A 144,179-nucleotide genomic window follows, 5' to 3' on the forward strand; every position below is an offset into this window, starting at 1 on the left:
GCACAGACGTCAGAATATTGTTTTTGTGTAGGTAAGCTAGTATCTGTCTTTGAACAACTCGTTCGAGAATTTTTGAAACACATGACAATATTGAAATAGGTCGATAATTTGAGGGATAATCTTTATGCCCGTTTTTATGAATTGGAATGATTTTTGCCCTTTTCCATGGCTTGGGAAACTTTCCACTTAACAGAGACAGATTAATCAAATCAGCAATGCTATGTGATATATCAAAAGCGCATAATTTCAGCATATAAACAGATATCTTATCAAAACCAATGGATTTAACCTCTTTCAAATTACGAATGATTTTACAAACTTCACTTTCCGTCACCAAAGTAAATTCAAATATATCATTAACAGAGTTAGCTTTACTGTGAATAAAAGGTGCATCAGGAATTTGCTCTGCTAAAGTACTTCCCACTGTGGCGAAAAATTCATTTCATTTCAATAAAATTATCAGAATTCACATGGACTGAGCTATCACATTTCTTATTTGGTATGATAGATTTCAACAAACTCCAAGTAGATCTGGAATTTTTACTATTTTGGGAGAATTTATCAACATAATATTTTTTCTTTACTTTCCGAACTTCCGCTGTAACTTTATTTCGTAACTTTCGATACTCATTCATCATATTTTCATCTTTACATTTATATGCTTTCTTTTTAGCTTTATCTCGTTTCTTCATAAGTCTATAGATATCAGAAGTCATCCAAGGTGAAAAATTATCTTTTACTCTTTTACACCGTTCAGGCATATGTTTTTCAATAACATTTAGAAACAAATTCTGCCATAATTCAACAGCTTCGTCGATAGACTCAGATTCTCTAATCTTTTCCCACGGTTGATTGTGAATATCAATTCTGAAGTCATCAATATTTAAATTTTTCCGACTTCTGAAATTTATAATTCTTGAAGAAAATGAAATATCAGACTTCCAAGTCATAACACTAATCGAATGATCACTCATTCCATTGTGAATTACATCAAAACTCTTCACTTTAAAGGGATTGTTAGTTACAATGTGATCAACCAAAGTAGCAGAAAGATTAGTTATCCGGGTCGGTTCAGTGCAATTTATCTGTGTCAACGCGTACGTAGTATTAAGATCAATATACCTTTTGGTGACACCAGATAAAGGCTGGGACAGTAAATCACAGTTTATATCTCCTACCAGGACTATATCACAACCTAAACTGTCTACATAACTAAGGAAATTTTCATATAAATCAAAGACACCGATATTACAAGAGGGGGGTCGGCAGTCTTTATGTGTTCCTTGAAGGTTTGTAAGGCCAGTCTTAGTAGGATTATACCGCAAAAGCAACATCATAATTATGCTATATAATTTACTACAAAGAATTTCAGTTCCCAAATGCAAATTTTATGAAATGAATATTTCTTTCTGTATTTTAATCATTAGGCTTTGATACTATTCAAACTAAAAAAAAAATACACAGAACCCGTTGAGGACAGATTGATTTTGCTACAACACGCATTTCCCGTAGACACCTGCCCAAGTATGCTCGGGACTCATCCTCAACGGATTAAGGCTATTATTAGATTAAAGTCCTATTGCCTTTTATGCTGAAATGTTATGAAACCAGTGCTCGATTGAATTTTAAGAGTTTTATTGCAAAATGAGTAAAGCGCGTTTTTAAAATATTTTAAAGTAGGTCCATCATCAGATAGAGCAAAATGAAACCTTTCCAATAATACCTCACTTGTGAATTAACAAGGAATATTCTAGAAGTTATGATTAAAAATATCCTGTATTTTCTTATTATTTTCTTTGTTTTTTAGCAGCTCTAATCACAAATATCTCAACTTAACAAGAATGGAGTTAGCTTGTTTTGCTATAAAACTCTCCATTTGTTGCTGGATATATGATGGAATTGTATGTACTCTAGTACTTAGTGCATTTAAAACATCAATTAAGTTTTGAATTGTATCTTAGATGTGATGTCATAATCATGCTTAGTTTTGTTGCCATGGTGATTTTATCTGCAGAGACCTCGAAGGCCAATGGCTGGTAAAAAGACAGAGGTTGACCCTCAGGAGCCCACAGAGCAGAGTTCTCACAGGGAACCAAAGCAGAAAAAGTTAGTAGAAGAGGAAGTGATGGAAAGCTTTGTCCTTTTTTCTTTAATATCAGTCAAACCTAAGTGTAGTGGCCACAAAAGGGAGACATGGAAGGTAGTCAGACAAAGCATTGCCATGGTAACTACAATTTGAGCAAAACAATGTGAATGATATTACTTCCACAGCATTCATGCAATTAAGGTCAACTTTAGTGTGCATGATCTATAGGCCTATGTGTAGATATGCAAGACAGCAAAGGAGTCTGAGCTGCTTGATCAGCAGGGGTAATAATCACCTTCAGTGATAGTTCTAGTTCAAACTGAATTGCTGGTACAATGTAGTTGTCAAAAGTTACTCTCACTGCAGAAACAGGACTAGCAGGACATTCTAAAATTTTCATTCATTCGCATCAATGAGTTGTATTGGGCTTAGTTTAACACTGCATGATCACTGAAAGCTTATGAATGACTGGAATGTTTGATTGATTTCTGCTTCTAAAATTGGATTAGCTAAGGCAAGTACCAAGTTTGCATCAAGCTTTAAACTCAGTTGCTGTAGAAGTTAGAAGGTAGCTTTTCATATACTTCTGTTTGATCAATGCACAGTTAAAAATTGCTGTAATATGGACACACAGTTTGCTGTATCGAGAAAGGTGGTATTGGAGAACTTGGTGTAATTGATTGCAGGGGCGGATCCAGGAATTCTGTAAAGGGGGGGGGGGGGGGGTGACTAAGATTTCTGGTGCCACTTCCGGGTTTCATTTCATTTTTTTTCTTTTTGTTTTCTTTGTTTTTAACGAAAATTAAAGGGGGGGCGTGCGCCGGTTGCACCCCCCTCTTGATCCGCCACTGGATTGTAGGTAGCTCTTCCTCCCTCACTCATCAGTCACTGTTCATCTTTCTTGTCGTTGTCATTTAACCCATAGAGTTAAACACCCTTCAATCTTTCTTGTCATTGTCATTTATCCCACAGAGTTAAACAGCCTAGACTGCCTGCCTATGACCCCTTCAAGCTGGTGCCATGCTCCCAATTTTCTACAGATCTGCCAGTAAGCGTTCACATATATTCTTATGTACCATGATATTTTCTGATCCTGAAAACTGTCAGATTCTCAAAGTTCCATGGAAATGGAGTACCTAAAAATGTCATGAAATTCACAAGCATGAGTTGTACAAGCCTGAAAAAGTCATAGAAAGTGACTTACTGACATCTTGCCCATCTGTGATTGCTAAGACTTAAAGAAAAAAAAATAATAAAATGTTGTGTTTTGCATCTTGAGAAAGTTTGTTTTTGATACTCTGTGTGCCTGTAGTAAACCATTTTATTCTACTTGTCTTTTCCCAACAATGTCCATTTGTTCATTGTGGCTAAACCAACAACTAGTGAACCTTTGCCACAATATCAGTGATGCATGTCTCCATGTACAGGTCAAATGTCATTAGAACTAAGACAGAAAGAGAAAGGAAAAGACAACAACAACAACAAAGCAGACCTGTTATGTCAAGCCAGGATAGTATACCTACATGTATGAAATAGATATCCCTTTCTGTATAGTTATTAGTAGCAGCTCCATGTAATCATCTCACTGAGCTTGCCACAAAATATCTCCAACCAGAGATGAGATTCTCTTCCAGTATGTATGACTTACTAGCTGATCACAAAAAACCAATCAGTGCCCTGATATTCTTTGTGTCTGGTCTTTCCTCCAGGCTCCATTTAGTGTGAAGATCAGTGGTGATGTCATGGTCACCGTGGATCTTGTGAGTTAAGAGTCAAAGACATGATTTCTTCTCAGCTCTCCTGATGCTCATTGTCCATTTTCCCTTTGTTCTGTTTTGTGTTTGTTTTATTATGGTTATGATTATTTTTGTTTTTTGCAAAATACCTTTCATATATTACTATCTCCACATCAATTGTGTCCATTGCGTTCAGTTTTTACCTTTCTCTCAAGATGTATAGTTTATCTAGAAATAAGTTTGTGTGATATCTCAAAATGTCAAAATTTAAGTTGAATGAAGTTACACCTCAAAAAAAAGAAAAGAAAAGGAAGATGATGTCATCAGACAAATTACGTGAATATGATATGAAGGGGAATACTGTAAGTGAATTTTTGACTGAATCTGTTTAAGGTCAGCAAGTGGCTGAAGTCTCAAATGAATATTCACTGTTTACATGTTAATCTAAGAAGTGTATGATAATGTAACACTGTATCAACTACTTTTATAAAGGGGGAGGAAAAGGCAATGTTCAGATTAGATATAAGAAGCAAATTTGGAGGATTAAAGATCAAGCTTCATTTGTACTTTACATAATTCACACAATCTGAAAGAGGTATAGCCTTTTCAAATATGATGTGACAAATTATCAACACAATGCTAGGGTGGTTGCTAGTAAGTGAGCTCCGAATTGACATGTCTGACTTGGATCACCCTGTATTAAATGTCTATATCTGTGTCTTCGTGGCAGCATTCCCACCTGTCTACAACTGAAGTGATTGGTTTGCTGGGTGGTCAGTTTGATGCTACGACCTGTGAGCTTGACATGAGGATGGCCAAACCCTGTAAGAGTCTCAGTACTGGGATGCAGTGTGAGATGGACCCTGGTGAGTGAAAGAATACTCTCATAGACCCTCCACTCTCTTTCTAAACATGGTAGGAAACAGAATCCTAAAGAAACAATGATGGGGTGAGAAGGGGTTCCATTTTACCTTATGACATTAATTCATAATCATGTCAATTTCACCTCAAAAGTGATACTCATTTTCATCTCTGGAAGTATTTGAGTATGAATGTAGCATTCCAAGAATATATTCCTTTGAACTATTGTTCACTTTGAAGACAATTGTGCAAGACAAATTTGATGCATACTATTCAAGCCATCAAACAGCAGTGAAAATAGTGTTTGGCTGACCAGAGAGGTAACTAGCTATAATTTTATGTTATATTTCAGTAAAATCTCACTCACAAAAGACTTCTGTCAACAGTGAAGCGTTTTAGAAATATGTCATTCTATTGCCTGCCTGTTCTTGAAAGGCTTGATTGAGTGGATTATTAAAGGAAAAGGTCACCCATGAAGCCAAGCGAACAAACAGGCTTGAGCAAAGATTGCCTTTAGTTTTTAGTTCAAATGAAGAAATTATCATCATGTTATAAATCAAAAGCTTTGATTCACCAAACAGATGTGTGCGTATGACTATAACCAGAATTTTTCTTAATGCTGAGAGCTTATGCTGATGCCAGGAGAAGACATGAGCTTTTCTGATTCATGCCAGTTTTGACTGGAAATGGAGTGAATATGTTTCATAATCACAGACTGAACAGTTATTCCGAGTCAACAGGTGGATTTCTCCTTGGAATTCTGCTTTTGATTGTGAATAGATATCCATTCTGCTATTTAGGGTTCTTTGTGTTCTGGTCTGAAGCCTGATGAAGATGTGGGTTCTATATAGGACAACTATCCCCAGGAAAACTAGCCCAGACCCTTCCCCTGACACTAACCCCAATCCTCATCCTGAACCTAATCCTAACCCTAACCCCAATTCTGACCCTAAATCTAACCCTAATCTGTACTCTAACCCTATCATTAAACGTTGGGGGGGGGGGGGGGGGGGGGTAATTGACTTGATACGGAAGATATGAACAGGTCTAGATAGAGGGTGGGATGTGGGAGGTTAGTTTTTGTTTTTTCTTCTTTCTTTCTTTTTTACTGTTTGGCTCTGTGTAGCTGAACAATCTATTATCTATGATGTATAACATGTCATTATTATGTACCACTCGATATATAGATTTGTCCCTTCCAATTTTAATACTATCCAATGATTAGTCTGTAATTTCAGGTTGTTCTAGGTATTAAATCAATGTTTGTTCCACTCCATCTGTTACTCTCTCAGTATCCCAGACCGAGGCTTGTCAATCCATCCAGGAATCAGGCTGCTCTGTGATTGGCTGGTACCACAGTCATCCGACCTTTGCCCCTAACCCATCCATCAGGGACATCGAGACTCAGACTGACTTCCAGGTGGGTGGTCCTAATCTTTGATTCCATGGTGACTGTGGTAGCATGGCATGTTGATTTATAAAATATTGTGATGTAAATTCTTATGAGAATCAGTTCAAGTAAAGTGCCATTCCACGTTGACTTTCAATCATAAATTAGACTCGGACAGAATGGTTGATGATATCTCTCATAAAAATCTTTTATGAAATAAGAAGGTACTGATATTTAAAGATTCATAAATATGTCTTACAAAGCAGTTAAATGTCTGTCCCAAAAACGTGCCAATCAGATAAGATGATGATGTCATTTCCTGATAATATCTCACTGATTTGTTAAAAAAAAAAGGAAAAATAGATAACAGCAAATGAAGAAGAAAACTGACTGTGATAGCAATAATATCTTCAGTCAACAATTTGTTTACTACATATTGTCCTAATGGTCCCCTCCAAAATCACCATTTCTAAATTTTACAACTCAACAAAAAAACACAAATCTTAATGTTTGATTCATTTCTAAATAGAACATTTAGCCTGTTTGTGATTTTGACTTATATCACTATTACATGAAAACAGGTGAGACCTACACATGCTTTATTGAAATTCCCCCATTCTATGTCTAATTCAGTAGTGACAATCCTACCACCATGAAATGAGCATTGGTCCAAATCATATGAGAGTTACTAGGGAATATTAAGTTACCATTTACCAGAACATTTTCATATGAAGATATTTTATCTGCCGTCTTTCTGTATTGTATCATTGACCATACAGGAGTGGTTTAGTCAGGATGGCGAAAGACCTTTCATCGGTGTGATTGTCAGTCCATATCACAGCAGACAGCATGTCCACTCCAAGGTCAACTGTATCACTGTTAGCAGACAGTGGTCATCTAACGGTCACACCTGTGAGTAGTGCAAAATTTTGCCATTCTTTTTTTTCAATGATTCTCAATGTTGAGGGTATTTTTCATCTTGATAGTATCATGTCATCCACACAAACAGTTTATGCCAAGCCTCGTGGAATTTATGCTTGATTTTCATGTCAATAGCATAAGTTGGTTGTGGCTAGGTCAGGCAAGACTTTAAGTTGATATACTTGACTTTTAAACTGTGCTTGAAGTCTCAGGGTGTGTTGACATTGACGAGACATGGAAGCTGATGTATCTAAAGGCAGTCAGTAGATGTTTGACACTTTGTAGAGTGTTTATATAATACAAAATAGATAGATCAATTATAGAATATTGTTGGTAGATGGATGGATTGATGTATAGATGTATAGATAGATAGATAGATAGATAGATAGATAGATAGATAGATGGATGGATTGATGTATAGATAGATAGATAGATAGATAGATAGATAGATAGATAGGGAGATAGATAGATGAATGAATGGATAGATGACCAGAAGGATGTACAGATGGATGGGATGACAGACAGATAGACTGTGACTTCTTGACATTACAATTGTATATTCTGTATAATAAACTTTTTCAACACTAAACCAGTATTTGATGTATTTGCATCATGCAAAAATTACATTCTTATGTGATTTTGAAAGTCAGGTTTGTGAATATGAAAAGCACTTTGTTCTGTCTTATTCTTTGTGTGGCAGGGAAGCCATACAAGTTTGACTTCTCCATCTACCAGAGTGACCAAGTTGAAGAGTCTCATCAGAAGCTTGTCTCACTGGCCTCTTCCCTCATTGATGAGTTTGCTGAGTACAAATAGTGAGTTTTGCCTAGTCCCACAGGATGTCTTTTGTGTCAGCTCAATATTGCCTGTTTATGCCATCACAATGCACTTGGAAACATAACTACACGTAGCTCCCACCTGTATTTACAGTAGACTTCTACTCTATCATCAGAACACAAGATTCTTTGGCACTTCACAGAATCTCATCAGATTTTCAAGATATGTCAGATATGCTGTCACTCATGTTATTACCTTTCCGTCTTGGGGCACCATCCCTGCTAGGAGGACCCTGGTTGCTGGCTGTTTTCAAGATGCCTACAATCAACAAAAATGAAAAAGTCCAGTTTACCTCCTTTCAAAGGGTAATCTCAATGAATACATGAAATACATACATAATTGATTGTTACTGGAATAACTTTGTGTAGCTGGCAGATTTTGTAAGAAGCTTCTCTAAAATAGCATGGCTACAACATTTTGTATTTTTATTCTTTTGCAGCCGAGTTGAAATGCTGTGGATGTGCCCTGGACAGAGTGACATGACGTACTTAGAAAAGGTATGGAAGACAGTTAAACTGGAAATTAATGTTTGTTTGTTTTTTTAATCATAATGAGAGTGCTGCTTCTAGTGACTTGTTCTAATCTCAACATACATCTAAAGATTCCAAGTATAAGAGAATCTATTTCATGCCTGCAAGGTGTCATAAAACTTACAATGTTCTCGGTTGATGTACTGGTACCAGGGATAAGGATAATGCGACAGTTAGTGCATTGCATTCAAATGAGGTACAGTACTATATTATTGTATGTACAATGGATAAATGCAGGTTATTGATCCTATGGTAGTGTTTTACCAAAGTTGACCTATCTATAAGTGGTTAGAAATTTTGTTTCATGTTAGTGTTTCCATCCAGCACAGCCTCATAATTAAAAAAGTGTGGAGATTTACTTTGATACCAGAAAAAACAGAGAGTGTTTCTTGACATCCATCAGCCAAACTCTCCTAAAGTTTGACCAATCTTTGTTTGACCAGATGCTGCGGTCCTTGGAGGCCAACCTGTGTGGAGATGAGGAGACTAAGAAAAAGACAGTTGGCAAGCTGAGACAATTGGTCCTTCAACGTTTCGAATCCAAGTGCTCCACCCACATCACAGATGCAGCAACCCACATTACGCATATCCCCGCCCACATCACAGAAATCCCCGCCCACATCACAGACACGCCCACCCATTTCACAGACACAACCATGGATTGATCACTGCCTTATGAATCTCAATTTAACATTGCATCCTATTCCGTTTCCTATGCGTCTCTTCTGCACATTGTCCTCTGTTTGGATTTTGTTTACCATGTAATATGCAATGAACAATTACATTTCTATGTGACACTCATTTCTGGAGCTTTACAGAGGACAATAAATGAAGATCTTTGTATAGTGGGTGATGTCTATTGCCGTACTGGTAGGCCTATGCAGTATGCAGTGGACTGTGGTAATGATGAAACAGTGAAAATACTTTGTTACATCAAAATCCAGTTGTAACAGGGGTTTTAAAAACAGTTGAAGATTAGGAAACTTTTAAATTCAAGGCAAGAATAAGTATAGCACTTAGAACAAGCCTTAACAAAGGTGATAATAGTTCTCCTCACTAATCACTCACCGCACACTATGCAAAGAATCACACAATAATGCCTTAAGAGACAGGTATTCTCCATTTTCTTTTTATGCTGCCTGAGCCTATTGATCAAATGCATGTTCTTTCAAAGAAGTGGCTGTGTGATTATATACAAGTTCTATATATCTGGAAAGTGAACAGGATAGTACCGCTGAATATTCCTCCTGCAATGTGAAATACGGGGTACACTATTGAGGTGAGATTGATTACAGATCAGTCTTGAGTAGGCCTATACCATGATATTTCCTGAGTATGTTTTGTGAATTTGGAATTGTAACACAATATTGTAAGTAGTTTAATCTGTTGAGGATGAGTCCCGAATATACTCGGGCAGGTGTCTATGGGAAATGCGTGTTGTAGCAAAATCAGTTCGTCCTTAACGGGTTAATTCACAATCAAGAATCACATTGAAGACAATGCAAATAGTATACAAATAGTGAATGGTCACGAGTGCAATGGTACGAGATTTCGCACGAGGTGAAAGATAGAGGCGCTCTATTCAACAAGGCGAAGCCAAGTTGAATAGTGCGCCTCATCTTTCACCGAGTGCGAAATCTCGTTCCATTGCACGAGTAAAGACCATACGCTATTTGATTTATACAACGTCCAAGTAGATCTTTTTGGTCTAAGTAGGCCTAGAAGTCTATATATGTATGAAAAATATAGCCATACTTACATGTGGATCCACTGCGATTCTCTTTCTGGCTTGTGCAATCACTGTCACAGCTATACTAGCGCTCATCATACACGTACACTAGCACTACGTAGGCCTACGTACTCGCATGCATGTACCGCACACGTATGTACACTGCGCTAGCTGCATGCGATCCTCAATATGCAACACACAGTACACACAGTACCGTACAATTTCTCGAACCGTGGAATAGAACGAAAAAATCAAACCAAGTTGCACGCAAAAATAGAACCAAAATTGCACGTCGCGTTGAATGGAGTACTTATTGAATATCACGTCACCAACAATCCTCCAATCAAATTACAAGGATCTACTTTGACGTTGTATAATTATTAACCCCACCTTGGAGTTAAGATACAGGGCCTTTATGTTATGGAGGCAATGTTTTTGTGTGTTGTTAATTTCACAAGTAACAGTGAACTTGCAGAATTTGCTCAATATAGGGCCCTACTGTGTGTTTCATCTGTCTTTTTGTGTGTGCACACAGCGAAATGTAAACATCTACATTTATCGGTATCATATCTTTATATGCGTACTTGTACAAACAAAATAGTGTAAATTATCTTGTGGCAATAAAGAAAACAATTTTATATAACTACCAGGTTTGAAATGTTGCTAGTTCAGTTTCTTTGTGAGATTTGATAATTAGTTGCAAGATAAAATGCTCATCAAAATGATGGAAAGATACCTCCAGTGTAGGAAAGTTAAATCAGGTGCTAGAATACAGCTTAACAGCCTTCTATGTTTCATATTTTTTTCTTTCATTTTTGGTCTTGATTGAAATTAAAGCTTGTGATGGTAATAATGAGAGGATGATGATAATGATGGTGATGATGATAATGATGGTGATGATAATGATGATGATGGTGATGATGATGATGATGGTGATGATGATGATGATGGTGATGATGATGATAATGAAAAACACATCAGATGGTGATGATGATGATTATAATGATAATGAAATAGATGATGATATGGATAATGATGATGAAATAGATGAAGAAGAAGAAGATACAAAGACGAGAAATAGGATATTAACATTTTTAAGAATAATTGAATGTACTTTCTAAGGTTAGGCCTATCTATTTGCCATAAACCATCACTTTTGCTGCAATACAATGATTGTACACAGAGAGGAATTGAAAGTATGTGTACAAGAAAGACTAACAGATATTTTGTGTTTTAGATTTTCGACACATTTTTGATTTCAGGTTGACAAGCACCACTTTTCTCAGTAATGCAGAAAGTTCTCCAGATTTGCGGGAATATTTTGCAAGATTCTTCTGAAGTAACCTCAAAGAAATCACGCATGAAAATCTGTTTTTCTTCACGCGATCGTAGCGGAGGTACTGAATAATCGGTGATTATCAAACCGATTTTTTTTTTTTTCGAAAAGAATTGAGTTCACGGACAGCGGGTAACATCTGTCGAGCGCCGTCTGTTGACGTCAGATCAACATTTTGCCCCATCCCCTAGACGCTTTACAACGGAGCCGCCCCATTCAGCCACCTGCTAATTACATACACACATACACACAATGCACTCACACGCACACGCACACACACATACCCACCTACACACAGACAGACTGAGAATCCCATTTTAAAAAGAGAAAGAAGAAAAAGAGGCGCTTGAGGTCCTCATTTCTATTTTCACCATAAAAACGAGGCGAACGGACGGTTATCCGTTTTGACGTCACAACTGCTGACGTCATTAAAACGATGCTGTGCGACCGCATTCGCTTGGCTGTGTACCACGTTCAATGACTGCGGCCGGAAAATGTGTAGGAAGAGTGCTTTCATCAAACAACGGGCTTACGTTATGCCTCGCACTTTTTAATGAACGCTTGGTAATGGATTTTCTTGCATCATCGCCAGAGGTTCGTGTCATTTTTATGACGCGGAAGATTAAACAAGCGTTTTCCGTTGGAGTTTCCTATGTTATAAATAGGCACATGTCCTTTCCGTCCTTACCGACTAAGCATATATTATGATGATTTTGCATTCTGAGCTATTTTGCCTTATGACAATTTCATTCCATGACGTTGTATACCACCAGTGAAATCATCATACAATGCTCAAATACAATCAAATTTTCGCATTGAAGCAAATCGAATGGGATTTTCTGTAAGATGTAGGCAATGAGTTATAGTTTCATACCCTGAAATTGTATTTGGATTGATACATCATCTTTAAAGTTATAATTGCGGAGGGTCCCGTTGTAACTTTTTTTTTTTTTGGGGGGGGGGGGGGCATACGGTATAAGTTGTTTCACATCGCTTTACATCGCATTATCATAGCTGCTGTAGACTAACATTTTACTCTCTGCTTCATTTGTCTTTAAATTGTATTTAGGCCTACCGGAATCAATTTTGAAACTAAAACCCAGAACATCTTTTCAAAATTGCTGCACCATAAACACACGTGGACTGTACCAAAGAGACAAAGGAAACCAGCACCCAGAAAGCAGAGAGCAAGTTTTGAAAAAAAAAAAAATTAAGAGAATGGAGCGACTGGCAGTCGATGTTTCATAGATCCCCTTCAGAGATGTCTGTGATGTCGGTTTGTATCAATGTTTGTTTGTTTGTTTGTTTGTTTGTTTGTTTGTTTGTTTGTTTGTGTGTATGTGTGTATGTGTGTGTGTGCGTGCATGTGTATGTGTATGTCTCAGTCTAATCTCAAATATACTTTCGACAATTGCCACTTGATCACTAAGAAGTGTTGCGAAACGCAAATTTAATTGCGTCGGTCAATGTGCTGTCCAGTGCAGCTATTACCTCCGACGATACCGACACATGAAACACCGTTTCACTACGTGCACTTTTTTTTTTTGCCATTGAAAAATAATCATTGTAAAAACAAATAAAAGCTGAAATGTACCACAGTAATCATCTGAACCATTTTAGTACTGATAACGTCAAACTCCAAAAGGAAATTAAACCTTTTCCAAGTACATGGGGCAGGAGTAAACAACATGTAGGTATCGCCTTGACGTCAGATGCGTTTCCTTACTGGGGGAACCAATACAGGAATGTGATCGAATTGAAAGGAGTCGCATCTAATTCGGAGAGCAGGAGCCAAAGTGAATACTATAGTATACGCCGCAAACTTCACAACGTATAATGCCGACCACAGTCGAACAAGTTTATGAGATGCGATGAGAAGTTGAGAACATAATATATTATAGAGAGAAACCAAATCGTAAGAAAGGTACATAGTTTGTATGACTATGAACCAAAATGATATTTACACAAGAAAGCAGTGACATTAATGACCCTTACAAAAGTGTTTGTTCAAAAACAAGTGATTATACATTAACATGCATGATTATTTGCTGTCGATACGCACACACAAAACAATCCACATGTATGTTTTATGTTGACATATTCAAACAAATAGGCACCCTACTTTGTTTAAACATACATATACACACATTTGGTGTATAGATAGATACATAGGGAGAGAGAGGGGGGAGAGGGAGGGAAAAGGGGGCCCATTGAGTGTAAATATCAACACGTAAGAGTGTAAGCTCGAGAAAGAGAGAAAAGAATGAGATTGGGAAGTATTAAAGTCTCGCTGAAACAGGTGAACAGGTGGATAAACCACATTGAGTGAATGAGCTTATAAAGCAGAGTGTATGACGTAGGAGCCACCTTCGCCTATACTATGTTTCTCTCGCTAAGTGGTTTTCGTTTCCAGACATTCAGGAGTTTAAGGTCATATGATAGTGCACAGGACAAAGCCGAATGGTATAAAGTTCCGCGGATTTGGCTGTGTGTGTGTCTGTCTGTATGAATGAATGTGTGTGGGAGCGGGGAGGGGGTGGGGGATTGGGAGGGGCTTACTGCGAATTTCGTTAACGTCTTTGTTTTCTTAGCTTTAACTCAAGTGAGAAAAGTGCGAATCTTCTCCTACGTTATCTTTAGATAATGATGTATGTCATACATGCTTCATTGGATTATTCACCCCACGATTCTTTTGTGACATTATTAGCTTTGCCGAGATAAAGTAAATGAAATTATAGTCCTGTATAAACACAAGAGACTTTATTTCATCTCACAAAGATAAGATACTTTTTTTGTGTGTGCGAGGGGAGTGGGTGGTTTAGTTTAGTTTTTGTTTTGTTTTGCGTTGAAAAGATACAGTCTTGTATCATTTGTTTCAATTATTACATTACACATGACATCACTTGTGTAAAAGTTTAGTGAAGATTCCTTCACCTCCATTTAAGTTTCTTGATGTCCGTAGTGCTTGGTAAGAGGGAAATACACGTTATTTCACATAGGCCCCATTCATCATTACTTGACACATCTTACACTAATATTTCACATCAAATGATTTACAGAAATATTGGTCGATGATTGGTCAAACCGCAATCACGTGCATAATAGAACGAGGATCGAAACCTATATTGCCTGCAGTGCCGCCACGTCGGGTAATATTCCTTACAGGGACTCGCTGCCTAGGGGACTATAATGATTATCATGTGTATTAGACCATGTAACACTGAGTAGTATCTTTGGATATATGATTTCCTCCTCGAGACAACATTTTTACCCTCAGTAATGTGCACTTCGGGGAAAATATAACTCCCGTGGGAATGTCAAGTGTTATATTACATTTATAGTCAAGCGGTATCTGTGTAATATCATGAACATAGTTTATATCTAGATAGATACAGAGTAATGAACAACGTGGGAGTGAGTATGGAGGCATGACTTCAATGTGAGGGCGCAAGTCAGTCTGTTCTGATGGGTCATCACCATTGCTCTTCACGTACACACATCACTCAATACACACACACATACGCACACACAATCGTATGTACACATACGATACGCAGCCACACATACATCTAAATAGAACCTACAATGTACACACAAGACAGTCCTCGATTGGAAACTTCTTTTGAATATGAAAAGCGTGTCAAAGCTGTCTGTCGTTATTCGACTGACTTCCTAATCTATGCCTCTCTCTGATCTCCTCTTCCGCTCACTGTAATCTTCTTACACCATTACTCTGAACGAAAACAAGTTCTCTCCTATTCTACAAATGCATGACAGGAAGGGATGGTTGAGGAGGGGGCGATAGGGAAAATTATAAATAGCGAAAGGGGAGAAATGGTGTTTGGAAGATCATCCTTCAACTAACCAAAAAAATGGGCTAAATTATTTATGAGGAAACAGTGGATATACTGTGGAAGAAGTTCATATCTTAGGTAGATAGACTCAACGTACTCTCCCACGATGTCATGGCAGAGTGCAAAAGCCTCTATCCTTGTTTACCTCAGTCTTGGTGTTTGCCTGACAAATAAGGTCACTGTCCATTATCGTATCCTGACTCATTACTGCTAATCATGTCGGCCTGTATGACTTGATACTAAGAATTCTGCATGAGGCAGGCAAGATACAAGGCTCCAATCACGAAGTGAGATAGGCCTATGGCAATACATGACACCGTGGTGGGGGACAGTTGAAAACAATGTTTATCTGCATTCATACGTAATGTATCTACAACGGATATTTGGAAGGAATTTCTTGTTTTTCCCTTCTCCTCAAGAGCAATATCAGTGTTTGGTTGTTTGATGTTTGTTTACTTGGATGGTTGATTGTTATATGTTAATTGCTTGCTTCTTTGTTCGTTTGTTGTGTCTTTTTTTTTTGGGGGGGGGATATTTGTTTGATCTCACAAGCACATTCTTGAGATCATATGATAACTTCCGAGATCAGTTATTACACTCTGATATTCGACATTTTTTTAAATGCTATAACTTCCTAGTAGAGAATGCTTCGCTTCCGTAACAACTCTTGCGACACATTATTAGGTTCAGAGGTATTTTTTAGACTGGTAGGTTTTCAGACACGCCTTAGAATAGAGCATGTCTTCAAACTCCAAGAACATGCGATACAAAATACTATACGAAGATGCAATATCTATATTGTTATTTTGTAAAGTAAACCATTGTGTTACAGTTTACAGCTTTTCAAGTATGCTGTTTGACGACACTGAGACACTAAAATAGAGTTTATTGGCGGTGTGTCTGTATAATGACTAGCGATTAATAAACATAGAACCCGAGTAGAGCGCAAATTTCACGTTGTCCTGGGTGAAGCATCAAATAGATTTATGTTTTCTAAGAATGGTATGAATAAGAATGAGAGCGATTCCTGGAAGGAACAGGCGTTACATTGAACTCGGAGAAAAGATGATCAACATAAGAGTTCATATCCTTGATTCATGGAGGGCATGATATACATTAGCATTCGATCACGGTGATGAGTTGTTGGAGGATAATAGGGAACGGTGAAATAAGATTTATTTTAAAAACCATTATAAGAATGTAAAATTTGGAGTGAAGCGTAGGAGTATATCAGAGAGTGACAATGCATTGACAGGAACAGAGAGATTGATACGCAGTATCTAGGTCGTATACATAGCTCTATAAGAGGGAATATAAAAGTTTACCACCTACGATGATCCTTGTTATTATCCCGAAAACTTATAGAACTCGAAGTTGATAGGGACTAACGCTAATAATGGGTTCACAGATAAGATAAATAGATAGGTGGCTAGATTGAGAAAGAGAAAGAGAGAGCGAGAAAGAGAGCGCAATAACTGTGCTCAGAGGGGAAAACATCAGGCAACATGCGGAATTGATATGCGGCGTTCGTAAGTTGATGGATAGCCGATTACTGTAAGACAGGGACGTTGTATGGGAAGAGGATCTGCTCTAAATCTCACAGAGATCATTATATACGAAAAAACCAGATACAAAAATGACTTGTCTGTATGCAATGTCCTGGTAGCACTCTGGATGAGTGTATTAAAACCAGATAGTTGTCTTTGTGTTGTCCAAGACGATTTTGATTTCCATTCCCTTTTGATCGAAACGTAACACTACCCACCATAATATACTTCATCCTGATGATCATATTTGTCCTTCTCTGGCCCCTTGTCTACAAAGATACAATCTGATGATCAGCTGATTGAAAGTAAGACAACAATAGTCTCATAAAAATTATTGATAAGACTCACCCCCTCCGAAAACCCAGAAGTTGAAACATTGAAACCTGAGTTGGAGTAGTGATAGTGGTGTAGTTATTCAAAATTATGGTTAAAACAATGTTTTGCCGATTATTTCATGTAGCACAACACGTGCCTCTTTCCATACCGTAAGCACTATCACGTGACGTGCGTGAGTATTAACGACTAAATAAAATGTCATTTCATGACATTATTTCTCCGGAAGTGTACTTGCAATAAATGTTATTTTCATAAGTCTCTTGCAGTAGTATGAGATATCTCGAACATGTGACAGACATACTGAGCAAACAACACTGGATACATGTGAGCACATCACAGGTCTCCTAGAATTACCAACAATTTAAAAAATGCCGAGAATCGTCGTACTTCGATGAAGGTGACGAGATGAAGTGTAATGTGCTCAAGGTAAACCCAAGTATAATGCCGGTCAAAAGAGAGATGAACAGCCTTTCTTTTGCCCCTGATGAGGGCGATACGAATTCCTAACAAAGTATATTGACAAGAAGAACATGATCCCTTGTCAGGGATACAGAAAAAAAAAGGAGGAAGGAGAGGAAGAATAGATATCGGGGTGACGATTCTCCAGGGAAACAGTATGAATACGACGCGAAGAGAAACAGATATAAATGGTACAGAAATGGGCAGGCAGACAGACAGAAAGTCAAACAAACAGATATAATAGATAGATAGATAGATAGATAGATAGATAGATAGATAGATAGATAGGTAGATAGCTATGATAGATGAATAGATATGTGATAGATACATAGAAAGAAAGACACTCATAGAGTGAAGAGAAGAGCCAGTGAGATACATGTACTAAGCAAAATGCTAAGAGAAACACATTACCCAAAAGAAAGGCTTGGAGATACCCAGAGACGGGGGCAAATAGAGAAAGAATGACAGCATGAATATCACAGTATGCTTTATGTACAAAGTACTGATAGCGGTAATGCTTTTATCAAGGCTAAGAGTTTCTAAAATCTTTCTTCCCTTGATACTCTGTCACATTTTCGGCATCCATCAAACGGTCACTGATTATCCGTTGTCCTCGTTCTAGCGATGGAATACCCTCTTTAGAAGAGGCGAGCGTCATCTCAGACGATATCTTGGTTTGATGTTTGATTGATGAAGATGGGTCGAGGATCAAACTATGGTTCAAGTGCTTTGTCTTTATGGACAAGGATAAACCACATTCCGCGACACTCTTTCTAATCCCTTCTTATCTTAAAAATGGTACTTTATCAGTATCCCCAATTGGCTTCGTTTAAGCAATTTATTATCCCACTGAGACAGTGTGAAATCTCTACCGTTGGGGTCGAGAGTATTTGTTGTTTTTTTTTTGTTTCTCTCTCGCAGCATTCGTTGTTTTATTCGATATTATGATGATCATAATGATGACCATAATGGGTTGACATTATCCTCGCAATCGTTAGTATCCTTTGAGGATATTTTGTGTAGGACGAGCTGCTGATAACAAATGCGTAAGTTCGGAAAAATCCCTCACAGAGTTTTAGGGGGAAAGCATCACAGAAGTTATAACGACCAAAGCGTACCTTTATTTTATTTTTATATCATATTTTCAACTGTAGATGAAATAGGTAGATTTAATGAACACTGTTATCCTAAATTATAAAAACAGCAGCAACAACAACAACACACACACACGGACACACAAACACGCTGTATACTACTTTCACCAGAATTCGATGTAATTCGTTTATGAAGGAAAACATTTTTTTTCTTTCATTTCACTCCTTGTCATTGTCATTTATAAATATTCAAAGGTTCAGCATCGCTTAATTAAATTTTCTTTCTTTCGCCATGTCGTCAGTAGAGATTGAGTGTAAGCTTGTGTTTGCGTTGTTCATTTTTGCATGTGCTTATACCTGCATATTTGACATGTGTACATTTCACGTGCCAGAGCCATTTTCTTTCCAAGTTTACCTTCTAAGTTTCCGTTTTCTAGCCTGACGTCCTCGGAGATAATAACAATATCTCATCCCAGAGTTCAGATCGGTTATAACTCAATAAAAACACACCCACTTGTCTGACATTTTACAACGTTAGATAAAAATATAAAGAACAGCCTTTCTTTGAGCCCGCGGGGATGGGGATGAAAAGGTATGACCTGAACCCTCGTCTTACTTTAAACTAGATTATAAGAACTAGATTGTAGGTAAAGCTGAATAAGAGTTCGGCAAAAGGGGAAATAAGGTCCATCTCGGTGGTTCCATTTAGATCACAGGTGGTAGAAACTCTATCTCCCTGGCTAAAAATGTGGGGACCTACTTCTTTCGGTAAGTGCGTAATGGCATCGAATGCAATAAGTTTATTTTAGGTGGATGTGGGTAGGAAAAAGTTATGTTATACCCAGAGTACGGGTCGCACACCAGTCTCGAGGAAGATCAGTATATACATGTATGTCAAGAATTCACATTTCACCCGTTCTATTTAAAAAGAAAAAAAAAGAAATGCTAAAATAGTTATGCTGCAGAATGTAAAGAGATAAACTTACTAAAATGAACGCTGACGATGTGATCTGAAATTAATGTATGAGTACAATATATTACTGTATAGACCCACACTTAACGTCATATCATATTCATAATCCCTTTCTTACAATGATCATTCCTCTACTCCTCCTCATGATAACCACCACCACCACCACCACTACCACCACCACCACTACCACCACTACCACTACCACCACTACCACTACCACCACCACCACCACCACTACCACCACCACTACCACTACCAGCACCACCACTACCACTACCACTACCACCACCACCACCACCACTACCACCATCACTACCACTACCACCACCACCACCACTACCACCACCAGCACCACTACCACCACCACCACCACTACCACCACCACCACCACTACCACCACCAGCACCACCACTACCACCACTACCACTACCACCACTACCACCACCACGTCAATCACCGTCTGTGGTCATTATTAATTGTGTAATTAAGCAGTGTTAAGTATAGAAAACAGGAGGAAAACATCTGGTAATCCGTCTTAATGTCCATAGCGCTAAAATTAGATCGTGGCTATGCTGTAATAGGCCCCTGACACCTCAATGTTAACAAGCCCCCCCCCCCCCCCCCCTTCCATCTCCATCCTACTCGTCAGAATGACGTCATAGCTTGTGTCTAGTAAAACGCTGATTATGTGTTCTATCATGTCTGTTTGATCGCCTGCCAAGAGTCCCTCACCGCCATCAGGGACATTCTCACACCAAGGAAATCACCATACCTTCTCCTTACATGGGAAAAAAATAAACGTGATTTGAATCTTGCGTTGTGTCTCCCAGTGATATTACAGGGCCATTACAAACCACATACATGTTTTATAATTTTTTTTCTAATCATTACAAATCATTTGTAAATCATTTGATCATGTTTGTGATATGATTTAATAAAACATACACACACACAAAAAAAAAAAACTCCACATACAGTACATCAATGATTCGAGTGCCTGGTCTTCGACTGCGGAAGGCCCGTTTCCTACGGGAACCTGGTGACCTTTGTATTAAGTCTATGGGGATTTCAGAATTCAGTATCGAACGTGTTAAGGCATATAGATTTAAGATATGATTATACTTGAGTTAGGATCAGGCATTGATTGATAGTTGATTAAAGGAGATATTAAGAGAAACAGTAGAAGAGAGGAGGACGGAGACAACACACACAAGTAAGTAGCTTACATCCGTTCGAAAGCAGATATATCATAAGCAAGCATAAACTATGAAACTGATATAAGTACATACTGTATATACAGTCTCATAGACATACATACAAACATACATGCACACATACATACATACATACGCACATGCATATGATACATGCATACAAGGTACTTACAAGTACGATGGACACCTCACGATGGTGGATTGATGATTATGACAGGCTTAAGAGTGAAAAAAATTCATGCGACCCCCCCCCCCCCCCCCCCCGGAAAAAAAAACCAACAAAACAGTGGTCGATTAAATCATTATTGATCATGTTGACATTAGCTTTCTGCTGATACGGTCTGCAAGAGTACATTACTTTGCCTTCACTAAGCCCCCTTTTGACTGACATGGATTTATATCAGAATGAGAAGTGAAAGAAACTTGTAGAAACATAGAGACACATGAAGGGGGGGGGGGGGGGAGGGGGGGATAGAAAGAGAAAAAAGAGAGATAGATGAGAATGTATCGCTGTATTTTATGTAGCCAGATTATTGTATCACTACTGTGCTAATTCTGAGTGTTAATGACGTCACTACATCCTTTCATTTAATCACATTCTCTTTGTTTACTCAATGTTATTTAAGTAAGAATAATTCTGGAGCCTATCTTCAAGCACACTCTGGCCTGCTGCATGAAGTCTATAAGAAACCATGGTCGGGAATGGCGCCGTATATAGCCTAAATAGACGTAATTTGATTTCTGCGGCTTTGCGTCACGTGGTAACGAGTTTATCCAGATGTCAGTAGACACACAGTGAGTACCATCGGACGCCACTGACTAATAATGACTGTACGTACTGTATCATCGCATCGCACAGTGCAAGGCCATGATACGTGCATCCTGCCTTCATAAGCTACAATGTGAACGATATGATTCTATACAATAATAAACGTTTGATAATCAGTGAAATATGAGACGAAAGAACTAATCTTTGGCCATTTCAGTTGTGGTAATTGACGAAGTAATTAAGCCTTAATCAATCCCCAGCTTTCTTACACTTAGATATTTTTGTATCTTGATACCGAATAATTGACTTGTGATTGTGATATTTTGTTTTAGTTTCAGAAATGGGGAAAATAAGAAAATGGAAAAAGAAGTATGTCAAGAATTGCGATGTATGAGCCACAAAGTTGAGTCTCTGACGCAAAGCATCTCTTTCTCTCTCTAAAATTGTATTTATATACTGAGCCATTTCGTATCAGTTGCTGAAGGAAAAAAACACCACACATTGGGAAATAGAATCAAAATACTTTATTCTGGCGCGTTTCGGGAATAATGCCAAAACGTCGACATTTCCTCTGATACTATTTAAGTGTTTGCCTCGCGGCATGTGCAGAATTTACATGGATGTGGGAGAGGCGATCCTGTGCAGAGATCTCTCGAGTAATACAGCAGCTTTGAAGGTGTAGGTTGTTTCTTTTCTTACTTGGAATTTGACCGTAAATTTATCGACGGAAAATGATACTTCTTGAAAGCTTTTTATAGATTGTCTAAATATGTCTTTCTTTCACTCTTTATCATGTTTATGTAGGCGAAAAAAAAGGACATGAATTAAGCATGTCACAGACAATTCGTAGAATAAAAGGAGGGTATGGATGATACACGTGACAGACACACAGTAGACTCCTAAACCACTTCTTCCTTCTCCTTGCCATGTGACATGTTTCACGTTTGAAATCTTGTACGGAGTTTTTAGAGATGTCAACACGTGTTACTATCCCTTTAGTATTTAAGAAGGTTTGGTCAGTGCAAAAAGAACACGCTCCGTAACGCTTGTACCGGATTAAGATGCATATATCTATATATTATCTATATTATACATACATATATATATATATATATATATATATATATATATATATATATATATATATATATATATATTTGTGTGTGTATATATATGAGATATGAGAAAGGAAAGAGAAAACAGTGCGTGTATATCACATATATGTGTGTATGTACGTATGTATGTATATATATATATATATACATATATATATGATATACATATATATAAAACACATTGTAAAAATATAGAACAAAACATACTACTAGTACCCAAAACCCAAAACTCTCCAAGAAAAACTACTGTAAATCATGTTTTCGATTTTTTCCAATAACGGTTGCTTTTATTAAATATACCGATTTCTTTATAACTACTGATAATAATAACATATATAATGATAATGTAATTTCACTGTCACCACGATATACAAACGCCACGCATTCAGAATTTATAGACAACGATATGGAAATAGAATGGGAATATTTCTAGCACGGTTTATGAATACTTGGACTCGTATTCCGACTACAGTTAAAGCATAACACAACCTGTACTTCAGATAATTTGTTGTTGGTTTTTGCATGATTTTGCAAACGTATAGACGCCGCTTTTATCCAGATACTTAGTGCTTATACAAATCATCATTCTTTGTTGAACACTAAAATAAATAGCTTTCTTCTACACACATAATGTATACTCTGTTTAAAGAACACTAATTTAGAGAATAATCCTCCTTGTACCACTGCGTCTATGCGGGATATACACAAAGGAAATGGTTGGTTGGAATGGTGTACAAAAAAGAAATACGCAAATATACATTCTGATAATATTCACTACTATACGAACAAAGACACCGATTCCACCTGTATCAAATCTAATGCGCTGTAAGTTTCCCCAAAACAGAAAGATGATGATTAATTCTTAATGATATAGTCATAGGAAACGTCACAGTTATCTTCTTTTTAAAAGCTACATTGAAAAGAGATCAATGGTCATGCAATCGTACAGGAACTCTGCGGGGAGCACGTCGAATGCCAATAATGCTGCGTTGTTCGAACATCTTAGCCGAGGCAAGCATTGTGAGGGGCGCGTGGACGGGTATAGAAGAGGAGACATGGCTGTGATAACGTGTTTCTACTATAACATGACGAGCGGCGTTTAGAACTACGACAGCATAGATATGTCCAGATCCTCACAGTGTGTGTTGTACCTGACTCTTGTTCCCACCTTTTAAAGAGAGTTCAGGAAGTGAATAATTTATGTTTCTCTGACCTGTTCTATGCCACCTGGTATACTTGTTTTAACAATGTCTTCTTCTTTTGTTCGTCAACTGAACTGTCACTGTTTCGGGATTAAAGCGTCATGACATGAGTGGCATAGTAAATCTGGATACTGAACAACGAGAGAGAAGATGGAAGCTATTACAGTATTCATTTAAGGGAGGTTAAAGAATTCAACTCTCATAAAACCCATACACCCAAACATTTATGGCGTGCACATAGTTTCACGTCAGCAATTTTCACAAACGCTTTTTTTTAAGCGTCTGTTTGTTGTGCATCGCCTTTGGAGACGCCGTTCTGTATTAGGTAACAAACATAATCACCTTTATTACAGACTATTCGTAGCTCAACTCGCAATTTGATTGAACGAAGCTACAGAATACCATCAGTATACAGGAGTTACTAGTATACCAATTTTCAAATGACGTCGACGTTGTTTGCAGTATATGGGTGCTCCAAAACTGTGCGCGTCTGTATGTATGTACCAAACCAATCTATGCTTATTTTGAATCGCTTCGTGCACGGTGTCCGGCGCAATTGCGTTGCCCCTCGCCTCCTCTCATGTTCGAGGGAGGCGAGAGCTTGCGAGCTCGCGCCGGCGGCTTCGCGCTTTTCTTTCCTCGTGAGACAGGGTTGACGTCACTGCTGCTATGGCAACAGAGGATGATTTAATCATGCAAGCCAGAAGAGAGCTATTTTATGCAGCGGTGGTTTTACGTACGCTTCATCTTGCGCCGGCGCCACGAAAGGCTACTCGGTATCAGCGATATGCATTCAGCGATCAGAGCTAACTGAACCAACATGGCGGCGCCCTCAAAGCTGAAACGCACTAACAGAAATGTCTTAAAATCAGGAAAAGACATAAGAATCTATCAAAACGGCGCGCATCAGTGTTAAGAGAACGAACGATAAATACAAACAAAAATGTGTTACTTACTAGTTAGTTATATAGCAGCCTACATGAAAGAATGAATAAATGACCATTTGCACTAGTCTGATAAAGTCACTCTGACTACCCATGCAGAGACTAATGGACTAGCGATTTCCGTCTGTAACGTTGTGACACGAGTCTTTTCACCCTTGACGTGAAACACATGTACATATTGCACTTGAAAGAGTGGTGGTACCATTTTATAATATCTGACCATTGGATTGGGATCCCGTGCTGAACAACCGACAAGACAACGAGAAATAAATATGCTAAAAACTTGAAGTCTATGAATGAATGGATGAATACAGAAGCTTGTATCGTATTTTAAAAGGGCACGAGGAAAAAAAAGCACACAATTTACGCTACACAATAGTTGTGTTTGTAGCCTCACGCTATTTTCCAACACATGTCAGTAAAACAAAAGAGATGATAACTGTTATAGAAATAATCAAGCAGTTTAGGTAGTAAAAATATCAAGTAAAACTGCAAATAATACGTTAGATTTCTTGCAATCCACTTGATGGTGATTATAGTTGGCTTTGAAACATCATTCCTGGTGCAAATAATTTGTTCTAAAAAAAGGAAAAAAATAGGGAAGGAAGAATAAAATGTCAGGTCCCTCTTTATCAATGACAGCTCTATTATTTTTTTGGGGGTATGAAGGTGTTCTAAATGTTAGTAGTCATGTTGATAACTTTCACTGTATTTCAGTTGACACTGCATCATAGATCCACCTGTCTGCTTCTCTGGGTGGTTTTCTGGTAAGAAACGTGAGTGTTGACAAATAGCAATTTTATCACACCCCACTTTAACAAAGAACAAATATCCCTCTCATGAATGCAATTACTCTCCACAAATGAAGTGTGTGTGTGTGTTTGTGTATGTGAATCTGTACGTAAATGTCATTTTATCACATGGTTAGAGTGTAGAAGAAATGTGATTTGATTAGATACAAATGGAAAGGAGAGGACCAACCTTGACGGCTTGGATAAAGAGAATACATTGTACAAACAAAAAACTTGTGACTTATTCATAAAAGAGTTAGCATTTTTTGTTTTCAATATCAAACATATGTCTCTTTCTTGCTTTAGAGAGATATCAATTTCAATACTAACAGATAAAAGTCTTTAGTATTCATTCTTTGAGAAAAGACAAGTTTAGAGTATTGCTCTTCATTTAATTTTTTTTCATATAATGTGACAATGATAACTTATCTATATTCTAAATTCAAACATTGTGACATCACCACCATGTAAACTATGCTGATCTAATTTTCAGGAAAAAAAAAATCCCACATTGAATGACACTTTCCAAATAAAACCTCTGCTGGAATGCTTTACACTTTATATGATGGACCCTATGGCATTACTAGAAATGGCAAAGCAAAGCTGGCAAAGAAAAAGATACCTGTGAACATAGCATACATTTTACTGGCAAGCAAATATGCTTCACATTTTCACTTGGAGATTTCCATGCATATTGCCTTTTATTCAAAGTATACATCATCAATAAACCCATACATTCATCACAGTGGTTCTACCCTCATTGTTGTAAATATAAATAGTCGAGGATATAAATTCTTACCACACCTTGTAGTTTTACAACATGATAAACATGAACTATTGATTAACAGAAACCATATATGTTATCATTAGACCCAAACTCAAGTACTGGATAGAAAGTATTAAATAGCATTCAAGAGGTTTTTACAATGAGCAATTTTCTCAGCCTTGAGAAGCTACCAGGAATCTCCATGTCATGATAGATAAAAAGTGCCAATTTCTGAAATCATATCCTTGTCTAAGCAAGACAGAGATACCAGAAGCAGTGTCAGAGTTTTATCCAGACACCTGCCCCATGAAACATCTCACTAAACATGCTTCTTGGCACTTCATCCATTTAAGATAAGAAGCCCAAACCCGAGTTGTGTGAGATGTGCTTCCATTGTAGTCCTTCTTTTTAGGGTTGCCTTAAGCTGCATTTGTGCTCATGGCATATCATACACTATTCACCAAACAACATATCACGTTTGCTTTTGTGTATGTGTGTGTGAGTGTCTGTGAGAGGGCGGATTTTATGTGAGCAGACATGAGTGTGTATTCACACCAATGACCCATTCATCACATTTAGAATGATAGCAACATGGATGCCAGACAAGGGAGTAATCAGACAGATTCTACAACCACCCCATCCACACCCTGGAGGATCAGTTCTGCTCCTTGCAGTGCAGTTAAGCCAGCACACATGGCAAACGTGAATGTAATGCTCAAATATAGTAAAGACCTTGTGTATCATACCAAGACCCCTCCCAACCCACCCTTATTCCTTCCCAACACCATACCACTAATCACCTTCCATTTGAGCCACACATGACATCACAACCTTTTCTTTCAAACACACATAGAAACAAAACAGTCACAATCTTGTCCAACCATTCTTCATTTAGTCACATATGGCTCGAATGGTAAGAGGAGACACAAAGGAAGGTTGCCACTCCCAAACTCCAGTCTCTATCCCCATCTCACTTGTTCCCATGGTAACTTCCCCCAAACCCTACCACATCCCATCCCTCCATCTACCCCTCTCCTAGCATGAACACGATTGGTTAGCCTGCTGTTGGTCCGGGTTTGTTGGCGTGATTGTGGTGGAAGGTCGAAGGGTCTGGTCAGTGTCGATGGTCTCTGACATCTTGTCACAGATGATGTCCACTAGACGCTCAAAGGTCTGCTTCACATTGATATTCTCCTTTGCACTTGTCTCAAAGAACTCCAACCCTGCAGTGAAAAGAAAAAGAGAAAGAAGAATAGATGTAAACACCACATGTTATGCATCTGCTAAACATACTGTATGACCATTTGGTGCTAATATTCACCACAATCAGTCACAAATCACAGGAAGCACTGTCATGTCTTTCTCCTCTCTCTCTCTCTCTCTCTCTCTGAGACTCAAGTACAGTTGTGCGGGTCACACTGTCTACTGCTAGATCATACATGTCTGATGTTTTCAAGACAGGTTCCTAAATTGTCATGAGTTATTCCTGAATGTCAAGGCCTGATAAAGAGACAAGACATTTCTTTTCATTGCAAACACAGAAATATCACGATATCCCTGATATGAGCAGACCAACAAGAAGACAATTGTACGAATAAACCTGGAGAGCATCAGGATATCAAAACGGACTGCAGTAATGATTGGCCACAGAAACAGCAAGAAGTGTGGATTGAAATAATCCAATCCAATCACACACAATAGAACATCTAAGTGACACATGACATAAATGAAGTTCACACAACGCACAATAATTGTCCTTTGCAAGGAGTCACTAAATATGAACAGAAATATCATTAGTGACCCTTTTTTGAGCAAACTAAACAAACACTAACCATCGGTAACAGAATCACAGCCATGGTCTTAAATCTATCATTCTGACCACGTCAGTATGAATCATTTCATGATTATCATTGCAGCATACTTGTTACTGCTGACCTAGACCTCTGCCTGAGGTAGGGTTAGATGAAACCTGTTCTAACAAGCCCAATGGCGACATTGGTAATCTGAAAATAAGCTGCTACCAATGACACATGAGGAAGGCATAGCTTTTGGACTTGCTCAGCAGAGAAGCAAAATCCATGCAACCTTCAATTAATGCAGAGTCAAAAGCACACTCACTTACACACTTGGGTGTTGCTAGGCAACAAACAAACACAAACGAGATGGTGTTGGCAAATGAGACCTTTGCTTGACAAAAATTGGTCACATGATATACTCTTTGTGAAGTGGTCACATGATGTTCTGTTGGTTTGTCTTATAAAGAAATAACTATGGGCATTAAATTTGTGAGACTGAGAGTATTGCATACGACTACAAAATGCATCATCTGTAATTCAACATTATTTAGATATTATCAGAAATTATCATTATAGTGACTTAGATGAATATAATTAGCCATAATGGTTGGTCATAAGTACAAGGCAATTTTTAACAACAAACACTATCAACAAAACCACACAACATTAGGGCTAGACATTTTGGGGAGGCCAAAAGGCATGATAGGGTTACTAGGATTAAAAATGTATTGTTATTTTCCTTTCATTGTGGGCTACTACATTCCTTTTCTGGACCACCAAATTTTGAATCTTAAAATTTTATCACTAGAGAAAAAAGTTAGTGGGGAGCCCTAAACATGAATTCAGTTCAACTCTATCAAAAGTGCTTTCAAGGATACTGTTGTTTTTCACAGGATATCAGAAAATGGGTTGTTAACACCCATATCATGGATGCAAACACAAGGAATGTAAAAATTGAGTGCATCCAGAAGATAGAGATAGAAAAAGCTTGCCATTCTGTCAAACCACTACACTGGTTTTTAGGTCATTACTGAATTTTCTGTTACAAGTGGAAAACAAGCATTTGATACAAAAGTCATGTTTCTCCAAGGAAGTTTGAAGAACATATGTTAAGATAAAATATTTATAGAGTCTATTCTTTCCTATTTCTAGGCCTTATTAAGTACACAGAGGTTGTTTGTTGATATTTGTTCAAATAATTGAGATATACAAATACTGTTATGAAAACCAATTATGGAGTAATATATATTGTACAGCTGTACTTCCATCTGATTGAGAATGTTATTTTCAGTCAGTGAGTTTAATCAAGGTGTAAAAATAAAGGATTTTTTTTACATAGTATGTGTTTGAAATAACATCCTACTTCAGTAGGACAAATACATCAGAGGCATAAACTAGGTGATATACCAGATATAGATTAATGATGTAGACATTTTATCTAATGCTTATTTTCTTGGGTATGCACATATTCCAATGCAAGAAACTTATTTCAAACATCAAATCTGTGTACTTCTGTCAAGTTGAGAGTCTATTGAAGAGAGGGAGCAATACCATACACTCAAAAATACATTATTTTCTGAAATAAATATAGGAGGATGATTGTTGGTTAAGATACAATCTGTATTCTCTCAAAACAACTACATCTTCTCTTGAATAGCATGTTCATAGTACTATAATCAGAGAGCAATTTAACTTTTCCAGTATCGCTGAGAAGAAAATGGATTTTGTTTTGCATCGCTGAGAAACTCCTCCAAGTGAAGGGGAAGAAAGAAGCGGGGGCTGAAGACATTAATCAACCTGGTCACAATTATTAACTCTCAGCTGGCCTGACCTTTACAGACTTTCAAAGGGAAACATGGCAAAAGGCAGCAGGACAGGAAGGCAGACAAACCAGCAGAAATTAGACTCTGCTTCTGGAACTAAAAAGTGGGACATCTTGATCTGCGAATCTCTAGGCCATCGCCTCTTATCATTTATTCATGGTGGGGGAGGGGAGGATGGTTGAACAGGTGCGTGAACAATGTGCAGTACATTCATTTTAAAGGTGCTGAGACTTTTCAGAACGATGAAAAATCTACTGAAGGGATTGTAGAGATTTTAGAGTGATGCGGCCCTGAGCTTTGGTTTCCAATATCTCAAGTGAATGGAAATATACCTGTATGCCCAATGCCATGAATAGAACAGTAGAAACATCTCTGACTGATATGGACAGCTTGCATCTTTGAACAAAGCAGGCTCCTACATTTTCCAGAACTCTTACACAATTCAAATATTTCTCATTCATTCGCCTGAAAAAAGCACTTCTGTGAAGCTTAATGATAGCTTTAATATCTTAAATGAAATAGTGAATGGTTGATTCAAACCAATTTCAAGTTGTGCTATTCTTAAACTGTAGAAATGAAACAAATTTAGTAGAAAGAAAAATAACGCATTTTGCAAATGATAAAAATAACACACAGATTGGTTATGGGTACAAAGGACTAATTAGCTACCCACTGTGTCACCTTCTTGGTTTTCAAAGAAAGTTCAAGTCAGCCTGGGCTACTGTTAAGATACTGTCTTAACTTGGTGCTCTGTGCTTTATTCTGTTTCATACAAAAGCTCTACCCACATATGGGTTTACATTTTCCTTGACACTGTACTCAAACCAAACCAAAGGTTTGCTCTTGTTTCCTTTCTTCTGGCAATGTCCATGACTGCCTAATTGCAGTCATCCCAGATATCTAAACTGGCAACCATGGCCCCACAAAAAAAAAAGAGAAAACTTGAAAATCAGAAATGGCGATGTCAAGGTCAGAGAGAATTACAAGGAGGATAATACAAATTGGTATAAAAAAATTATTCTGGATTCTAAGGGTAAATTCCTAGTGTGTATAGAGACAGAGCGTATATACCAGCACTTCTATCTCAAAACTATTTGTCAACTTTAGTTTCAATCATAAATATCTGCATACAAGTGAATTATGACCCATATTCACTGTCTCTAGAGAACCATATTTATAGTAAGTACAAGATCACGTTACATTTTAGTAAGGGTTATAAAATACATGAGATACTTGAATATTTGCTCTTTTTGCAAGCCATACAAATTGTGTACAAAGTACCATCACATAATTTGAACAAAGGACAGTTTTGATCTTATTTCCGTCAATTGTGTTCCTCCTGCTATGCATGAAGCTGAGCATCAAACCTTTTTTCCTATGACATGATACCAACGGTTTATATGCAATGAAAAGACACAATCCAAATGCTGATATAACAAGTGAAAGATTCTACATGTATTGATATTATTTCTTCACAGTAACAAACTAGAAGAATTGATCTCATTGTTTGTTGTTGTTGTTGTTGTGTATGTCTTCATCCAGTTCCTGATAATTTTAGGGCATGGTGATTATATTCTGGGCAAAGTCTGTTACCTAAGTGCTATCCCAGTCATTTCAAAATAGCTCAGTAATGTTTCATGTTATGCCACTGAGGTTGAGGCACAAAACAATAACAATAAGTCATATAAATCTGAATAACAGTTTTCATTTTTCTCAAATGCAATCACCAGTAATTAAGTAGAGAATTGAATTGCATGTTCTAACTATGCTTTTTAGTGTACTTGAAATAAGATATATCTCAAAGGTACAGTAAAACCAGAAATGTTTGCATTCATTTTCATTTTGAAATTTTTGCAAGAACCAAGATTTGTGAAATTGGAATGCACATGAAAGTTCTTGTCATCACTATATGCGCTGAATGCCAATGGCAATTTGTGAAAATTTCATGCTGCGAACATTTCTTGCTTTACACTTAGGATATAAGCTCACAACATCATGTCCTATATAGCAATGTACACATTACAAGAATTAATTAGAATTTGTTGTGAGATTATAGGGCATTATCTTATCTCTTAGAAATGTGCTCAGTCAATCAACAAAACTCTCCAGGTGAAAGCTACACAACATTGCTCATTGGAAATAAATTTGTACCTTCAAGGAAGTTGCAACATGTAAAAGATCTTTGTATGTATCTTTATCTACATCTCTCTTTCTGTCCTTCTCTCTCTCCCTCTCTCTCTCTCTCTCTCTCTCTCTCTCTATACATATATATATATATATATATATATATATATATATATATATATATACATATACATATATGGTATATACAACATAGATAACATGAAACATTACATTTTAGAATAATTCATAATTTACTGAATGGGCATCCTATCCATTATTTTTGTCTAGTGCAGTCATGCATGCATTACAAAGAGTGACTAAATTTGCACTAATTTGATTAGTGATGCATGCAATATTCTGGAGATTCCTTGCAATCAAACACTCAATACTGAATGCTTACATACAAATCTGATATCACAATTGTGACTTTTGTCAAAATATGCCTTAAAAAGACAGTAAGAGACTGTTGAAAACAAAAACAGTAGTTTATATACACAAAATAACAGATAGCTTTGATTGAAAACTGGCTACAATTAAGCTTTTCTGTTGACCTCTACATGACCTAAATGCATCCCTGTTCAAGCTCTGATGGCAAGCCAATATAGCCCAGAGAAATTACCTCCGATCCTTTCCATACATTATGAGATTTCCTCCTGTAGCAGTGTGATATGACCCAATCACTTCCCATGGGTAATCATGAGTATTCAACCTACCACCACCTGCAAATGCATTCATGGACACACACACCATACACACACATCCACATGCACACACACACACATACTTACACACACAGACACACACTAATAAGAGTATAACCTCATCTGATTTGTGGATGAAGTGCTCACTAACCCTACTACCCAAAACTAGTCCCATGTGAGTCATGGAGTACACCAAGCTACACACCCATCCAGCACTGAATTCCTAACACACTGTAGATACCACTATGAAAGTTGTATATGCCTTTCCTGCTAGTATTAAGAGCTTTCATGGTTTTGAAGAGAAAAAAAAAATCTCCCATGGTTGAAAAGGTTTCTTTGTAATTGATCACTAGCAAAGAATGACAGGAAGTGAAATCACAGGATGGATTCTTAAAGAATCAGCTGAAATACTGTAAAATAATGAGATCTATTCTTTCTCTCTGGAACAGTTCCTCTGTGAAAGAATTTAGGACAGAATCAGTTGCTTCAGATATTTATATCACTAAAGGTAAAATCTACCAGTATATTGATCACTACAACAATATCATACGTAGAACTGACGTACATGGCGTGAAACTGTAGCTGGTGATTCAGCAAAATTATCCTATAAGATCACTTGTTACATACCTGTATAATATCCGGATGCAAAGCATCTGTCTTCCAGCCTAACTTATGTCCCACATATTAGTAGCATTTAATTCAGTGTTGAAAATCAGAAAAGACTTTTTACTATTTTTTCATACTAATTAGTACAACATAATTAGTTAAAATGAGAAATAATCTACTATATGAACAGTTTTTAACAGTATGACTGACTATATTCTATTTTTGTTTTTGTTTCTTGTCACTCATGAAAGTACTGGTAAGCATGCCAGCTGATGACAGTACAAAGGGTTTTGTGACATTTGCTCCTGTGACAACTGCTTCCATTAAATATCTACATGCTAAGCCAAACATACATTCTACCTACATAAACTATTTGAATTGACAAGGAACAGCTTGACCTTTTTAAATATGAGCAGACCCTGGTTCCTCATTCCTCACCAAACCACACCTTCTATGTCAAACTTGAAATATTCCAGAGTATGTTGCTGGTGTGGTAAAACAAGAGTAAAAGCCCCACTGGAGTGCTCAGTGTACTATATCAGTATACATACAAAGTGGGGCTATGCTATGTCAGTATAAAAAAAAAAAAGTGGCACTATGCTATGTTACACTGGGTCTGTGGCATTTTAGATTCATGACAATGCTATGATATGTCTTCAGTGGTGGATTGAATGTAAATCGTGACACTTTGTAGATGATATATACAGTTTACAAATTATATCTTTTGACATATATGTCAAAAGATATAGTATGCTCTATGCTTTTTATGGCATATGATCCCATGTTAAAGGGAATGGCTAGTAAATGATCAGTGGGAATCAGTGGGAATACTGGGGTATGATTGTTCCAATCCTTGTGGGATTCATTTAAGAGTACAATATATATCTATTGTTGTGTGAAAATTGTTTTTTTTTTTTTTCAGAATGGTCTCATATTCAAGTAAGGTGCAGTTTAATGTTTCCAGGCTAGCGTGCCTGGTCAGTGACGGGGCATTAATCTGCACATTACTTAAATATGAGACCATTCTGAAGCAGATAATTTTCACACAACAATATATATATAATGTACTCTTCAATGAATCCCACAAGAATTGGAACAATCATTCCCCAGCATTCCCACTGATTCCCACTGATCAGTTACTAGCCATCCCCTTTAAATGGTATGTAAATAATCTCACCACATTCTTGTGACAAAATATAATTCATTTTATGATCAACATGACATTTGCTTGGGGATTATGATGCCATGACATTTCCTCACACAATGCACATGTATTTCGCATTTCTTGATATGTAGCGAAGTATTATCTTATGGTGCATCAAGCTCTTTAACTGCACATTCAGGCATTCATGTGATTAAAGAAAAGGAAAGCTTTTATTGAATATAATATATCCACTTTAATACACAGTCAACAACAAAAGAGGGCAAGTTTACTGTATACATGATACACCTTCATTTGATTCCCATGGCATATAAACTAGCACACCTTTTCCAATCTGAAGCAGGCACTCTACCAGTGAGAAAATAAATAAAGCCCATCTCTCTTCACACTGCACCTTTTGCCAGCCGACAAGCAGAAACCGGAAATGCCAGGGGTCATAGGGAATTTACCATGGCAGGTTGCTCTTTGCCTACACACGCACATTCACAGTCAAGCAGGTCCACGTAGCACACCAATATATTATGCCTGTGGAAAAAAATATGCGTGAAATGACGTGCCCCCTATATCCCATTAACTCGAAATTTGGTTGTTGGGATGGAGCTATAACTCCAGTTCTTTATGTGTGTGTGTGTGTGTGTGTGTGTGTGTGTGTGTGTGTGTGTGTGTGTGTGTGGTGTTGGTTCAAGTACTACTTGGTTGAAGGGTATATTACCAGGCAGCCTGTAATAAGCTGCAGCAGCTACATGAATTGTAGTAAAGCACTGATGTTCTGTAGTCACATGAATAAAGATTACTTCAACATCTACCATAAGATGTAAATATTCTATGAGTCAAATCTCAGTGATAATGATTTCCTGGCAGTTTATATATTAGGCAGCCTTCAACAAAGTTGCATTGTTCATGAGATAGCAAAATTGAAGGCTAAACTGTGAAATTTGTGATAAACAAGGATAAACTTACATCTCAGGATATGGCTGAAGGGGATACAGTATTCATATCCAGGCATGTATCAGGTAAGTTTTCCATGCATAGCAGGTGGTTAATAACGTGACAAATAATCTCTCTATGATCAAGTAAACTGCATTTGCCACTTTTGTTTATCTTCCTTCCAGAGAAGTGAAATGATGAACATGTTGGATTTCTCTATCTCTTGTCTTGAACTGTGATAAACTACACTTTCCTTTCCTGTTTCTTCACTTATAAGAGAGCTAGGAGTAAGATCTAGGAGACTTGTCACATACATCATCCCCCCTTCATGGCCCCAATCTCATTTCTAACTCCAATCTGCTTTACAGACTCCGAGGAAGCTACACATATCTCTTTCCTCTCAGTATGTGTGGCTGTATTTAGTGCTTATCTTTTTTTCCTTGTAAGCATGCTATACTGGCACCAGAAGGCAAAAGACAAAAATTATAAAGATAAAGAAGAACATAGATAATACAATTAATCTTTGATGGAGAATATGTATACCCAAGGTTTGACATTAGTGGTAGCCTAGTGGTTTGGAGCCACCAGAAATAGATGTCAGGCCTTCTCATGAAAAGATGCTTTGGTGGCCTGATCCATACAGTTGTACTTCATTGTCAGGGTACCACAAGATAAAGTGTTGAACTCTGCCAAAAGATCTGTAAACTATTTTGGTCTACAAGGAATTTAGCTTTTAAGAAACCACTAAGAGTTACTTACTGTATTCTACCTGTGATTATTCAAATATTTTAGCACTCATCGTGGTCTGATGAAGAAGACATCATGAAGACTACAAAATAGATATGCTAGAATGATTTTGAATAAAGACTATACATCTCAAAGTTCCTTGTTACTCATGCTGAAATGGCAGTCAGTTGAGCAACATATAACTGTCAATATTGTGTTCTTGTTATTCAAATACAAAATAATGTAATACTAACTGATCTTGAATCATTTAAATGTAAACAAATCGTAAATTACCCAGACACATTATTCTTTGAAAAGCCCCCTCCAACTCCCCCACCCAAGGACAAAATACAAAAGATTTTTTTTTTTTCATTCTAATCCTTACAGCATGCAGTGGGTACTGTGTAATTATTCAAATTCAATCACCATATCATTCAACAAAATAATTATTTCGATGTAGGGGAATTTGTCAATCTGTTGCAATAAAAAAATCTTGATGGAAGAATCTAATGAATTTGAATAACTGTTATGTATTTTGTATTCATGTAAAATGATGTTTGTTATTACTGCAGGGCTCCTTCAGAAAGCAGTTTTAAAACAAGAACAGGCCAACCCTGCAGCATGAAATAAATAAAACAAAATGTAATGAGTGTACAGCTCTAGGAAGTCATATAAGATGATAGATCTCAACTTTCATATACTGTGTGATAGGATTCTGGGAGTGTAGTACAATCTGGGGTTCAGGGGTACTTATTTGATGCTCTGGTTTTCAGCTCATTGATGTTCAGTGCACCATGGAGGCTTCCTAATGGTACATCGTACAGCAACCAACATATGGGGTTCCACTTATGGACACTTATTGACCATGGCATTCATATACATGCCTTGCAATGAAGTTTGTTTCTGTTACTGGGTACTAGCATAAAAGTGCATCCAGTTTGTGATATTCATGCTTACTTTTCTTTGTTGATATACTAACATCAGTGCTTTATATTTGTACTAAAAGTCACAAGGAAAGGAACCCATTATACCTTTACAACTGTTTTTAGTCATGGCTTTGTATCAAAAGACTATTTAGACAGCAATACATGCTGTGTTTCAAATTACCATGGATGCATGAATGTATTAATCAGAGCTGAAAGAGGCAGAATAATCAAGATATAATGCATTTGGCAGTATCTGGTCTCAAATAACACAAGAAACTGTGGAGTGACATAACACACTTTGAAGATGTGATGTGGAGTAATCAAATTGTTAATACATTTTATTGAATTAAACCTTACACTAGGAGTTGATACTAACTTTTATTTCAGAATTGTTCTTCTTCTCTGCAGTCTCCTATGAGAAAGGTTTTGTTTCTCATTAGTATCTGGAAATCCATACATTTACAAAAGTGGTTTCTTGTTAAAATGGTTATTGACACTAAATTTAAAAGTTACATGGGTTTTTGTACATCTCAAAGCTTACTGCCATTAAAAAAAGCAGGACATTTTGAAAGGGAATTTGTAAACACTCACTAAATCAATATCTCTCATATCATCTCATGTCAATTAGGTGTGACCACTTCCTTTCTAAGCCGATCTCCTGTCAAACAGAGCCATGGGTGCGAGACCAAAGTTAGGCTCCAGATAATTGAATCGGAGAAAGACTTGGCCAATCAGGATTGATTGATGAGCTAGTGCTCAGCTTGATTATAAGAGTACACAGTGTGAGGCTCAGGCCTGATAGTGTAAGATGTGCCAAGATGGGCCCACATTAATCTTATCAGGATGTGTGCAAAGTTCATGGTTGCTGAGTGCCTACACTTCAGGATGAAGAAGAGGGAAAATTCAGCTTCTGCCAGTAAACATTTAGGTCTCTCTAGCTTTGAGACAGGGAGGAGAGAGGTTTGCAGGAAATTCATTTTTTTTTTTAAACCTGCTTGTGCAAACAGTAGACTACAGGATGCATGACGCTTTCCTCTTGAAAAAAAAAGGAGTGCATGATTCATACTCGGAGTGGAATTATGCTGAGAATTGTATTGCTATCAATTACCCCATATGCAGTTAGATTCAGCAGAAAATTCTTGTCTATCACAAGGCAGTAACCTAGTTAAATCTCAGAGTTGTACAGTTGCATCCCTCTATAAAACACAATAATTAGGTTGGGAACATCATAGACACATTCTCCATTTTCTCTCAACCCAAGAGTCCATCATTCTCTTTTATAAAGCTGCACTATTTCACTGTATTTTAGAAACCAGAAATACATGCACTGCATCTTTTTTTAAGGAAAACCTTGCATGAAATCTGATCATTAATTGACTGATAAAAACATTGAGACAAAGATAATGGCAGCATATTAAGATTGATGTCACAAGTGGAGATCTAAGCAAGCATCTACACCTCCCACTGCAAAGGACAAGTCATTGAAAGGCAATTTAGCCCCTTTATGATAAGATCAGCTCTGTAACCACCGCCTGGTTTGCAAGGTAACAGATTGACTGATGAATGCCTAGATAGGGAGGAACCCAAGGGGTACACATGGCCTGCTTTACACGTTATCATCATTGCAATGAAAGCACGGCTACTACTAAGGTTAACTTCTGGTCTCGCATCTAAACTAAAAACTTGTCTACATCAATATTGTGATTGAACTCTGATGGATGTGAAAAGAAAGTTTAATGAACTGAACTTTTGCAACAATAAGTCAAGTAACATTCCATGGAAATGACCTTGATTCCTTTCAATGCTGTAAACTGCACAAGCACCTCACAGATATCATCAACATTTTTGGTTGTTTATGAAAATAACATACATTCAAGAGGATTATCTTTTGACTGGTTGGTTATTTTTTAACTACCCCTATCCAGTAAGTCATTAATGGCTGTAATAAGAGACCCACATAAGTTTGGTTTAAAGGGTAATGCTCTACCATAGACATCACTCACAATGTAACTTTGCACTTACATCATGCAAAACTGATCAGGGTGATTTGACTTTGAGGGATATGACAGAACCTAAAGTATTCTAACCACATGCCAGAAATCAGCATCTCTTTTCTCTCATAAGACCAGATTACCCACTCAGTAAATCAGATGACAAATGCCATGAGAGCTTGCCTTCTCCTTAAAAAAACAAGGACATAAAAATGTGCGTACATCCAGTGTGAGTGTCACGGATATGGGTTGCTCTGCCAGTCCATGTACCAGCAACATTTAGAGGTTGCCTATACCAATAACTTTTCACAATTACAATGTGTAATAATAATAATAGCATGATATCCTATTCAAATAGCAAACCCATTCTATGTGATGCACACTGTTTCCACTCTCAACTAACCTGCACATACCATGAATTTTGGAAAGCAGGGAATGCAATCAAAAATTGGTCATACAATATATCATAATATGTGGTCAAGAAACAAAATGTTGAACAGTGGCCTTACCAGCTAGAGCTGGATGGTTCAAATCGGTTAGAGTCCTCCTGATTGACCTTGTGATTATTAACTTAAAAATAAGATTCAATTTTAATATAGATTGTGCACTGCACCTCGGGCTATGTGTCAAGTGAGCACTCTATCTGCTTTAGTGGGGTCATGATAAATTTGATTTCCCCCAAAATTATATCTTTGCCCACTGAAAAGGGGTAGGCTTGGCATTTACAAAAATATCCCATTGTATAGGATTCCTTGTCAAATGCTGCATTTTAAAACATGCCCTGTTCATCAATGGAAGTACTTTGAACATAAATCCCTAGCTCTCTGAATTAAGGCATTGATTCCTACCGATATTTATAATTAGTATTATTCATGTTTAAGTAAATCTTTTGCTGTGGCAACTTGAAAGTCTTTTGACATTTTGAAAGTAGAACATCATGATGTCTGGACAGTTTGCCCACAGATTTGAGCGACACACACATACACACACACACATTCTCACACACTCACACACACACACACACACACACACACACACACACACACACACACAAACACATAAATTAAAGAAATTATAAATCCTTTTCATCCTTTGGGTTTGCAACTTCTACTGACATCTGGAAACTAGAAACTCATTATACTCAGACAGTTTGCTCATAAGCAAGGCATCTAAAAAAGAGTAAGTCTCTTTCTCTTTAAATCCCAGATATATATATATATATATATATATATATATATATATATATATATATATATATATACCAATATGGAGATTTAATCAATACTTCTCTATCAACAGTAGACAGCAAACTGGAAATTCAATTTGTGTGCTGAACTACTTACATGAATTAAATACTGATATGATGGGGGGGGGGGGGTTGAATGAATGTGCAATGTAAATTCAACAATGCATTATTATGCTTTATCAGATCATACTAATCAAGGGAATGCATATTCAGTGAAATTAAACAAACAAAACTTATTGTTTCGTCTGCCAGCTTGTCAAATACCTCCCCTGATGATTACATGGTTACTAACAGAGAAGAAAGGATGACCTTCCTCACAGACAACTAAATATCAATAAGCCTTCATTCATACTAGGCTAGGCTGCTGCTTAATCACTATGCATGTTTGATTGTTCCTACTCTATACCACATCCACTAATGACTGTACCTTACAAGCTGAGAACATTGTCAGCGCCTAGAAAACATCTTCTTTACACAATTCAAAATGACGACTCACCTATGTATAACTGAATTAAATTATCATATTTGTGAGTCATTTATCCTTGAAATTATTTAGCATTGTTCTCTATTAGATTCTGTTTACTTTCTAACCTCATTACTGCTTTCATGTTTTTCCTTTTTTACATCTTTTGAGATTTTTGTCATGCTTTTCTTCTGATCAAAATGGGATGTAAGCTTAGCAGGCTGCCATCTTCTGAATCACTCTCCTAAAACATTGGCCTTTGAGCAATATTTCTGAAGAAAAGACCCATGATCTAATGTTCTCTACACAACAGTCTATCAATCTACACAACATGAGTCTCTTCCCACTGTCTGCTATAGACATGTCTTTATCTATTAATGTCATTCATATACTTCTTGTTAATGTCAGTCACCTTTCATGAAATGAATATTTAGGAATGAGGATATCAAAATAGGTGTCAGGTAACTCGTCCATGTCTTCGTAGGGGCGGGTCATGGATGAATGACAAGGTACTATTTTCTCTGTCATCCAATATTCAACTTCAGCTATACTATGCATAAAGTAGTCATGCATCATTATTTTTATTTGCACAGAATTCTGACATTGTTTTCCCTCTATGCCTCTCTGTCTGTCTGTCTGTTATTCTGTGTTTATGTGCATCTTTGAGTATCACTACCATGGCTTGGTATATGTTGTGATATACAATATTTTAGAAGTGCCCTCTACCTCCTAAAATGCCTCTCATTATTCTGCATGCATGCATCTCAGAGTGCTTTTCCTTCCTCTCTCTCATCCCATGTCTGTGTGTTTCCACCTGCTTGGCCCGAGGCCAGGATTGGTGCGGGCTCAGTTTGCACGCTAGCAATGGAGATGGATCCGTGGAAGGGAAGAAAACACAGCTAATGCCTTGTCAGACATGCCGTTCTTGAGCCATCCCACACACCCTAACAGCATTTACTCAGTTTTCTCACTCACTGTACAGCCAGTCTGAAGGGTACATGTACTGGCCAAAACAAAGTTGGCCTGTAGGCCACGACAACTAATTCCATTACCAAGAGTGAGCAGATGCATCAGGAATAAACATTAATCCTGTCTTAAATTACAAAGTATATGTTTATTTCTCTGATATGTATATACTTTAAGAAAAATTTATCAAATCATCACTATGTCATACTCTTGTGCAAGGACAGGAGTACTGTAAAAGTAGAAATGTTATAAGTTACAGGTTATTTTTTTCACTCGTTTGGGTGAGATGAATTTTGGGAATATGCTTTAATTTTCATGTTAGTTTCATGTCACATGAAATGTCTAAAATTAGTCACCTCTACAATGCTACATCAATACATATTTCTTTTCATACAAAATAATTTTTGTTTTGGAGAAAAGGGCTGAATGATATGGACTTCCTGAAAAAAGACCAAGTATGAAACCTATCATAGAACAGAGATTGAACAGTAATGAATCATTGCAGTGCATGGAGAAAAAAAAAATAATGGAAAGGTTTAGAAGCCTTATATTGGTGTGTACTGCTGCTCTGTTGTACAATCTCTCATCATTAAATGGGACTTATCACGCCCCCTTTCACGCCCCCTTTGAATGATCTTTCAGTTCATAAATGTCAGATTATAAGTCCTTCCTGTTTTTCAGTCTCTTTCTTTCCCTCACAAAATGGATACAAATCCAGAGAGTCTTCAGCAATAAAGCTTGCAGGATAATCAACTGCTGCACAGAAATTTTTGCAAAGGTCAAATTCCACTGATTCCATCCAAAATTACAAGAAAGCTCATTTATTCATATATGTATTGGTTCAAAAATTGGTATTTGAGTTTGAGGTAATCATCATAGAACATAATCTTACTGTCAGTTATTATTATTACTTGAATGTCATATTTCTCAAGCAATAGCAAATAAACTTCAAAATTATCATTCGCAGGTTATTGGTATGGCACAGTGTCCTCGGACTCAATATCGGCAGTGGATGGATTATTTTGCAATTTCATTTTGCATTCAAAGGAGGTCGTTGTCTATTGTTATTCTCCCATTCCAATCTTACTCCAGCTTTTTTTCTCTATCAGGCAAACAAGGAGAACTCAATATCCAGGTACCCCCATTCTCCTTGCATTCCTTGATGGATGCTGCATGACCAAATAAGAAAAAAAAATGCAGCAGCCTTCATCTTGGACTCAGCATACTGGTGCTAGCATCTATGATTGTAGGCATCTTCTTGCCATGTCAGTGAAAATACAATCACTCAAAAGTATTCCTCCCACAAGATGCAGCTTAATGTACTCTTTGGCACTAAAAGCTTCTCATACATGTGGGTAATTTGAATTGTGTGTAATCTATCGGTCTCAGAAACACTCTTTTATTTCATTTGATAGACTACACTTTGTCCTACCAGAAAAACAAGATTCTGTCCTGTGAGAAAATCAACATCATTTTCAAAAGCAAACAAGATGTCTATATAATCCTATATTCAAACAAAACAGAGCCTTACGCACAAATATTCTCTGAACCTGGTTTTACCAGATGAATCTGAACTTATTTTGAATACATCTGCTAAAGAGAAATGTAACTGAAGGCACTTACATGTATCAGACAGATTGTTTGTGTATACATACAAAGCTATTACACTGATTGACAAATTGCCCTTTGTTTTAGTGTCCAGATTAATGGCCATGATACAAATCATGGGCACACATACAATGTACAAATCCCCATGGCTATTACTTAAAACACTGAATATGCAGTGTTTATTTATGTTGATGAAAGACAATTTGTAAATTAGTTGCTATAAAACAATTTGATCAAGGATCATTAATTTGAAAAGAGTTATTGCCATGTGCTCATGAAAATGTTGATAGATATTATAGCCTATGCACCCTTAGACTCACAATAACCAACACACACACACAGACACACCCATTTAACAGAACACTATTTTGCACATCAAGACTATTCATGATGTGATGCACCTAGTAAAAATATCCACCCTTTGTCCACTTGGATTGCATGACACTATTATATCATATCAGTCTCTAAACACTTCAAGTCATCTTCTTATACTGTTTTTTTTTCTTTCCTTTTGTATTAAACAGGTAGTGAAGTATGTTGGTTAATACTTCCCATCCCCTCATCCCCCCCCCCCCCCCCCGAAAAAAAAAGAGAATGAGTTTGTCTGCAAAACCACAGCAGATGTACTCCATTAACCATCAATTCTATATCACACTATTGCACCAATGTGGCCCTGCTAGCAAAGTGACCAATCAATTACCAAGGTGTGACCACTGGCTGTCCCTAATGAGTTGACCAGTGCATAAACTCATGTGATCCCAAAGCCCAGACATGTGACTATGAACTCCTGTCATTCTAACAAAGCAAAATATCTTCACTGCTCCTTTTACATGCACAAACAACTGAAGGAAAAGCCAAAGCACAACAAAAAGAAACACACTACAGTACACTGTACAATAATCACACTATGCATAATCTCTTCTCTTCACTGTTTCTGCTTAAGGTCTTCACATTAAGTAAACAACCAATGACTTGTTTCTACTACATCACATATCAAATGAAGTTATGAGAACAAAATGCTGCTTTATACAAGATGAGAACTAAATAAGAAGTAATTAACATAACATTATCATGACGACCTGAACTGCTGCGACATGTTACAGACATCATGCTTATTTCAAATCTTAATCTATGCATTACATGCAAACACAGCCAAAACAAAGTACTGTCACCTTTTTGTTAGATGCTTTTTAATGAAACTGTAGAGAAACTGGGAATGCTGAAAACGGGACACTTTTTTCTTAACAAAATAAATTTCCTACCACACTGAAAGGATTTCTTGTCAAAACCTAATGGGCAATTACCTCATCTAATTTTTTCTTCCATATATCACAGAATATATTCATATCATTGCTAGATTTGATTTTCTTCATGGTGTCCCCCCCCCCCCCCTCACCAATGTTACAACCATAAGTTTACACATAAAAAGTCTAGAGAGAGGTATGAATGAAAGAGGCTAAATGGTGGTTATAAGATGAGGGAAAGTATCTTACCTAGCTGGTCTGCAAGTTGCTTTCCCTTTTCTGTAGAAATCACTCTCTCGTCTTCCATGTCACATTTGTTACCAACCAGGATCACCTGAGCATTGTCCCACGAGTACGTCTTGATTTGTGTGCACCTGGGTCAAACAGGGTTCAAAGGTGAAATCATGATGCTGTGTATCATAGTACTGTATGACACTTTGAACACTGCGTTCACTCTTAATGTGCAAGTAATGTAGTCTTTGCCTTCCATGGATGTAGCCATCAAGATCATATCAAATCAATGACAAGAATAAAGAGGTCAGTGGGGATGGAGAAATTCACAGATAGCGGAGACAAAGTAAGAGCTGTATCAGGTAGAATGATACCATGTTGAATGCCTTCTCACATTAGCCCGTTGAGGATGGACTGATTTTGCTACAACACACATTTCCAATAGACCCCTGCCAGAGTATATACTAGGGACTCGTCCTCAACGGGTCAATGGGGTACTAGCTGTACATTCATGCCACACTGTAGAATTTTTACATCAAAGGTAATTCTATTTATGGAAAATATTTTCAATGTCTATCTAGGCAGGAATGTCAGTCTTTGATTCTCTATATTGTTGATTGACCTTCTATACCATGACAATTCTCCTCTTTTTTTCCATTTTTGATGAGATTTCTTATAACTCTGACCTCCAAACATGAGAGAGTAGTCTCCCTCTGTGGAGAACAAAACATATCAGAACAGTTTTGATATCTTGAAATATGACAGAATCAATACCATAATGCTTGAAATTAGGAAGGGAAAAGGCACAGTCTGCTTGGGTTCTGTACGTGTAAGGCGTGTTTACACAGAAATCAGTGATAAAGCTACAATGTAATACATCTGAGCTGTGTAGGCCTTCACAATCCATGGTATCCCAGCCATGCTACTGGGTTCAGAGCTCAATGTACATGTGATATGACTAAGATTTACTGCAATGGCTAAAATACAACTTGCATTAAGAAGGAGACAAAAACTCACCAGTCTTGTACGCTGTTAAATGACTCTTCATTTGTAACGTCATACATCAGGATGAAGCCCATAGCGCCTCTGTAGTAGGCTGTGGTTATTGTACGGTATCTCTCCTGCCCAGCTGTGTCCTGCACATAGAGTATAGATAATGAAATACATGTATACATTCATGAACAAATTGCCAGTCATGTTACCATGCTATCCCTTTCAAAAAAGGGAGAACCTCCCGTCATACATGAATGTTGCGTGGGATACTCCATCATATTATATCAATACCAAGAAAATCATGCATTCATGCATTCAAGCTCGATTGGAATCTTTTTGGTTGCATCCAAAGTCACACTCATCTTGTTTGAGACCAGGCACAAAATCAAAGGCAACTACCAGTATTTTTTTTACCAAATAGTGTTTTAAGAATTTAATGTATCTTAAAACAACCATTCTGCACTAGCGGATATTTTTGCACAACTAATTTCTCACGCTTGGCCGGGTGAGAAGAGTTTTGGATGTTTTTAATTCTGCAGAATCAAGACATCAACTACTACAACAAAATTACGGCAAACAAAAATATTTGCTTGCTTTTATTTTCACGCTACTTTCTGGTTGGAAGAAATGTGCAAAAATTTCAACACTGCCAAAATTTCCACTTTTACAGTATTATCATTTCCTTTGAGCTTTATTCTCTAGAGCTGTAATACATAGATACAGACTTCAATATATTTTCAAACCTCAGTCCATTGTGGAGTAAGTAACACTGATCGAATAGCCATGTTTTATACAAACCTACAAAGATTCTTGCTATCCAATTGGTCAACTGCTAATCACATGACATTTGCTAGAATGTATCATTACACAAGGTCGCTGCTGAGCGTGCAATTTTTGTCAGGTCATTGTGGATATTGTAGTCTGCATGACACCACCATTTATACTCCCATTATAGGCTCTTTAATTAACTCATCACATTTCGACATCACAATTTATGCATTTTTTTTTTTTTTTTGTAGCGTGTACTTGACCAGTCAGAAGCGCATGCTCAATTACTTACTATTACTTACACTATACTGTCAAAAATTTCAACCAATGGCTTTCCTCATATGATGATATCATAAAACAACCATTAACCTTTCACAAAAATGGTGGTGATTTTAGTACCATATTCAGGAATTGGCATAAACTATATTTATTGATGTTCAAGATGTCATATTAAACAAATCTATTTTGGCCTTTGTTAGTTTAACTGACAACAACATGCAAAGCGATGTAGGTATCAATATGCATATTCATTACATGCATTTATGTACAGATTAAGACAGATGGAAGGAGTAGTTCATGAATGACAAAAGAATAAATAAGATGTATCCATGGACACTGAGTGACAGCAGCTTACATGACAGAATCTGAAAGTCCAGAGAAAGAGTGCTGTACAGGTCATAAATAGCCCACCCTGGAATGGAGCCCACCCTGGAATGGAGCCTATGCCATGAAAGGCATGACCAACCAAGCAGATTATCATCTTCGCATGATTACACAAGACATATAGTATCTCTCCATTCCGTACCTTGAATATTTATATCTAGGGTCTATTCTGTGTATGCAACTATATACCATCACATTTCAGCTAACCACACAAAATGGATGAATAAGAGTGTGCAATGTTTGTGCATTCATGTTTGTGTGTTATTGGGCATGCAAGCTTGCACTTTATAAACATGTACAGCCACTGTGACAGACATACAGTCAAAGGGCTTTGAGAGAGATGGGCATGGAACAATATATGAAGTTTCAACAACAGGGAGCTGTCCAAATAGGAATGGAGAATCTAGCTGCAAAAATCCATTACACTTGTAAACTGCACACCTTGCAACACACTACTTTTCAGTAATCTATTGGTAAATATCTGGAGCCAAAAGAGAGATGGGTATAGTTTAGAATATCACATTGAGCCTCTGACAGCTGTATGGCTATCACTAATCATCCATCACTGATATCAAAACATCCACTCAGAAAGTTGCAACTGATTTTTAACGCACATAATGTGTGCATCATGGTGCATTAGTTCCCTACAACACCCACACATCAAATCATACTCACTAAAAACACATAACACAGACATCCACAGATGGTATACAAACTTGTAGGGGATAGTCATGAAAGGTACATGTAGGTCCAAGATGGGGAAATAATTTTGAAAAGAGGAATGAAGACATTCTTATCTTCATATCAATCTTACTAACTCAAGTGAAAACTTACCTCCAGATACTTCTAACTTAATGGACATGTAATATCAAGCAATACCTGGTACACTTCATATTTACAACATCTGGGTAAAATATGTCTAGTCTCCAAAGTCTCACAGTACATCCATGTGAGCCCAGCAATTAAAAGAAAAAGGAAAACATATTTCTTTTGATGTTCAAACCTATACACATTCAAATGACATGAGTAATATCCACTGTCAACCCAAGATCTATTTCAAAATATGTTTCAACTAGCCATGGGGATGAGGATCTTTCAAATTTTCTTTAAAAAGCTCAAGATGGCTAATCAAAGAATACAGTACATCATACTGAGAATGTTTTCAAGTAATATGCAGTAACAGGTCAACACTGCATTAATTGTTGTCATGAACAGGTGGTATGTAACTTACTGATTGTAATACCGGTCACATCTTAATCTCTTTCACATGAAGCGGTTCTTCTTTTACAGGGCACACTACAAGGGTCAGCACTGATGGTCTTCATTTATCTACGTCATATCCCCTCCCCCACCATAGCATGGGATGAACTTACCATAAAAAGAAGTTGGATAACAAAAGTTAGAAGTGATGAACAAGAGCAATAAAAAAGACTGTACCAAGTATCAAGTTGCATGTATTAAAGTGTCACATGATTTCACCCACGCTAATATGGCAAACAAGGAGATTTAATGTTCCATAAAGGCAACTTTTTTTTTTAATGGCCGCACAATGTGACCCCATGCTTGTATTCTGATGATTTGTGTGTGCTGTGAGCTCGACCACTTTAATGATAGAGAGCATGAATAGCAGCATCTTGTCTTATGGGTAATGATGTTCTCATCTGCTGCATTCCTTTTTCTGTTCGCCCCACCCCCCAAAAAGAAATACAAACACAAAAACAAACACATACATACACAAAACATTTAGTAGTTGCGACATACAGTGTATGGCATTAAAGAAGTATGTGAAAAAATGTACTCCATAATTTGTAGAAAGAAACAATACCAATGTGTTTTTTCTGCATCTCAAGACACTCCATATGCTTCCCAATGAAATACCCGATTTAAGATTTGAGAATAATTTCATAACACCAAAATTTGTTACATTCACTATATAAGGTAGTTTAACGAAGAAACTTGTACGGTGAGACTATAATGTCATCCGTAATCTGGTGAATACATTCAGGCTTATTCTATTAATATTAAGCATTCAATGTACAGTGGACTCCTGTAAATAATAAAGTCCTTGGGACCAGCAGTTTTCTTTCATTATATCGAAATTTTGTTATAACTGAACAAATAAACAATAAAGAACAATGTCTGGATAATTTTGCAACCTGAATTTTTACTTCATTGTATCCTGAATTTTGTTATAACCGTGTTAGTTATAACGGGGGTGCACTGTAGTATTCCCGCATTCTCTTTCGTATCTAATTGAAGATATTTAAACACTTCTTTTTTCAAGCCTCTTTGTAAATTTGCAGAATAAAAAAGACCACTTTACAGATGAATGACAAAAGATAAAACATTGTTTGTGTGACTTTCTAATGGAGAGGATATGCTTTAATTGTGAATTGGTAAAGTTCTGTGAGAGGAAGACAAGAGATGATTTTCAAAGGATTCAGTCTAAAGATCTCTGTTATTCTGTGAATTTGAATCACAGAGCTTGATCTTGATCACACTACAATAAAAGTCTGACCAGCACATACATTGTAGCTCACTATCAAAAGCAAGTAATCAATCACAAAGTATGTACATAAAAGGCAAAAAGGACCAGAAGACTTCAAAGGCTTCCAAGTGAATCACTAAGAATGAGTAGTTTGATCATTGCTAAAGACCAGAGGTCATTACTGTCCACTTCTCCATTCCTCCCCCTCCTCGTATCCCATCATACACTCTGCCTTCCTCTATCAGGATAGTCAATGGAGCTAATTACCGCTCCCTTTTCAGTCCTACTTTAACATTCATTTCTCCATAATGGATAGTGTTTCTACACCATTACCTAAGTCTGACTCAGCAGAAAATGCAAATATAGCTTGTTTAATCACCCAATTACACACTGGCAGTGACCTTTGACGAATTGTTGCTGGTAGTGCATCCAATGCAAGCCTCAAGAGAACAGAGTCCATGAATGAGTTTTCTTCATCCTTCTTACGGAGCGACAACCTGCATAATTTATGCCTGCGTTGTGAGGGATGGAGGCATAATACATGTAGGGGAAAGCTTTCCAAAGGACACTGTACACCAGCTGCTGTGCAATGCAGTGTCTAATGCTGTTTTTCATTGCCTTGGACTAATAGTTTTCTGGAAATCTCATGTTGTAGGCCAAATCTTTTTTTCTCTCTCAAAGTTTCATAAGAGTACATTTTAAGTACATCCTACACACAAGTTGCCACCCACAAATAATATCTCACCTGATTTTACTAGCATTTTCTTTTTCAATCTCAACAAATTCACTGTGTAATTTTTTTTTATGAGACAAAGTAGAAAAATTGACGATGTGATTTCATCACAATATGTATGATATTTATGCACTCTGAGCCTAGAGGAAAAGGAGTGAAAAAAATAATTTAATGTGTATTATGTAATGTGTATACCTCATTTAGACACCCATAAATTCAATGCACCTTTGGGTAATTAGCACACAATCATTATGATGTACAATGTTTTTGGCTAATGTTTAATTTAGACTTTGTCTACTAATAGCATTCATTAAAGGGTGTGTACAGTTCTGGTCGAGGTGAAGATTTAGCTTTTAACGTTTTGTGAGATATTCAGAAACCACTCTATGAGATGTCAAGGAGCATGCAGTTCTAAGGGGTATCAAAAGTCTATTCGATGAAAATCGGTTTTGAAATGGCTGAGATATCCAAAAACAAGGTGAAACAAAGAGATTCTAGTAAAGTTGGGGCATGTCGCCTTTTATTATTAGCACTTTTTGGGATATCTAAGCCATTTGAAAACCAATTTTCATCAAATAAACGTTGAATCCTTCTTAGAATTACATGCTCTTTCATATTTCATAAGAGGCTTTTCATTATCTCACCTAGGAATGTTCAAAACTCGATTCCCCACCTCAACCAGTACTGTACAGTCCCTTTAAAATAATATATCAAAGCTATTGATAACTATTGCTATAACATTCCCTATATAAATATGTTAAACTGCCATTTATCAAGATTTACACAAAATGACACAAATATTGTTCTTATTTTCTTGATAAGGAGACGTGGGTTTGTTTTTCAAAGGGAAAGGCAAGTCAGAAAGAAGAATGATAAGATATCATGTCTACAGACAGAATCCCATAAGCACATATTGTTTTTCAAATGGCTATCCTAACTCAAAATAACAGGCATTATTGGCAAGCATTCGTTGCATGCCGAATCCTGCCCTGACAACAATATCTTGACTGTTTATTGCAGAAAACTTCCATTAAGAAGCAGCTATTTATGGGTGGGAGCCTCACTCTGAGGAGATTGTCTTACTCGTCAGGAAAGATCATTCAACCCAGAGTATGTCCCCAAAGCTCAAACCTCATCTTCACTGTGGAAGATGAATTAAATAATATGTGCATCCAAATATTTACATAGAGGCATCCCCAGGGCTCCTGCCTATTTGAATTGGTGAAGGCCCACGCACTCTCTGCAGCTTGCTCTGTGTTTAGCACCAAGATATAGTTACAATACCCTGGAAAACTAAGAGAGCTGCAAGCACAACAAAGTTCTGTGGTTTTCTGATAACCAACTTCCCACTCAGAATATGAGATCCATCTAAAAAGATTGCCTTCCAACAGCTGGCTTGGTATTTCATGCACACATCATCATCATCATTATCATCATAATACAATATTCATAGTGCTTACCACAGCTCTCCTCCGTGCATACCTCATTGCCTGGCTCCAACAGGAAAGATTAGCAGTGTTCATAAACGTTGCTTATAAATCTCTCTTTGATTTTTTTTTTTTTGATGTTCTGCTCTCTCCTGCATGAAATGTCATGTGAATTAGGATCCACAATAATATTTTCCCCTTGCACCTATTTCTGTAACAGTACTTGACTTTTTTTCTGTGGATATTTGTATTTATTTTCTGAAGTTAAATTGAATACTTTTGATGCTTCATGGTATCCCAGCTCTGCATCTCATTTATATACAAATTTTGTGTAATCCATAATGGATATAATGTGTAACAAATTATATCTTTATCCCTCTCTGATTTTTCTCTTTCTCTCTCATTTATATAACTATCTATTTATTTATCTATCTATCTATATATATATTCATCCTTCTATCTAAACATGTATCAATATGCATAAGCAATATATTTCTGAAATACTTCTTTCCTGTTTTATACAGTGTCAGGTACAAGACATATACAATTGTATTGTTGTTATAGTATGTATTGCGAGATGTAAATTATTCGAAAAAAAAAATATATTAGTATAGCATCCCATCAAGGTGCGCTCCAAGTACATGCACAAAATATCTCAAGAAAAAAAAGCAATCTCATCACTTGAAGTCATAACGCATCTATTCAAAAACGTTTGAAGCAAACTTCTGCTGAGCTTAATTTAATCTGTAGCAGTAAAAACATCCATCAATTAGTGTCATATAAAAGTACAGTACAATGTATTTTTATTGATTGGATTATCTACAGTGCAATGATACCATTCACTGGACAAGCCCTATGTAAAGAATCACTGGAATAACTTCAACTGTCTCTTGAAAATGTCAGTATGTTAAATCAAGTGGAATTGTGAAGAATTACATAAAATATTCTTTCCAACATATGCCTGTTTGGGACCCCATGAAGCAGCCTCAATAAAAATAAATGAACTGTAAACCTATGCACAGATGAAAACTCTCAGTAATGAGGTTATGGTATATTCACCATTAAAAGTTAAATTTTATCCCTGACATTGTCACAAATGTACACACTAGTAGTTATGTACAGTATGATGTACTGTATGCATGGCTGTTTTAATGTGTATGTACACAGGTTGACCAGATTAATGGAGAACATTCTATGTGGTATAGATATAGTACATACAGGCTGACTAGATCAGTGGAGAATTTTCTAGGTGGTATACAATGTAGCTATACAGTACATGCATGTAGCAGGAAATACATTATAGCTCACTCAATCTAGATTGATTTCACCCATTCCAGAATCTTCTGGGAAGTGCTAACATAACCTTGGCTGAGTGAGGCACTGTCCCTGTAGCCCAATGTGATTGGTAGTTATTCTTGGCAGTGATGTTTTGTACATAGTTAGGCAGTGAGTCATCCAGGTTTCCTGGAACTTAGACTGGCTAGTAGGTTGGAGAGAGTTATAGAATGTGCTAGAAGGGGTGAATAGATAGTATATAAGCTAGAGAAATTCTGCAGTAGGCAGAGTACCCAACACCTCTGCTCTGAGAGTTACGTCACTTCTGGCTCTGAAGCGACTTGTTATAGTCAGTCCTGTGTTACCTGCTGACCTGTTATGTTTGTGGAGATAAGGCCTGGGAGACATTTTGCCTGCAGATAATTAATTTGCCTTCATTGGGGATAGATACCATTTTTAATGTCAACGGACATTGCTACGGCAAAGCTGTGACGGGCTGGATTCCTAGCTGGACAATATAAAGTGAATCATCATTCAACGCATCAACTGGACGTGGTCGTCACAACATTTGGACTCTGCACGTTTCGCCGTGGACGTATATCGTGGATTTTACCCCGGATCTATACCGTGGACTATCGTAACCTGTACCTCTGGAGTTACGTCAGAGGAATCATTCATCGGTGCATCGCGGATCATTCGTTTGTGCATCAAGTATCGTATTTGGACATTTCCAGGGATATTGCGTGTAATGCGTACGTAAGTGATTCCATTACTGACTATATTTGTTTCTATTGATCATTATTGTACTGATGTGAAACCGATTACCAGTCTGTACCCACAATATCATTGTTAATAAACCGCCTGAACATCAGTTGATTGTTTCTTTTGTGCGATCATTCTCAGAGTGATTTTGGTCGTAACAAAATTGGGGGCTTGTCCGGGAAGTGAATTTAAGCCAAAACTTAGAATTTGGAACGTTCCGGAATCCAGAATATTGGTACAGACAAAATACCAGCTGAGTTGATTGTTCACCTGTATATTGTGTGTAATACATCGTGACAATGTCAATCAGTACAATGGATGTTCAGGCATTTGTTCAGAGGACAGATTTGTCCCTCAAAGATTTGCAAAGGTTACGCAAATGTGATTTGACTGCTATTGCACAGCATTTAAATGTTGATGTTCCACAAGGTGTAAGAAAAGCAGAAATTCTTGACTTAGTGGCTGATCACATGGAGCTCAAAGAAGAAATTGACACTCCAGATCGAGCTCAAATTTCAGATCAAACACGGCTTGAGCTTGCTAAATTGGAAATGAAGGAGAGAGAAAGGGCAAGGGAATTAGAACTGGAGAAAGAGAAGATGAGATTAGAAATGGAAAGGGAGAGGGATAGAGAACGAAGAGAAGTGGAGAAAGAAATTGAAATGAAGAAACTTGAAGTGGAGCAACAACTGAAATTGCGTGAGATGGAATTGACTCATGCACAGACTGTTGGAAATCATGAAAGGGCTCCCTCTGAATTTGATTTGGCCAAGAACATTCGATTGGTGCCAAAGTTTGAGGAAAACAGAGTTGATGCATACTTTGTGTCATTTGAGAAGGTGGCTAACAGTTTGAAATGGCCACAGGAATTTTGGCCCTTGCTCCTTCAAAGTGTGTTTGTCGGCAAAGCAGCTGATGTGTACTCATCTCTCTCTGAAGAGCAATCACGTGACTATGCTACAGTCAAGAAAGCAGTGTTGAATGCTTATGAGTTGGTGCCAGAGGCGTACAGACACAAGTTCAGAAATTCGTACCGAAAACCAGGCCAGACACATGTTGAGTTTGCTCGTGAAAAAGAAATGATGTTTGATAGGTGGTACAGATCCCTGAAAGTGGATCAGGACTTTGATAACCTACGTGAGGTTGTTCTCTTGGAAGAATTCAAAAAGAGTGTTGCTTTCAGTGTGAGGTCACATTTGGATGATCACAAAGTGACAAGTTTGCATAAAGCAGCCTTGATGGCTGATGAGTATGAGCTGACCCACAGAAATGACAACAGACCACCTTTCAGGAATTTCTCTGGAAATAAGAGAGACAAAAAGCAGTCGAGCAATCCAAAGAATGCTGGTTCTGAAAAAGGCACGAGTTCTGAAACTTCATTGGCACCAAAGCCTCAATCTGACAAAGGGTCCAGTACAAGTGCAAATGTCATCAAATGTTTTCACTGTAACAAGACAGGGCATGTAAAGTCACAGTGTTGGAAGTTGCAAAACAAAACAAAGAAGGACTTGGGATTTGTCATGTCAAAAAGTGTCCTACCCGAAAACAGTGTCCCGTTCAGTGAAACACAGGCCATTGAAAGTCAATCTCCCAAATTCAAAGATAGGATTAAGCAGGTGGATGAGAGCTATCGTAGCTTTTTGTTTGATGGTGAGGTGACCCCATGTACTTCTGGTGAGGCAGGTAAGCCAGTGGTCATCCTGCGGGATACGGGGGCCTCTCAGTCGTTGATGGTGGATGGTGGTATGACTTTTCCACCAGATAGTGCAGTAAATGCAAAAGTCTTGATTCAGACTGTTGATGGCAGTTATATGTCAGTGCCACTGTATAGAGTGGATTTGAAGTGTGACCTAGTTTCTGGTCCTGTTACTGTTGGAGTTGTTCCTGAGTTGCCCATGGCAGGCATTGACTTTTTGTTGGGGAATGACTTGGCTGGGGACAAGGTGGTTGCGTCTCCAGTTGTTTCGGAGAAACCAGTGGTGGTTGCTGAAACTGAGCAGTTGCAGGAGGAATTTCCTGGGATTTTCCCAGATTGTGTTGTGACTAGGTCTCAGGCTCGTAGAGCTGTTCAAGATGATGCGGATTCTGTTGATGTGGAGGAGAATTCCGGTGTTTGGTTGGCAGAAACCTTTTTCAAGGATTTGAATGATGGGGTTGCTGTATTAGGCTCCAAGGCTAACAGTGATGGGCTGTTTAGCAAGTCTTCCTTGGTTGAAGCACAGCAGGCAGACTCTGAGTTGAAAGGCTTGTCTCAGACGGCGTGTTCTGAGGCTGAGGCTGAAAAGGTCCCTGAGTGCTATTATGTCAAAGATGGCATTTTGATGAGGAAGTGGAGACCTCCCCATAGGCCAGCTGATGAGGATTGGACGGTGGTCCGTCAAGTTGTTGTCCCTCCTAGTTACCGCGGTGAGATCTTGAGGATTGCTCACGAGTTACCAGTTGGCGGCCATTTAGGCGTCAGAAAGACAAAGGATCGGATCATGAGGCATTTCTATTGGCCAGGGTTGAATGTGGATGTGGCTGAGTTTTGCAAGACTTGTCACACATGTCAGGTGGCTGGTAAACCACAGCATTCGGTGAAGCCGGCGCCATTGATTCCGATACCTGCGCTTGAAGAACCATTCAGTCGGGTTCTAGTTGACTGTGTTGGACCTTTGCCTAGGACTAGGTCAGGTCACAAGTACCTCTTGACAATCATGGATATGTCTACACGGTTTCCAGAGGCTATCCCATTGCGAAATATCACTGCTAAGACTGTGGTAGATGCTCTAGTGCAGTTTTTCACTAGGTATGGGTTGCCCAAGGAAGTGCAGTCTGACCAAGGGTCAAATTTCATGTCAGGCATATTTCAAGAGGTGATGTATCGTTTGGGTGTGAAGCAGCTGAAGTCGTCAGCTTATCATCCCCAATCCCAAGGTGCGTTGGAGCGCTACCACCAGACCCTAAAGACAATGATTAGAGCATTTTGTGAGGAGTATCCCGAGGATTGGGATAAGGGCATCCCTTTCCTGCTGTTCGCAACGAGGGACTCCCCAAATGAGTCAACGGGTTTCAGCCCATTTGAGTTGGTGTACGGTCATGAAGTTAGGGGCCCACTGAAGCTCATCAAAGAGAAATTCATGACTGAAGATGATGAGGTCCACCTACTTGACTATGTGTCAAAGTTTCGTGAAAGGCTTTCAAAGGCTTGTGAGGTAGCTAGGGAACACTTGAAAGTGTCACAAGACTCTATGAAGAGAAAGGCAGACAAAAATGCCAAAGCCCGAACTTTCAACCCAGGTGACAAAGTTCTTGTACTGCTGCCCATACAAGGTGAACCACTGAAAGCCAAGTTCAGTGGCCCGTACTATGTCAAAAAGAAACTCAATGATGTGAACTATGTGATCAGTACGCCAGACAGACGCAAAGATCAGAGGGTGTGTCATGTAAACATGCTGAAAGAGTACTATGAGAGAAAGGCTGGTCAGCCGGTAGGTGTAACTCAGGTGGTAGAAGAAGAAGTAGATGAAGAGGGAGAAGCTCAAGATGAGCATGGAAGTGAGCCCTCTAGTGCCAGGTTGTCTAACTCAGAGATGTTAGGGAAAGTAGATGAGGCACTGAACTACCTACCTGAAAATCAGAGGAAAGATGTGACTAGTCTGTTACATGAGTACAAAGAATTGTGTAAAGACAAACCAGGCTGCACCCCTCTGGCGGTACATGATGTTGATGTAGGAGATGCTGACCCTATCAAGCAAAACCCTTACAGGTTAAACCCGAGCAAACTGCAAAAAGTAAGGGAAGAGGTTCAATACATGCTAGACAATGACATAATAGAACCGAGTAAAAGCAGTTGGAGCTCCCCAATCGTCATGGTGCCCAAACCGGATGGGTCTCAAAGATTCTGTATAGATTACAGAAAGGTGAATGCCGTGACGAAAACAGACTCTTTCCCCATTCCCAGACTAGAAGACTGCATTGACAGGGTCGGAAATTCTGCATATGTCAGTAAAATAGACCTTCTAAAGGGATACTGGCAAGTGCCCTTGACCGACAAAGCCAGAGAGATTTCTGCCTTTGCTACACCAGATGGCTTGTTCCAATGCAAAGTAATGCCATTCGGCATGAAAAATGCTCCAGCCACCTTCCAACGGCTGACAAACCAAATCATTGCCGGACTTGACAATTGTGTAGTATACATTGATGATATCCTAGTGTACAGTGACACGTGGGAGGAGCACATTACACACTTGCGGCAACTTTTTGATCGACTCAAGGAGGCCGGATTGGTGATTAATCTGGCAAAGAGTGAATTTGCGAAGGCCAAAGTGGTGTATCTCGGGCATGTAGTCGGTCAGGGACAAGTATTGCCAAGAGAAGCCAAGGTAGAGGCTATACTAGGCTTTCCCATCCCCCAATCCAAGAAGGAGTTGCTCAGATTTCTGGGCATGGCTGGTTTCTACAGGAAATTTGTACCGAATTTCAGCACTGTAGTCACCCCCCTAACAAACCTGCTGAAGGGCAAGGCAAAGTACACCTGGACTGATGAGTGTCAAAGAGCCTTCGAGAAACTAAAGGCAGTCCTTGCTAATGAGCCTGTTTTGGCAGCTCCTGACTTCGCAAAGCCATTCAAGGTGGCAATAGATGCTAGCGATGTAGGAGTGGGAGCGGTTTTGCTCCAAGAAGATGAAGAAGGCACTGAACGACCAGTTAGCTACTTCTCCAAAAAATTGAACACATACCAGAAGAAGTACTCCACAATTGAGAAGGAGGCTTTCAGTCTCATCCTTGCCCTCCAGCAATACGAAGTGTACTTGACAAATAGCAAAGGGGAGATCACGGTCTATACTGACCACAACCCCTTGGTCTTTTTAGACCGGTTCAAAATGAAGAACAACAGGTTGTTCAGATGGAGCATGATGACGCAGCCATATGCACTCAAAATCAAACATGTGGCAGGCAAGAACAATGTAATTGCCGACGCTCTATCAAGAGTGTAACATGAAGAGAGTATCAAAGGTGAAAAGTTTTCACCGCATATCATTTCCAGTGTATGTGTTAAGCATATTCATTAATGTGTGCAAAACAGTTTGATATGATTGTATAAGCTCCGAGAATCCAAGCAATATCATTGTAAATAGTATCCATGAAAAGAGAACATGGAATTAATATAGCTATCCAACAGGCATGTGATAGTATGTGATTATTGTTGCTTGACTTGGACTTTACCTCACATTCGTTGTAAATAACAATGAGAAATTGTGAAGGTAAAAGAAACCCTTGCTACAGCAAGGCTTTCTTTTTCCCATGGGGGATGGTGTCACAAATGTACACACTAGTAGTTATGTACAGTATGATGTACTGTATGCATGGCTGTTTTAATGTGTATGTACACAGGTTGACCAGATTAATGGAGAACATTCTATGTGGTATAGATATAGTACATACAGGCTGACTAGATCAGTGGAGAATTTTCTAGGTGGTATACAATGTAGCTATACAGTACATGCATGTAGCAGGAAATACATTATAGCTCACTCAATCTAGATTGATTTCACCCATTCCAGAATCTTCTGGGAAGTGCTAACATAACCTTGGCTGAGTGAGGCACTGTCCCTGTAGCCCAATGTGATTGGTAGTTATTCTTGGCAGTGATGTTTTGTACATAGTTAGGCAGTGAGTCATCCAGGTTTCCTGGAACTTAGACTGGCTAGTAGGTTGGAGAGAGTTATAGAATGTGCTAGAAGGGGTGAATAGATAGTATATAAGCTAGAGAAATTCTGCAGTAGGCAGAGTACCCAACACCTCTGCTCTGAGAGTTACGTCACTTCTGGCTCTGAAGCGACTTGTTATAGTCAGTCCTGTGTTACCTGCTGACCTGTTATGTTTGTGGAGATAAGGCCTGGGAGACATTTTGCCTGCAGATAATTAATTTGCCTTCATTGGGGATAGATACCATTTTTAATGTCAACGGACATTGCTACGGCAAAGCTGTGACGGGCTGGATTCCTAGCTGGACAATATAAAGTGAATCATCATTCAACGCATCAACTGGACGTGGTCGTCACAACATTTGGACTCTGCACGTTTCGCCGTGGACGTATATCGTGGATTTTACCCCGGATCTATACCGTGGACTATCGTAACCTGTACCTCTGGAGTTACGTCAGAGGAATCATTCATCGGTGCATCGCGGATCATTCGTTTGTGCATCAAGTATCGTATTTGGACATTTCCAGGGATATTGCGTGTAATGCGTACGTAAGTGATTCCATTACTGACTATATTTGTTTCTATTGATCATTATTGTACTGATGTGAAACCGATTACCAGTCTGTACCCACAATATCATTGTTAATAAACCGCCTGAACATCAGTTGATTGTTTCTTTTGTGCGATCATTCTCAGAGTGATTTTGGTCGTAACAAAATTAAGTCTCTTTTGTCGGATGACCCCATTTGTTTCTCGCCCCCTACATACACTGATGCATTTACTCCAATCCTCATCCTCCTGCACACAGCTTGAGCTATAGGTGTAATCACTCATCCTCAAACACCATCCCTATTTATTATTGATTCAATCCATGAGGTCTGTAGGCAAGCATCACTTTATGTGATGAAAGTAAGTCATCTTTGTTACATGATACTGTGAGAGCTCAGCCCAGGTAATTTTAACTATGGGGCCTGTTTTTTTTTCAACAGAATTCACAGAAAAATAAGACAACTACTTAGAAATTATTGAATGAACAAGCTATATTACAATAAATAACATAATTTCTATTTCCTGAACTCTGTAATCTCATTGAGTACCTTGAATTAACCCAATGCAAAGAAAAACAAATGATCTTTCAAAATGTTTCTACCTTAGCATTATTAAAAATAAGGATGTTGTACAAATAAACACCTAAGAGCTGAATGTACATGAAATCATGTGTTCTACAAAATAAAGACAGAAAACATAGTAAGTGTTGCAAGGACTGACTCCAGAAGAGACAAGTTCAGACCTGCTAGATTTGGCAAAATTGTTAGAAACTATAATAAAAATGACTCGAGCCTTTGAAAATGACTCACTGGCTGAGATAAAAATTCCGTCTGCATAAAAGAGTCAGGAAAGAGGGGGAGAGTCAGTCTTGTTGAGCAATGGGGGAAGGGGGGGGGGGGGCAGGGGAGACTTAGCACACGAAAACTGGAATGAGATTAATAATGCAAGGTTTATCACCAGGCAGCACATTAGGCTGGGGATTTTAACCACTTCTCCTTATTACTACAGACACAGAAAGAGCTGGAGGCTGACAAAAAGAGACAGAGAAGAAAAAAAAAAAGAAAAAAGAAAAACTAGAAATGTCGCTACAGCGACTGATGCCTCCGCCATAATGCATGATTCTCCCAATAGGTGTATAGTTCAATGTCTTCACAATGTGTGATGACAGTTTCACATAACTGGCAAAATATCGAAATAACAGGTTTATCAGAAATATCTTGAATGTTCACTTTCCACAAACTGGGTTTGCTATAATTGTCTATTAAAGAGTGCAGGTACACATATTTGGGGAATTGGAAATTTTTACTTGACTTCTGACCGACCTTATTATAAGTTTATGCATTGAGTATAATTTTCAAAATATAAAGAAAGAGTGTAATTACCAGTACAAAATATATATATTTTTTTCATTTAAACCTAACCTTTGACCTTTGACCTTCTGGCTGGAAATTTCCAAGAGAATCTCCATTAAGTAATACATGTACATATATTAAATTTTAAAACTAATAATGCAATCATTGCATATACTAGTACAGGCGTATATGAGGGAAATAGTAACATTTTGAGAAGTTGACCTTGACCTTTGACCCCCTGACTATTGACCCATGACCCCTAAATTCCCTAGATAATCCCTGCCAGTCAGTACATGCATATGTACCAAGTTCAATGAAGATACATTGAACCATTTGTGAGAAAAGTGATATTGCAACATTTTCACCTAACCTATGACCTTTTGACCTTTGACCTTATGACATGAAACTCTCTCTGGACAATCTTTATGCAGTAGTACATGTCTACACTAAGTTTCAAGAAAATAACTGCAGGCAATGCATAGATATGGGGGAAATAGCAACATTTTTAGCATTTGACCTTGACCTTTTGACCTTTGACCTCTTGTCAATGTCACTAAAATCTACTCAACTAATTTTCCCATCATACATCATCCTTGGACCAAGTTTGGTGAAAGCTGCTTCATCCAGTTATGAGTTATCACGTAAACAGATAAATTTTAGGATTTGACCTTGATCTTTGACCTTTGACCTCTGTCCGATTTCACTGAAAAACTAATCAAGTAATTGTCCCATCATACATCATCCTCCAACAAAGTTTGGTGAAATTTGCTCCATACAGTCTTGAGTTATCGCGTAAACGGATAAATTTCATGATTTGACCTTGACCTTTGACCTTTGACCTTTAGCCGATTTCACCTAAAATCTAATCAAATCATTGCCCCATCATACTTCATACTTGGACCAAGTTTGGTGAAATTCCAGTGAATATTACTCAAGTTATCGCGTAAACGAAAGCGGACGGAAGTACGTACGGACGTACGTACGGACGTACGGACGTACGTACGGACGTATGGACGTACGGACGGACGGACGGACAACCCGAAAACATAATGCCTCCGGCACCACTACGTGGCGGAGGCATAAAAATAAAACATCACAGATGGATGGGAGGAAAATACTGGGAACACAAAGCTTTTTTTTTTTCTTTTCTTGCAATAAATATTTTGTGCTAGGCCGGGTAAGATGAATTCTTCATACTAATTCCATGGACATGTACATGCTTGTATGTTCATGACAATTGAGCAAGTGCTTCAAAAGCTCACCACTGCCATAGCAACTAAAGATTCTGGCGGTACGCAGTCTACTATGATAAAAGGTGACTGGTCGGCATTACGACAGCAAATTCACTTACACTACAGGCCTAGAAAGAGGATTACAAACAACATAACATATATGAAGACTACAAATGACATAGCAGTTATACCCCTGCCATATAACCACTTCAAAATCAAAGATATGAGATAATATTACACATGACATTTTGCACAAAGACATTTTAGCTTCTCAAAAAAGTCCATATCACTTGCACTGCCATTTTGTACAGCGCATTTTTCAGCTAGCGATGTTTACAATGATACTACTGATAGCATTAATGTGTACCAAACACATGTACCTTCTCATGCTTACTTCCCTCATCTCACAATCAAACACTCTTAATTCAAAGGCCCATTCAAAGCATAAGAAGCGACAAATTTGCTCAATTTTATTTTTCAGGCTGATTTCATGATGAGCCGATTGCATAAAAACTCCCCCTTTTAAAGTAATGTTGAGAGATATGATATACACAGTAAGAGTCTTGGAACGAGCTACAACTGTACAAGAGAATATCAAAGCAGAGAAAAGATTAACTAATTGAAGACAAGTCCCGAGAATACTTGGGCAGTTGTCTATGGGAAGCATATGTTGTAGCAAAATCAGCCCTTACTCAAAGGGTTTTAAGCAAAATGAAATTAAGAAATAAAAGGGGGGATTTCATTCCATTATGGAAAAAAAAATCAGCATTCATTTTCAACGCCTTTTTTCTTGTAGATTTCATTTCACAAATTGGAGAAACTAGAAGCATTGTGATCATGTAGCTGAGACGTCAAACTACAAGTTGTAGGAATATCATTAGATAGCAGCTTTGATTTAATAACAAGGAACATAAAATTACTAGTTTGATGAAGTAAGAAAGAAAATGCATTACTTGGCTTATCAATGCACACAATTATTATTATTATTATCATCAACACCAAAAGAAGGATTTCTAGTTGGTAACTCAATATATGCCATGACATAATTCTTCAGACATTACCTCTTTGATTGAAAAAAAAAGTAATTATCTTGGATTTCTGTTGTAACTTACAAGTAGGTTGTTACATTCATGGACCACTAGTAACATGAGCTCAAAGGGATATTTCAGAACTAGTGATGTCATGGTTTTTGAGTCACTTGCTTTTGACAAATTATACAGGAAAATGTTAGCATAATTCTTTTTTATATCTCTAAACATCTTACTTCATATCTACTTCAGATATCAAGATTTGGGTTCCAGCCATTCTACAAACCAAGTGACATTTGGGTTCCAATCTTTCTACAAACAAATCTGAAATTTGGGCTTCAAACATTCTAAAAATCAATTGACATTTTGGTTTCCACCATTTTACAGACCAATTTCATTTTTTTTTGTTTCTTTGTTTCTTGGTTTCTGCAAAGGCATGGATATTGAACATATAAGCAACAATTTCATGAAGGAGTAAATTGCTTTATAGTTCATGCAAATACTATCTTTTATTACTCTGGCATATAATAAAATGGGCAAATCTCTTGATTTTTTCTGGCCTAGACTTGGGTAAATCTCCTCCAAGCATCAATTTAAAGACTGCAATTTGTTCAAAGTGCACCTTTTATGTGTACATACTACACGACTGTACCAGTTAACACATGTAATTATGAACGTCTTCAGAAATCACCTCCTTCATAAATAAGACTGAATCTTATAAATCATGCTAATAAACATGACGTACACAAACCTGTTTTCAATACAGTGATTCAGATGGTGGACATTTTGTCATTGTTCATTTTCTCATCCTGGTAAAAAAGGGGGACAAAGGACCAAAGTACTGGTACTATTCCTTCCCCATTCCTATTAAGGACTCACTAAGGCAGAATGAGATTGGTAATCTAAAGTGGTCCCCTTTTTGAAGTCATTAGACATTTCAATTAGCAATGATGCCATCCCTCTGCATCACGTAATCACGCTTCAGCTGCTCTTTCTCCTTCGCAATGGGGCAGAGTAATTATATGCTTGACTGAGAAGGTATTGAGGCGGACTTTCCCATTTCACAAATGCCTCCTCTCCATTTGGTCAGGCGTTAGATTACATAACAAAGGCATGCCACTTACTTCTAGCCAGAAGTGATGTAGAGGCAAGATTGAAGAATAAACACTGTACATCAATGTACAAATGATGTCTGATTTGAAGCACTGTTCTAATTTTGCTGATTTCTAAGCAAATTATCACAAGTAGGCCTTGCTGTGAATGAGTGATATCAAGCAATAAACTTAGTGAGTTAAAGTGAAAGTGTATCACTTTCTCCTTGAGTTTTTTTCCTCTATCATGGTTTTTGTTATCCAAGTTTTCAAAACTGTGGCAACAGCCAAACATTACTGTTAAAGTAAAATGGCTAGATGTTATAACTAATTGTTTACTTCAGATATCTTGCATGACAAAATACATTATAAAAGGAAAATGAACATCAAGTGTTATTCCAATACTCTAAAAAATGCTACAATCATCCCCTGTTATTAGTCATCTGACTTATCACATTTCTAGAACATCACTTTAAGAAGAGCTGACAGCATCACCATTTTTTCATCATCACTTCCTGTTTATTATAGTCATTATAGTACATGATGGTACACACAAATTTTACAGGAGGCCTACATACAACTTTTTCACTGTCACCTACTCTTACTTCTAACACTGTCACCTACTGTTGCACAAGCATCCCAGTTTAGGCTCATGGACAAGCTGCTATCAGGATCATATCTTTAAAGGTTCAAGGTAGTATACTGCTTATATAAAAATATAATTTTTGAATATCAAATCTTATGGCTTTTCAGTTCATTTGACCCACTGAAAAATAATGCATATCAAATAATTATTTCTACTATATTATCAGCCAGAGATTAAATTGTTTAAAATAACAATTCCTTTAAGAAAATGAAATGATAAAAATGCTTGCTGTGTTTTTGTTACTGACATCAACAGAAATGACTTCATCTCTATGACAAGCTAGTGTTTAAAGGGACATTCCAGACGATTTTCATAATTTTACATCATGTAGTACATAAATCGACAACTCCATGTATAGATTTGTGGAATTTATTGTGGTTCTTGAGCAGAGAAACAATGCTTTGAAAAACCTTAAACAAATTACACTGAACAAGGATGATGACATAGGAGGTTCACATATTTCAGAAATGTAGCAGTGCAGTTCCATTACAATACCGCTTGCTCGCGCGTTCACCTGTGTATAAATCTATGCATGCCTTCTTCTTTTGTCCTGCTTCCTTGAGCCCCAACTCATGCATTTTCATGGTGACTCTGCCATGTCATCATCCTTGTTCATTGCAATTTGTTCTAAATTTTAGAAAATATTCTTATTCTTCATCCTAATTATCACAAATCCTGAAACTCTGTCCTCAGTATAACTAATTTATAGTTGTTCAAATGTAAAAATCTGAAAATCATCTGGAGGTCTCCTTTAATATAAGACAGTGGCTTAGATAAAAACCCTGCCTGTTTCATTAGCTGATGGTGATGATGATCATTAACTAATAAATGGGTTCACTGTGGGAAGATTTGGGCAGAACAGTGGTGTTACTCATTTCAATCAATCGCTCTTCTTGCACCAACCTACCAGAGGGAAATTACAGCTTATCAAAGGTTTACATCTAATGATACTTAGTAGGCATATCATAGTCTGCCTGTGGTTCAATAATTCTAATGAAAAATCAGAAATCACAATGGCAACCATTGGACATCACCAGCTGGCAGCAGATGGCTGCTTGGAGAAAAAAAAAGTATTTTCTCGTCAAAAGCACTGTTGTGTTAGTACTTTGCACACATAGTATATAGATAGATAGATACTTGTATTTCAAATTAGAAGCGTGTCTGGGCATTATGCAAATCACATGTGCAAAAAAGAAAAAAAAAACACCAAGTGGTCTTGAAGGCATACTAATGTGCAATGTACAAAGCAATCACCCAGGGGATATATCACGCACCATAAGGCATTAGCAAGAAGAATGAATTCTGTCCTTCTTTACAATCAATATCATCATGCCACATGATTCATTATTTCTTTTTTTTCTCCATGCCCCTGTCAACCCACTTGATCTGAGTCTGTCATTCAGTCTCCAAGTGTGATAATTTGTGTGTGTGTGTGTGTGTGTGTGTGTGTGTGTGTGTGTGTGTGTGTATGTGTGTGTGTGTCTTTCTGTCTGTTTCTGTGTGTATGCACATTTTTAAAGGAATGACAGTAAGGTTTGTGCCGAGTTGAAAGTCTGGAGACGAGACAACAGATGTGCACAAATGTCTTAAAAATGAGATCACTGGATCTCAGCCTTTACAACAAAAGCTGGGTTTTGGTTTTCTTTCTTCTATAGCCTTACTTGTACTTATAGTTTCACCCTCTTGTCTTGACTCACCCAAATTTGTAGTTTGATCCTCCTGTCTTGACTCACCAAAGGTAGTAGTTTGACCCTCTGGTCTTGACTTGCTCAAATTTGACATTTGATTCTTTTGTCTTAACTCATCCAAATTTGTAGTTCGACCCTGTTGTTTCAAAACTCATCCATATTTAATGTAGTTTGACCCTCTGGTCTTTACTCACTCAAATTTGCAGTATGAACCTCTGCCTTGACTATGAGTTCTCAAATTTACAGTTTGACCCTCTTGTCTGGACTCACCCAAATTTGTAGTTTGACCCTCTTGTCTTGACTCCCCTAAATTTGTAGTTTGACCCTCTGGTCTGGACTCACCCAAATTTGAAGTTTGACCCTCTTGTCTGGACTCCCCTAAATTTGTAGTTTGACCCTCTGGTCTTGACTCACCCAAATTTGTAGTTTGACCCTCTTGTCTTGCCTAAAGACTGTCTTGACTTTGAAGTCAATGCCAACTGTGCTGACAAATGCCGATGTGAAGGAGTCATCTGCGTAACGGAAGAGGAAGGAAGTCTTGCCCACACTGCTGTTGCCAATGATGAGGAGCTTGAACATGTAGTCAAAGTTCTGGTCGGCGGCATCCTTCTGCCATTTGTTGTCTACTGTTGCTGAAGCCATCTACATGGATTCATAAATGAGAGGAATTAATTTAACACACTGACTAATATGTCTTATGATTGTCGCATGCAATCTTCTTCAATTAAGAGTTATCTATTTCTCTTTCTTTCCATCTTTCGAACAAAACATTTTAAAAGGCTCAGTCCCTATACAATCACATGCAGAGTAACCCAACAAAGAATCTATTTTGAACAAACTTTGTAATCATGCCATAAGGTCTGAATAAATTTCTAAGTTAATTGATAAAATTCAGTGAAATCCTTGTACTGCTTTCACAAACTGGCAACAACACAGTACAAGGGATGGAGTTTTCAGACATAAGAGATATAATACCAAAATCAAGGAAATACATTTCTCCATGAAATTTAAATATATATATATGAATATATATACCGTATATATATACATATATATATATGTATATATATATTTGAAGCCTTTAATGGTAAATTAAGTGCATTTGGGCAGATAAACCTATATCCAAGAAAGGATTCATACACATCTGAAAATCTTTGATTGTAAGGGAAAGTAGTGGATCCATGACATCACTTATCAATTTATGAGGGAAGGAAGTGATTTTCTTCAAATTTCATGAAATTTCATAAACACACAGCAATCATCATGTATCTATAGTTTACCCAATCACATTCTGCATTTAACCCATTGAGGACAAGTCCCAAACATATTCGTGCAAGGGTCTATGGGAAATGCGTGTTGTAGCAAAATCAAACCATCCTCAACGGGTTAATGAAGTAACCTTATTTTGTTAGGGTACTGCCTTTCCAGAAAAAAAAATCTGGTCAAAGATTTACAATGAAAGCAATGAAGCGCATACCATCACCACCTTTCCATTTCACTAAATATTCCTCCTACTCCTTTTTTTTTTCTGCTCTGGATTGAATTGTGGTTGCAATAGGCAAAGAAATTATAATCCAGCCTCTAAATGTAACCAAGAATATGATCATTCATGCACAAATTTTATTCACGTGTCCAACTTTGGCTGTCGTCCCATCTGGGCGCAAATCATAGCACAATTCTAGCATCAATTCTTTTCATGTGAGGCAAGAAAAAGCAATACAGATGACCTTTTTTTCAGAATTTTTAACAATGGTTTCAATGCATCTTTCTTGCATAGAACAAGTTACTGGCCTGAAAAATGCCTTATGGAAAAAGTTTATAACCTTTGCCTCATGCAGTCTTTGGCCCACTCCTTGGCTGATTAGTAATACATACTTGAGTCAGCCAAATCCTGATTGGTCAGATGGCACATGTCTTCTTCTTTTTTTAATATCACTGCTGTTGCTTCAAACATCTTTTTTTAATGATAGTTACTCACTTTCACAATTGCTCTAAACAGGAATTTTTCCACACAATAAATGTTAGACAAGGGTAAATATAAAGTTCTGTGTGTAAATCAATTAAGTTGACTCACACAGTGCAGCTAGCATGAGAAGGTCTTCCTTAGAAATAATTGTGGTCCTACAGATTAAATTCAATCACTTTTAAAGTAACATTTATTTCCTTCTATACCAAATCATTACAATGAAAATTCATTTGTATAGAGAAACAATTCATGGCATCAAAAAGCACAGCTTGCATCAGGCATGCCTACAATTGTAACAATACAACAATATACAGATAAACAACAGATGATATCAGAAGTCTTGAACTAGCAAACTGATCCCACTTCATTAATCAAGCTGGATGTATTCCTGCAAGTGGTTTCGTTTACTAGAGAAATCAGCAAATGCTATTTCAGGTGCAATGTCACCTTTCATTTCTCTGTAGATATGCTTTACAACAATCATCATGATATTCAAAACCCCAAATTTCCGAACAGGAAGTGTATACTGTCTTGGTAGCCTACAGCATATCTCATTGTACAGAGTTTATAAATACATGTACCACACCCACACCACCCTCATAAAACTCTCTCTCTCTCCCTTCCAAAATCAAATTTGTTTCTCTGTTCTTTCCTCTTTCCTCAATTTGCCTCATAAAAGGTTTTCATAGTACTGTTTGGTTTCTATTGCACTTGATATTGGGATACAAGATAGATTTCTAGAATTCATGCTAGGTACAATTATTTGTGTTATTTGCATTAATGGTTGAATGATTATATGACCACAGATAATTTTTTGTATATTATTTGAATTCTCAGCATCTATCAAACATCCTGAATGGATATGGCTTACCGGTATTTAGACTAGGTGGCTTTGTTAGTACCTCACTGCATGTGGCATGCCAGAGTTCAAAATGTGTTTTTTCAAAATATATTTTATTATCTGCACACTCTACAAGGCTTGCACTGTGCATCCACGCAGTGCACTATTGACAGAACAAAATTTTCTGTGCTGTTCTACTCCCATACCAGCATTAAGCACTGAGGGTGTGCCAGCCTCATGGGGAGACACACTCCCCAATAATAAGATACTCAATAAATAATGGATTTTGACTCCAAATGTTCCAATTCAGTCTACACCCACACATCAAAGCCATTTTGTGGGATTTTACATGGCATGCCCCTAACAAAAATTTGCATTCATTCTGCATAGTAAGTAGAAGAATGACTGATACCTTTTATGACCCACTGCTGGAGTCACAGTGAAAACTGAGTTGTAGTTTGAGATAAAAGATATGGGATTAATATGTCCTGTATGGTTCTTGTTACACAAAGATCATGCTTGAAGTTCTTTAAATATTATATCAACTACATCATGAACTTTTGCTGTAAAGACATGAAAATATGGTTTGTCAGACCCATTTGTCATTGAGACAGTTAAACAAATATAATTTTTGAGCAGAAACTTGAAAAAATACTCTTTCCATAAATAACAACCTTTATGATTTATGCACACTTGTATATTATGTTCTTCAATACTTCATCAATGCACTGAATTCCAATTTTGTACAAAGGAAACATAGTCAAAATATAAGTAAATATAATCAAAGTGACCACAGTTAATAAATGCCACCAAACTTTAAATAGCCAAAGCCAAGCCATTTGATGCAGATCTTGATGGATTTATCCTCCTTTCTATTACAGATATCATACTCTATTGTAGCTCATCTGCCAAAAAAGACATCACAGTCATTGAAACATGTACTGAAAGTTTCTTTTGTTCATAAGCCCATTACAACCCTTTCAGTTTGCAATTCGTTTTTAAACCTCATTTGATTTTTATGGTCACTTGATATGTCATCAAAAGTTGGAGGCTCCCTAATTGTCTGTAAATACCCATAACGGTACTACATTTTATATGACACAATGGTTTCTGCTATGCAAGAATGAGCCATATTTGACAGTGTAGTACACTGTACGTGTAATCAAAGTTCTATTACAATCAACAGTCAAACTATGGTTGATAGCACATGCATTCTGTACATTGTGTGTGCATGTACGGGTGACAAACATAACATGTCCTTGAAAAACACGTAGACTTACAGTTCCTTCACAATGAAGTTTTCACATATTTCTCTCACATACATGAGGAATTTCTATTGTCAGAATGGTTACATTTCTACTACCATAATGCTGTATTCAGCACTTTTGGAGCTCCCTAGCAACACAAAAATTTTAATGCCCTTGAATCCAAAGATGTTTGATTTCAACGGTTCAGAATTTTACACATCATTTTTTGCACAGTCATATTGACTCAGGCAGAGACCTGGGGTAGGGAGCATTTTTGGGGTAGCAAAATGTGATATTGGTCTCCCATAAAAGAAATTTCTATTCTCACGTTCTTAATTCTCATCTTGCTGGGTGAGAATGATAAGGGCGTCAAGTTGCCTCAAACACTATGGCTTTTGTGGCAATTTAACGCCCTTATCAGTCTCATCTGATGATCTGCTCTCAACCAATTTATTATTTTATGAATTTTTCTTTCTCTTGGAACCATGGATTATATGACTTTTATATCTATTATTTATAAGAGCTAAACGCTTGTAGCCACTTGGAATTGTGTCATTGATCATTTCAGATACAGAATGAAATGAAGGAGCCATATGAACACTCATTTAACCCATTTAGGATGGGCTGATTTTGCTACAACATGCATTTCCCATAGACACTTGCCCTAGTATACTCGGGACTCGTCCTCGATGGGTTAAGTTTCTCACATGTGAATTAATGGGTATTATAATGATGTTTTTTCTCTTTGGTTACACAAGACTATGTTTTATTAACCATCGCAGCGGATAGATTTGCATCATAAGTTACAATGACATGAAACATTCCAAGAGGTAGCATATCGTCGCTGGGGTGATAAGACCTTGTATCTGCAATTTTGGTGAAAATGACTTTTTTGGATTATTGGTCAAATAATGGGTTAAGTGATGTACTGTCCAAATCCCAACTGTCTTACTCCAAAAATGAAGCCACCACGGCATGCCAAAGGAAAGGCTATCCCATTCGCCACAGTGCTTTGGCCGCCATGTTTTTGGCTCTCCTGAACATTAGACATTTTGTAGATACGAGGTCTTATCGCCCCAGCGACAATACATAATAATTACTGCTTTCAATCAGATCAACATTCTCTCAAAAGTATGGACCTATCTATCATTGTTAGAGTGTAGACACTACTGTTCACCTAAACTTTTTTTTTTTGGCATGGTTGATAGAATACAGGGTAAGAATTCTAATAATATATTCAGGTCTTGTAACTTTGAGACAAAGAGAATTACCAAGGTCAGCAACAAAACCCATCATTCACAGACATTTTCAGCTCTATCTAGGACCTAGGAGCAAAGGTGTACACTGTATTAACACATTTTCAACACAGGCTCCAGGATTGACAACTAAATCCCTTGAAACTATTCTAATTAGAGGCCTTAAACAAACATCAGACATGAACACACACACATCCTTGTCAGATAAGGAAAGTCCTTTTAGAGACTGTAAACAAATAGACACAAACAGATACAGAACCCTCAAAAACAAACTGTAGTTATATAGGACTCTAACACTGGCTACTAGGTCTCCCAGCCATACAAACTACATTCGATGAGCACCAACAAGAGATTCATAATTGGACAGTTGTCATGACTTCTAATATTTGATTATTTGCATTATGAGCTTTGTACTGATATTAAGAGAGCTAATTTGTTTATGGCATACTACACTGTGTAAGGAAACATGCATGTCCACTTGTTCTGTAACATACACTAAAACATATAGGTGATGTCTCAACATTTTTCTTTTTCTATACTCAGGACTACAAAAGCCATTACCAAATCATCTGCCACAAAGAAGACAGCATTCCCACTAAAAATCTGAGAGTTTGACATGGAATCCCTTCAGCACTGTCTTTGCTTAACAATTTTGAATAATATATTTATGCTTAAATGTCCTTTAGATATGAAAGGAATGGCAGCTTTTATTTTGTGTCCATAAATCATCCAGTCATCATTTAACAAGGTACACAAATAAGGCGTTTTCACATCAGCCCGATAAAAATCTAAGCTCGAGATATTTTTTAATTTCCCAAGTCAGAATATAGCGCGCTATTTCGAAACATCGGGCTGATGTGAAAACGCCTATAGTCTGCTTATAACCCCTCATATCTACAATATAGAAAGTATCCTTTATACACTTTAGATCTGTACAGCTATGCAAAACATTATTGGTGAGGGGGCGCCTGATATATAATTCTGTGCAAGAAGTAAAAGCATTTATGCTTGTATTGTTGTAAGGACATAGTGCCTAGTACGTAAAATTCACCTTTCCTACAACAATCCCATTCACTTACAAAATATGCAAAGTGTTGATTGAAGTAAAAAGAAGGTGTATCAGAAAATAGACTCATTTTCAAATCAGTCCGGTGACCAATGATTTCACACTTTGCCCAGGCCACTGACAATGTGTGAGAAAAGTCTTTTAATTGCTGCAAAATTTCATGATAAACAAGATACAGCTTTTTATTTGCACACATATCATAGTTCCTGGAGGTTAGCCATTTCTTGTGCCTGATGCACTAGAATGTTTCTAGTTTGTTTATTTTTTCGTATCTTTTTCTCTTTGTAAAATAAAAATTGAACAACATAAATTCCACTAGCTCTTATAGTTTTGGCAATTATACTCTGTTTTTGCTATAGCTATACAATGTATCATGTTTAGAAGGCACTGAAGGCTTGTGGAATTAGCTAATCACATATGCACAACTCACAGATGGGCCTCTCCAAATTAGATAAAGTGTACTACTCGTGCATAAATTATATGTGCAGAGAATTATCTAAAACTCATATGCATGTCAGGGTATACAGTAAGCCTACATACATATACACATAGGAGCAGACTGCTATACACATGAATACATAACACACACACAAACACACACACACATCATCTCACACACTCCATTCCAGCACAACCACCCATGCTATCTTATTAGCTGAGTGGATCAATATGGCACCTGCTAGAACACCTGCTTTGTGTGTAGCTTGTGAGAATAATCTATCCTGGCTGTACTGCTGTACCACAAGACAATTTTACATGATCAAATCCATTGTTGTGTGCAAGCCAGGCTGTCCTTGTGTGTTTGAGTACAGATGGGAAGTAATGGGGACTTTGAAAAGTTGATCTATACAGTCAGAAGTCAAATTATAGTGGAAGCTGTTTAATTTTGTATGTTAGTATTGTTGTTTTTTGTGATCCACTCTTATTTTTCTTTCTTTTCATGAATTCAAGAGCATAATCAAAAATAATTTTGCAATTTTTTTGCATGCATATCTTGGCAGAGGTAAGATAAAAACTATGCAATTTAAGAGAATGAAAAGCAGCCCATATAGCATATCATCAGTACATGACAATGCCCTTCTGCTCATACATAATGAAAACAACATGTTTACATAATTTATGCATTCTTGTTTCAGTATACAATTACCAACAATGGATGGATGAAATAGTTACCATCATACAGTAGACTCCCGTCATAACAAAGTCCTCATGACCCGCAGTTTTCTTCGTAATATTGGAATTTCGTTATAACCGAACAAATAAACAATAAAAACACATAGAGCAGATCATGTTGCGGCCTGAATTTTTACTTCATTGAAACCGGATTTTTGTTATAACCGTGTTCGTTATAACGGGAGTACACTGTATTCGTAAAAAGAAGCTTGTCAAAGTGAAGAGCATTTTACATAATGGTCACAGTATTTGTGTGTGTGTGTGTGTGTGTGTGTGTGTCAGTGGGTGTGTGTGTGTTTATCTCTTCAACAAATAAAAGCAGGTGTATGCCATATGCCATGTAAAGTTGTTCCTAGTGTAGTAGTACTGTATATGTGGGTGAATATGCTTTGAGTATGGTCACCTCATGATATTATGTAAGAGTTCTGCATCGATCATCAAATATGACCCAGTCCACCAGGTATCTCATACAAATCAGGATGGAACAAGTAGTAGAAAACATGTTCATGGCAATGTATCAATGCATTTGAACTGATGAATTATGTGGATACATGAAACTCAAAGAAACTAAAAATGGAAAAAAAAACTATGTACATGTAATATGAAATATTTAACAAGATCACCTTTCAGTATCTCCATTCATTCAAAGATATTCACATTTCCATCTCTTGTAGTGAGAGTAAAATGTGATATTTACTGAAAAGCAGACTGAAAAGAAACTGTAGACAGGGACTTCATTAACCACTTCAGTGCAAGCGAATCTTGTAAATTTACTTTGGGCTCTCTCTAGAGAGACTGAGATGACAATTGCACAGACACAGAGCTCTGCAGTTAAATGAAATTTTCTGGAAACTGCACATTGCGGGACTGGCCCTGATGTATAAAAAACACAGAAAAACTGCTCGAGGCATTCGGCTATTTTTGTAAAAAGATCATTTCTGCACAAAACGACAAACCCTCTGATTTTCCTTATTAAAACCACTATCCTTTCAATTCAAACAAAACATGATTACAACTATGAGTATTATTGTGCTTTTTGTTGGCAATTACTCCAAGTAGATAGAGAGAAACCATGACTAAAAAGTGATAGTGGATCACTACAGATGTGAACAGACATGAGATCTGCAGAACTTATATCACTGACGACCAACAAACATTTGGGTCTCTATTCTGGTTGTACATCAGAATAATTCATAACAAAGGCATCTACCTCATACAGGTTAATAATCAAGATTTTGCAACAAAAATATCAATCTCCATGAAGAACTAATGCACCTTTCAGGAGCAATTTAAGATAACTTCACAACAGGATTCCACAAAAGTTCACTTTTATTTGTGACTGAATGAAATCTTAATAAAGTAATGAAATTCATTTCACAATGAGAATATTTCAACAAGAATCACATGATAGCAGAAACTTCAAATTGTTTGTAACGCTTGATTTATGTGAATATCAATGTACATGTACGTAACTAGTTAAAGTTTATAGATTAGATGTGTACATGCCTGATATGCAACTACTATAGGCCTAGTTTGTCCTGTACGTATGGTTCAAACAATGCTTTCTCTTTGACTTGTGAGGCCACCATGGAATAAATAACAGCCAAGATTCACAACAGAAAAGATTTCACTAACACATCCAATGATGTCTATGATATTGTCAAGGTTGATCTACTACATAATTCGTAGCAGCCAAGACCTCGTAGAACACACATTATGTCCATTGCATAGAGGCTTGAGAAGTTTTCACTGCAGCCTCACCCTGCCCCTAAAGGCTGGCCTCATTCTAAAAATCATCAATCACTGGGTAAGCAGATCTATTCCCTGAGTGTGGAAGGAACAAATATTTAATGATCTGAGGCCTGGAGGCTTCAAGTCCAAAGGATTTCAAAAATTTCTCAGCTCCTCAGACCCTGCCATTCATATTTTGATACACTGTGGATGTGTAAACAAACTCATATAAAGAAAGGACTAGAGATATTCCATTGCATACTCTCTTTCAATTCATAAAAGATCAAAGGCAAATATTTCATTTGTGTGCCTCCATTCAAGCCAAGCATGCAGCAGTTGTGATTTTATACACCTGACAAACAGCATTATTATTTAAATGGTAACTTCAAAAAGTGTAATTCCAAGAATATAAAAAAAAAACCTGGATCAAATCCAGTGACGAAGCTTGGCATAGCCAAGTTATGCATTTACAACTGTTTACTCAATGCAGAAGAATGGAATTCCAACAAATAAAAGAGAGCTTTATGAAAAAAAAAATCCTGAATCAGGCAAGCGTTCAGTTTAACGTGTTCTTTTCTCCATTTGCAGACAGGAAAACATGTACGATGCACAGTAATGAAGGACTTCCACACATTGTAAATAAACACCACCAATCATGAAAATGAAAATGCTCAGATCAACATTCTGAGGTGTAAACAGCATTCTCAAAGTATTATGTGGATTAACAAAATTGCCAAGTCATAGACCATAAATCTCAAAGACCTCTTGGCAGGCTGTTTAACTTAACCCATTGAGGATGAGTCCCGAGTATACTTGGGCAAGCGTCTATGGAACATGCATGTTGTAGCGAATTCAAACCATCCTCAACGGGTTAAGATTCCCTGTCCCTTCTTTCTCCCCACCCCATCCATTATGAAACTTACATTCACCTTACAAAAACCCAAGGTTGCTATCAAGTAAAATGTCACTCCAAATTTAAGTTCACTTTAACATTAAAAGTATAAATCAAACAACAGATTCAAAAAAAAAAGTTCCAGTCTACAAGGACTCATGCAGTGAGAAAACTGTGGCATTTCAAAGTGTATCATAATTGCACAGGACACATACTTGGCACAATCTCTTCTTATCAACTTTATAAGTTAAGGCAGGCTCTTTATTTATATGTGTTATAAGCAAATACGAATTTTCAGATATGATAAAACTGTGTCAAATCCAAGAAGGGAAAATAGGGTATGTTTCTCTTCAGAATTTACTTAAATAGCAAGAAGCTTTGGGAAACTATTAAGATTATATCATAAACACCACGTCACATGATGTGGAAACACTAGAACTGTCACAATCCTTTACAGTCATAAACTCCCAATTTTGTACAAACCTTAACATCTGAACCCCCCTTTTCTTTATTATTCCTGCAGATTTTTTTGGTATATCATTGTATGAGGGTAATCTGCCCCTCATTCCTAGAAAAGCCTCTGAAAATGGAGATCAACATGCAGAACTGTGTGAGACAGGGAGGATATGGACTAGAGTACTTACAAAAAGTACATTTTCACACATCTGCCTTCTGCACACACACACACACAAACATACTGCATACATGTGTACATAGTGATTTTGAAAGGGGCTGCTTTGGGATGCTGAAGCATGAAAGGTCCCATTTACCTTTACGAGAGTGATTCAAAAAATGTTCAAGATATCACATTTCATGCACATGCGTAGGTCTATTGTACCACAAAACATCCTACCATATAAAGTTTTTCAATAAAGCCTAAAATATACATATTACGTAAGGAGATATCGGCATTATTCTCAATAAACTGTAGCTGTAGATGGTTTAGGCTGGAAGCATTTTCTTTATCAATATTGTTCACATTTTGTATATTTATCAATACTTAGCATCGATTTTATTGATTCAAATTTTTACAGTTGTTGTTTCTATCCCTAACTCATTATTTTAAAACTATTTTACAGCACTAATGCTGGGTTTTCGTTTCATCTGCAAATGGTAAATTATGCCTTTATTGAAACATTTCTTGATGAAAACATAATTTGATCTGGCTAGTCATTTGACAATGCCCTGATCACAAAAAAAAAAACAAAAAACAACTTCATAAAATTGTCTGATATTGGTTCTGATGAGAATGCTTCCTCGATATGATGGTAAGCTGTAAAGTGAGGGTTGTCATGGTAATCAGTGAAAGGAAAAGAATGAGTAGTGTGTAGCTCAGACCTAAGTCATCATTCAACCTCTGTCAACTCTCCAATTAGTGTATTTTTCCCCAAAAAAACAATGTTGGTTTGAAAATTTTGAACCATGATTACCCTAAATTGACTTTTTACACATTTCTTTTCATATTTTTTTATAGCAGAAATGAATACAAGACTGAGATATCATTTGAGTAAACTGACAATGTGAATGATACTACATGTCTCATTCCCTAAAAAGAGACTTTTCCATTTGAAGCTAGGCATTCAACAGACGTGTTAAAATTATATGTAATGCAAGCCACCCTTGATTTAACCACCATGCCATCAAAAATTTGACCATGTGCTAAATGTAAAAGCCTATGTGCTTTTGTGCGTGGTTGAACCTTGGCACAGAGGTTGAACCTTGGTGCGGATGCTGATATGTCAGATTTTTTTAATGGGAAACTAATTTCATAATTCAAAGATGCTGACCAATCCTGCCTTCCTGCTTTGATGCAGAAAGGAAAACTGGGGATTGTAGGCAAGACTTTCATGGCTTTGCATGATATAGGAATATAATACGCCTACTGCTGCTTTATATCTTCCCTTATTTTGGCATGAATTCCTCAGAAAAGGAAAACTAGTTCAGGAAATTTAAACTTATTGTGACATGGAGAAAAATGAGCTTTGCAACAGGATACAAGAAACTGAATATGAAACAGAATTTTTGCTTTCTTCCTGAAAGCTATTTAACAGCAACAGCAAATCCTTTAAAAAAAAATCAGTTAGAAAAATATCAAAAAAGAAATAGAATAAAAATAGTGAAATCAGAATAAAAATGAAATGATCAAGTTAGATGTCAAGCTTGAGAGTAAATGTGAGAAAGCTACCTGTAGTCCTGCCTCGTGTCTCATCATATGAAGAACCAAACTCTGAGATGACAGGTGGGTGGGGTTGATCACTCCTCAATAACACTCCTCAATAAGGTCCAATGTCTTGGATTCTACCAGACTACCAGTCAATCCTCCCTTCTGGTCACTTATTCCTCTTTAATCCAGATTATCTTTCTTTGTAAGGAAAATAACTATGTGCCTCGATGCAGCTGACATACACAAAAGCAGCAGTAAGAAAATAACACCTCTTAAGACAACTAGAACCAGCAGAGTTTGTTGTCCAAACTAAGTATCCTGTGAGAAAAGGACACTAACTCCACTTCATGATTCCTTCAAAGACAAGGCGAGCAGCACCGCCAGCTGAGGAGATAGAGTTTGTCAGACCAAGGGAGATGAAAGGCGGTGATGGTTTTTGGAGTGTGAGCGCAGGCAAGATCAAGCCCCTAGGTAGGGTGGTTGTGGAATGAGCAAAGACCACAATGTGGTGTGGAACTGAATCCCAGGTTCGTCTATCAATAATCCACTGCTAATGCATTCAGCTAAAGGTTTGCCCATTTCATCAACAGACTTCAGGCGAGTTGCTTTGCACATTAGCAATGCAGAGTGAGCGGAAACCCACTATCCAGCATGTGTGTGTGTGTGGATATACAGCATCTGTTTGTGTGCGTGTGTGTTCATTCCAGTGTGTCAGTGTGTATGCCGGATGGGAAAAATGCATCCAAAGAGGGATTGGCTCACTGTGCAGTAGCACGCATTTCTGCATAACCACTGGGACATGCACTGCCTTCAGACGCACTCGTGTGCACACACACACAAGCAAACACACACACACACACACACACACACACACACACACACACACAAACTCATAGCGCATACAAAAAGCACACGTTTAACTGTGGTTGAATATGGGCATACCAGCTAATAAACATTGATCCATCTTGCATCCAACCTGCTCAGCAATGCATGCAAGTGGCTTGGGAAGCCACACAACTCCACCTGGTTCACAGAATTTCTTTATTCCAACACTCATTGATCCAGTATGTACCTCGGCTACTCAAAATACCATCAATGGAACACACTCAAAAAGGCATGGAGAAAATAGGTGTGGGCAATAGTGAATGGTCAATTGACCAATGATATAGATGGCCAAAATAGGAAGGACTGAAAATACAGGGCAGCGGTAGATTGACAGACATTGAAGAAATAAAAGATGAGAACCATACAGTGCAGGTCCTGGGAGAGACAGATAGAAAGATGAGAGTTTAAATAGAAAAAAACATTTTGACTGTTGATAAGCAAGAGATGATGATTAAATGGGAAATAATAAATGACTGAGTAGAGAGACTGGTAGGCAAACAATTTTTGTATGGAGGCAATCCATATACAGATACACAGTGGACTGAGACTGGCAGCATAGAATCACATATTGTACTTTCACTAGAAGAAAATTCTGTGTAAGCCAGATTACTGTTCAAGGAGGGTAAACAGGGCAAATCAGAGTTCAGCAAACTGACTATTAAAGCCCTTTACAAAGCAGCTGTAAGCTAAAGTTGTTGTGAATACCTGACAACATAAAAGAAGTGCTTCAGATAGAACTGAGATGACAGTGTAACTAAAAGAAGAAAGTGAAAATTTGAGAACTAAAAAAAAAAAGAACAGAAAATCAATTGAATGGTTAAATTGACACAGACCCAAGACTGACCACAAATCATCTTCTTGAAGCTTCTCTTTTCTCCATCAAATAAACTGTTTCAGTCAATACAAACAGTCCTCCAAGCTGAGCTACATTGTATACAGCTCCCTGTATGGAGTCCAGCTCAAACTAAGGGCGTGAAGTGGTTTGCATTTCTAGAGAATGTGCTTTTTACATTGCTATGTTGAAAAAAGAAATTCATATGAAACTTTGGTGAAAGCTCTGTAGCAGTTGTGCCAAGAGACACCCAAAATGTTGCCAGAAATTTTGAAGAGTGGAGTCAGTGTCTTTTATCAACTTCACACTTATGAATTTTGTTCTGACTAAATGCAATGAGAATGCTGACCAAGGATATTTTTATTACACGACTTCATCTCAAGGGTTTGATTCTCCCGAAAGCACACACAAGATTTGCACCTTACCATCCATGGTACTGTTAACACCTTGACAGCCTGATTTTCTGCATTTCCCACAGACCCCTGCCAAAGTGCGGGCCGGGTGAGTTTTCCCGTGTTGAGTCAAATTATTCATATAATCCTTGTATAGCTTGCAAGCACATCCACGTGCCAGCAACAAAAAGTCCATAATACATAACTAGTATTTGACAAATATACTTGTAATACAACAACAAAAAAATATATACATTTTTTTTTTCTTTAAGCATCACTGCAAAGTGATGAAATGGATGCTTCCCAAGGTGTTAATTGACAGACTTTTCTTGTCAAATGGTCTACCTAAGTTCATTATTTGTTCAAACATGAATTCCACAAATTGTTACCTGGGGCAAGCTCAAGTATTTTGTTGCTGTGAAAATGAGTGATGGGCCTAACCAACTGAGAAAAAAAGAAAGGTAATTTTCTGAACTGTACACAAGCTCTAAGTGATAACCAATGAATGCTGGGGTAATGTTAAGTACTACAGAGTAGATGAAAATCGTAGAAGTACAGTTATTTGTATGCTGTTCACTTGTTCCTACATCTAGCATCCTTGGAGCAACTATAGACTACAGCAATACAATGCGCACCTACATTGTATCTCGTAAAGTGTAGAGGATAGTGTTTTTTTTTCTTTCAGACAAAGGGAAGTTATTGATCACATTATTTGTGACTTGTCCGTAGCTCAATATGAAAGGATCACATTTAGAACCATTTGGAACTACTCCTTTGGCACTGTACAAAGCCTGGAAGAGAGCTACCGTCACAAAAGAATCAAAATAATCCAAAATCAAATCTGAAGACAATTAAGTGATTCTTTAAAAAGACAACCTAACTCTTCTAGACATGTACTGCTAACTCACAAACTCAGCATACACAATAAGTGGCTTTTATTCAGATTCACATACACTGTATTTTCAACAAAATTGATAGAAACAAATAGTAACAAATTTCCATGACTGACTAGAAACACTGGCCAGTATACTGAGCGGGGAAAAAATTCAATTCTGGCTTTCAAGCGATGGCCTAAGCGTAGCTTGGTCTTCATTTGACCAAACATTGTTATGAGAGAGATACATACAAAACGGTGTATGTACATGCAATGGAGAACAGGACATCATTACATTTGTACATGACAAGTCGTGGCACAAACATTTAAGCAGCTATAGAGCTCTAGCCATATCGTGATATCCCAATAGTATACTTTTATATATATGTTACAAGAAGAAGCTTAATAGAGTATATTATACTATATGTGGTGAAATCCTAGAAATATGACTTTTCTGACTGATAAACAGTCAGCTATGCCAAACATCATATGGTATAAATAAGATCATAATGCTTTCTTTAGCCATGGTTTATGAATATTGTGAGAGCTTCTAGAAGAGGATTGAAGCCATCATTTCCATATCTGTAGAGCAACTTGAAATACACACTTTCAAATTTCATCTCTAATTTACAAATTCACAGTCACAATGCTATACTCCCAGTAGAAATCACATTCTTTTTTTTGCAAGCCATCAGGAAGATTTGCTGTTTACATACAAAAAGAAATGTGAAAAGAAACTGATATTATTCTGTATTTTATACATTCCATATCAACAAACTTATTTCTTTTTACCCAAAATGTTAATCACAATATGGAGTGTTATGAACTGAGAGGATCTGATGTGCCTTACTCTGTTGGTTGTATCTTTTTATTTCTTTGTTACATTGTACTTGCATACTTCAAAATTCTCTTACAGCTTCAGAAATCTGTAACTGTATTACGGTTGTAGGCACACCGTATAATTTCCCCTGTAGATAGCACGATGTAAACATTTTGACGCTAGTGGTTGGGTCCTAACAGTGGTCATACGCTATATGGAAATGAATGAGGTGATCTTATGCACCCACGCAAAACACGCGGAGGTCATACCAACATGTACTTGTTATTTTCGTTGATCCATAATGTGGAATTCACTGTGCATGGATGTACATGTATATTGTAAACGCATCTAATTTTCTCCTTATTATCGCGACTAAGACATTGTCACTTCACAATGGGTATGCATTCTCAGAGCTTATGACTTGATATTTCTTTTACCAACACATAACAATTGCTGAGAAAATCTACAAGAGTATGTTAGTTTGGGAGATAGAAAAAGTGTTCCATGTTTTTGTCTATGATCAAGTAGAGCTCAAGCAGTGCACCGGCACATTGTTGTTGACACATTGTTATGGAAATTAAATAGCATTGCCATTTTTTAGATTTTATAGTTGATATGTAATAGGGAAACTGGTGATTCCTAATTAACAAAGCTGTGCATGAAACATGCACACTTTTTAAGCTTTTTTTAAATTGAGTCCATTAGACAACACTTATTAGTTTCCAGTCTGTGTTCTGCTATTGATATGTAATTGCTTTCTATAAACAGTGTAAATAATCATCCAACTTTAATTTCGCCAATCCCAGTTTCCATGTTTTCATTTTATGGAGAGAGAGTTGAATGACACCACTGATCAAAAAAGAAAAAAAAAAGAGAAATGTGGTGAATATGAAACTTGAAAGTGACAAAAAAGAGCTCATTACAGATTGTCATCTGAACAAGTAACCAATACTCCCTTACTTGTACTCATTGTGCATATCGTATTAGAGACTTTGCATTACTGATTTTTTTGTTTTTGTGGGGGGGGGGGGGGGACAATGTTTAACGAAAGAAAAAAGTTACAAAACTTAAAAAAACTTCCGATTATAAGTAATCATAATGCAATGCTATTCAGCTCCATCTAAGGTCTTTTTTTAAAAGCATTACAGCACTAACAGATACTGTACACATGCTTCTGAAGTGAAAAGGGAATTCCCATAGCTTTTAGTTTATCTGCTCTGTACACACAATGAGAATAGCTCCTCAGACCATCATGTGCCTATTGCAAAAGATCCAATCCCAAGATAAAGCAGCTGAAGGAGTGTCCTTTAACCCATTGAGGACAAGTCCCGAGTATATTCAGGCAAGTGTCATACTCTGTATCCGCATGTTGTAGCAAAATCAGCCTGTACTCAATGGGTTAAATAACACATCTTTCATTCAACGACAACACCAGTGTAACAGGTGTTGCCTGTCACACGAATGATGATACACAATACCATCTTTACACACTGTCCTAAAACGCTATGGGGAATCATAGTACGCTGTGCTATACTGGGTAACTGTGCAAGAAAGAAGTTTACATAAGAAATATAAGCACAGACAATACAGCCCTGGCAGTTCAAACTTCAAAATAAAATGTTTACTGCATCATACATGGATCTGAAATCAGCATAATCAGCAATATAAGTGCATACCCATTGTAACTCTTCTGGTTCGTACTAACCTTCACATGTCATGTATTATTAAATCTTCAATCCAATCAAATTGAAGATTTGAAAATTGAAAAAAAAAATATAACACCTGACAAATCATACACATACTGCATATCATGCATACTGTTTATGACATTCACAAACTTTTACAGAGGCAAAGAGAATGCTAATAGCATCAAAGAGAAAAGTCACAAATGTCTGGCCATACAGTAATTTTTGTTGTCTCTGCAAACCATTAAAGGACCTAAAACAATGTTGTCAGCATTACAAGCCCATTTCAGAGCTCCAGGGTGAATTGCCTGGTGCTTGAACCAAGGCATAATCACAACAATGAGGCTAAAATCAACATACACTGTACACAATGAATGATAATACTGCAGTCAGGGTTTACAAAATTAGCCTTCAATGCATGATTTTCAAACACATAATGTGGAAAAAATGAAATGTGGTTTGATGCAAAGCAAAGATTCAGAGAAAATAGTAAGCTCAATTCAAATAGATATTAATGTCATCATACTGTCTGTAAAATCTCTACCTGCACAAATATTGACGTATTTGCACGTATTTACGATTTTCTGTTTGTATTTTATGTCAGCTTGTATTGCATATTGTATATTGAATTGCCGAATAAATAATAATAATAATAATAAAATATTCTAAGATTGATATTACGCTAGAATCATGCTGGATAGGAGTACAGAGGAAATATGAGAATGTCAATCCATTTTAACCCATTGAGGACGGGCTGATTTTGCTACAACACACATTTCCCATCTATAGACACTTGCCCGAGTATACTCTGGACTCATCCTCAACAGTTAAGGTTGCTACAGGTTGTTCGACATTGTAATATCTGAATTTGTAGGAGAGCTCCAGTTTTGCCAAAAATTATAAGAGCCAATTATGGATTGGGTACACAGTCATTTCACAGGGTACTGTACTTGAACCTATTAAGAAAAAGTAAGAAGAATTTTTCACTGAAAACCTGCAGTATTGTCACATCAATGTAACACTAATTTTTATTATGAAGATATACATTGCAAATGAAACAGGTCATGAATCTGTACAAGACTGCTTTCTGCTTCCAAACTGATGGCATGTTCTGTACATTCATGCCATATATTTAGTGAGTCCAGTTTTATTGAATTAGGACTTTTCTGAAAGTGGTTAAAGTTGATATCATGGAATGCAGTATTATCACACACCTTGTTCATGTACTGTGTGTACTGGTACTAATTATTGTACACCAGTACATGCATGTATCCAAATCATGATGAAAGTTGATATTTTTTGTGTGTGTGTTGTTAAATTTGCAAATAGATACCCACTCCTTAAATTCTGTGAAAATGAAAGATCACAAAATATGGCATGATATTACCTCTGAATCTGTATTAAAAAATGCAAATATGCATGTATTTGTGTATGTGAGTGTTTATGTGTACACACTAGGACCCTGTAAAGGTCACATGCCAGAGTTTGTATGCTCAGCATCATGGCATTTACCTTGTAAATACTGCATGTAAATTTGTAGGCAAGGACAAGGCAAGAATAGGACAATGAGGAATTCTGTGGCATTTCATGTTTACCTGCCCCTTTTCTCAGCAGACTGTCTTTCTGTATATTACATTTGTGTATGGAATAAGACGAAATATTAGTTAACTTACATGTATTAGGCTAGTGCATGACTACATACATTCTGCTCTACAAAGATTATGCACACAAAAGACCAGTAATATTACACTCCATGCATTGTATAACACAGTACCTGTAAGGTTTGTATGTAGTACATAATGTACACAATGTCTATCGTCCCACTTTCAAAGTACTAGGGCAAAGTGCCTCAGTAGGACCGTACCAGCATTTTCTCTATTTTACTGCTGCCTTGGGACCAAACCAGAAAAGTGTGTACCATCATTTTTCCCCTAGTAGATTTTGTTTTTTTCAATCCACCAAGATGTCTAAAACTCTATATTACACCATAATATCACTCTATCCTGAGGATCAGTAGACACTATTACAACTTTTTAGTCATCACCAATCAAAACTCTTCATATAAAATATTTCATTTCATAGATTCTCTGAGATGTAATAGTTTGATGACTCTCACAAAGAGAATGTGTAAAGAACACCATGTTTTCACAGGAGGGAAATCATTCATGATTCACATTTTATTTTCTCTCTTTGTGTGCTAAAGACATCTTTTCCAACTTAGTCACACAATCAGAACTATTTGGGGTACCATAAGGTAGTGATGATGATGATTAACTGAGAATGTGTTTCAAATCTAAACTTGCAAAATATTGGAGTCAAAAGGGGCCTGAGCTTTTGATCCCAGCAGAGTCTTCATCAGAGGTAAAAAGAAATATCATAGCTGATAAAAGATTCTCTGATCTTGATGCCATTAGTTCAAATTGATATCTCTTTGGGCATATACTCTTCATGTTTTATGACAGTTTGAGGCTTTACTATGAAATGCACTTTAATATGTGAATTTATAACTTCGTGAATAATTGAGCAATATTGTCAATTCTTTATGTACCGGTACAATGTGTAGTTTGTAAGTGAAGAAGGGGTTCTAAACGGTCTATGTGCATCATCTGTACATTAAAGGGGCCCTCATATAAGCATTACCCCTATAACAAGGGGGAAAATACAAACATAAATAAAATGTTACAAAGGATTACATGTCTTGCTCTCTTAAGAAGTGGATCAGGTTCTTCAGCAATATACTTGGTCTAGAGCACAGAATGATATATATATTTTTTTCTTTTTGCATCATGTTTCACATCGTTATGCATGAGACTAAGAAGACACAGTGCTTATTGGCTCATGACACATGCCATTCATTAAACTTTTGGACCTGTACAAATGTATGTAAAATAAAATGTATCGAAGCATTCTGCTTCATGTAGTCAAAAAACAAATTATACAAACAAAAACCAAATGAACGAAAACAACATGGTGGGGTACTCAACAATTGCATCCAACATCCCCTCCCCCCCAAAAAAAAGAAAAAAAAAGAAACAAACAAACAAAGAAAGGATAAATGTACTTGTACTAACAATGCTGATAAGAATTTACACTTTGGCAATATAGTTAATGTTCATTTCCTCATCCTTAGAAGAGGCAAGAAATAGATAATACCGGTACCAGTACCTCAAAAATAATTGCAAATGTCATATCAAATATCATTCAAGCATAGGGCCTATCAAACAAAATCTTTCTGAAGATTTGTTACTGCAGTTTTATTAGCCAGCTGATAGAAGCAAATAGCCTTACAATGTTATATACTGCATTACTATTTTTTATCACTGTATCAAACTTGATGAACTGGATAACTGTGAACAGTTTTAACAAGAAGGAATGGAAAAGAATGCTGCATTCCAACAGAACAATGATGGCTATTCAAAAAGTATTTAGGTGTACTTAAAGTATTAAATGCTACCCAAATCTCGTTGCCAAATGCCATCTTCACAAGTTCACATCCTGACATCATATTCGATGGACACCGAGAATGCTCAGCAAAATGTGTCATCACTTTAGATACATCTATTCAGATATGAACACATGGCAGATTATCGACACACAGACAGTACACACACGCTCAGTGCATATATTTAAAGTACACGGGCCAGAATGATATGATACAGTATGTGCAGCGGAGGCGCCGCTGCTTGCACGGGCTTGCTGTGGCGTCTTTTTACAGGTGGTAGCCGTCACAAGCTACGGAGCCGGCTGGTGGTAATCGCTGTATCAAAAGCTTTCCAGACCTCGCATTCGACTCCATGTTATGCATATTTCTTTGTCATACTATCTTGCATTACATGGATATCCATTTCACGGGATTTACTGCGGATCATGAATACCAAATGTAACATTTCGGGTTACTTACCTTCTTTTCTGTCTGTTGTGCACTGTGTAGCAAGGATAAAGCAAGCGAATGAGACACCGGTATTGTATCGTGAGACAACCTCTTCTCTAAATTGGCGCATAATGCATGCACACGCACAGACAGCAGCTGCAATTCGCAATCGCGATGAGTCTCGTGAAAAGTGTGGGCGGGGCATTGCAGAAGTTAGTCTTTATGGACAGTCGTTTTATTATCGAAAAGATTTATAATGTGACAGTTACGGTGCCGCTGCAGTTACATACGCAAGAATGCGTTATTCAAGTTATCATAACATGTATCCCTTCTCCCGATTGGCAGTTTACATTCATTAATCTCTTTTAATCGCCAGGTTTGATAAACATTGGAATCAATGTGATGGTGTTTAAGTGTAAACCACATAATCATATCAAATTGTCGGTTTGTATATGTTCCTAACAAGGAATTTGTGCATACTTTGTATCTTTTTTTTTTCATATTCCAGAGCAAGTGGCTGGATGGTAATGCACTATGCAGTTTGGAAAATCTAGGCAAGAAATGTAGGGGTTTAAGCATTAAAAGGGGTAGACATACCTAGAGAGCAGAAGGGTATTTAAAGACATCATGTTTCCAAGTGTAGTTTGCCAGCAAACAAAAATAATACATACAGTCATAATTTTGTGTGTGTCAGATCACTTAGTAGCCCCCCTTCCCGTCTTCACTGTCATGATTCAAGCAAAAATTATTTAATTCTAAAAAAGCATTAGACATTGTGAATAATCATCTAATACACTGGTGAAACTGAGAAGGTATCTTTCAAATCAACTTTTGACATAGGGCCTACATGATTTTGTTTTCATTATTTCGTTAATAAAGCTTTTCAAAATTTTGCGCAAAAGAGAAAATACCACTGCAGGCTGTGATAAGACTAGGTAGCTGTTGGCGGCTGTGGTCCGTATGAATTATGTAATAATCTTGTCAATATGCATTGTTGCAATGGAAATTCATGTGATAAAGAAAAGTACAGAGACGAATCGCATGCATACTTTGCTTCATAGAAAAAAAAAGACCGTTTACCGCGGTTGTAGAGAAAGTAGTACATATAGTCCTAGGCCTATCAAAGAACGTGACGCAATATGCAAACTGGACAAAAAGAGATGATGTCGTCGTCTAGCCCTCTCCGACTGGTTTACAAGAAAAATACTTGAAAAGTCTTTGTGCTTTCCCCTATCGATATGCAAAGAATCATTGTCTAGTCCTTACAAATATAGAATGATTTAATGTGTAGAATATAGCATTTTGATTCATCTAGAAGAAGAAATTTAGTGGATATTATTCAAGACCAGGACATCATATCCTCATATAATTTGACTTATGATTGCAATCGATACCACCGTTCTGAGAAAGAGAGACTTGGACGTGTCATTGCTGTGTTAGTCTTGGTCTTTGGGGTCAAAGGTCAAATATGCTTCATTCTATATCTTCTTTAGTGTATACGGATTTCGATACCACAGATGACAGGTCTGACTTCCTTTTCTAAATGAAAAACCAAACATCACATGGCCAATGTCCCCTCAACACCGATGAAACCTGTATGGTCATGCCTATTGGGATCAGGATTCTAGAAATCATTGATTTCCAAATAGATCGGATCACCTAATTTGTCAGTCTTGACAAATTCCAAGTCTAGTTTCAATGAAACTCTCACTGTTCTCCTTTGATATTGTCTTTTTTCCCCGAGTCTATATAGAGCATGGAATGAATTGGTTTAACTGGCTTTATGTATTATCTTTCCATCTCAGCAATTTGGATGCCTTCTATTCTTTGTTTTATTTTTACACAAGGTCAATAAGCATGTCAATATTTTCAAGTTTGAATTTGGTGTACGTCTTACGTACAATTTGTCATGATGATGTCTTTTTGGTAGATAATATCATTATGACAGGGACATAATGATGTTGTTGGAGGGGATTTTTATCACTTATTCTCGCCCAATATACACATTGCGCCAATGGTGAGGAGTGTAAGATCATCAGCTACATGTGGGCCCTATGTATACAGACAGCATCACCATATTACAAAGAGTGTAAGGGGATTCGCCCTGTATTATTGCAAAAGAATGAAGGCATTCACTGAAAGATTTGACGTATTACGTCATTATCACATCAAACGTAATTTTTAACAGTGCTCATATAAATAAAGAAAGAATAAATTACAACATTTGGACGAGGCACGTAGAAATGTTACTGTAATAAATCAGCATTTTTATAATTACTATTACAAAGAAAATGAAAAGCCACTGTTGAGTGCTCATGCGACCTCGCTCACAGACAACTTTGTTCCACAGTGCATTGCCTGAAGTTTTGAGCACATAAAATCGATTGGGGGGGGGGGGTCACTAATCGCAGAGGAAGGCGTTTGGTTTGATGGTATGATCCTCCGCGATGATCCTATGATCTGATCATAACGTCGGAGTCAGCTGATAATAATAAGGTCAACTTTTGATGGATGGACACATCCTTTGCCTGTCTCACTTTTTGAATCCCAAACTGCACACACACACACACACACACACGCTCACACACACGCACACACACACACGCACACACACACACACACACACACACCCTCACTACACACACACACGCACACACATATACACACAAATCATGCGATCTAGCACATCCATAATAGGGTAAAGCTTGTTCATGTTCTCTTTTTATTTCATTTTTAAGGTTTGTATACATTTTTTGGACAAACACTTCAAACTTGTGTTTTGTTTTAAAAACGGCATTTCATAAACCATAAGTTTAAAGTATATATTAATGTAACTTTGAATGTTTATCTCAATATATTCATGGAAATATTTTAAGAGATAATGATCCTAGATATGAATGTGAATAAAGAAACTTATTGAAAAAAAAAGGTTAAAAAAAGAAACTGAATCGAATTTGTTTTCCATCGTCAGATTAGCAGCCACGTGAACGTTTCAATATTCTTAACTGGGTACTACGAAATCACTTAATAATGATACAATTAAGTATGTTACAAATTGCATTAATTGATATTGTAGCTTTCAGACACTTATTCCCCTGTTTTTATCTACTCTCATCGATGAGCTAGTGGCTTCAAGCAATGACTTTAAACACTTTTGAATGTATACAAAACTTACAAAAAAGATACAGGGGTATTTACCATCTTAGCACAATCAGTAGTACACATTTGCTGCACGTGGCACAATCATGCATCCTATAGTTACGACAAGTACCTCTCCCCCAAAAGACCAAAGGGGGAAATTCCAAAGGGGGAAATTCAGCAAATCACAAAAACCGCAAGTTGAGAAAGAGGGCAATTCAGAATGCAGTGTATTGTATCGCTCAGGTTTGGGGAGAATAAAGGAGAGAAAAGGGTAATTCACTAGGCCGGGGGGGGGGGGGGGGGGGGGGGCTCCGAGGCCCCCCCACCCCTCGACGTTTCGCGCGATGTATCGCTATCGCGAGAAGCTATCGCCGCGACGTTTCATGACTTTTTTCTTTCGAGTCTCCCGCATCTTTTGACACCAAATTTGCAATGCCCGGGTGCGCGGTTCCGAAGTTGCGCATAAATATGCAAGTGCATGTCATACCAAAAATTGCTCAAAAACGTGAATTTGTGTACAATTTCAATGCAAACTGTGTTTACAGGCAAATTTCATAAAGCATGGTTATTTTTGGGGTTTATTGATTAAAATCAATTAATAACGCATTTTCTTGTTCGGAACAATGTCACGGACAAATTTCATCGAAAAAGCAATGAAAAACATAAAGTCGAAAAACAAGGAAATATATAAGAAATTCAAAAAACAATAAAATACTTGTTTGATTGTGCAATTTTTTTCTCTTACATTTGCTAAGGACAGTAAAAAGAATATTTACACCAAAAATGTGCCTGCTTGAGCTTTATTTAGTGATATATACCAAATTATCATCTACCTAAATAGCCCGGCCTAGGGTTAAAAGAAATCCTGCACCAGCGAGAAGGCGTGTTTGAAAAGTTTTGTAAGGCAGACACTACTCCTAGAGGGGAAATTTGTTTTGTTGTTGTTGTGTTGTTGTTGTTGTTGTGTAGGTGGTTTTTGAACGGCGATACCGTGAATATATCTAGTGATAGCAACAGCACATTGCAAATCTCGATATGTGGGATAACTTTGCATAATCTGATCATTGGAATAATGATATGTGTTATCCAAGCTCGGCGTTTGAAAACAGCCGTCAATTATAGTGAAGTGACTGCGACCTTCGACTACGCACCGACTTGTGCTGAAATAATGCAGCCCCGCAGACGCACACTACACCTGCATGTTTGTTCATTAGTTATTGATCTGTCACTTGAGTTTCTGTTTTGGCGCTTCCTCAGTGCTTTCGGTTATCCTACAAAATATAAAGGGCAAGGACAAGACAGCTGTATAGCTGTTCCTGTACGAACACGCTTCGAAGAGAATAACCCGGCATTTGACATTCTACTTGCCTTTGGCGCTTTAGTATTCAAAATTCAGACAATTAGAAGTGGAGGAAAGACAGATGAAATATATTAGCATTTATAATGAAAAGTTGACTAGCTAGCTCTGATATATGATGCTCTTATGCAGTCTTTTACTGAAAAATTGGTAATTTAGTAAATTTGATGGTCTCATGACATTCATTGTTTCTTCAATGACGAACTAACATCCCTGTAATCTGGTAATACCAAATACTATATACACACTCTCTTAATGCAAACACTTACTAAATTATGGAACAGTGTCGTCAACTAGAGTCTTTACATAATACTTAGGCCAAGTTGATTATTACAGAGTAGAGATGGCAATCTTCTGTCCTATATGCAATCTTCTAGTCATTTATCGCAAATTTTAATGAGCTTACTGTCTCTTTAATATGGTAAAGATATTTCGATTAGAAACATAAATCATACATACAATTAAGAAGTATACATGTTTATAACAATCCATTATGAAGTGTGGAATAAGATGTTTCAAATCAGTCCATGAAATAGTATATTATGTCACGCTCTTTAGCCACTTCTTCTCTTCGGTTTACTTCTGATGTATTGTCTTTACGTTCACTTTTCATGTTTAATATTGATTTCAATTCCTCCATATGATACAACAAATCAATTCTAAAACCGATTATTGCATCTGCATTTTCTGCAATACGTTATTTCTTTTTATTTTATACAAAATAATTTCATAGGCCTAAAACCAGATATTACAATTACATTTCATACTGTAATTTCATATCACAAATAGTAATCATAAAATCAAAATAAAACATGAAACCTATCTCATTAGAATTCACAAAGAAATTTAAAAAAAAAGTTACTGACCCATACGTCCCCCATCCCAATCCTCAAGAAACACACGCACACAGCCTTTTAATGGGCCATAAGGGGGCAATTTGATTTTTTACAGTTGACTGGGGATCAATTTTCACAGAAACACACACACACACACACACACACACACACACACACACACACATGCCACGCACACACACACACACACATACACACACATGCCACGCACTTAGTAATGCCAAAATATCCATAATGCACCACATTATATCCCCACCCACCCACACACTTATATCTCATCTCCTTACCGTATGTCCACACACATGAATCTACCTCTTACACCTCGCATCATACATTTGTTGTGTGTGTGTGTGTGTGTGTGTATATATATATATATATATATATATATGTGTGTGTGTGTGTGTGTGTGTGTGTGTGTGTGTGTGTATGTATGTGTGTGTGTTTTCGTGCTCTTTATTGATTTCATTCAAATCGGACTTAAGTTAACAACCCGTCCTGTGTACATAATGATGAAATATGCCAACACAGTTTAAGACAAAATTAAGTTTGCAGTATCCAGGCCTACTGCAATAATATACTTAATGGTTATATACAGAGCAACAGTTCGTTATTCCCGAGTCCGAAAATGAAAGAGGGTTCGTAATTCTGAAGGTTCGTTAATACGCACCGTCTGTTCGTTTATAGATTAAACGAATCCTCGGTATAACGAACCTTATTTCATTTTCGGACCTTCGGAATAACGAACCATCAAACCAACGTCAAAAAAAAAATGTTCGGATTAACGAACCTTCCTTATTGTCGGAGTAACGAACAGCAATAGATATAGGGAATTTGAGCGTTTCGGAATAACGAACCGTCAGGGGGAAAAAACACACCCTTTATTTCATTTTCGGATTAACGAACCTTCGGAATACCGAATACCATCCTTGGGAGCATGGTGCCCATTTTTTCAACATTATAATTCTATCATCCTAGCAATGATACCTGTCAAATTTTGTGACAAATTTCATCATGCGTTGTCACGAAGAAAATTAAAATGTGAAAATTTAGCCCCTACTTTCGTCCTCCTTCCCCATCCTCACTGGGCCCCATTGGGGAATATCCTAGTGGAGAACATGAACTAACTTGAAACTATGCTCTCAAGAGTACTAACTTTGAATAGCATATCAGCTCATTTATTCTGGTTCTGTAGAAGGTGAGTCTCTGATTTGGGAATTTTGGAGGCCCCCACGTGGATGACAGTGTCCATTTTTATAAATATAAATATTTATATTCCCTAACCCTAGCGATAACACCTGCTAAGTTTCGTGAAAATTCGACCATCTGTTTTCAAGAAGAAGAAAATGTGAAAATTAGCTCCCAATTTGGTCCCCCCCCCCCCCCGTCCCCGAGGGAGCACCCCTGCATCCATCATGAACAGACTTAAAACGAGGGTCATCAATCTACCTACTCACCAAAATTAACTTGGATCTTTTACATCTGGTTCTGGAGCGGAAGATTTTTAAAAATATTATTCCCAATGCAGGAGCTGAGGTTTTCAAAAAGCTGAATTCTTGAATGAAGTTTACATGTGATAATGAATGATCACAATAGCTCAACTGACCCTGAGGACTAGTGTGCAGGTTAACAGGAGACCCATGGAGTGGTGGCATCATCATTCCATCCAATTTGTATTACTAAGTAGTGACTAAGTGTCACTCTTTTGAAGAATTGTTAGAATTCCATCACTTTCTTGCTTTTTTTTTTTTTTTTTTTAGGTCAGAGTCTGAAGATGGAAACCTTACCATTACATTCATGTGATTCTACATTCAGAATAGTCAACTGTATAGTCAATACCAGTAACTTGTTCATGCACAGTATTAAAGGGATCGTTTAGTTTTGGTTGAGACCTAATTTCAGGTTTCTAACATTTTTTGCTGAGATAATGAGAAACCTCTTAGGAAATATGAAAGAGCATGTAAATCCATGAGGAATTCAACGTTTATTTGATGAAAATTGGTTTTGAAATGGCTGAGATATCCAAAACAGAGCGATTCTAATAAGTGTGGGACCCACACTTTATTACGATCGCTTTGTTTTACTTTGTTTTTGGATGTTTCAGTCATTCCAAACCCGATTTTCATCAAATAAACTTTGAATTCCTCTTAAAATGATATGCTCTGTAGTATTTCATAAGTGTTTTCTTGGTATCTCGCAAAAAGTTAAAAACCCAATTCTCATCTCCACCAATACTGTACCATCCCTTTAACCTGTACCACACTAATTCACTTGGTACGAAATGTATATATACTGGTACAATGTATATGTACAATTGGTTTGGCATGTATGTTTATCTACATTTTCCTTTTCCCCATTTTAGTAACCTAGCGCCCCTTCCACTGATATAAGTTGTGAGCAAAAAGGTGAATGACACAAGCACAAAACACACACACACACACACACACACACACACACACACACACACACACACACACACACACACACCAATGTATAAGCATGCTGATATACATGTACAATTAAATATCTCTGAATGTAAGAATGGCTGAAGTCCAACTATGGCAGTCATCTTTGGAGACCTCTTGTGAAGTAATGCAAACACAACATACAGTGCAGATGTTAGGGGGATACATCATGTATGAGATAATCATTCAGCTGTTCTATATTTCAATGTGTGTAAATGACATTCCAAAACAAAACATAGCATTCCAATAAATCAAACTTTAATGCATTATGGCGTTATTTGTTGTTGTTGTGGGTTTTTTTTCTTGAAATTTTCTCTAGTGGACTTGGGTATTTCTTATGTTCTGGTATTCAGATACACGTTTAACAGTAAAATTGCAGCAGGTAATCCACAATACAATGTATTACTACTTACATAAAATGCAACAACTACATACAAGAATAAAACAGGAAAAATGTCTTGTCATCATTTCATGTTATTTACTGAATACATTGTACAAGGTGATTGTTTTACAATCTACTCAATGTCAGACATTCAGAGATGGTGCACATTGATTGTGTCAATCGAATACATTTATGTGATATGGAAGCAATAAAATAAAGATTAATACAATACCACACAGTAAAGCGAAAGCATTAACCTAACACTTAAACAGGTTACACAATGTCTCTGATTTCAGTTTGATGGTAAGCCAATGAATTCACTGTGCTTACAGCAGGTGTAAAAACATTAAGTGTGCAATTTGCATCAAGTATTTCACAGAGCAAACAATGAAGCAGAAGATGAAGAGACATGTTGACTCATTGTGATTGCCATGGTTACAAGGATTCTCTCTATATTGCCAAATAAATTCAGAGGAATTTGTGAAACTTCTCTTCAACATTTGTACTGGCAGAAAGGAGAATATAAAAGGAGTTTCTAGTTGAATGGGACAATATCAACACAATTTACAAGACAGCACAATGTACAACACAAATGCCTAATTCTGTAGGGTCTATATGCCTATCTAATGTTTGGTACTTTACACAACACTTGACACCAATGCATAAGTACACTTGACCTGTGAAATACAGTATACTCTCCTGATAATCTTTCAAAACATATTCGTGATTGTCTGTTAAATACATAATGCATGTCGCAATTTTCTTTTAGCATGAAATCTATACTATATTGGAGTAACTTTTGATAATCAAGACTTTAGATCAAAACTAAACTACAACACACATCACAAACATGAATTATGTGGGTAAGGATCATGTATCACTCAATTCAAACCAGCAAAGACTTTAATTTCATGTTTCAATTTGGAAAACAAGCCTTATTTGTACATAGCTACAAGCATTGTAACTCTGTGGTGTTTAACTAGTTGGGGATCAAGTTCTTGTGTTTGTCACCTGTAAAGTGAATGCCCCATTGTATTCATGCTCATTTTCAGATGTTATGGGAACTGGGCATATAATGTATTAGTAGCAATAATGGGAATTACAATATCTTGTGTGCAAGAAGTTAATTGATGATCACATTTGGATGTTGGTACATCTCTACATCACATTGCATGACAATATTCAAATGATAATAATCGGTATAATACGGCAGATTTCAATCAACACACACTGGGGTAGAACCTTTACATAAATGCATGGATAAAATGCTGCAATTAATCCTGTTTAACAAGGCATATTATATTTACATCAAACATCTAAAGACATCAGACCTGTAAAGTTGGACCTGCCCTAACCTGATGTTAAGAAGGATGACACAATGTGAGCTTCTACTACATAAACACAAGCTCTGGATGATGAAATGTCCTTTGAAAATGAATTCAAATATGCATACAAACAATATGAATCAACCTGAAAAACACTCAAAAACACGCAATATGATAAAATGAATAATCTGCCCCTTTTAAACTGGTCATATTGATAAATCCACCATGTGAAATTCTTGTGAATTTTAGTTTTCTCTGAATCAAGGAATGAGTGAGAGAAAGAATAGAGATAAGATGAGAAGTCCATGTTATTGGTAGAAGCAGCAATGACAGAAGTCTTCACATATAGAGAGGCATTTAACGCTCTATTGTCACCGTTTCATTCATTTGTGTGAATAATGCTATGTAACTTACTATGTCTGCATACATTGTATATTAACCAAGTATATAATTATCGTAAAAAGGTGACAATAGAGTGACATGTGCCTCATCACTTTTGAAGACTTCTGTCATTGCTGCTTCTGTTAATAACATGGACTTCTCATCTTATCTCAATTCTTTTCTCTCACTCATTCTTTTCTCTCCCTGATCACAGTTTTTTGGTGTTCATAGATACGCGTACATTAGTGAATCTTATGTCACTTGTGTGTCATAAAATATTTCATGAAGAGCTGTTCACATGGCAACAAGTGACACACGTCATTACACGCACATTCACATGTGTAATAGGTTTAACATACATTTAACTTGCAAGTTATCTGAGCCTGCATGCACAAACCAACAAAATCACTTCAACTTGTTTGAGACATCTCAACATAAAAGTGATATCATATAGTTAGCATACATGGGACAAATAAAGCAAGTACAAAGGTACTCTCATTACACTACGTATCACAACAAAAATTTCTCCTCAACATTTCAGTTTAACCCTAAAAAGACTGGGGGGGGGGGCCTAAAAGGCCCCCCCCTCGACATTTCGCGCGATTACTCTGCAACACGCAATGCTCTCGCCACGATGCTCTATGACTTTTTTCTTTCGAGTTTCCCGCACATTTTGACATCAAATTTGTGACGCCCAGGGGTACGGTTCTGAAGTTACATAACTTTTTGTACATGCACGTGAGGCCGAAAATGGCTCAAAAATGTGATTTTGTGTACAAAGTCAATGCAAATTGAGTTTTTTCACATGGTTCATATGAATATGCTTATTTTTACTCTCAATGGCTAAAATTAATTTGTTTTAGGAGTATTATGCTTCAAAAAAGTGTCTGCCACAAATTTTGAAAAAAAAACGGAAACAAAAGGTCGAAAAAACAAAGAAATACATAAGAAATTCATAAAAACAATAAAATAAATAAGAAATTAATTTTGATACCAAATTTTTTTTCAAGTACATTTGCTAAGAATGCCACAAGGAATAATTAGACCAAAAATGAGCACTTTTGGAGCTTTATTTACTGATTTAGGTCAAAGAGTCTGATTTCTTGCATAAATTAGCATAATTAATCAAAATATAATAAAAAAAGACTATTTTAGAAAATTTAAATATACCATCTTGTAGATTACATCGCACACTACCATTGTGCAAATTTCCGTGGCGATCGCGCGATCCACGGCCGAGATTTAAAGGGGGGCCCTTTAGGCCCCCCCGTCTTTCGAGCTACCAAAATAGCCCAGTCTATTTAGGGTTAAAAAAGTCTATGTAGATATCTTCATATTGATATTTGTGAAGGTAGATCTGTCATTTAACTACCTCAGTGCAAAATACACACTGCTAAATCCATTACCCAAAGAAAATTGGGGCACACAAACAAGTTTTCTGATACAGACCTGCACACAACAAGCAAGAGAATTCTTATTGGTGATGGAATGTTACTAATAAAAGTGAATACTGTGTCATAGTGCTGACAGATACATTCCTTAGCCACTTTCTCTTTCTTTCTTCCTTCACACATTTCTCCTTATTTCTTTCCTTTCTTTTTCTTTTTCAACTTTAGGCAGCATTCATAGATATATTCCATGTGCAACATTTATGCTGCATACACCACACCATTAACAACCCAGAGGAAAGGAATGCAAAATGACATTTCATACTTATCCCTGTATTGGTAGTAAACAGCACTGACATGTGACATACACCAGACACCCACATAATGTCTGAAAGGAATATTTGCTGCATAGGTTGAGGTAGAAATTGAAAGTCATGAATCCTGCGGGAATGATGGATAGGTGTGAGCAACTTGGTAACATATCACATGGCTGGATTAGTTGTGATACAGAAATATGTACACGAGTTATCGACTGATATTTTGAGCTCATAGTGACAAAAAGCTACCTTACTGGATGATTCTCTCAAAGCAAGAATGTTCCATTTTTTTTTCTTCAGATTGGCCCAGATACTACAAGCATTGTCTTTTCAGTGGGTCCTTCCATTTTGCGTACAGTATGTAGCTGTTCTCCTAGGTAATCTATGACAATGTTTTGTTATAACAATGATGTATGATAACGTACATGTATCACTATCATTGTGCACTCTGTTTCTTTCACAATGTGCAGCTTACATTATTCTTTAGTCACCAAAAAAGTGTGAAATATATGTCATATTTTGTGGGGGGGGGGGAAAGACAAGAAAGCTGTGTTGAATACAATAACATGAAAGGAGTCTATGAGAGAAAAATGATTGACTTGAAAACAATGGACAGAAAGTGTCAGAGTGAGTGAACATCAAGAAATCTTCCATCATGGGTACCCTGGGCAATCTGAAAATGGCTGCCATGAGTCTCTTCACTGATACAAATCAATTAGACTGAATACACTATGACAGGTGTGGAGTTTTCTTTCATCTTTACGAATGATTCACTTCCTCTGACTTGGTGAATGTGCTGGAATACTAAATCTTGGTCTTACTTTGAAAAGAAGCATCCAATATCATAATATTGTGTTCTACGAACATCATAAACACCAATATTTCATGCACAAGAGAGATCATGACCATATGGTCCATATAGAACTTTCATGAAAAATGATCCCTGACATTCAAGTACTGTAAACGTCAATATTTTCGCGCGATTAATTTTTCGCGCTGAGCGGCTCGAAAACATATTCGCGGGTTCTTAAATTCGCGCTCCGCAGCGGGTTAATACACAGTTGCTATTTTCATCCAGCGATGCCAGCGTATGAAAGCGACGCAGCGAGCGGCGCGGGCGCGAGTGTGAGTACAAGCGCTCAGCTCACCTCCCTGGTAGTACACTGTACACGTATTTTACTCGATACATACATGTACTGTAGTACTATACCTGTCGTCGCGGAGATGTATATGTAGCACACCAATCGGCCATGGGCTCGGTGCGTGCGGTGCGTGCGATGATACTGCTATATGCGTAGACATGTCTGTACTACGTAGCAGTATCATCGACGAAGCGCACGCAATTCAGGCCGTTCAAAATGTGCATAGAAAATTGCGAAGATATATTCGCGCGTTTTTGAATTCGCGCTAGCCGAACGTAGCGCGAAATCCGCGAAAATTAATGTACCGCGAAAATTTACACGTTTACAGTACCTTCCTTTCACTGCTCTCCTTTGTGAAACTTTGGAAATCAAAATTTTAACTTGGAGAAATCAAAATATTTAAATGTGTTCTGATCACCACGGAGTTAAATCTGTAGGATGTCTAGGGACTTCATAATTTGAATCTCATGTTCCACTTCACATCATTAAATTAAGACAGTACTTGCCAAATACTTAATGTGCGGAGTTCATCGTTTACACACAGTCATATAATAGCAGAACAGGGATATCAAAAGTGATAGAATAAGAGTACTTAGATCTAAAAGTAATTGAGATTTCTCTACAGTATAATTACAATACACCCACATGCTGTGAATACTGACAGGGTTAGTCCTTCACACCTAGAACACACTGGCCTCTCTTGCTGTCAGTATGAATGGGGTCACCATGTCAGTCTGAACACAAGAGTGTCTTGTCAGGACCCCACTGTAAATCCAATGTAAAACTGGATTAAAACAGGGCTAGCATGACCCTTTCAAATTCTCAATACTGGGTAAGCATCAAAATGCAACCAAACGCATACACAAAAGCAAACAAAAAATGTATTTTCAAAGTTATAAACTAATGGAAATTTAATTTACTTTGCAAGATTCCTGTCAAAAAGGTCATGAGGTCCCAAGAGATTCCTGGCAGTTAATCGTCCACTCCTTGTCCTCATCTTCAGGAACCAAATGAAGGCCAACCTGGGAATTAAACAGAAACATGCAGGTTCCACATGAAGGTAAAGTTTTAAATATATATTTAATCCCTGCAATATCATTCAACCTGCCAAATTCTTGATTAAGTTTTGAATAAAAATGATATGAAGAGTTTGTTCGCAAAAAACCGATAAGTCCATAGTTGCCAAATGGTGATATTTGCGATTAAAGGTCAAGAAAAATAAGGAGAATAATAAGAAAATTTTTGCTTCTTTTAACCATAACTTCAAAAATGTGCCTTTATATGTAGTGACCAATATATCATTTAAAAGGTATTATTTTGTACTTTATGACAGAAACCATACTTAAAAATCTTCAAAAATGGACTTATCGGTTTTTGCAAACAAACTCTTCATATCTAAGGTTGTAGATTTCTATTTCATATTGGACAAAGAAAATTTATATCTAAGATGCGATAGTATTATTAACAACTGTAATACAAATGTATGCTTGTAATATAACATGGAAGTAACACAATTTGGAATGTGAAATCAAATCTAAGAAAACAACATATCGTGAATAACATGTTGGGTAAGTGTGTACATGAGGATAATGTTAACTTGTGCTATCATGATTATTGTAACCATAATACTCATCATTATCACTGTTAGTATGATTATCACTATACCCAATTATTAGTGACACTACTACTACTACTTCTACTACTACTACTACTACTACTACTACTACTACTACTACTACTACTACTACTACTACCACTACCACTACTACTACTACCACTACCACTACTACTGCTCTTACTATTATTATTACCTCCGCTAAGGAAGGAGGTTATGCTTTCGTTACCATTGGTTTGTATGTCCATGTGCAAAAGAACTCAAAAAGTTGTGAACGGATTTGGATGAAACTTGCAGGTAAGGTTGAGAATGACACAAGGAACAGATGATTAAATTTTAGTAGTGATCCAGCAATTTTTGTGGATTTTATGAAGGATTTTCAATATTCTGGCAGGTAGGTCAATGAACTTGGGAGTTCAAGCTGCATATTTTTTAGGATTTCATACACACACTAGAGTGCGTGTGGTGCGTGCTCTAGTTTTTGGTCCAGGGCGAGGCGTGCTGCGCGCTGGCATTGATGAGGTAACAAAAGGTTTCTATATTGAGAAATCGGGCGATTTTCAGCTTGTATACGTATGGGTAGAAATCATTAATCTCTGCGGAAGAACAAGATCATTGGTGGAAATTAGCTGCTTGGTCGAGGTCTGCGCTCTCAGAGTGCTTCTCTAGTTACTTCTGGTATGACGACTACTAATACGACTGCTTCTACTACTATTATCATTATTATTCTCTCAAACTCTACACAAGTTTCCAACTTCTTACATGAATTCCAAGGAACAGGACACACAGGCCACAGGAGGACAGAAACTTACCACAGCTGCTCCACTGTAACACTGGACAGTCTGACACATCTTAGTATCACTACTCAGACAATTCTTACTCTTGGAACAGTCCAGCTTGATTCCACACTTGTTGGATCCCTGGATGAAGAAAGTCACGGCAAAGGAGAACCATAGATACATAATCTCTTCAAGTTAAAAAATGCCAACACTATGATCATATCCAAACAACTTGCCTCACCCAAACACACACACACACACACATGCACACACACACACACACACACACAACGCTCCCTCATAGCACACATACAATATCCTAGAAATGTATGCATTCATTTCACTGTCACACATAGCCACTGTCATTTTTTTTAATGAGAAAACACAATTATGGCTTTGTGATGAGAGTGATGAAACCTCAACATGGATGAGCAGTATTTCTAAAACACAATGAATGAGAGGTGGACATCTGGTTGTCTGGCCTTTTGACATTTTATCAAATCTTATGCATCCAATACAAGGTGAACCAATTTAGAAGCACATTATTGAGGACTTACTCTCACTCTTAGGCTAACTTGGTGTTTCACTGGAAAGTTAAAAGAGATCAGTTCATAGTCACTCTCCATTTTAATACTTTGAAAGGACATAAGATGAACTCACCTTGTTCTCCACAATAAATGTGACCCTGCCATCACCCATGTATGTGTGTAGTCTAAGGTCCCCTACACTCTTCACCCTAGTAAATCCTGCTGCATTCATCACAGACTGACAGATGATCTTTTGTAATGTGGGTCCACCACGCTGCAGCGGCTGGGCTCTGATCCGGCAGGGACAGTGCTGTGTGTAGATGTCTACTAGGAAAGGGCATGCCTATCAGGAAACATATAAACACACAGAAGAAAAATACAAATGACAAAATAATATTAGATAAATACACCGAGGCCAGAAAACAGGAGACCTACATACATACTGTGCACACAAACCATTTTTTTAACAGGTAACAGAGGCTTCTACTTTTTAGGAAATATTTTTGACACCATACAGAGCTTGTAATACTTGAAATAAATGAAGAAAAGGAAATCAAGGGAACATTGACCATTTAATGTCAGAATGGTAGTTTATTTTCTTTTTCTATAAATTCCTCAAAATAGCTGTCTTTACTCCAGTAACCATGACATCATGAGCAAAGAACCCTTGATGTCTTCTGTAAAATTATTGTATGCATGATGTGGTTGATTTCAAATTTCTAGAAATAAGCACTTTTTTGTCACTATGCTCTTTATATTAAAAAAGTTGTGTTGCTTTCACAGTTCCAAGGTCAAAGAAATTCTTTTCATCCACGCAAATTTCAAACAGTTATGTTTTAGTCTATTTGCATGGAAAGGCAGAAATGTGATAAAGTCAATTCACCCCATACAGTTCCCAATGCCTTTATATGTTTTACAGGTTCCACACTATTTTACACCCACCTCATCAAGCACCAAATCCTCAGCAAATCCCATTGATGAGAGTGTGACCCAGAGGTCATCGACCTCTCCATTCTCTGTGAAACCATCTGTGGCTTCCATTTGATTGAGGTCCATGAACCCTGTTGGGAAAGATAAAAGAAAACTCTGCCTTTAACATGCTGTGCCATTGGCAGGTAGTACAAAGCAGACATTAGTGCTGAATGGTCTTACATTGTAAATGCAATCATAATACATTCCACATTTCTCTTCAACCATTTACACTTACAGGTAGGTCTAGGTTATCCTCCTCCCACTCCTTCCCCTTCTCCTACTCATTTTTCTCCTGTATATGATGAGAACTTCACCTAAGTCTGCTGAAAGCTATACATGTACGAAATAATGATAATGTGACATAAACCGCCGAGTCATGTGTAACCCTAAAAGGGCGGGGGGGGGGGGGATCCGCCTCCTCGACATTTCATGCTATAAGTCTGTAAATGCGAGAAGTCCTCGTCATGAGACTTCTTTACTTTCTTTATTCAAGTCTCGCACAACTTTAGAGACCAAATTTGCAACGTCCAGGCATACTTTTACAAAGCAGCACCCATTTTTGTAACTGCATGTCACCCCAAAATGGGCAAAATTTTGTGCTTTTGTGTACATGTTCTATGGAAAACAGTGCTTCGTCATAAAAGTCATAAAACCGGATTATTTTTACTATTAATCACGGTAATTGATTAATTTTTATGCCAATTATGGTTGGAAAGTGGTCATTCACAATTTCCAATAAAAAAACAAAGGAAAAAAGTTAGAAAACAAGGAAATACACGAGAGATTCCAAAAATAATAAAATACATAGAAATTGAAATGACTTTTCGAAGTTTTTATGATGTACAATTGTTGAAAATGTTGAAACGGATACATTAACCAACAAAGTAGACTCTCAATGCTTTTAATTAGGCTAAAATATAATCTTGGGCTTAATTTGCATAATTGAACTAGATATATCGCTACGGCGACTGATATGCCTCCGCCATAATGCATGGTTCTCCTAATAGGTCTATAGTGCAATGTCTTGACAATGTGTGATGACAGTTTCAAACAATTGGCAAAATATTAAAATGACAGGTTTGACACAAATGTGCTGAATGTTCACTTTCCTAGAACTAGGTTCAATTGGATGAATGATTAAAATGTCAGAGTGCAGGTATTTGGGGAACTGATGATTTTTACTTGACTTTCGACCCTTTTACAAGTTCATGCATTGAGTAATTTTTCAAGGTATTGAGAAAAAGTATAATTTCAGTATCAAATGGGAAAATAGCATTATCTAAACCTGGCCTTTGACCTTTGACCTCACAGTTCCAAAGAGAATCACTGTTAGGTTGAACATGCATAAATATGTAAGTTTCATGATACCTTGAGTTACTTCTGAGATATGGAGGAAAAAGTGCAATTCAGCACTTTCACTTGACCTTTGACCTTTTGGCAAGAAACTTCCCACAGAATACATATTGGGTTATACATGTATACATCAAGTTAAAAAAAAAAACCTTCATTCATTGCATAAATATAAGGAAAGTAGTGATATTTTGAGGAGTTGACCTTGACCTTTGACCCCCTGACCTTTGACCCATGACCCCTGACCTTTGACCCATGACCCCAACTTCCCTAGATAATCACTGCCCATCGGTACAAGCATATATACTAAGTTCCATGAAGATACCTTGAACCATTTGCGAGATATGGAGAAAAACATGAAATTTCAAAAAAAAAATTCACAAAATAACCTGTGACCTTTGACCCTGTGACCCTAAAATCCACACAAAGTATTATCCCCCAAGGATCTACCCTCATACCAAGTTTGATGTAAAACCACCACACTGTTCTTGAGATATCGACAAAAACAAAACGGGACGGACGGACGGACGGACGGACGGATGGACGACCCGAAAACATAATGCCTCCGGCCACTTCGTTGCGGAGGCATAAAAATCTTAAGACACAATCTTGTAGATTTCGACAATGGTGTCACACATGCCAAATTTTGTTGTGATTGAACCACTGATGGAACCCCCCCCCCCCCCTGGTTTTAGCATAGCCAAAAAAGCCCTGCCTGATCAGGGTTTAAGACATCTTTGATTGCAAGGACATTTCTTGAGACTTTGACAGAAAATTGCATGAACAAGGCGCACAGGTAGAAGATCATTTGATGAAATCTTCCTCCTTCACACACCTTTCCTTGTGAGCTCTCCTTTCTTGAGTTCAAAATTCTCCTCCACGACTTCCCAAGCATCATCATCCACAGCCTCACCACTAGTCCGCAGCTGGAAGAGGTTAAACTCATTTCTGCTGAGGAGGCCATTGCCATCTAAGTCCACCATTTCAAAGATGTCATTGAGAGTGCTCCTGATGAGGAATGTAGGAAAAACCATGAGCAAAAGAGAACTTTGAAAGGAATCTTTAAATTTCATTATCATGTAGTAACTTGCATTTGTTGGTTGACTGTCACTTTCATTTTATTGCATCTTTATTGTACACCAAGTTCGGGCACACTGCTCGTTCAGCCCCCCCCCCCCCCCCCTTTCACTCATGCTGTTGCTATTTCACTTCTTTTCTATTCTTTATCCCTCTGTTGTTAATTAACTTGTTTGATGTTGCCTCCCTATTCATCTATATCTTCACAGGCTGCCCCCTAAGATCCTTGGGATCATTAGTCATCTACCTCTGCCTTTTGTCTGTCCACCTTTCTGATTTAATCCCCTTCCGTTTATTACCTGTTGGGCTCCTTGTCCTGCTTGACTTCAAACCCATCCCTTAAATTGTTTTCTTTGTTCTGTGTCCCTAGCCCTCCCTGGACTGTGCTTATTGGTGTAGTCCTTATATGTGATTGCTTTCCCTGCCTGTTCATTTTGCCTCTGACAAAGATTCTGCTAGGATGAAAAGCTCAGGCCTCTCTTAACTCAAAAGAAAATATTTGTCAACTGAAATTTTCAATGCAGAACACATGGGAAACCAGACATTACACACAATTGTGGTCATAACGATTATCTGCTTTGAAGTCATTTTGTGCGTTGAAATTTACTTGATTTGTATGGATACCTATCCCTAATTATGAAAGAGATAGGGTAATCATCATCAGGATAATTTTCAAGAGAATGTTACAAGTGTTACAAATCCTCATCATTACCAAGAAACCAGTTGTGGTAAGCATACACTGAAATGATAAAAAAAAAGAGACATGAAGATTTCCCTGTAAGTTCAAAGGAATTTGGAATGAATGAAGTCTAATTTGGCCACTGAGATGATTCTTCTGTCTTGCGTTATGTTGGAATTATGTGAATTCAAAATGATCAAAGGTGGTCTATTCCTGTAAGAATGACATTGTGAAAAGGAGCTGCAGTCACACAGTGACACACTGCATACATGCTGCTTTTAAAGGCAATGAATTTCAACCCAATATCCAGACAGTCATACACACAACTTTGACACTCCCTCTGTAGTGTCTCCCTAGTGACCAATCTCAAAGCACAGCATACTTACTTGAATTCCTTGGTCAGTGTGCACTCATCTTCACCCTTTGGTTCCACCAGCTTGATCTTTTCCTTGACTGACCTGGTTCTCACCTTGAGGTGACACCCTGTTGTCATAGGGATGAGTCTGTAATGGCCTGCCTGCAGCTCACATTGGATGCAGTACTTCTGTTTGTTTGCCAAATGAGAGAAGACTCTACAGTATAATTACCATTTTTGATGAAATAAGACCAGTTTAGTACTCTATTAGAATACATGCATTACATTAGTTTTTTACCTTTAAGGACAATAAGTCAAAAGACTCTGAGTGAACACGTCTGTATCTGCATGTTTACACAAAAAAGTGTTAACTCGTACTTTATGGAATTCTCTTTATTAGCGGGATCACCCTTTTATGCATAAGTCTCAAATGTGACAACTGTAGTTATGCCAAACTAATTCATGTTAACTATAACGTCATGACAAAGATTTTAGTAACTTTGATTTTTACACAAGCAAAAACTTTCAGCATAGTTTTCATTTCCTTACATTCAACTTTTGCCATGTAAAAGAGGCTAGTGCAAGCTCTATTGGGAAGCAAATTGGACAATGCAACTGCCAAGGTACTTTGAAGACAAGGAACAATGCAACTGAAATACATACTACACAGTGCCCCAACAAGCAAACATAATCCATCTACGTAATTCACCACAGAGCAGATAAGTGAAAAGATTTCAACAGTTTCCAATCAGAGTTACTCTTCACTGACCTCTTTGTTTTTGACATTTGTGAAGGCCACAAGTTCTCCTAGGAGTCCATTGTCTCCTTGTCTCATGATGAAGACATTGATGTCTGTTTTGGGTTCCTGCTTTGAAGCTAGATGGGAACAACACAGAAAAACAGGTGTATTCTCTTGTTCTCACCATTGTGCAAAATTGTAGCAAAGACTCAAACAATATACCAGACCGTGTACACTTATACAAATGCCTTTTCGAATTTGATAACTTAAATAGAAACTTGCCTTTATAAATTGACATCACTAGAAACAGGACACAATTAATTTCTGTAGATGGTTCTTTACTGGAATACAACAATGAAGCATCAAAGTCTGTGTAGGATGAATATTTTTTTTTCTTTGTGCCTCATATGCCAGACCTTTAGATGTTTCAAATTAGGAAACACCTGTTTTCATTTTTTCTAATATCTTTGTAGAGTTTTGGCACAGATATGTATTACTGTGTAACATTCCTTTTCTTAAAATATCAAATTCCACATGTGTACATTGTAATAGTGATTTCAATGTTTACAAGCCCTTGTTTTAACTCTTCTGAGATGAAAATGGAAAAAATTGAGATATCTCACCATTTATAACCCCCACCGTGATTGGTCTTACTGTTAACCACAATTTGGTTGTCACGGCAACATCAATGATGTACTGGTGGGCAATGAGTTTCTGCTCATCATCAAAGTGGAAGCAACCTTTACTATGGGAGTGATACCAGTCCTTGAGGTTGGTGGGCTCTCGCTGGGACGGCTGCTGCTTGCTGATTGGTGGGAAGGTCATGACCACGCCTACCTCTTCCTTCTTCTTTGCACTCTTAGACGATGTGGAGGATGATGAGGAAGAAGGCTCCTTTCTTTTGTCACTTCCTTTATCTTTATCTGAAAGATTGATAACATAGACATGTGTATGCATAGTCCTGAATCATCTGTCTACTCAATAGAGTATACTGTATTATGGCAGTCACAGGTATGTTATTGGTTTTGAATTTTACCAATCCAGAGACTTTAAAGCCATCGTAAAGTCACACGAGCATAAAAGCAGTGTTTATGTCTCCTACCAATGCAATCTCCTGTGTGCCTTAAATCATATCTGACAAGGTTGAAACATACAGACACTAGACTTATATACCAGTAACCAGTTACAGCAAATGCATGATCAAGTTTCTGATTATGGTACAATGTAATAGCGAATTCTCCAAACTTAAAGCTTTCTAATGACATGTAATAAATAGATCGCACTTTACTTCCAAATCATATCATGAAACAGACAAAAATGCTGGCAACCAGATCAATCCAATTTGAAGAAAAAGGAACTTGAAGTTGAAAGTAACAACGCAGGTAAGAGGATAGACTAAAAGAATCAACGATCAAGTGAAAATATAATGCATCAATTGAAAACGGTGACACAACATCTGCTCCTGCGAAAACTGCTCGGGCCTTATTTTCTCCAAGAAATTTGGGTTAGGGTTGTGATAGCGTTTTGGGTTTGGTTTGATGTGAGGACTAGGATTAGGGTTATGTTAGTGGGTAGAATTTATGTTTGGCTTAGCATGCAGATGTGTCAAGGGAGCAATTATCGCAGGAGCAAATGTCACGGAACCAATGGCTAAATGTATACACTCAGGGACATGAAATCAATTATATTAAAAAACCAAACAAGCATAGAAGTATCATAGTTTGGATAAATTCGTCACTGGAACAAACCTTTCATATTCATTTTCTTCTGCACTTCTACAGAACTCACAATACATTCAAATTACAATGGTTATGAGTCTGCCAATAATGAGAATTCAAATGTAGTACAGTGTATAGCCAACTTTATGTTTTTGTTACATCATTTCAGTGAACATGTATGCTGATTTTTATTCTTTTTTTGTCTGTTCACCCCTTTTCTCTTTTCTCTGTCTCACACACACACACACACACACACTACATAAACAGCTTGCTTCCAAAAGGTGCTAAATCCATTGAAAAATAATGGATTTAGCCCCTTTTGAAAGCAAGCTCTTCATTTATTATTATATGGATGCACATAAAGGGAGAGTATAGACTGCACATGGAGAAAGTCACTCTCCATAATCACAATGAAGGTAAGTTCCTGCATGAGTAGACACTGACAGTGCTTGAAATGACTTCCAGCACAATACAGCTTTAGCGCCTAGTCCATAAAAACAATGTTGTACAAATTTTTGGACTATATACAATTAGCAAAATCTATACAGGATTGGTTAGAAAGAAAATGTTCTGGTAAAGAGATGAAATCCTTGTGATTACCACATTTCTCGGCATTCAGTTATCCTTTTTAGACATCAATGAGGTAAAACAGACGTGTTTTGACCAAAATATGTGACCCGCTACAACAAAATGGTCCTAAAGTCGCGCAAGGTCGGAGCCGTGAAAATTGAGTTTGAAGTCAGAGCATCAAAATTGGTCAAAACTTACGATTTTCTGAATTTGACATATTATTAGAGTCTGACATGTTTTCTATCATCTGTCGAAATTTTGAAGGAAAATGATGAAAGGAAAGACCAAAAAATAGCGTTTTTCTAGGCCATGTTTTTTGGCGTTTCAACGAAGCAGAAACTGATTCGAATATCTGGATTGAGCGCCACACATAGGCTCCGCCCCTAACAACGACCAGAGTGATCTCATTGGTCAGTTTGCTGCTTGCCGCTAACCGAACCGTGAAGCTCGCACACTGCCCAGTCGACCGGTGCGTGCTGGCGGGGTACGCTATGCCCAGCCGCTTCTCCTGGCATCCTGGTCACTGATTGGTCGGTGAGGAGACCGCCGACGCTGTGTTTGAATGAGCATTTCGGGGGTTGCTAGGGCTTACCTTCTATTGTCCGGAGGTGAATACTGACTTGCGTGTCCCTTGATCATGATTGCGTCGCAAGGAGAACTTTTAGGGCGCTTTCCTCGAAACAGTGATTTCTCAGAAGTCTCGACCTGCTCTCTTTTAAACATCGATATCTCCGCAGCCGATTATTTGTATGAGATGTGTTATATATCAATTTAAAGCAGAAAGATTAGGGAATTATGCCATGCAATTTTCAAATAATTGACCTCACCCGACTTTAGGATCATTTTGTTGTAGCAGGTCACATATGTCCAAATAAAGCTGTTTGAGGTTTCGATTAAGCAGTGAAAGTAACATGTAGAAGGTTTGTTACTTTTTATTTTTTTTGCATTTTAGTGCTGTTCTGCTAAAGTGGTTGACTGTTATCTGGTTAGCACTATAACATGCTTGATAAGACCATGAAGTTTTGCATTTTAAAACATCATCAGACTTTGCCTTTGGGACAGTAAGGTACTTATGAAAACTATCAAATTTTTGTGTTTGAGCAAAACTTCTGAAACTTTAATAGTGACAGGTTACATGAGCATTTCATTTGTGAATGACTAAAGTCTCCCTCTCTATCTCTCCCATTTAAACCTTTCGTTGATGGACAACTTTTATGATAGCCTGAGCACCATCACTATCACAGCAGCAAAACTCTCAAGTGTTTCTCCACTTCAGTCCATACACAGTAATGTAGCTGATACCTTTGGCACTTTTTGATGTAGCATCAGCAGTCCTCTGAGCCCTGCGTTGCCTCCTCTCCCTCCGTTCCAACCTCTTCAGACTGCTCTCCTGACATTTACTGGTTGTTGACATCACCAGCTTGCAGAACTACAAGGGTTTGGAAATCCAAGGGATGTTATCAAACTACATTGCAGAAGCACGATGCAGAGGTACAGTGTGCTCAAGATGTAGAGGTACAGTGTGCTCAAGATTTAGAGGTACAGTGTGCTCATGATATATAGGCATAGTGTGCTCAAGACGTAGTGGTATGGTGTGCTCAAGTTATGAAAAAAAAACAAACCAATGAATGCATTCCTGCTCTACTTGGTAACACATGTGACAAGTGAGGAATTCACACATTTCTCTACCTTACACAATATACAGTCAACCTTGCTTACCTCGAATCAGTCTGCAATGAAGAAAACGGTTCAACTTGAAATGTACAATTCTGCATACATCGAGCTTAGAGCTTATACACAGCTGTGATTTTCTGTATAACAAAGACATATTATCCCTTGATTTTTCTGGTTTTGTTAAAAATCTTTGTTATTCTCAATTCCTGCCTGCAGGCATGAATATCTTTACTTTGGATACCTCACAATCCACAACAACTGAAGTATAGAGGCCTGAGCACTCTCACCTCTTTGTAGTTCAGCTTTCTGTCTCCATCAATATCAGCTTCTGCTATCATGTCCTCCACTTCTTTTTCACTCATCTTATCTCCTCTCTGTTGGGTAACAAATGACAGTGGTATAAGGCAAATGATTATATGACAGTTACCTCTTATCTCAGCATTATTAGTTCCATATCACCCATAATTCACTAGAATTGAAAGCATTGGATGTGAGTTGAGCAATGGATGGTAGAAAACAAAGGAAAGCATCGATGGCCTAGAACGGGTACAAATTCTTGGAGCTTACGATTGGTACACTAGTCTGAAATAATTTTAGACAGCTTTACCAAATTTGTTAGCTGATTTGTCATGATGTAGTAAAGGATCATTATACTACCAATCAATGTCAGGAAAACCCTCAAGAAGAAAACAATGACTGAGAGACAACTTAAAGCAAAGGACCATACCTGAGTTAAGACTTTGCTGAGTTCTTTTTGCGTGATGTATCCATCCCCATTCACATCAATCTTCTGGAATGCATGAAGCAAATCATCCTCTGACGTAGGTTTCAGCTCTTTGACGATAGCAAGCACATCATTAAAAGTAAGTTTATCTGCAGTAAGGGGACAGATAAAGTATAATGCATACAAATCTCAGCGTGAACTTGTGGCATTAATTAAATTCAATCTTTCTTGGACTTTTTTCAGTAGTTTCAACATGATGACAAAACAGTAAAATGGTCTTTTATACAGTCATACCATCCCTTCACTATGCCTTATTTTGTCTTACAAGTTAGCCGACTTGTCGAGCAATTCAGTTTAACCACTAATCAAGGTACTGGCATTTTCCCTTCTCTTTAATGCTGTTTGTATTGTATCTTTCCTACTTTTTACTTGCTGCCACAAATCATTTTGCCCTTTCACACATTATACCTCTTCAAATGAATTTATGGAAGTTTCTATTCACAAAGTGACTCACTGTGATCAAATCTTGTCACAAATTGCACAACAAGGGACCCAGTAGGTATAGTGCTAACCTGTGTATTGCAAGTTCACCTTACACTCATTCTTGCAGACTTTTACTTAAGATGAACATAGGAAACTTGGGGGACTCTAGGGGGTCTGGTGTCCATTAATTTGTATATTCTATCAAACTGGCAATGACACCTGCCAAGTCTGTAGAAAATTTGATCATGTGTTTTTCGAAAAGAAGATAAAAATGTGAAAACTGGCTCCAAACTTGGTCCTGGCCCCCAAGTGGTCCCCTATGTGGCAGCCATGGTACAAACACAAACACCTAATGACAATACCTGATAATTTCGATGAACCCGGATCCATGGTAACAAACTTAAAACTACAGTCATTGTGGCACCTACTCACTTCTATCATTTCTGGTTCTCATGAAGATCTCTAAAGACTCCTCAATTCATTGTGCCCATTGGTACAAACAGAGATCCTATTACCCTAGGGTGCTACAAGTACTAGCCAAGTTTGGTGAAACTCCTTCATGGGGTTGTCAAGAAACTGAAAATGTAAAACGTCTATGCATGACATTGAAACAACAGATGCTGCACAATGGATGCAGGATGATGAATGATTGCAAAAGCTAACTTGAACTTTGGTTTGGGTGAGCTTAAAACTGTCACAAAAACAAACTAGAAATGTCACTAAGGCGACTGCTATGCCTCCGCCATAATGCATGATTCTCCTAATAGGTCTATAGTACATGTGGACAATGTATAATTACATTTTCACAATACTGGCAAAATATTGAAATTACATGTTTGTCACAAATGTGTTGAATGTTCACCTTCCTTTACCTAGGTTTAATTAGATGAATAGGAGAGCATGTATTTGGGGATTCAAGGACTTTAACTTGACTTTGACCCATTCATAAGTGTATGAATACTGTAATTTTCAAGGTATGGAGAAAAAGTGTAATTTCTGTAATGAAAAGTACACTGTTACCATTTTCTTTTGGCCTTTAACCCTAAAATTCATAGGATAATCACTGTCAGGCAGAACATGCATAAATATGTAGTAAGTTTCAAGATAACTTGAGCAACTTCTGAGATATGGAGGAAAAAGTTAGTTCAGCACTTTCCCTTGATCTTTGACCTTTTGACCTTTGAGGCAAATCCCCCCCCCCAAAAAAAAAAAGAGAAAAAGAAAATTTCCACATAATCTAGATTATACATGCATACACCAAGTGCAAAAAAAAAAAAAAATGGCATTACATAAATACATATGTATGAGGGAAATAGTAAAAATTTGAAGTGTTGCACTTGACCTTTGACCCCTGACCTTTGACCCTATGAACCCTAGATTATCTAGATGATAACTGCCAGTCAGTACATGTACATATACTATGTTCCATGAAGATACCTTGAACAATTTCCAAGGTACAGAGAAAAAAGCGAAGTTTTAATATTTTAACTTGACCTTTTGACCTTTGACCTTTGACCTCATGACCCAAAACTTTCACCAGGGAATCTTAATTGGGTAATACATGTATACACTAAGTTTCAAGAAAATATCTTCCGGCATTGCATAGATATGGAGGAAATAGTGAAATTTTATGTATTTGACCTTGACCTTTTGACCTTTGACCTCGACCATGTGCACCCAAAAGTTGATAGGCACAACTTCACCCCCTAATACACATACATGCCAAGTTTCATTAGGATACCTTAAAAGGTTTTGATAGTTACCCTGTCCACAAAATTTATTACGGACGGACGGAAGGACGGACGGACAGACGGAAGGACGGACGGACAGACGGAAGGACGGACGGACGGACGGAAGGACGGACGGACGGACGGACAACCTGAAAACATAATGCCTCCGGCACCACTTTGTGGCGGAGGCATAACAAACTAACAACAGCACTGTTATAAGAAGCAAAGAAAGCAGTTGTATGCATTGATCAGTATTTTTTTCAGTCTTTCCACTATCCACTTAATATAATGATTACTTAGTGCTTAGAAAACTTGCAAATGGGCAATAAAATCTCCATACATAAGAATTTAGAAAAAAATTACAGTTATGACACTCTAATTCTATTCTTCTTAACAAAATCACATTATAAAGTCATGACATCCTGCATGAGATTCAACGCAGAAAAGGACATTTTCACCTATACATGTGATAATCGACATCTGATAAGGAACAAACACAAAAAGCAAAGACCTGGGCATTTTTCATGGGTAAAGAAAAAAAAAAAACACAATAAAGAGTACCACCCCCCCCCCCAAAAAAAAAAAAAAAAATTATAACAATAATAAATAAATAGAATAGAATAAAAATGAAACCAAAAAACAACACTCACTTGTGTCTTTGGTCCAGTACTTATCAATTGTCTGTTTGGAGGGATTTCTGCCTGCCTGCTGAAGAACTTTCATGAGATAAAATAAAATGAAGTAGAAATATACAGTCAGTACCTGGCATTGCTCAACCTCTCCATAATTTGTACACATCAAATTTTGCTGGTGATGTACAAAGGAAATATATTGTGTATCAGGGCAAGGTAGAATGTTAAAAAAAAAAAAAAAAAAAAAAATCCATATTATTTTTACCATGATGGATATACATGTGCTCATTAATGCGTACTACCATATGGATATTTGATAGCGTAAGTTTGAAAAATTCCTCAATGTGCACTTAGTTTCATCAATGTATCATTATTGTGAAAGATTTGTTGTCATTTTAAATTAGTGCAGTATGAGGCTAACTCAATATGCCACATTCACGAATGTGCAGACCATACTACCATGACTTGTCTCAACAAGTATGAACAAGGAAAAGTAGAAATTATGCGGTGCGTAATATATGTCCCCGCCGGAAGTAGCATTTAGTAGCAAAATGTACAATATAGGTAAAAAGATGAAGTCAAAGAAAAAGTCAAAGAAGTCAAAGGTCAAAATTCTATGTAGAAGTTTTGAAGCCCTCACCTAGTGCCATCACATAAAGCAAACGGAATCGAAATCGGGTTAGAAATGGCGAAGGAGTAGCATTTTGTAGCCAATGTACAATATAGGTAAAAAAATCAAGGTCAAAGGTCAAAGAAGTCAAAGGTCAAAATTCTGTGTACAAGTTTTGAAGCCCTCACCTACATGTAGTGCCATCACTTAAAGCAAACGGAATTGAAATCGGGTTACAAATGGCAAAGGAGTAGCATTTTGTAGCAAAATGTACAATATAGGTCAAAAATCAAGGTCAAAGGTCAAAGAAGTCAAAGGTCAAAATTCTGTGTAGAAGTTTTGAAGCCCTCACCTAGTGCCATCACATAAAGCAAACGGAATCAAAATCGGGTTAGAAATGGCGAAGGAGTAGCATTTTGTAGCCAATGTACAATATAGGTCAAAAATCAAGGTCAAAGGTCAAAGAAGTCAAAGGTCAAAATTCTGTGTAGAAGTTTTGAAGCCCTCACCTAGTGCCATCACTTAAAGCAAACGGAATTGAAATCGGGTTACAAATGGCGAAGGAGTAGCATTTTGTAGCAAAATGTACAATATAGGTCAAAAATCAAGGTCAAAGGTCAAAGAAGTCAAAGGTCAAAAGTCTGTGTAGAAGTTTTGAAGCCCTCACCTAGTGCCATCATATAAAGCAAACGGAATCAAAATCGGGTTAGAAATGGCGAAGGAGTAGCATTTTGAAGCAAAATGTACAATATAGGTCAAAGGTCAAGGTCAAAGGTCACAATTGAAATTCTGTATAGAAGTTTCAAAGCTCCCATGTAGTGCTATCATATAAAGCAAATAGAATCAAAATCGGGTTAGAAATGGCGAAGGAGTACTTAGCATTTTGAACATTTTGATCACACACGGACGCACACACGGACGGACACACGGACACACGGACGGACACACACACGTACGGAGCCCGTTTCATAGTCCCCTGCTCGAACTCGTTCGGCGGGGACAATTAGACATAGATTGCAGGTAATCACAACAAACTGGTGTAATGTCAACATCAGCTTTTCTAGTCACTACAGGCATAGAGAACTGTGTCTTCTGACCTCATTCCAGTGTTGAGTGCTAGGGATGCCCTCTATACTTTACAAAGTCACTAAGATAATGATCAGTGCTCACAAGAAAGACAATAAAGGAAGAGCCATTAGTGATGATATGATGGCTGACTGACAAGACCCTGCATGAGATGTAAATAGTGAGGTGACAGAGAGGTCAATGTAATCCTGTGTATTTTCCTACCTCTCTCAAGTCCATCTCTAGATGTGATGTCAGTAGCAGGGTCATTGAACACAGCCATGTAAGCTGCCCGACATTCTGCCTCTGTCTTGTCCTTCTCTGTCATAGACAATGCCCCATTTCGCTTTGCCTGTGCTGCCTTACCACCTGCACCTCCTGAAGAAGGCTTCCCACTCATGCTGGACTCTTACTTAGTTCATTTGATGATTTACAATCTCCTAAGAGACAGACAGACAAAGAAAATATCTTGCAGAACAAGGGGAATGAATACAGAAGACATGATACGTGCATTAAGAAATAGATCAGAAGTATGAATTCTTGGATTTGGTATGAATTGTTTTATTTGTTTTCTTTTTTCTTTCAGAGGAAAAGTTAAATGCTTGACTAAACTATGAGGTAGACTATACTTCTCCCATATTTTTCAATTTTTTTTTCTTTTTACCAAGTATGATCTCAAATTATAAAAAATAAACAAGAGTCATTTCTGTGTCTACATTTTGAACTGAGATGCAGTAAGCCAACAGTGTGTAGAATCAAGAAACTGTTTCAAGGTGTTCGTTTTTTCTTTTTTTGTCTAAGATTTTCTTCAAGCTGTATGGGCAAACAATTCTAACAAATTCAAAAGCTCTACTGAATATCTCAAACAAGAATCTTAGTATGCGTGGAATTCGATGGCTTACAAATATATGACAAACCTCTTGTCATTGTAAGATTACAAAGTATTTCACATAGACTGCTAAAACATGTAGAAAATACAAGGCATGTAACAAATTGCATTTGGCTATAAATAAATTCATCGAATACATGTACTTCACAATTCAGTGTGCGATCAGTTTCCCAAGATTGTGCAGATACACAGCGTGTATAGCGTGTATGTACTTTAGGTGTTTCTGAAGGTAAATACAATGTACGTGAGCCTGGTAATTATTGAACCACACTTTAATAAAGGGATGGTATACAAAGTGTAGTTTTGGTGAGACAGGGCTTCAGGTTTCCAACTTTTTTTGTGAGATAATGAGAAACCTCATAATATGAGATATGAAAGAGCATACAATTATAAGAAGAAAGTCAAAGTTTATTAAATGAAAATTGTTTTTGAAATGTCTGAGATACATATATCCAAAAACAATGTGGTCCTAATGAAAAATGGGACCCACCTCCTATTTGGACCACTTTATTTTACATTGTTTTTTTGCTATCTTAGCCATTTCCAAACTGGTATTCATCAAATAAATTTTGAATTCCTCTTAAGATTGGATGCTTTTTTTATATGTCATAAGTGATTCTTAATTATCTCACAAAAAGTTAAAATCTGAATTTCACATCTCAACCATAACTACAGTTGTATACCATCCCTTTAAACCAGGTTTAACTCTCTAGTATTCTCACTGGTAATACGTCAATCATCTGTGAACCCTTAATCATTTTTATCAGAGATACATTGTACATGTACAATGTATAGGTGCCTACAATGTATGTTAGACTTACATTATAAAACTGTCACTTGACTATCATTACAGCGATTAACACTCTGCATAAGGTTGCTTGATATTCAATGAAAAAAAATCCACACAAAGATAGAGTATTAAATTCATCAATACTCTGGTACTAGTACTGTAATGTTCATCAATACTGACATAAAATCTGTAGTTTAGTCTAGACTCTAGCAGTATGGTAGGTGTCCAAAACATCGACACTGTACATTAAAAATGACATCCCTCTATTTATTGACCGATTCGGGTTCGTTGAGGGCAGCAGACATTTCATGGCACTGGGCGCAGCCATAGTGGGTGTCTCAGCCGACCCCCCCTGCTCTCCCCCACCCCAGGCAACATGTTTATCACGCACTTGTAACAAAGGTTCGCGCACTAAGCAAGCATTCGCGCACTCAGTACGAGACGCCCATTGGCTAAAGCAGTTTTTCATTCTGCGCGCGTGCATATGTAGGGAGAGGGGTGGGGAGTGGGAAGGGGGGGTCGGCTGAGACACCAAGTAATGGCGCTGCCCATGCCAAAAATACACATAGCGCGTCACAGAATTGGTCAATAGCATTGCGCGTAAAGAATGAATATTCACACATGAGACTACGTGCAGTGGTTTTGCACTCTCTATTTGGGATTTGAAGATGTTCAAATATTACTGAAAAACCCAATAATAAAAAAGATCAACAGCAAACCAATGATGTTACCGCAGATTATAAATGCACATTGGAAAAGCATTACATGCATTTCACCTGTATTGTCGATAGAGACAGGGGTGTCGGGTTCAAAATTACAGTGCAACTGAGTGTGTCAAAATAACACCCCACTCGTTCGAAGCAGTTATCTTGGAATGTCTGCTGCAAATGCCAAATCAAATTTTTAATGTGCACCTGTGAATTCAGAGAATTTTCTTTTGGAATAAATGTGAGTAAAATTTCAGGCAAATTGTGAGATATTTTAAATTTCTATTGATAGAATTTTAACATTCAAAGGGCGCTGATGTATTGCCACTATTGGACACCAAACCATACTTAAAGGACAAGTCCACCTTCATATACATAAGGATTGAGAGAATGCAGCAATATTAGTAGAACACATCAGTGAAAGTTTGAGGAAAATTAGACAATCCGTTCAAAAGTTATGAATACTTTAAGTATCTGCGCAGTCACTGCTGGAAGAGAAGACTACTACAGTGTATGATGTCACATGCGTACAACTACATGTATATAAGGAAAATAAAAAGAGAATTTCACAAAACTTTACTTTTTGAATAAAGAGCACATTTCTTCAACTTGCTACTGACGTATGTTAAGGGTAATATTATTCTCCCTGCCTTCTGAAAGAGAGAAGTCGAGTGTTCTTTTGTTATGCGAGAAAAATGGAAATGTGTTGAATTTTCTTTATTCTTTCTTTATATCGTTGTACTCAAGTGACATCACAAGCTATAGTAGTCTTTTCATCCAGCCGTGACTGAGCAGAAACTTCAAAAATTCATAACTTTTTAACGGATTGTCCGATTTTGCTCAAACTCTCACTGATGTGTTCTACTAATACTGCTGCATTCACTCAACCCACATGTCTATGAAGGTGAACTTGTCCTTTAAGTAGAGGCCAGATCCTACACTAGGATCGGTCTAGCACATCACTAACCCCGGCGCGGGGCGCTGTCCATTGTTGGTGCGGTTAGTGCATCACTTGTCCTGCAATGCAAGTTTTGCCCTCTAAACTTAAATCCTGAGCAGAGGCTAGGCTGAAAACGGATCGATGCCCATGGAAATAAACTTCTCCTTCTTCCCCTTCCTGTTGATATACAGGTATGGTATTACCGGACAGCATGGTAATTCCGGACACGCACATTTTTGCGTCCTGATGACATTCAGTACGCGCGAGACTTCGTAGATTAGCCTCACAGAACGCTGTGTGGACTGAAATCGCAAAAAAAAAAAAGACACAAAAATGTAAAAACATGAAGAAATGCACATTTTACCTCTGATTTATAGTTGAGTGACCCGCACCTCATCATAGTGACATTTCGTCACTGAAATTCTATGAAATCCCACTCACATACAGGAAAAGTGCTGAAGATTCTAATAGAACCACAAGTTCACTGATCGATACCGAAAATTTGCAGCTATTGTCCTCAAACGCAAATGACGCGGAAAGTTGTGCGCTAAGAAAGGGGCCCGCAAGGCCCGCAACTTGTCACCCACGCTCCCATGGACAAAGCACGTAAAATTTGATGTCAATTTTTCATAAGGTTTTACCGCGTGAACTGTTTGAAAAGTTCAAGATTGACATTGTAGTATGTATCGTTAGGTAAAATACAAAATTTGAGCCTCATTCGCCAATTTTTTTCTTTGCCGTTCGCTTGGTGAGAATGTGTACAGTGATTTGTGGGATGAATTGTGATTCTGGTGCAAGGACAAGGTGCGAAAGACGTCGATTATTCCATAGTGAAAATCGTGTCCGGAATTATAATGCGGTTTTACACCGCGCAAAAAGACAACTTTTTGGAGAGAGGTATAGGGTCTATTTGAAGTCTATTTTCCAAAAATCGGAGTGAATAATTTTCATAATTTTGCCGCAGTTGTAATTTTCAGGACTTTGTGAATAATTCGTGCTATTCGTCCTCTGAGTAGGGAATTCAGAGCCATGAAACAAAAAGCGTCCGATGATACAATCAACTCTCCTACTGTGGAGAACCTCGTGATCTCTGCGCTGAGTGAGAGTACGGTATAGACTCTATACTCTCACACTTCATTTGTATGTGTTTGTCTTTATATGCCTTCTGACTGTTTCAAATTCTAATCTTCCGGACAGTGCATTTACTAAGCTAAGCGGTCACTAATGTCTGTATGTTATGTAACGTTAGCACTGTATGTAGTAGACAGAAAGATCCGTCTGTCCGGAAGACTCTTTTGTATTTTGCCATTAACGCTGTCCTCCGTGAAGCCAGACGCAGTCTCCGCGGAACATTCCCCGACGGACAGATACAGACCGATCTTTCGGTCGATGTATGTACTGTATACGCTATAATTTTCGCATACATAAATTTTCGCGAATTGCCGCTGTCACACATTTTCGCGAGTGGTTAAATTCGCGATTGGGGGACCAGAGAAAATATGAAGTGGCAAAGACAGTGTGAATTTTCAACTTACTAGCAAATAAGAATGATACTAGTTATACACTGCATGAAAAAAACTTATCAAACTCTGCAAACTAGTATGTTAGAATTCAACATTTTTGAAGTGGTTAATTCCATCGCGCTAACGCTAACTTGCTAGATTTCTGACGAGTGGTCCCCTTGCGATAATGGATTGGCTCTCTACAGTATTCGTAAGTAGACGTGGACATGCGTAAACAAGCTTAGCCAGTATGGTCTGTTCGGTAAGCCGTGACATGGTACTAGTACTGAAATGTTCGTATCATCAAGGCAAGGGATTCATTTTGGAAGGTAATATTTTCGCGTGTTGTTAATTTCGCGAATAGCTCCCGACTCGCGAAATTCGCGAAAATAAACCCCACGCGAAATATATAGCGTATACAGTAGTTGAAGAGGTACACAGAGACTCACAGAGTCTGTGACACACAGCATACACAAATGTTATAGAATGGGACTGAAGTATAGATTCAGCGTTGTTCTTCATCGATAACAGGCACAGCAATGCCCCAGTGGCAACTCAACTTTAGTGCGATGATCGTTAACACGTCATTTATGATAAGTTTGCCTTTTGAATAAGGCCTTTAAATAAAGGTAAATACAGACGTTTAGCAACAACCGTGAACGGAACTACGCCATACTCACACAAATTATAGCCATCTAGGGCAAAATCGTGAAATAGGCCCCACCGCAGTGCGCGTGCACCCGTGCGATGCTATGCTGTGGAAATCGGCCCCACCGCCGTATGCATCTCGCGTAAACCCCGTTTGGTGGGGCCGTATTCACGAGTATTATACTGTGGAAGAAAGCCCCACCGCCGTGCTTATCTACCAATGAACGCCACACGGTGGGGCTGAATTCACGAGTATAAACAGGCGAGCCGCCGTAGTATTTGTACGGATACGCAGTGGTGGGGCCTATTTCACGAGTATGCCGAAATCTAAGACTTTGCTAGATGAAGATGTCCGTGAAGATGTCACCTGGTAACTCCGACGCTAAAACCACTCGTTGTTGTTGTTGTTTTTTTCTTTATTCAGTCAGCTCGCTATACCATGTATCTCGAAATTCTCGACTAGCTCGCTCGCTTGCAGGTTGCAAGCATGTTGTACCACGGAATTTTATAACATCGATGGAGGGGGGGGGGGGGGGGGGAGGGAGGCAAACATATCCTCCCAATGATTTCAGAGATTGAAGATTTTCTTGATTTTTGATTGATTACTGTCCAAATATTTCACCTGAACCTTGCACCAGATTGCCGAATTTCAATTCTGATAACGCAAAATCTCTCTCGCAATGAGAGAGGGCCGGGGCCTCGACGGTGGGGGAGAGGCACCCCCTCCTACATGTACACCCTCACCAGTTGGGTCATTTTTCCCATGGACTTAGTAGGCCCTACACTTTTACACTGACAGATTTCTGAATGTTTCGTCAAAAGTGTGCACCAGATCTGTCACTTCACTTAAAAAAAAAAAAAAAAATGAAATAAAAATTAAAAAAAAGTTTCGTCGGGTGGGAGGGGATAAAAATTATGTCTCGATCCTTTCAATTACGGGATATAGCTCTTTTCCCTGCATGCTTTGCTTATTTTTCCCTCCATAAATTTAGTATACTTTTAGGATTGACAGTTTCTAAAATTCGTCAATTAAAAGTGTGCTTACAAAATAATCTCATTTCAATTCTACAAAAGCTCTCGCGCATGCAGGGGACAAGGGGGGGGGGGGCAAACATGTCATCCCCCCCCCATAATTCCCGAAATGCACTGTGCAACAATGAATCATTGAATTTCAATTCTGAAAATGCAAAATCCCTCTCGCGTGGGAGGAGCCTGTATACCCCTCTCACGCCCTCCCCGTCGGTCCCCTTCCATACACTGAAAAGCCTGTAATAGCTATAAACTTGGGGGATTGACAATGTTATTTTACGAATATTCCACAAAAGTGTTATGGGCATCAGACGCTCTATTCTAATTCTGAAATGCAAAAGTTCCGTCGTGTGGAGGGGACCAAGCGAATTTTGTACTCTGTTTTAACAAGCCGGAACACTTCAGGGCCCCGTCTTAAATAAAGACTTGTGATTGATTCAAATCAATCGCAACTTTAAGATTGAATGCAAATCCATCTCATAAAAAAGTTATGATTGAAATTAAGATGGAGAACTGCAATCAATCAATCACAGGCTGCGATTGATTGCAGCTTTTAAGAGATTTGTGATTGATTGATTTCTATCACAAGTTGAATCATAAGACAGGGCCCAGGTTGTTTGCTTGTTTGGTTTTGTTTTTTGTTTTTTGTTTTTGTTTTTGTTTTTTTTTGTGTTTTTTTTTTGGGGGGGGGGGGCAAAATCTCGAGGGGGCTCAATTTTATGTGAAGTTGTGAGATCCTCGGCGAGGGAGCGAAGCGACTGAGCGGGGGGGGGGGGAGGGTGTGGGAGGGGGAATACCCCCCCCCCCCCCCCATTCCATGGTAGGGACTTTTTGTAATGACAGAGTATAAAAGTCGCGTTTATAGAACATTTTAGATTAAATTTCTAGGGAATTAAATATAATAAAAGAAATCACTACGAAGGAATATGATCATAACTATTGTCATTTTACTACGGGCAGAGCGAGCGAGCCACTCTTACTTTGCCATTCGTTTGAAATGTATTAATTAAAAACTTAATCGTGATCGCATTGTTTGAGCAATGAAAAGTATTCTTATACTGCTGGAAAGCAGAGAAGAAAAGAAAAAAATGTAAGGTTTATTAGAGATATGTTTCAGCGGGCACGCTCGAGGATGCGAGGCTATTAATACCATGTATACACCAGATTTACTCATCAAGTTATATAGATATGATAATAACTTTCGCCCCGTTAGGGGGGAAAATTTCGCATTTTCAGTTATGAAATTGACAACTTTCAGACAAGAAAAACTTGAAAAATTCTGTTATTGTTCATTTTGGTCTCTAAATAATTGATTAATTATTTGTTACAACTAAAAGGGGCACTTTTGGGGAGCAAAAACTCGTTTTGCCCCCCCCCCAACATTTTATTGGGGGAAGGGGCCGCTTCGAGCGCCCTTGCCTTTGAAGGGGGCATACCCTCTCCCAACCCCATGAACTTCCATGTATCACTTATACATAACTCCTACTGATGTTGCACACGCGGAACAAGAGCTGAGATACGGCGATTTAGTCATTCAATTATATCTGTGAAATTTATTTTTCTTACTTTTTCATAGAAAAAAATCCAAAAATGTCACAAAAAGTGTACACAGGATCTCTGAATTTCGAGTCTTGAAATGCATAATCTTCCCCATGTGGGAGGAGGGATACACCCTCCCCCCCCCCTTCTCGGTGGTTCCGCTCTCTTGCACAGATATTCCAACGCAAAGTTTTGCCCCCTCTCGTGAAAACGGATCGACGCCGCTGCTGATTTATGTTTCAAAGCCATTTGAAAACTTTGTATCAAAGTCATTCGCCTTATGTACCAAAGCGTATCAAAACGTTGAGTGTAAATAGGCGGTATTGTTGCTATACAATGATTTTTAGCAATCCAGCAGCATCAGTCTAACTCTATCTCATAACACATATTTCCGCCATTGACCTCAGTATACACACAGGCAGCAGCAGCTGATACCACACTTTGCATTCCAATCCAGAGAAGTATACCTCGAGCAAAGTAAATGATATCATTCTGAATTATACTTAAGATTGTAATAACATAAATTTGCAAAGATTGACAAGTTTTGTTATCCGATTATTATCATTATTATTATTATTATTATTATTATTATTATTATTATTATTATTATTATTATCATTATTATTATTATCATCATCATCATAATCATAATCATCATCATAATCATCATCATCATCATCATTAAAATATTGTAATTACCGTGAAAACTCTATTAGGGCGGTATTGGTATGGGATCGTTATCGCCCAGCGCTTAACTTTGGCCGCCATGGTCGCAGCTGATGCATAAAATACAACTGGGGGGGGGGGGGAACTAAAGCTATGGTACAATGTATACACAATCTGTTGAACCTGTTATTGAAACATACTTTTCCCCTCTCATTATACTGTAGTATACATAGGCCTACTATTCCATCTCTCTTTAGTCTTATAACCATGTCTTGGCCATGACAATGCACAAAAGTCAATGCCAAAGTGATCATGATTTGTCTGGATAAGCGGAGAAGAACATTCATAATATCTGTATTTCTGTTATCTTAGTCCACTGTATCACATTAGCATCTGATAGTCAGCCTTATGATCCTAGGGACCCGGGTTCGAACCCGAGTCTGGACTGAGCAATGTTTTGTGTTAACATACCGTCACCTCTAGCAAGAGGCAAATCACTCTGTCCCTCGGATAGGACATGAAATGGAGGTCCCGTGTATGAGAGACTCACAACTCATGCATGTAAAAGATTCCGCTTCATTCATTCATCGCAAAGAGCAGTACGTGCGTTTAACCCGGCGAAGTGGTCCCACCTCACATCCAACTGGACCCCATGGAAGACCAACTTCGACCATGTCGAGTGACTGAATACGGGCTATCCAGCCATTTCTTTCTCAGATGGAAATGAACAAACCAAAAAACAAAACAAAACAAAACAAAACAAAACAAAACAAAACAAAACAAGACTGTAGTGAATAACATCAATGGCCAAAGATTACAGCTGGGCGATCTATTACGACCTATTCATCCATCATCCATCGATCAAACCATTGTGTATACGTATCTATTCGTCTATTTGTCTATATCTATACTTATCGATCTATCTGTTTATCTATCTATCTACCTACCCATCCGCCAATGTACATTGCTTTTCCCCAGAATCCTTGACACGCACATCCAAATTTGAATGTGGCGATGTGTCAATATTACGCATCGTCTTTGGGAGTAACATATTCTTTATCAAGATAGTATAGTAAAAAAATTCATAAAATTGCCATGCCCTGCTTACTTAGTTCTCCTTCTTGTAGCACTTCATAATGTGTTATCATGTGTCATTATCGGCAAGTTACTCCCAACTCTGTCACGTGTATGTTATGAATAGCGTCAGTCTCCTTCATTGTGTGGTTAACGCTCTGTAGGTTGATGAATACAACCCTTATACTTATACTAGAATTTATATTGATGCAGTTTATCGTATTCACGTAATAGATTAAATTATTATCTATCATTATCACAGTAATGATAAATTAAAGAGTTGTTGTTGTAATATACAAAGCTCAATACGGTACTCACCATTATCACTATGTACAGTCAAACAGTATGCTATCGATGATTATTGTTGATGCGGTCACAATTTATAGCGTTGAAACGCATTGCTAGTGTTCTCAACATCCGCTCCCTGCTTTTACGACATAGACGTGACTCTTCTAGAGCTGATTTGGATGAAGACGCTATCAGCCATTTTGATTCTGGTTTGTTCCCCAAAACGGGGTAGCCGGATTTATCTCAGTCTCACAGCAACTGCTATTACGCCTTACGTTACCTGTCGCCACTTCGGCTCGCCCAACTTGGAGCGTCCTGTTTTCTCAAACCTTCCCGATCTCCTCCTCCGTCTGTCTCATTCGAGTCTTCTTCGGTCACTCCCGCTTTCGTGTCCCATTCACTTTAAACTTTCTTCAGGACATCATCCTCATCCTTCCTCAACACAACCATGCCCACACTACCGCATTCCATTCGCCATTCTTGCCAGCTGTGCCACAGATTTATTCAACCCAAACATCTCCATGCTCTCAGTCCTATTTCCATCCATTAGTTTCACACCACACATCGCTCTCACCACTGCTCTCTCAGTCTTCCTAAAAATTGTAATTCCGTTTTCTCTCAGACACAATGTTTCACTCCCATAAAACATTGAAGATCCCACACAAGACAAGTGCTAGCAAAATGTCCCCCCCCCCCACCATCCTGAAAACGGATGGACGTCCCCAGGGGCGGATCCAGGAATTCTGTAAAGGGGGGGTGGGCAACTAAAATTTCTTGTGTCACTTCCGGGTTTCATTTCATTTTTTAAATGTCTTTTGTTTTTAACGATAAATAAGGGGGAGGCGCCCCCCCCCCCTAGATCCGCCACTGGTCCCTGTTCTTATAAAGTCGGCCTATACTCACTTTGAAAAACGTATAGCGCCGCCCCTGCTCATCAGGCATCCCTTGTCTCTCCAAGGACACCTTGCTATGAGAGAGAGCTCCATCAACACAGTTATATAACTCCATTCTCTCCACTCACAGCTATCATTTCCACACATGCTTTTTTCCTGCTTTCATTTTCCTCTTGGTATTATTTTCTTCCCGATTAACCGTCTCTATCATATATATATATATATATATATATATATATATATATATTACATAAACATGTTGAGATTTCATGTAATGGCTCCACAAAGAAATGAAGGAAGGCGTCAACTTCACAATATATATATCGCTCCAATTTTCACTGCCTAACGTTTGGTGAGCATTATTACGTAGTGCATCCCATAATATAGCAAAAAACAGTATATTCCATCTTATTATCATATCCATGTTTGTCTGTCTGTCTATATATGTATGTATGTATGTATGTATGTCTCTGTGTTTGTCCCTCATAAATTCTCTATACTAAACATTTATAGTTATAATCACATAATTCATGCAACGTATAATATACTTACAGTACACAGCTGCGAAGAGACTACAAACACCTATGATTTCATTTAATGAATTTTGACGCAAGCCATTTAATTGCCGCGCGCAATACACGCATTATTTTTTTCACAGCGTACAACATACGATCTCTACCGCTTTGCATTCATTTTTCAAAACATGCATGAACTTTAAAACAGGAATGTGTAAGTTCATCGTTTCTATGCTACACTACATCTCGCGTTGTGAAACCTTACTTTAACGGTTAATTTGTGTGTGTGTGTGTAAACGGGCTGTGGTAGCACAAAAATCATTTAAGGTGACATACATAATTATAAGTTATCATTTTGATTGAATGTTTCAGATCTCATGAAAACACTTTGGAAACCACTTCAGCGCGGAAAAATTGATTTCAACATGGCACTTTGTTTGAAAGTGATAATAGCATACTTGATATAGAGTAAACAAGAACATCCTATTTATGAAAAATCAAAAGGAAATCGTCTTTCTGTATAATTTATGGATCAATCTAGTATTTGATGATGGAACAAACTGAATATGTTTTGTCACAAATTTGTGAGCATTTGAAGTGATTACAAATGAGTAAAATCTGCTCTACGATAGTTGAAAACAACAGAGATGAAAGACCAGTAACAGTACCGATATGTTGTTTTTTTTGTTAACCAAGTACAGTATACAATGTACAAATATCGTAAGTACAAATATCTCCGTTTCGTCACATACACATGCCAGTAAACTGAATAAGTTGGCAGACTCATCAATGAATACTTCTTCTTGTTGGGTGTTGTAAAAATGACAATCCGGACCACTGAGGAATACAACACTCAGGTAGGATCCGGTCTTTCTGACCATCATGCATGCAGTCTCTTCTTACTTTGTCTGAACATTTAAATCGTCGTCGGAGACGTCTTCATGGCCTCCTCGAAGGTACCGACATGTTTTTAATCTGCTGAATTCTTCTTCCAGATTGATTTGAGGACGAAGAGACTCAGAGTGGTCCTCTAAGCAGAGGTCACTCAGTCGCCATGCGTCTTTGCGGACACGACCACCTCGCTTTGCGAAGTTCCAGGCGACGACGTCACTGTATGGCCCATTTTTGTTGACACAGCTCGCAGGATATGCGCCTGTCGTGGAAGATGTATCTACTTTGGCAATTATTGGATTTAAGGAGGAGTTTGTAAAGTAATTGCCCGACGTCGAGGAATTTTGTGGCATCGTCCGGTAAGGAATATCGACGGTTCGTTTCGTGAAAGTGCGATGACTGAGGGTTGGACTGTTCAGAGGGGATGTGGGGGCGCTGTCGGTTTCTGACCCTGCAGATATCTTCTTACGTCGCTGTTGTTCCGGACTGTTGTTCGCTGATTTGCTCTGATACGGTCTTCTCAGCGCCTGAGAGATTCCAGACGATATTTGGGGTCTTGAAAGAGGAGAGAGTCGACGTGTGTGGACTTTTGGACTGAGGAGAGGTGACTCAGGAGTAGATGTTGATTTCTGCTTCACTCTAGTCCCATCCTTGCGAGAAAATCTCTCAGTTTTGTGTGTTGCACTGCCAGTTTGCCTTTCATGATAATCATTTTTAAGCCACTTCGAATGTTTGCTGATGAGATGAGAATCAGAACGGACGGACATCACATCGTCTTGGGTGTTACAATCAGATGACTCACTTTTCGTGACTCTATGTCTTCTTGGTTGAACTGATTTGAGAGTTCCTACCTCACTGAGTGAAGTCCAGCTCCTGCTCCAATCGTCATCATCAGACGCAGAATTACCACTCGTTAAGCTGGATTCATCCTCAGAGCAGCTCACACTACGGTTTCGTGTGCGCGAGCCGACCCGTACATCAGTGCCACACTCTGACTGTTTTAAAACCGTTATGATCGGTAACTTCAGTTTCTCGTGTGAAAAGTCCTCATCCTCGCGCTCTCTACTCATGTCATTGAGGCTCTTCATGAATTCCTTCGAACATGGGACAAGGGTCGAGTATCCGTTAAAAGCAACCCTGTTTCGTGGCGGTAAGCTAGATGACCGCGCCGCTTCTTCCAAGTCGTTGGAAGGAAAGGCTCGCCTTGCACGAAGGACGGACGGACTCTCAGGGCGCATTATAGTCGGAGTTGCCATGCTCTGAACAGACGGCTACAAAGTCGATGACGAGTTACTGGTTTGGAAGAGTCAGGAAATTAATCATTAAGCGGCACACTGGATATCTGTTTTTGATGTGTTGATATCTGACATTGAATATTCTCCTGTGATGGCGTTACATTCAATATCTCATCTTTCCAAGGTGGTCATGATGTAATTCATTCCCTCAGCTGTTTTGACCGTTTTTCCAGTAGTTTTAGTCGTGAAACTGTTTCCAATGCATTACCTGCAGGAAGATAATAGAAAAAAATCTCATTTCAAACTTTTATCGAAGATAAAGGCGATACCATTTTGTTCGAATAAAAGTCAACTTACAGGCCTATCACCAGATCATCGCAACAGCCTCCTCTAAAATGAACTTTGTGATCACAAAGATCTCTTATCGTTTTTTTTTTATTTACCCTGAATAAAGATGCAAAAGGACGTGGAAAATAATCAAAATAACATATATGTGTCATCGCACTATATATACGGAATTTTACGATTCCATATACAGCAGATTTCTATGACTCATGAAGAATATATGACAGAGAAAACGATAGAGTGAAACGTGATGTGTTGACACTGTGTAATATTAGTTAGATGAATGCACACAGAATATAATGATAGAAAAATACGTACAAAAGAAATGAAAGTATGCCTACTGTATGGTATCAAATACCACTCAACAGCTTATGAAAGCAATGTGTACATGGCATAATTGCGATTTTTTTTTAATGACTCGACGATTTTTTTTTTTTTTTTTTAGCATGGCAAACTATACGTGCACGCCACATAGGCAAAATGGCTAATCTTGAACACACATCTATGTATACTTTAGTGGTTGAATGATATTATCTAAAGAATATTGGCTGTTATCAAATCTTGATTGGGGACAAAGTTCGTTTAATCAGGAGTTCAATCAGGTGTAATTAACTTTGACGATAACAAAATCAATAATATGTACATTCATAGTGGTGACACTTGGAAATGCGTCATTATTAGTGAAACGTAAAAGATCGCCAGATTCTGAGGGGACAGAATTCAACATTGTGAGTGTGGATATTTAATGACCTGTAATAATGTGAAAATGTGTGCTGGATACGTCTGTGCGTGTGATTTCATCCCAAATGTTTTATTCATTTACGCCAGAATGTTTTCATGAAGAGAATTTATGGTGTAATCCGTATGTGATAACATCATCCTTGCTGCGATTTCCAAATACATATTTCTTTTACTCTTCTGAATTCCGGACCCTGCATCTTTCTTGTTTTTGTTTGATTTTTTAAAAGAAACATCTAGCTCTTGAAGTACAGTATCTTACATGAAGTTAATTATTGCATTCCGCTCAATGGTTCAGAAAAATCTATACCGGTACGCAAGTCTTTGTCAGTCGGCCTGTGGATAATGCATCAAGTAAGGCCATTTAAATGTAAGTCATTGCTGGGAATACACAGCCGACAATTAATCCTGCAAGCGGAATGGAAAGGCCTTCGTTTTGTTCCCTATAACGAGGTGTGTTCACTCTGAATAAACCCATGTAACATTCCTAGGCATTTAATTCACTGTACTACATAGGGTCGATGTATTCTATATACATATATTGAAAAATATTTACCGGGACACGTTGTATTTATTCCAAATGCATCACGCACTAACACATTCCAACATACACGTTCACACGTAATTTGCCATTGGTTGTACGGTACTTCTTTGTGATGAACAAATTAGAGCGTGTCAGTTATACCGACAGAGGTTGTTGCCACGAACACCGTGAACATGGTCCCTTTCAAGTGTCTTTTGGTTTGGATCTGCAAACAGGGTATTCTTTTTTCAGGTAAGTGTTGAAACGAAGCTTGGACTTAATCTTAATTTCATCCGAGCAATTTGACAAGAACTCCGGGCAAAAACTGGGAAAACACTTACACCATTTGAATCATAAATGGTTAACACATCAGAATGATAATGAAGATGAAGCTTCTGTGATTGTTATCATTATTTATTAAACTATTTTTAAGAAACACTTTGGCAAGCTAAGAAATCATATCATATTCATTACGGCAAAGACAGTGACGATATGAAAAATAATGACGATTAGAGACGAACTATAACAATATAATGCTGACACAATACGGTCGTATCGAAGTACAGATACATTTCATCCATGTACAGAGAAACATGCACTACATGTACACGGTAAGTATGTAAGGAAGATGCAAAAACAATCTTATGACGCAATGTTCTTTACAGAAATGCTCTTGTATCAGCGGTTGTACGCCGACTATTCATCAACCACTTATAGTGAACGTACATGTAAACTGACGAGATATTGTTTGGCTGTACAATTATAAGAGTGTAGGTACAGGTTGGTTGGGGGAAAATGTTGCAATTCACCAGAGAAAAAAACAAAACAATTAATAAGCACCTTTGATTTAAAATGCTACATGCACAAGTTTAGATAAAGGTCTGTTTTCATTAATTCACCGCCGTTGCACCAAAGATGGAGTTCCTCATTATGAATCTATAGTGAACTGTTCATTGATAGAAATGATGCAAGGTGATAGATGGGGGATATGGAAGGGGGATATAAAAACATGTACTCTTGAATCGCGATCGTCATTATTGATACTGCCTCGATAGAGGCCTTCGAGAGAGGTCTTCCACTCAGCATCTAAACTGGGGGATTCACTTTTGACATGTTCTTATATGCACACCAACAGACATGCACCGCCATTATGCACCTTCAACCTCAGCATTTGCATCCTGACTTATGAATCCTGTGGAGTATCCTCGTCGAAGTAGAAGTAGAAGAAAAGGAGAGAAATAAAGAAATAGGCCTATACCGGGAGATCACAGGCGCGTGGGACACACCGACATCTCTACCACAAGTCCAAGATGGAATGGCATGAACAGTCAACGATTCTGCGTCGGAAATCTTACCTTGGATATTCCCTTTTCAGAGAGGAACTGACTGGTGCTTCATTCTGAAAGTCCAGAAAGAACATCTCTGTATGATATAACATAATCCTATCAAGAAGTTTTACTGGTACATGAGCCAAGCACACCGTCAATCGCAGAAAAGTGTCACTCTGTGCTACCTCTCGTGATCACAAAGTTTATGAATGTTGGCATTCTGCGTTCTTATTAATACTCATGACCCTTGATCAGAATAATAATGTTCAGCAACGAGTCACTTGATAGCACGTCACCCAAATGATGCACAACTTCAAGGTCTCCAAACAATCTGACGTGCGTGCATGAGCTGAAATACACACTCTATCCGTGGAAGGACGTATAACTAGTCACTTCGATCCTTGGATGCCTGCATGTACCTGTACTCTGACTGTACTCCGGCCAACGCGGAGTCGGCTTTCGTCTCTTCATTCAAAGGAAGCCACAGACAATAGGTGTCTTTGAATCGATCGTCCAACACCAGGGCCTGCCATAAATAAAGCATCAACAAAACCCAGAAGAGGAATGGGGCGACTCGGTCTTGTCATTGTTGTTGTTTTAGAGGGGGTATCTTTTCCCGTCAAACTCCACTGGCTCAATATGAATATACTCTTGATAAGATACCATTGACAGGAATAGAGTATGAGAAAGTATCGAGACATGAATGCGATAAGTAAAGCAAGTTCGCTCGATTTCATTCCATGGTTACAGTCAGTGGAACAAAGATTCGGCTTCGGGAAAGTATTGTGATGAATTAAATTACGTGACAGGAGATAAACCTGTAAAGAGGGGAGGGACAGGGGTGGTAGCCCTCTCCTTCAACTCGTAAAGGACAGCCCCCTCGTAAGCATAATCGACATTATCAGGGGTTTCACTTAAGAGATTTACGTAAGTTTGCACTCGTTGGGCTAGATGTCGTCACGGAGGGTGGAATGACAAAAGATGACATCACAATAGAACCCTTAACTAACAATGGAATCTCGGGAGGGTGTGTACAGCGGGTGACGCGACTTGTCTACGTTGGGTACAGTGTATTGCGTAAGCGAGTATTACATATGCCAATACGTCAATGGTGTTTGTTGATGGTCCAAAAATCGGAGTAGGCTACCGCTTTAAACAAGTTTATTACGGTTATTCAGCACAAATGATACACATGTATATTCATCGTCCACACAGTGTCACAGTACATGTTTGTTTTTTGTCAAAGGTTTTCTATATATTGCACTTTCGTCTCACTTTCACTCGTAACACCGTATATACGATATGCTCAGTATTACAAGAATGACGCATTTCTACAACGTATAGGATTTGTCACACTTGCTAAGAAATAAAATCACCAAGTTTGAAATAAGTTTGCAGGACTTTAGTGTTTTTCTTTGCTGAAAATCATAGCGTAAAAATTACACACAGATCAGTGCTTATTGTATATGACCAAAACTGATGAAACAGATTTTAGTAAGCAGATCATCTATCCATCCATCCATGTACGGAAACTTGAATGAACAATGACACGTTGTCAGAAAACATTATTTTCATACATATAAATATTGTGGTTTTTTTTAAGACAGGGCCTACTTAGAAAATATAAAACTTTCTTACGTAGGTAGGGTGTTGTCTTCAAGCGTCTTTGATATAAAAAAAAAAAACGTGATTTAGAGGATTTTAAAGTTGCTGAGTTTTCTTCTTGCCGACATTCGATGATGTTGACATTATATAAGGAAATAAAAGGAATATAGAATACCACATAACTAACATCTTTGGTGCACTCTCTTGCTGAAATGACTTGCACTAAATTTAAAATGATATTATTGTTCTTTATATCTCAACGGATTTATAACCATTATATTTGACTCCAATTCACTGCAAAAACATCGGTGTTAGATTTAACACCACGGGTTTAAATCTAACACCGATCAAACTTCAATAGAGGACCACACCCACAGGTGTAGAAAATGCACTGTGATGGTGTTGAAAAGTGTTCACCTGACACTTCGTGGTGTTAATTTGACACTGTACCTGGTGTTATTTTGACACTGTACTGGTGTTAATTAAAAAATGACACCACATGGTGTTGATTTGATATTTGTTGGTGTTAATATCAATGGTTTAACACCCGTTGAGCTTCAATAAAAGATCACACCAGCTGGTGTTACTTTGGTGTAAATTTATTTTCACATTTTTTCAAAAATCTAGTATTTTAACGTAAAATTCATGATCGTCTTGTTTAAATTAAAAATCAACAAGAAGTGCAGTTACTAAGAAACTCTTCAAAAAACAGTTTAAAATTTGGTAATGACACCCGGAGGTGTTAATTTAACACCATAAATGAGCACCGAAAATTTAACACCAGCTCGGTGTTCACTATTTAACACCGGACTTTTTGCAGTGTTGTCTTTAAATCCATGAGATATCAAGATAGGAGTGTAGATCCCATAGGTTTGCATCCAATCAAGGTAAAAATCGATGTCGAAAAATCTGTCTGAGACTAATTTGAAGAAAAAAAGATTTAGTATAAACAATGACAATCAGTGACATCCAGCTATTGATACATGCATTACAAAAGACCTATATAGAGAACAGTTACGCATTCACCTTATTGATTCAATATTGCTATTGTTATTAGAACATTAGTATACTATAATGTAGATGGAACTATATAATACCAGCTACGGCCTTATTTATCCGGAGGGAGGTAATTTGAAATATTTTCTACGAGAAAGATGATGTTTTCACATTTAACATCTTCACATCTGAAAAATTCAGTGTTACAGTTATAGTACGTTTTATTGCTTCCAATGTATCATATAGACTACGGTTACAGTGTTACAATACGTTTGGTTACTTTCACTTTAAATTATAGTTATGACATAATTAATTCCTCATTATAGTCTCGTTGGTAAAAGCCCTGGCCGTAGGACCCTACTATAATTACTGTTATAGTCTATAATTTATAGAGTATTGCCAGGTAATTACTAGAGGGAAATTTACCCCCAAATTATGAGGATTAAGTGAATGCAGAAAGAGTAGAAGACATCACGAAAGTTTGGGGAAAGTCCTGCAAACTCTCCATTAACAGGTGGTACAGTGGATATTAACATGTTCCAAAAAATGGACACATCTGCCAAGGTTCGAACCTATGACCCTCTGCTAGGAAATATCAGACCACTCATCACCTTGTTCATCGCCTTGTTTAAGGCTACACCGGCCACGCAAGCAAACCCATGCTTTCTTGTTCGCATTACGACCAGAGCTCTATCAACCACAATATAAGACAACACCATGCAATTTTGGTGTTATAGTCGATAAAAAGGAGGACTATGTCTTTAATTCTCAATGAATTAATGTTGTGTCATGATATGCTCCAATAGATTAATCTGATTAAATGGGTTCCATTCACAGAAACATTAAATCTGTCACAAACATGGCCGTTATGTGCACAATTCTTTTTTTTTCACCTGGGGACAAGGGAGCGCAGCGACAGACCCGGGTAAGGTGGATGGGGGTTGGGAGGAGATCCTTGCAGTATCATCACGTTCACCGATCTTACTGTCAGTCTGGTCTATGTACTAGTTTTTTTTATTATTATTCATTTTATTATTATTTATTTGATTTTGAGAAAGAAATGTGTCTAACACAATGGCAGTTTGAAGCAAAATTGCACAAATGTATATGGACGTACAATTGACGTATGAGGAACCCACTAAAAAGCAAAGCTTGAATCAATTGTACTATGTGGGTTCCAAAAATATATACTGTAGGCTTTTAGTACAGTATATCATTGTAAAAAAATGACGTAACATGCAAAAATATATAAGATGTCGAGAATATTTTTGAAATTTACGGAATGTACGAAGTATTGTATAATGGTAATGATTAAACTTATGGTATCAATGCTAAGAAAAGTAGCAAGTTGATCAAACAAATTAAGTCATCCGAGCGAGGCATCATTTGAGTATGCAGAAAATTTCCAAATAATCACGGCAAAATAATTAAACGTAGGATTTTAGAAAACTGGCTTTAAGATTTTGCTTAAAGGAACTTAAAGAACTTGATTGCAACCGAACAGAATTTAACTCATTTCAGAAAGAAGGACCGGTCAAAGTAATTGTCTTAAGGGCGAAAACTGTACGAACGGGGAAAAATGAGTATATGAATATAAGAACGACCCAAGTCCAATTTTGGGCCAAATTCATTTTGACATGGGAAATTGTAGCTAATGCATGGACTCATCTTGTGTATAAATGATAAATCCTAATTACCCCCGGAAGTGCCTGAAATAAATGAGTTAAATCTTATATGAATGTAAGAATGAAGGACTTGGGTCATTCTTACATTCATATTATAGCGCCCTCTCTCGTCCTTCTCTCATCTCTATAGCAGAATATCATGTATATGAATCAAAGAACGACCCAAGTCCATATGAATCAAAGAACAACCCAAGTCCATCACACAAAATGGCCTCTCCACAATTAATGTTAATGTTAATTTTCATAATAATATATGTTCTAATTTGTATATACAATGTTGCCTTCCCATCACAGTTAAATAGAATATTATTGGACAAACAAAAATGATATGAAGTTTTTTTTAGTTTACTCGAAATGGTCTTCCATGGACTTGGGTCGTTCTTATATTCATATACTCAAATGATAGGATAGTTAACCGATAACATGTCTGGACTTTTTACTCTTAAGGCTTTCTGTCTGTATTTCAAATGGGAAAATACGGAATATTCTGCACCCATGCTGATTACTGACGGCATATCGTGCTTGCTTTTATTTTTCCGTTAGGATTATCTCTATTGTTCTTATAGGTCTCAAAACGTCATGTAATTCCTTCACACTTTACAGTCAGAAGCTAAGTAGATCATCATAAATAGTAGAATAACTCCAAATGATTGTGAAAATCTGTATAAATCACAATATTATACTTCAAAGATACCCAATGCACTTACCTCTTTGTTGTCATTAATTTTCTGAGAGCAGCATCCCAGAGGTAGCCAGTGAAAACAAGAAGGAACTGTTTTATTGACGGATCGTGGGACTTTCCTTTCTATAGGATATTAGCTGTAGTTGAAGGTAATTGCTTAAAATGGCTGGTTCTCTCAGAATGAGGATACTGATCCATCTGCTTCTTGTCGATATAGTGTTGTTTCTCACTCAGTGCATCTTCATTTTGTTTTCGAAGACTAATCCTCGTTGAAGCTGGCGTCCTAAGTAAACCATCCATCACTAACAGTTTTCCAAGCAACTTAGCGTGTTGACTGTGACTTATGTACACACATGTGGTCACTCCCATCGGCTCAGAGATTCTCAGGAAAAGGCATTAGATACACCATACACATAACAAATAAGAGCGACCTCTGCCATCACAATAATGGAGCATTTTGCTCTCGGACTACATCCATGAGTCAGCATAATCGCGTTTTGCGCTTCGAGCATCGAATGCATCACGCGCAGGCATGTAAGGAAGAATGCCTATTTTGCTGAAACAACGAGCTGAATTGATTCTCCATTGATGGAGCTAGCCTACTCATTGAATCTCAGCAATCTTTGCGGAGGAAGTGTTTGCAAACGACAACAAAAACTGTTTGATGGCTGTCTCCACTCTGTCACGTGTTTGTCTTACATTCGCGCGAATGTTTGCTGTGGACAAGGTAAATGGACAGCAGCATTTAAGTGTTCTGAGAAGAAGACTTTCGGGCATTGCCGCCTATCTCATCTGCTCTGTCAGTGTTACTTTCAGATTATTTGCAGCTGTACTGATGTTTAGAAGATTGCTGAGGTGACCACTTTATGGAACTATTCGTCAATATAAACAACTACATTTTGTAGCATTTTCCTAGACATGTGCATGGTTCCATTGTCGTTTTTCTTTCTATCAGCGATGGATTCCTGAAAACTGCGAAGACCGAGCAAAGTCGAACAAACAGAACAGCGACTCGGGTTCAAATCACGTAATGATGAGATAATGGTCAGTGAGATGAATAGGCACGCCCCTTTCTTAGAATGCATCAGAATACAGCCAACACGTAGATCTTCCCTTTGTTGATCCTGACGCAGCTACTCAATATGAGTAAATCAGGGATGCAACATAATATGTTGAGTAATTATACCGCTTAAACAATGTCAAATGAACAATATCTGAAGCAACTGTTAATCAAGACTGCGAAAGAAAGACCTGCATTTTAGTCTTTCGGAAAAGACGTTTTTATTTTTGTCGGCAACGTATCTGAACACATGTTTAATTCTTCTCTACGGGACTTTGTAATTCTAGCTTATTCAATGTTGACAACTCTGAGTTCAGTTTAATTATTCCTTATTACATTTATGAGTGACCCTTGCCCTGCCACCTGCAAAGCCGTGGCAAAATCCGCGGCGATGAGATAAAGACTTCCGATTGGCACAGTCATGACAGTGTCTTCATTCTTTTTAGGCCAACTACTCATTCAGTCGTATATATAACAATATAATAATATATGCTCTACATGCTCAATCCAAATTTGCAATCTATTGAAGACCGCATATGTTACCAATATGTGTTTTTCCAATAAGACAACCCCCCCCCAAAAAAAACCCAAACATCAAAACAAGATTACCTTGAGACATTGTTAAACGAACGAAACTAAGTGTCGAACTCAATATGCAAAGCGTCACGTTGAGATAGGACTTGACGGTAAAAAGCATTTCTGTACGCTTCATTCATTTTTTTTCCCACTCGTGCTTCACTGAAGTGTGAGAAAATATTTCAAGTAAAATCAATATGTAGCTTATCATTTCTGTATACAAAGTAATGGGATGACTGTCTCCTTGCGACGACTGTAAATGGTTTTGTCGTGCTATTATGTCTGTGGTCAAAGCGAAGGCGATTTATCCACTTTTCCTTACACCAAAGACAGACCAATTTTGCTTGTTTGCCATGTTGGATTCCATTGTCTCGTCAGTGATTCCTAATGTTTTATAGGTTAAGATCTAAACTCCATTTCTTTTTTAAGTTTAACAACATGCAACATCAAATATGATGATAAAAGGGAAAATATGATTATATCATCTAAACCACGGCAAGTGCCTTTGCTGAACCGGAGGACTCGAACTCGAATCCAGTCCAGTTTTGATACGTTGTTATTAGACAAGGTGTTTTACCCATAAAACTTTGTCCCCCTCGACCCAGGGGTATACATGGATATAGGCTTATACCTGGCAATACTATAAGGTAATGATAATTAATGGCAGCCCCTCTGGTAGAGCAGTGATAACACTGAAGAAGCTACCCTATAAGGAAGACCATTATCATTACCACTATTGTTGTAATTGTATATCATTATCATTACCATGATTGTTATTACATATTATCATCATTATCATTATAATCATCATCATAATTAGTACTATAGTAGTAGTAGTAGTAGTAGTAGTATCCTCTTCTCTACTATCTATACATGTTGGTTTTGATTCTACTCTCATATAACATGACATTTCTGTTGTAAAGGCCATGTCACACCATTCCGGGCAAGCTACGCGGGCTTGTGGCGAGGAGGTAGTTTCCAGCACGTAGAAGATTTCCAGCGGGCGAACAAGAATGTTTGCAATTTTCATTCATACCTTGTCATACCGTATGGGGGAAATTCTGCGGCTTGACTTGCGGGGGAACAAATTTACTCCCCGGAGCTCTCCGCAGTTGGTCCGCACCTAACAGTATCTAGCGCGTAGTTGCCCGGAGGTGCTCACGCAAGTCCGATTTAACCGCAGCCAAGTTTTGAGCATGACCAAAACTTTTTCCGGGTGAGTCGCGGGAATGCCCGTAGAGGTCCACGCAGAACGCCAGTAGGAGACCCTTAGCGGCAGTACTTCCCAGGCAATTCCCACGCAGGTACTTCGCAGTCCCGTATGCAGCCAAGATAATGAAATTCTGTGAGATTGCAGCCATTCCATTAGAGGAATTCCTTCACTGAGTTGTCAGCCCCACGCGACTGGTACAAAGGTCACACAGTATACTCGCAAGTATACGCGTCCAGCAAGTAAGACACATGCGCTGACTCGCATAAATCCTTTTCCGCCCTCAGGAATGTCCGGTATATATGCTAGAAAATCCCTACACGTAACAAGCCCGAGTAGCTTGCCCGGAAAGGTGTGACAGGGCCTAAACACGGTTGCGGGTAAAAAAAATATGCGTGCGCACCTCCGGGCGACTACTTTTGAGATACATGCTAGGTACTGTCATGTGCGGATCATCTACGGGGACCTCCGGGTAGTCAAAATTGTTCTTTGCAAGTCGCACGCAAGGCTGGTGTGACACGGCCTTAAGAGTGTGAAATTGATCCTCTGATACACTGTATATTTGTATTACATTCCATTTTCCTTTAAACTGTCCATAGAGTTTATCTTCCATGTACATGGTCCTTATAATTTTTTCTCACACTTAGCCTCCCATACATCTCTAAT

The 144,179-nt window shown here is 37.7% G+C and overlaps 2 protein-coding genes across 3 annotated transcripts; both read right to left on the reverse strand.

Annotated features, from left to right (window-relative positions):
* Positions 1 to 27,266: 27,266 nt before the first annotated feature.
* On the reverse strand, positions 27,267 to 89,227 carry LOC139724742 (ras-related protein Rab-3-like). Of its 2 annotated transcripts, none has more exons than XM_071635864.1 (5): positions 89,142 to 89,227; positions 67,831 to 68,058; positions 46,048 to 46,166; positions 45,049 to 45,173; positions 27,267 to 27,713 (listed from the first exon to the last, which is right to left on the reverse strand). In XM_071635864.1, exons 2-5 carry the CDS (start codon positions 68,056 to 68,058, stop codon positions 27,526 to 27,528), a joined length of 660 nt encoding a protein of 219 aa, XP_071491965.1. In that variant the 5' UTR covers positions 89,142 to 89,227; the 3' UTR covers positions 27,267 to 27,525. The 2 variants fall into 2 exon arrangements, with proteins under 2 accessions (XP_071491965.1, XP_071491964.1); XM_071635863.1 differs by lacking the exon at positions 89,142 to 89,227 and adding an exon at positions 79,774 to 80,361.
* Positions 89,228 to 102,804: 13,577 nt separating this feature from the next.
* Positions 102,805 to 119,548, reverse strand: LOC139724708 (EF-hand calcium-binding domain-containing protein 7-like). Its single transcript, XM_071635829.1, has 13 exons — positions 119,385 to 119,548; positions 117,503 to 117,568; positions 114,643 to 114,788; positions 114,203 to 114,289; positions 113,589 to 113,670; positions 110,577 to 110,864; positions 109,984 to 110,090; positions 109,246 to 109,403; positions 107,939 to 108,111; positions 105,724 to 105,842; positions 104,915 to 105,124; positions 104,288 to 104,395; positions 102,805 to 102,882 (listed from the first exon to the last, which is right to left on the reverse strand). The coding sequence occupies exons 1-13, from the start codon at positions 119,485 to 119,487 to the stop codon at positions 102,805 to 102,807; spliced, it is 1,725 nt and encodes a 574-aa protein (XP_071491930.1). The 5' UTR covers positions 119,488 to 119,548.
* Positions 119,549 to 144,179: the final 24,631 nt, after the last annotated feature.

This window comes from Diadema antillarum, unplaced genomic scaffold (genome assembly GCF_040938485.1).
Source record: "Diadema antillarum isolate AM-2024a unplaced genomic scaffold, OU_Dant_1.0 scf00000226, whole genome shotgun sequence".
Lineage (NCBI taxonomy): Eukaryota > Metazoa > Echinodermata > Echinoidea > Diadematoida > Diadematidae > Diadema > Diadema antillarum.

Bases quoted from the DNA above. Each gene is read 5' to 3' on its own strand.
- LOC139724742 (XM_071635863.1), bottom strand. From the start codon at position 79,800: ATGATGAGACACGAGGCAGGACTACAG. The intron at 45,174-46,047 runs GTGAGTTTTTGT...TGTTTGACCCAG, and splicing joins TTTAACAGCGTACAAGACTG to GTGCACACAAATCAAGACGT. The intron at 27,714-45,048 runs GTAAGATACTTT...TTTTCACTGCAG, and splicing joins GCAACTTGCAGACCAGCTAG to GGTTGGAGTTCTTTGAGACA.
- LOC139724708 (XM_071635829.1), bottom strand. From the start codon at position 119,487: ATGACAGAGAAGGACAAGACAGAGGCAGAATGTCGGGCAGCTTACATG. The intron at 113,671-114,202 runs GTGAGAGTGCTC...AAACCCTTGTAG, and splicing joins GAAAGCTGAACTACAAAGAG to TTCTGCAAGCTGGTGATGTC. The intron at 108,112-109,245 runs GTAAGTATGCTG...ATTCCTCATCAG, and splicing joins ACACTGACCAAGGAATTCAA to GAGCACTCTCAATGACATCT.